This window comes from Brassica napus, chromosome A9 (assembly GCF_020379485.1).
Source record: "Brassica napus cultivar Da-Ae chromosome A9, Da-Ae, whole genome shotgun sequence".
NCBI lineage: Eukaryota > Viridiplantae > Streptophyta > Magnoliopsida > Brassicales > Brassicaceae > Brassica > Brassica napus.
Genome location: NC_063442.1, coordinates 675628 through 810445, shown reverse-complemented (window position 1 = coordinate 810445; position 134818 = coordinate 675628). Strand labels below are relative to the sequence as shown.

General features: G+C 34.7%; 25 protein-coding genes, 2 long non-coding RNA genes and 3 pseudogenes across 37 annotated transcripts in view; 16 read left to right on the top strand and 14 right to left on the bottom strand.

The window, feature by feature from the left end:
- Nucleotides 1-800, top strand: part of LOC106363944 — a 2924-nt gene extending 2124 nt beyond the window's left edge. For both annotated transcript variants that reach the window (XR_007316049.1, XR_007316048.1), the window contains 3 exons: nt 29-78; nt 187-334; nt 418-800. This is a non-coding gene — a long non-coding RNA (uncharacterized LOC106363944). The remainder of the gene's footprint in view (nt 1-28; nt 79-186; nt 335-417) is intronic.
- A 1652-nt stretch (nt 801-2452) lies between these two features.
- LOC125577647 (MYB-like transcription factor ETC3) lies at nt 2453-4463 on the top strand. Of its 2 annotated transcripts, none has more exons than XM_048739169.1 (3): nt 2453-3890; nt 3977-4061; nt 4203-4463. In XM_048739169.1, exons 1-3 carry the CDS (start codon nt 3824-3826, stop codon nt 4279-4281), a joined length of 231 nt encoding a protein of 76 aa, XP_048595126.1. In that variant the 5' UTR covers nt 2453-3823; the 3' UTR covers nt 4282-4463. The 2 variants fall into 2 exon arrangements, with proteins under 2 accessions (XP_048595126.1, XP_048595125.1); XM_048739168.1 differs by having other exon boundaries at nt 2507-3890; nt 3974-4061.
- Nucleotides 4464-6152: 1689 nt separating this feature from the next.
- Nucleotides 6153-7840, bottom strand: LOC106365642 (UDP-glycosyltransferase 72B1). The gene is given in 2 exon segments (XM_013805088.3): nt 6153-7534; nt 7537-7840. Coding segments are annotated over 2 exon segments (1539 nt in total). The 5' UTR covers nt 7826-7840; the 3' UTR covers nt 6153-6284.
- Nucleotides 7841-12219: 4379 nt separating this feature from the next.
- Nucleotides 12220-14016, bottom strand: LOC106365643 (protein trichome birefringence-like 26). The gene is given in 3 exon segments (NM_001316182.1): nt 12220-13016; nt 13350-13636; nt 13758-14016. Coding segments are annotated over 3 exon segments (1299 nt in total). The 3' UTR covers nt 12220-12263.
- A 1221-nt stretch (nt 14017-15237) lies between these two features.
- LOC125577646 lies at nt 15238-18422 on the bottom strand. The gene is made up of 5 exons (XM_048739167.1): nt 18036-18422; nt 16243-17907; nt 16019-16079; nt 15701-15927; nt 15238-15613 (listed from the first exon to the last, which is right to left on the bottom strand). Exons 2-5 carry the CDS (start codon nt 17859-17861, stop codon nt 15556-15558), a joined length of 1965 nt encoding a protein of 654 aa, XP_048595124.1. The 5' UTR covers nt 17862-17907; nt 18036-18422; the 3' UTR covers nt 15238-15555.
- Nucleotides 18423-20519: 2097 nt separating this feature from the next.
- On the top strand, nt 20520-23184 carry LOC106365647 (mitochondrial adenine nucleotide transporter ADNT1). The gene is made up of 8 exons (XM_013805097.3): nt 20520-20982; nt 21327-21375; nt 21471-21634; nt 21722-21759; nt 21849-21961; nt 22051-22164; nt 22250-22588; nt 22661-23184. The coding sequence occupies exons 1-8, from the start codon at nt 20831-20833 to the stop codon at nt 22742-22744; spliced, it is 1053 nt and encodes a 350-aa protein (XP_013660551.1). The 5' UTR covers nt 20520-20830; the 3' UTR covers nt 22745-23184.
- A 207-nt stretch (nt 23185-23391) lies between these two features.
- LOC106365646 (G-box-binding factor 2) lies at nt 23392-26302 on the bottom strand. Of its 4 annotated transcripts, NM_001316192.1 has the most exon segments (14): nt 23558-23787; nt 23789-23868; nt 23959-24084; nt 24161-24238; nt 24322-24458; nt 24558-24606; nt 24696-24744; nt 24828-24991; nt 25077-25118; nt 25211-25291; nt 25382-25477; nt 25560-25607; nt 25689-25790; nt 26147-26157. In NM_001316192.1, coding segments are annotated over 13 exon segments (1059 nt in total). In that variant the 5' UTR covers nt 25764-25790; nt 26147-26157; the 3' UTR covers nt 23558-23753.
- Nucleotides 26303-34749: 8447 nt separating this feature from the next.
- On the bottom strand, nt 34750-36755 carry LOC125577645. The gene has a single exon (XM_048739166.1). The coding sequence runs from the start codon at nt 35777-35779 to the stop codon at nt 34886-34888; it is 894 nt and encodes a 297-aa protein (XP_048595123.1). The 5' UTR covers nt 35780-36755; the 3' UTR covers nt 34750-34885.
- A 586-nt stretch (nt 36756-37341) lies between these two features.
- Nucleotides 37342-38769, top strand: LOC106365648 (protein CURVATURE THYLAKOID 1A, chloroplastic). The gene is made up of 5 exons (XM_013805098.3): nt 37342-37672; nt 38031-38137; nt 38220-38327; nt 38410-38481; nt 38573-38769. The coding sequence occupies exons 1-5, from the start codon at nt 37537-37539 to the stop codon at nt 38636-38638; spliced, it is 489 nt and encodes a 162-aa protein (XP_013660552.1). The 5' UTR covers nt 37342-37536; the 3' UTR covers nt 38639-38769.
- A 4589-nt stretch (nt 38770-43358) lies between these two features.
- On the top strand, nt 43359-43924 carry LOC111213532 (uncharacterized protein At4g04775-like). Its single transcript, XM_022715316.2, has 2 exons — nt 43359-43528; nt 43634-43924. The coding sequence occupies exons 1-2, from the start codon at nt 43361-43363 to the stop codon at nt 43922-43924; spliced, it is 459 nt and encodes a 152-aa protein (XP_022571037.1). The 5' UTR covers nt 43359-43360.
- A 76-nt stretch (nt 43925-44000) lies between these two features.
- On the bottom strand, nt 44001-45621 carry LOC111213533. The gene is made up of 2 exons (XM_022715317.1): nt 44560-45621; nt 44001-44495 (listed from the first exon to the last, which is right to left on the bottom strand). The coding sequence occupies exons 1-2, from the start codon at nt 45619-45621 to the stop codon at nt 44001-44003; spliced, it is 1557 nt and encodes a 518-aa protein (XP_022571038.1).
- A 1610-nt stretch (nt 45622-47231) lies between these two features.
- LOC111213531 (putative phosphatidylinositol 4-phosphate 5-kinase 11) lies at nt 47232-49189 on the bottom strand. Its single transcript, XM_022715315.2, has 9 exons — nt 49041-49189; nt 48792-48954; nt 48600-48710; nt 48327-48514; nt 48146-48240; nt 47994-48041; nt 47808-47903; nt 47594-47702; nt 47232-47514 (listed from the first exon to the last, which is right to left on the bottom strand). The coding sequence occupies exons 1-9, from the start codon at nt 49187-49189 to the stop codon at nt 47232-47234; spliced, it is 1242 nt and encodes a 413-aa protein (XP_022571036.1).
- Nucleotides 49190-49412: 223 nt separating this feature from the next.
- LOC106365650 lies at nt 49413-50464 on the bottom strand. The gene has a single exon (XM_013805100.3). It carries the CDS (start codon nt 50462-50464, stop codon nt 49694-49696), a length of 771 nt encoding a protein of 256 aa, XP_013660554.2. The 3' UTR covers nt 49413-49693.
- A 45-nt stretch (nt 50465-50509) lies between these two features.
- On the bottom strand, nt 50510-55312 carry LOC111213534. Its single transcript, XM_022715318.2, has 14 exons — nt 54484-55312; nt 54315-54401; nt 54133-54242; nt 53861-53911; nt 53571-53742; nt 53202-53483; nt 52894-53097; nt 52330-52815; nt 52038-52247; nt 51758-51946; nt 51511-51674; nt 51268-51417; nt 51086-51164; nt 50510-51014 (listed from the first exon to the last, which is right to left on the bottom strand). Exons 1-14 carry the CDS (start codon nt 54892-54894, stop codon nt 50568-50570), a joined length of 3042 nt encoding a protein of 1013 aa, XP_022571039.1. The 5' UTR covers nt 54895-55312; the 3' UTR covers nt 50510-50567.
- A 4882-nt stretch (nt 55313-60194) lies between these two features.
- Nucleotides 60195-60883, top strand: LOC125577961. Its single transcript, XM_048740178.1, has 2 exons — nt 60195-60503; nt 60575-60883. The coding sequence occupies exons 1-2, from the start codon at nt 60195-60197 to the stop codon at nt 60881-60883; spliced, it is 618 nt and encodes a 205-aa protein (XP_048596135.1).
- A 627-nt stretch (nt 60884-61510) lies between these two features.
- Nucleotides 61511-62855, bottom strand: LOC106365653 (reticulon-like protein B7). Of its 2 annotated transcripts, none has more exons than XM_013805104.3 (5): nt 62551-62855; nt 62275-62446; nt 62058-62199; nt 61900-61969; nt 61511-61820 (listed from the first exon to the last, which is right to left on the bottom strand). In XM_013805104.3, exons 1-5 carry the CDS (start codon nt 62744-62746, stop codon nt 61675-61677), a joined length of 726 nt encoding a protein of 241 aa, XP_013660558.1. In that variant the 5' UTR covers nt 62747-62855; the 3' UTR covers nt 61511-61674. The 2 variants fall into 2 exon arrangements, with proteins under 2 accessions (XP_013660558.1, XP_013660557.1); XM_013805103.3 differs by having other exon boundaries at nt 62545-62845.
- A 463-nt stretch (nt 62856-63318) lies between these two features.
- Nucleotides 63319-64998, bottom strand: LOC106365654 (WRKY transcription factor 22). The gene is made up of 3 exons (XM_048739165.1): nt 64300-64998; nt 64099-64209; nt 63319-63943 (listed from the first exon to the last, which is right to left on the bottom strand). Exons 1-3 carry the CDS (start codon nt 64638-64640, stop codon nt 63499-63501), a joined length of 897 nt encoding a protein of 298 aa, XP_048595122.1. The 5' UTR covers nt 64641-64998; the 3' UTR covers nt 63319-63498.
- Nucleotides 64999-67905: 2907 nt separating this feature from the next.
- Nucleotides 67906-70998, top strand: LOC106363893. Of its 2 annotated transcripts, none has more exons than XR_007316047.1 (4): nt 67906-68597; nt 68694-68994; nt 69073-69186; nt 69286-70998. It is a non-coding gene; the product is annotated as an uncharacterized LOC106363893 (long non-coding RNA). The 2 variants fall into 2 exon arrangements; XR_001273080.3 differs by having other exon boundaries at nt 69073-69383; nt 70596-70992.
- Nucleotides 70999-71369: 371 nt separating this feature from the next.
- Nucleotides 71370-74609, top strand: LOC111213254 (E3 ubiquitin-protein ligase TRAIP-like). Of its 2 annotated transcripts, none has more exons than XM_022714963.2 (10): nt 71370-71780; nt 71849-72107; nt 72215-72316; nt 72408-72490; nt 72583-72699; nt 73007-73109; nt 73189-73579; nt 73657-73844; nt 74004-74129; nt 74243-74609. In XM_022714963.2, the coding sequence occupies exons 1-9, from the start codon at nt 71587-71589 to the stop codon at nt 74118-74120; spliced, it is 1554 nt and encodes a 517-aa protein (XP_022570684.1). In that variant the 5' UTR covers nt 71370-71586; the 3' UTR covers nt 74121-74129; nt 74243-74609. The 2 variants fall into 2 exon arrangements, with proteins under 2 accessions (XP_022570684.1, XP_022570683.1); XM_022714962.2 differs by having other exon boundaries at nt 71371-71780; nt 74250-74609.
- A 112-nt stretch (nt 74610-74721) lies between these two features.
- Nucleotides 74722-76082, top strand: LOC106362538 (F-box/kelch-repeat protein At2g44700). The gene has a single exon (XM_048739164.1). It carries the CDS (start codon nt 74796-74798, stop codon nt 75849-75851), a length of 1056 nt encoding a protein of 351 aa, XP_048595121.1. The 5' UTR covers nt 74722-74795; the 3' UTR covers nt 75852-76082.
- A 590-nt stretch (nt 76083-76672) lies between these two features.
- Nucleotides 76673-78747, top strand: LOC106365548 (protein REVEILLE 5-like). Its single transcript, XM_013804973.3, has 8 exons — nt 76673-76990; nt 77071-77128; nt 77347-77470; nt 77555-77713; nt 77792-77926; nt 78017-78126; nt 78260-78319; nt 78436-78747. The coding sequence occupies exons 1-8, from the start codon at nt 76740-76742 to the stop codon at nt 78475-78477; spliced, it is 939 nt and encodes a 312-aa protein (XP_013660427.2). The 5' UTR covers nt 76673-76739; the 3' UTR covers nt 78478-78747.
- A 3507-nt stretch (nt 78748-82254) lies between these two features.
- LOC106365656 lies at nt 82255-87376 on the bottom strand. 2 transcript variants are annotated; one of them, XM_013805108.3, is made up of 11 exons: nt 86837-87376; nt 86648-86755; nt 86374-86564; nt 85974-86173; nt 85723-85831; nt 85328-85599; nt 84952-85081; nt 84707-84867; nt 84270-84354; nt 82894-84186; nt 82255-82689 (listed from the first exon to the last, which is right to left on the bottom strand). In XM_013805108.3, the coding sequence occupies exons 1-11, from the start codon at nt 86911-86913 to the stop codon at nt 82523-82525; spliced, it is 2793 nt and encodes a 930-aa protein (XP_013660562.2). In that variant the 5' UTR covers nt 86914-87376; the 3' UTR covers nt 82255-82522. The 2 variants fall into 2 exon arrangements, with proteins under 2 accessions (XP_013660562.2, XP_048595119.1); XM_048739162.1 differs by having other exon boundaries at nt 84270-84351.
- A 108-nt stretch (nt 87377-87484) lies between these two features.
- Nucleotides 87485-88986, bottom strand: LOC106365545 (50S ribosomal protein L5, chloroplastic). Its single transcript, XM_022714965.2, has 4 exons — nt 88675-88986; nt 88165-88365; nt 87933-88075; nt 87485-87841 (listed from the first exon to the last, which is right to left on the bottom strand). Exons 1-4 carry the CDS (start codon nt 88912-88914, stop codon nt 87637-87639), a joined length of 789 nt encoding a protein of 262 aa, XP_022570686.2. The 5' UTR covers nt 88915-88986; the 3' UTR covers nt 87485-87636.
- Nucleotides 88987-89103: 117 nt separating this feature from the next.
- On the top strand, nt 89104-92359 carry LOC106388736 (CAAX prenyl protease 1 homolog). Its single transcript, XM_048739163.1, has 14 exons — nt 89104-89251; nt 89902-90049; nt 90137-90221; nt 90319-90414; nt 90520-90585; nt 90674-90772; nt 90917-91030; nt 91107-91217; nt 91304-91366; nt 91460-91552; nt 91624-91737; nt 91813-91884; nt 91975-92040; nt 92136-92359. Exons 1-14 carry the CDS (start codon nt 89221-89223, stop codon nt 92250-92252), a joined length of 1275 nt encoding a protein of 424 aa, XP_048595120.1. The 5' UTR covers nt 89104-89220; the 3' UTR covers nt 92253-92359.
- Nucleotides 92360-97525: 5166 nt separating this feature from the next.
- Nucleotides 97526-99814, top strand: LOC106365542 (probable serine/threonine-protein kinase At1g01540). Of its 2 annotated transcripts, none has more exons than XM_013804968.3 (7): nt 97526-98340; nt 98445-98549; nt 98617-98739; nt 98819-98989; nt 99074-99203; nt 99280-99489; nt 99568-99814. In XM_013804968.3, the coding sequence occupies exons 1-7, from the start codon at nt 97751-97753 to the stop codon at nt 99637-99639; spliced, it is 1401 nt and encodes a 466-aa protein (XP_013660422.1). In that variant the 5' UTR covers nt 97526-97750; the 3' UTR covers nt 99640-99814. The 2 variants fall into 2 exon arrangements, with proteins under 2 accessions (XP_013660422.1, XP_013660421.1); XM_013804967.3 differs by having other exon boundaries at nt 99565-99814.
- Nucleotides 99815-101099: 1285 nt separating this feature from the next.
- LOC106365541 lies at nt 101100-104650 on the top strand. The gene is made up of 6 exons (XM_013804966.3): nt 101100-101361; nt 101549-101948; nt 102052-102246; nt 102506-103359; nt 103479-104288; nt 104364-104650. The coding sequence occupies exons 2-6, from the start codon at nt 101549-101551 to the stop codon at nt 104445-104447; spliced, it is 2343 nt and encodes a 780-aa protein (XP_013660420.1). The 5' UTR covers nt 101100-101361; the 3' UTR covers nt 104448-104650.
- A 1639-nt stretch (nt 104651-106289) lies between these two features.
- On the top strand, nt 106290-108827 carry LOC106363889 (annotated as a pseudogene).
- Nucleotides 108828-109058: 231 nt separating this feature from the next.
- LOC106365457 (protein BPS1, chloroplastic-like) lies at nt 109059-111699 on the top strand. Its single transcript, XM_048739161.1, has one exon. It carries the CDS (start codon nt 110652-110654, stop codon nt 111687-111689), a length of 1038 nt encoding a protein of 345 aa, XP_048595118.1. The 5' UTR covers nt 109059-110651; the 3' UTR covers nt 111690-111699.
- A 1067-nt stretch (nt 111700-112766) lies between these two features.
- Nucleotides 112767-114674, top strand: LOC106365453 (annotated as a pseudogene).
- Nucleotides 114313-116076, bottom strand: LOC106365540 (annotated as a pseudogene).
- Nucleotides 116077-134818: the final 18742 nt, after the last annotated feature.

Here is a 134818-nt window from a genome sequence, read left to right as displayed (position 1 = left end):
TCTCACTCTAATTATTATTCTTTTGCAGCCCTTATCAATTTTATCTTGAACCACCAACTTTTATTGGAAACACGTACGGTATGTTACAAGCTGCTGATACATTTTATTTGATTTCATTAGTTCACATATTAGGACGAAACAGGCTTGAGATTAACGTACTGTGTGACATGCATCTTTGTGAAACAGCCTGAGAGGCTTTTCTAAAGGAATTAGTTAGGTGTCTGTAGTGAAGCTTTCGCTACAAGTTGTAGCCTACAATTAGGCCTGGAGCTGCTCCAACGGCTCCTGATATGCGAGTTAGACTATCTCAGATAGAGACTGACTTCCTAACCAGGTCGGTTATTTTCCTTTACTGTTTAAACCATCATGGAATCCATTTGGTTATCTTATCATTTTCGTGTGATTCCTTCTTTGCAGAGATTAATGAAGGGTCAAAACAATAAGGATGATTCTAAGGGTTCACGATGATTTTTTTTTTTTTTAAAGTTTTAACTTTTAAAGCGATATGTATTCATTTCTTATGATTACATAATTGAGCTTATAAGGTCTATCATACACTCTGATGCCAAATTACAAATATCATCTGGTTTATGAAAATTAAGCTTACCAGTTTTAGGAAGATACAAGTATTGTTTTATATATGAAAATATTTTTGGGTTCGCACAAAAGTAAGCTCAAAGGTTTTGTTACTCTTTAACATGTTTCTCCCAAGAAACATAGGATCGGAGCTCTTTGCGTTTGCATCATCATGATTTCCTCCCCTCTACCACATGTAATGTTATAGAGAACAATTGAATTAAGTAAAAAAAAACAAATATAATTTGAAACCAACTAAAATATTATTTATACATCCGTCACGTTTTATATACACATTTCTCTGAAATACTTTTTTGGCATGAATTACTATATTTTCCAGAATAGAAATCGAGAAATACAGTGTTCTTCTCACATAATGACATTATTTTATAAGAAACATAAGCTAATTCTTCAATATAAAATAGTCTTAATAGAAAGACAATCCTCTCACATAATTCTACTTAAGTTTTTGTCACAAAAATAGTCTAAAAAAATAACCAAAATAGCTTTTTTTATTTTGAAAATTTTAATATTTATTTTTCATTATTTTAAATTTGAAACCTTATCCCCAAAACTCCACCATTTAACTCTAACTCTAAATCTACATTAATTAATCCTAGGGTAAAAATGTGTGTTTTACCATTTAATAAAACTTATTTTGATCATTTTCTTCATTGAGACCTATTTTGTGATAAAAACTTAAAAACAACTATTTTAGAGAAATTCTCTTAATAGAATATTAAATTTGAACTAATATCTCAATAGTATATTCCGTTAGTAATGTGTTCTACAAATATAAATTTAATATAGTCTTATGTTTTAATATAATAGATATAACTGAAAATTACCTCAAATCAAAAAGCATACTAGAATCAATATAAGGATGTACATGGTACGTAGTAGGAGAGGAATATTTTTTAAAAATAAAAACCTACTAATAATTATATCACAATAATAAACAAACTACAAAGACAAGGGCTAAAACAAAAACAAAACAAAACAAAAATATAGCTAAACATATAAAAAGCCTAGAGGAAACACATAAACGAAAAAACGAAAAAAAAAAAACTAAAAACCAAAGATAATTAAATACTTAGGAAAAACAACTGAAAACTATGAACCTCCAAAACTGAGAAATTAAAAAAAAAAAGATATTGTAGCCCTAAGACACAATTGAAAAGTATGTAAAAAAAGAAAAGTTTAATGAATTTTTTTTTATCATAGTTTCACATTCGAGTGGTTAACTATATAAGATGAAAAACAAATACTTTCATTATTGCACATTGAATAACGAAAATAAAAATAATTCTGATAACGATCATTAATCCCAAATTATGAAAGATTAGAGATCCATATTACTTGATATCTCTTAAAAAAATCATAGTGCAAGATAATTAGTCATAACTCCAGAAACATTTTTAGCAAAAAAAAACTCCAGAAACATAATTTAAAGTTTCAAATGAAAATTAAGAAAACAAATACAGGAAATAGATACCACGTAGAAAGTCAACAAATATCAACGACTAAGAAAAAATAACACCAAACTCAGTGTGTTAATGATGCAAATCATTTTTTATTTAAAGAATTGTAAGTACATTTTACGATAGCAAAATATGTCGTATAGACTACATTGTGTTAGCAAATCATATTCCAAATTCATAAGAACCAAAGGAAAATATTGAAATTTATAAAACCAGTAAATATTTATAAAGAATATAAATCAAACAAAACAATCCACATAATAGTATAAATGATAAATTAGCAAATTTAAAATATATAACCGCGCGTAGCGCGGTAAAATCCCTAGTAATAATAATAATAATAAATATTAAGACGAAGAGAAACGTATTCTCTCTCTTTTCAAATGCTAAATTTTCTATTTTTTAACGATAATAATATATTTTTTTGTTATCAGTATAAACAAACTTTTAAAGACTTAACAAACCAAACCGGTAATTCTACGTCTATATAAATGATAAAAAACGGTTGTTTTTTGGCACTGCGTGCAACACAATTCGCCCGTAGATTTTGTATTCAAAATGAATAATATTCGAATTGTTGAAACTTTCCTTTAAAATCTTGATATCCATGTAAATAGATTTTTAATACATTTTTATTAGTTATTAATAAAGTTAAATGTTACAAACATTTATTGGTTATGAATTGTTATTGGTTTATAGTCATAGAATTTTTTATTTTAAAATATGCATTCTTAGTATTTAATATATATATATTTCTGAAAGTTATCTTTCAGAAACTGAAGAAATATTTGTTTTTTGTGTAATTGTATCAATTTAATACATGTGGTTCTGTTCACTATTCATGGATGATACTATTGTTGTTAATGTAACGTCTTTATTTGTTTTGATTTCAAAGAACGTCGGTAGGGATTCGTTGGATTCTTGTTTTTGCTTTCAGATGTCTGAGTTAGGTCGTGAGATTTAAAGGTTGATATCCATGAATTTTATCAAGGTCGATCCCGACAAATCAAAGTGAGAAAGTTGACATTATCACATGAAATAAATTTTAACCAAAATTCTACAGAAATTTATGAATAATAATGAGTAAATTTGTACTTGTATCAGTAAAAAAAGAGTAAAAAAAAAAAATGTACTTGTATCATTTGACAAGAATGTGCGTTACTGTATAGTCGTGTTACATGATTACATTATAAGGTTCCGTACAATTTTAAATGTCTTTTTTTTTTTTGCGGTTGGATATTTGATTTCTTTCTCTTTTTGAATTTCCTTTCATTTATACAGGTTTTTGTTGATAAATTTTAAAAGATAACATTATTTTGTAGAAAAATCTTTTTGATATTTTTCAAATAACAAATAAGAAGCTGTATTAGTTTTTTCTTTGATCTTTTTACTAATAAACAGAGCTGATAGCATATACTAATTGTATCACTTCAATTCTACTTTAGAAATACAAAACGATATGTTGTGAATTTGGAGGACTATAAATATAGTACTAGTAGATTATTAATAATCTCAATTAATTAACGGCAAGAATCAAATTATTTATTCAACTTATGTTCCAAAGAATCACAGCCGAGTAAATGAAGTCAACCAAATTACTAAGTCAAGATTCCAAAACAATATAAACCGACCAAACCGTTGGGTTGCTATAAATAGAAAGCATGGTTGCTTGCTTCCTCTGCAAAAACCTACCACTACTCTCTCTCTCTAATATCTTTTGTAGTCCTTATTTCTCACTTCCATAGCGTTAACACGGTGTCATTCAAATGGATAAGCATCTTAGGACCAAGCAAGCCAAGACCAACCCTACTGTAGCTTCATCCTCGACTGAAGGTAAGCTGATGAAAATTTCGTTTTAACTTCTCTATGTTTAGAAAAAAAGACATATTTAAATTTCAAGAAATGATGTGGAACAGAAGTGAGCAGTCTTGAGTGGGAAGCTGTGAACATGAATCAAGAAGAAGAAGATTTGATCTGTAGAATGCATAAGCTTGTCGGCAACAGGTTTGACCATTTAAATTAATAAAATTTTACTACTTATTAACTTCTACAAATTCAACGTGATTATTTTGTAGAAAATTAATAAAAGTTTATCAAGTATTTAAAAAAATTAATTTATTTTCATTTCCTATATTTGTTTGAAAGATGGGAGTTGATAGCTGGGAGGATCCCAGGAAGAACTGCAGAAGAAGTTGAGAGGTTTTGGGTCATGAAGAAGAAATGAATTATCTCTGAAGTTTCACTGACTAGGTTTTAATTTACCAACTTTGTAATAGGATATTTTCTTACGAGAATTTACGATCTTTTAGATGTGTTTAGGAAGTTATGTAGCGTCGCTTCTACTGTTCGTTTCGTTTCTCCCAATAGTTTCGAAAATTTCTTTAGTTTTTATGTGTTTGGATTGTTTGTTTCGGTTTCATATCTTTGTTTGGTTTGTTTTAGTTTGGTTATGAAATAGTAAATCATGTTGGTTTGAATTATATAACTTGGTTTTCTATTAATTCTCAAAAAAAAAAAACCTACGTCAAACGATTATTCAAACTAAAAGTGACTTAAGAAGTGAGACTATAATGAACAACCAACTAAATACAAATCCTTATGAAAAGCTTTTATAATCTTAACTAATGATTATGTAGTATTGATTTGTACTCTTGGATGGTAATCAATCGTGAAGTCTTTGAATTTTCCTTTTAGATCTGTTAAACTCCATTATAATTCTTTCAAAGTGTTATTTTGAATAGTGTAATATACCTTCCATGACCCATAAAAGTGATTCCAACTCCAGCTTTGTATTATGTTTTGTATCATTCATCGTTTAATATAGTTCCTTGTAGTATGTATAATTCAGGCTTACAAGAAAATGATAATTCAACAATCTCTATAAACCATTTTATATGGACTAAGGATATCTGGGCCTTCCTAAAAGAAAAAGAAAATAGAACTAGGCTTCTTCTAGTAAATAAGGCGAGAGTATTGTCAATTGTGTATGCCCAAATTGAACATTAGCTATTGTCCCTACTTCTTAAGATAAAGTCTGATGCAACAAATATGAATCGGTCAAAGAGCATTCTAGAAGGAAAGTAAATGTAATGTGTATTTCTAACACAGCTTAAACACATTGGAAAATCGAAAATAACCCCCTACTTCAACGTTTTACAAGTCATAAAACGACACGCTGTCTTCAGGTCCCACTCATGTTCTTTGTGTTGTGGCGATTAAACGCTATTTCACCTACTCCACACACACACACACACACACATTTATTTCTTCTTCGTCCATTTGTGGGGTCTTTTTCCTCCCATTGATTTTCGTCGGTTACCAGTTACCACTAAACAAAAAACGTTACAAAGTAATACGCAAACAAAATGGTCTGAAATCGATGTCTGACTGATATATGATGAGTGACGAGATTTAAACAAGTGTTACAACTGAAACAAACGGGTATTTGAAGAATCACTTCAAAGCTGAAACCATTTGTCACAAATCACGGTTACCATGCATAGTGAATAACAAAAGTTCAATCCTGTCATTAGACCATCCGCTTCCAAATTCAACTAAAACGCCTACTACAAATTCAAACAAAAAGCTTGCTACAAATTCAGACAAATGGACTCTGACAAAATTTATATCTTGAATTATAGTATATATTTTTCTTAAATATTATTATATCCATTTTGAAATAGTATATGTTTATGGGTTTTACACAGGTTAAACACATTTATTTGATTTTTTTATAAACAAAATATCACTATTTATTTAGTTAAATACAATTAGTAAATAGTTAAACATAATGCATATTACAAATGGTCTTAAGACATAAACGATAATTAATTTGTATTGACATTTGAAAATATTATCTAATTTAAAACCAAAAAAAATATAATATCAATTTGTTATAACAAGGTCTAAAACATTCATTTCAACGGGAAGCTAACATGGAACACAATGTATATAAGTTTTTGCGCTAAATCACTAACTCAGCACACCGTTAGTAAATATCAATTATTTTGAAAATGAGAAAGTATTAATTGGACCATTTGTAGCACTGTACAGGTCTTAACTGCACCATGCATCTAAAGCTTACTTAGTTACCAATAAATCAAAAGCTAACATCATTAAGGAAAAAGTAGTTGATGACACAAAAGCAGCAATAAAAACTATAAACATGCATAGACAAACACAACTGCACAAAACACATACGAGACACATACATAAACAATTTCATATTCAGTGCTTGCCATTTTGCACTAACCCTTTTTGGTGGTCTTTCCACTTTAATGCAACAAGACTAAGTGCCTTTGTAGAGGACCCATCATCACTCAACACCCTACTAGCTCCTTCCTTCATTGCCTTCATCTTATTCCTCACACATTTACCTTCTTCACCTTCCATTAATCCCTTAACCACTCTAACCACCTCTTCTCTTCTCACCACCCCATCCTCCCCGGCACGAGCCCTGATCGCAACTCGAATATCTTCGGCCAACGAAACCGCATTCATCTTCTGCTCAGCGTATAATGGCCATGCAATGAGCGGAACACCACTTACTATACTCTCTAGAGTCGAGTTCCATCCACAATGAGTCAAAAACCCTCCTGTAGACGAATGAGCTAGAATTTGGGCTTGTGGAGCCCATGAAGGGATCATAAAACCTCTGCCTTTGGTCCGTTCCAAGAAACCGGGTGGTAAATAGCTTAACGGGTCGGATTCGCTATGTGAATTGAAAAACGAAGCGTCCGCAACTTGACTCGGACTACGTATGACCCAAAGGAACCGTTGCTCGCTGTCTGCAAGACCAAGAGCAAGCTCATTTTGCTGCTCGAGCGTTAGTGCACCACCACTCCCAAACGAAACATACAAAACCGAACCGAGCGGTTGTTTATCCAACCACTTCAAACACTCGGCCTTTTCCACCCCGTTACTACCCTCTTGCTGACCAATGTTAACCAACGGTCCGATCGGATAAACCGGTGGTTTATCTAAACCCGGTTCTTGCAAGGCCTTGATAGCATTTGGCTCTAGCTCGAGAAAACTATTAACAAGAATCCCTTCTGCTTCTTTGTACCTCTTGGTGTTGTGGAGAAGCCATTTGTACGCGTCATTTTTCCGATCTTGAGCCGGGTCAAGAACATCTTTTCCAGACAACAGTACACACCCGGGGACCTTAACCGGTTCGGTTAACTCACCAAAGTCACACGACATCGTTTCGGCGAGTTTAGGAAAATGGAGAAAAAACGACAAGACGTTGGCCGTTGATGGGAAGAAAATATAAGGCGACACGTGGAACTCCTTGGCTACGTCGAAAGCGTCCGTACCAAAAAGATCGACGACGAGCACCGTCGGCAAACGCCCCTCCGCCGCGAACGTCTCGAAGACTCGCCGGAGCTCCGGGTTTGAACGGCTCACGGTGAGGGAGATGCGAGTCTCGATGCGAGCCGTCGGAGGGAGGTCGGTGAGGTCAGCGGGAGGGAGAAAGACGGGAGAGAGTCAAGAACGGTTCTCTGAGCTTTTGACGGTGGACCTTCGCCGACGACGATGAAGGTTACGGAGAAGCCGTGGCGTTGAACGAGTCGTTTAGCGAACTGCACGAGTGGGATGAGGTGACCCATTCCTGGACTCGGTATGATCGCAACGTGAGGCGCTTTTGATTCTTCCATTGATGCAAACTTTTTTTGTTCTTTTGAAAGTTTTATGATTGCGTAACTTTTTTTTCTTTCTTTTTTGTATTTGATGAGGTATTGAGTAATGGCTTTATATAGAGAGTGCATGTGTGTATCATATTAACAGGGGAAAATAGATTTTGTGATATTTATTATTTTATTTTTAGCCTTTTTTTGAAAAAAAATTATTAGCGTTTGTAGAATGTTTTTTTTGTTGTGGCCATGATATACTATGGTAGATTATTTGATTTTTTTTTAAGAGAAAAGGAGATTTCACAAATTGTAAGTCGTTTTCATGTATATGTAGTTTTTTATTTTCTGATAATTTTTTAATTGGTTTAATAAATAAAGAATCTTGAAGAGATTATGGATAAGATGTTCTTGTATATATAATTTTTTGGCATGCATTTTATTTTATTTTTAGCGTTTCTACAATGTTTGTTGTTGTAGCCATGATCTACTTTTACTAAATTATTTGATTATTTAGGGAAGGAGATTTCAGAAATTTGTATTTTCCTTTATGTTTAAGTAGTTGGCATATATATAAAATACTATTTATTTTTGAAATTTTCATAATTTTATGTAAAAGTGACTGAGTTTATACGTGTCTCAAACTATTATTGATATAATATTGTCTGTTCAATTATTGGGAGGGGTTGTGAAATTGTTGAAAAATTCAGTGAGGACCAGCCTTTTGTGATTTGTGGGTCAAAAATATGTGCGCGTGTGAAATGTCTTGGGCGCACGTGTGATATGTGATGCCATGCAAACGTAATGCTTGTGCAATGATTTTTATGTCTTCCACGAGGATATCCATCGCTCGTTTTTCTTCGTTATTATTGTATTTTATAGCAATTTCTCCTCTTTATCAAACATTTATTCTAAACATTCAAAAATAAAAACTCACATCTTCAAATATTTTGGGACATCATGGCGACGAGAAAAAAGCATATAATCATTCATCGATAGATTAGACTTTTAGCATATGTTTGAGTGAAAAAGGTGAAAGTGGGAATTATCTCAAAGCGCCCATAGTTATTGTAATGATTTATTAATTTGAATATGTCCCGCCAAATCACAATCAACAAAAAGCCTATTAAATCATTTTTTGTGGACGATGATAATCTTTATATATTTGTATATCTTTGTCAATTCGACGTGTGCATCAGCAAGTTATGATGAATATCATCTATTTGCCAGGCTAGAATTATAATCGGATAAAAGAAGAGTGACAGATGGTTGAAATATTCGAATTTAACAATTTCCCCTTCCACTTTCTCAAAATAAAGTTTGACTTTAGGTTGCATAAAGACTTATTCTTAGGTCCACCCACTAGGGTGAACTTCTAGGTTCACCAACCAATATGATTGTTTTATTTTATATCCGATATTTTTTAAAAACGGAAACAAAATATTGTCAAATTATATTATGTTTTTAAAATTAAAAAGTAAAAAAAAAGTAATAATTACAAAAAAAAATATTTTACGTCGTCAACATAACATTAAACCCTAAACCCTAAATTCTAATCCCTAAACCCTTAATCCTAAACCCTAAACCCTTGGATAAACCCTAAACTCTAGGATAAATCCAAAACTCTAAATCAAAATCACTATACACTAAAACATTCAAGCGTTTAGGGTTTAGGGTTTTAGTGTTTTTTATTTAGAGTATAGGATTTATCCAAGGGTTTAGGATTTACCCAAGGGTTTAGAGTTTACCCAAGAGTTTAGGATTTACCCAAGGGTTTAGGGTTTATCCAAGGGTTTAGGGTTTAGGATTTAGGGTTTAGGGATTAGGATTTAGGGTTTAGTGTTTTGTTGAGAACATTAAAAATATTTTTTTTTAATTCTTTTTTTTGTAACTATTATCTTTTTTTATTTTAAAAGCATAATATAATTTGAGAATATTTTGTTTCCTTTTTTAAAAGATATCGAATTTGAAATAATGAAATCCTATTGGTTGGTGAACCTAGAGATTCACCCTAGGGAGTGAACCCAAGAATGACTCTTGCATAAATACATCAATTTTTGTAACAGAATACATCATTTTTTACTAAGGCTCCGAATGGTGGTAACTACGGATTGAGCGGTGCGGGACAAGCGGTTTAAGTGCGGTGTGGTTTTAACAGTTATAAAAATGTATAGATATAAGGTATATATAAAGATTTTTGTTATTGTTAACTGCGGTGCGGAGCGAAAGGTGTTACCATTCGAAGCCTAAAAGGAATTGGGTTAAGAGTTATAACCCCCTTCGTTAACAGATGATTATATTCTACTAGTGTTATGTTTGAATTTTGATATGACCTAAAATATCTCTTGATGAATACAATTTGATTAACTCTTGCGTCCACCCATTTGCCTACTCCATTTGATAGTATATCTAAACATATTTCATGATACAAAAACCATTTTGGAATTAGAAAACAAACGTCACGGAACAAAATTCCTAATAAGAGATCAAAAACGCATTTTGCCAAACTATGCAATTATATGCTTCCAACACATTCATTCATATTTTTATTCTATAAACATTTATGGCATATTCGATTGCTAAAAGCTCATTTAAAGAACTTGTGTCAACGGTTTGAGGTTGATTAGTAAATGAAAGTTTGTGACAATAAAAATAATAAACGCTTATTCTAAATGCTTTGGGTCTGAGTATCCGTTTACGACTTCATGTAACTTGTGTTTGAATACACTAACTTAGAAAAACCGAGTCTACCAAGCTGTCGTATCAATACAAATAATTTCGTACTTAGACATTATATATTTTATTTATTTATTTGAGCGAGTTAAACAATTTTATTAAAATCCCTTATATATTAAAGGAGAAGCATTGTAATAAATGCATTCACACTATAATATACACGTGGCAGCCTCACAATGATTTGATAATAAATATGTTAACGCGTTCACACTATATTCATAAATGTGTTCACACTATATACTTTTTTATTTTTTTTAATATAAAACTTATGTGCATGGTTCAAATAAAACTTTGGATTTTTCGGTTCGAATCAAAACAAATAAGGAATCAAAAGCTAAACTATATATATATATTATTTTTATTGTTTACGGATAAAGTTGGGCAAAATATTTATAAGTTTTGATTCAATTCGTTATCCGTTTTGATTTGAACAAAAAAATATGGACATCGTAACTATACGAAGCAAATCAACTACTAAAATACAATTAAAAAAACAAATCACAAATACCAATATTTTTAGAAACGGATATCAAATTTGATCTGTTATATGCATATATATACATATATGTACAGAATTATATATATATATATATGTTATATATATTATAGTTTATATAAGTTTTACAATATTTTTATGGATTAAATTTATTATATTAGGTATTAAAATTTTAAAAGTTAAATAATATTTTATTTTTGTAATAAATGTTATTATTAAAATTTTCAATTATTTTTTAAATTTTATTTTATTTACGGATCAAATCAGATATTCTTTAAAATTCTAAATCATTTCGGATATCAGAGTCAAAGCCTTTTTAATTTTTAATTAATTTTAATTTTATCTTTCATGTATTATTTAGAACAAAAATGTTATTTAATACTAATTAACAATATATTTATATATTTATCATTTATTTTTATATACTTTTACATACATATACATGTGCACCTTGATGTGAACACTGTATAAGTATTTACCACCAGTGAAGTATCATTTTTTTTTGGAAGTTGAAACATTTTTTTTCTTAATGTTTCTTTCACTACCGACCAAATTATAGTAAAATGATTTGTCTTAATAATTTTTTTTCTTGAACTATTATCCATTTACAAACTATGAAACCATTGGTTCAACATGACGATTATCTAAAATTTATAACATGAAAATAAATAAATAATAATAATTTTTGGATTTTACCGAAAAAACTAAAAAACAAACGTTCTAACAGAATAAACCAAAATAAATATTAATTTAAAATAATGGTTATATTTTAGGAGATTAAAAACAAAAAAATAACTTAAAACCGAACCGATATCCAGATTAAATAGATTTGTTTTTTTTTTATTAAAAATAACAAAACTAATAATCACATCCTGCGCAAGGCGCGGGTTATTACCTAGTTATGTATTATTTGTTAAGATATGCCAAAAGATGCTGTAACAACCAAATGTTCGTCTTCGTCGTATGGCGTATGTCAATCGTGACGACTGCGTCTGCGAATAAGGGTTCCAACACGTACCTAAGAACGGGCTAGACTGCGTCAGCTTATGTCGTAAAACGGCACGGTGTTTTTGCATTGACATTAGCCTTAGAAAATGAAAAGGCGCAATAGATGTAACTCTATATGGTTGGTTAGTATTTCTGAAAGAAAAACAAAATCATTTATAACATAGGTACATTATTATTATACGTTTAAGAGTAATTAAGACCATTACAAAAATGAAAAAAAAAATATACAAATAGCATATACACGAACAAGTGGGAATTATAAACCGGAACTAACCACAAACAACACCGTTGTACATTTAACAGTCCAATGAACATTTGATCCCGTCATCTAAACCGTTACCGGTTAAGTATGGTCTCCACCATAACATCATTCCATGAATCAATCGGACCGGGTAAGCACCAATGCAGACAATCATTCTGAACACTGCTCTTAACCTTCCCTCCAGCAAAAGGATGCGGATGCCTGTACGGTCCCGGGTGCCCGTCTGGTCGGAGAAAAGACATCCCTGTCGTGTCCAACAGTCTAAAGTTGGTCGAGCCTTCTCCAAAATTCTGAAACACATCAAGCTCAACATCACGCATCACAGCATCAACTGTTTTTAACTTGGCCTCGGCTTCTTTAAAGGGCATCGTCCTGTTGCAGTACCCACCAGCGTTCCACTCTGCGGTTTCGAAATGGTCAGGTGTTGTGGTCCGGAACAGAACCAGGGGTTTGTGCGTTGAGTCACGGACGAAGTTTCGAACTAGCTTGAGGGTTTTGCGGTAGGAGTAATCGTATCCCAATTCTGTTAGGTTGTATCTACCGTGGCAGTAATGGGAGCCTGTGACTGTGTTGCTTTCGTGGAATATCGTTGCTTTGAGGAACCATTTGCCTCCGGAGATGACAACGTAGTCGAAGTTGGAGTACTGGTGAGTCCATTTGTGGTCGAGCTGGTCGAGGTAAAGATGGATATCAGAGCTGGTGCCAAGTGTTTCGGATTTGACAAGGAAAGGAGACCAGATGACAGAGAGTGTGAAGTTGTGAGAAGGGAATCTCCAGATCTTGGATCTGAACTCCTTGTCGTGGTAAATCTCCACCACTTCTTCTACCTAAACCGATAAACCATTAAGTTCTCAGTTTCTTGCAACCTAAGGAATCGTTCAACTGCTAATATCCCTCCATTTCACAAAAATAAAAATAAATATTTCACAAAATTTTAAGTTCTCTTTTTTTTTTTTTTTTTTTTTTTTTTTTTTTTTTTTTTTTTTTTTTTTTTAAATTTTAAGTTCTCTATGCATATTTAACAAATTAAATATATTTTTTGTTAAATTCAAGAAATGTTTATTAAAATTATTTGTTTATATTTATAGGAAGTTGTATTTAATTTAACACATAATGAATGTTTTTTTTAATATGTGTGTAAAAGTCTAAAAATCTATTACCTGAGAGAGGATGCAGATGAGAGACTGGACATGGTTACGAGCGATGGAGTCTCCAATGAAAGCCCACCATTTGTTCCTGACTCTGTCGAGAAACTGAGATGAACTGAACCTAGGGAGGTCACAGTCACGAGGCTTCCATCTCCAGAAGAGATAGTTCACATCAGGACGTCCGTTCAACATACAGTTCTGAAAATCCTGAATGTGAGGACATGAGTGATTGGTGTAGAGAGGACCCGCCGGATCAGGTATCCAATCCCCAGTGAAAAGATCACACTTTGGCGACGAAACTGCACACACACACACACATGGTGAACACTAAAGTTGAATCCTTTTCGATAAATTTTGAAACTTCAACACTAATTCTTGAAACCCAATTGGCGGGTAAAGCTTGGGGAACGAGAATTGTACCGTTGCCGGAAGGAGATACAGGCGAGGAATCAAGGGCGATGAAGATTGGAGGAGGGACGGTGAAGCTGGAGATGATGAAGTAGTAAGCGAGGGCGACGAGGGAGAAGTAGACGGAGAATTTGAGGAAGGTTCGAGCGAAGGAGGAGGTGGAGGAGGGAGCAGAGGAGGAGGAGGAGGAGGAGGCTTCGTGTAGAGTTTGTTCGTCAAAGTTGGCGCCTTTGGGGGTAGCCAACAACACTAATGTTAGTTGTTGCTCCATTGAAGAAGGGAAGAGAGACTGAGAGAGTGTGTTTGATGGTTTGGTGAAGGTACACTACTGAATGCTTTTATAGTCATTGTTTAGAGAGGGAGAGTGATGAAGATATTTTTAGTTCGACACTCTTATTTACTGTTTTGCCATTTCAGTCTTTATTTAGCTTATTTCTTATCAGGCACATTTTTAGTCGTCCTTGATTAGCATTGTTGTGAGTATTAATCTTGTCATTTATACTGTCCTGTCACATTTTAACAAAATTGGAAAGGATGTTAAATTATGGTTAGAGGTTAGAAAAGAGATTCTAGAGTTGTATAAAAAATAAAATTTTAGATTCTAAATGGTCTAATTTGTCCTGTTGTTTATTTTATTCGGATTTTTAGGAATAAGTTAGAGATTTTTTATTATAATGAGAAGGACATGCATTGCTTTTTGGTCCTCACGCCTCTTATCTCATATCTGGCTGGTGTTATCTCCACTGCATTTCGCTCCAACAATATCGACCTTTTCATGGAGCTTGGAACTTGGCAATCAACACTCATTTTGATATTTTGGGCTTGGGGGTCTAATGATTTTTTTGTTAGACTATAGTATTGAATATTGTTTTGAATTTATGATTAAAAATGAGAAATGCAATCTGTTTCTTTCTCCTCCTTTTTAATTGTAAACCTTTATTTGAAAAGAAAATTATAATTTTTTTTTTTGTAAAAAAGGCTTAAGGAAATTATAATTTTGTTTAAATGTTTGTAGAGATATAAAGAAACCTATAACTTCGATTTTTCAATGTGAAATTTGCAGGATACTCTGTGGACAGTAGCTCCGTTTATATCTCCCCTGTTTTGATCATGCTCGTCACAAGTTTGGTATCATTTAGTTTACAAAAAAAAAAAAAAAAAAAGAGTTTGGTATCATTTTGTTCTTTTTCTGTTTCTGTAGGAAATAATAATACATGAAAAAAAACGAACGGACCACGAGGCCAGTCAGATCAGTTTCTCTATCTTGTTTTATATCGATATTGGGCCCATGGAATCTACAGTCTGTTGTTAGTTGTCACGTAGTAAGAGCTATTTTAGAAACGTGAAAAACTAGTCCATAAGCCTAAAGAAAAATCATTACGATTAACCATTAACTAAACACTATAAATGTATCATTTGCGTTGTCCTCTAAACACCTGCGGCGTTAGAAGTCCATTTGACACATAAAAGACAGTACATGTAATGATGTAAATGTAGTTAACGGCCGTTTTGCCATTAATTAAAAACATATAAAAGTTGTAGGCAATTCATTACACACAATCTATAACCAACATCGACCAAGAATCACAAAACGGTTTGGTCTGCTTGGAACATGAAAAAGAAAGAAGAAATATTACAAACAACAAACCTTATACCAACATAACCCGGTTCGTATAAGTAAAAAAAAAAAATACCTAACCAATGTCATGAGTAAAAAAGCACGCTTTACATTTAGGGGAAAAAAAGAAGACAAATCAATAATATGAAACAGAACCATTTTGGTGGTGTTGTTGTTACTTGTGGGAGCTTTTCATGAAGCTAATGATCTTGGAACTCTCATACCAAACCCATGCTTCACCTTATCAACCCTGTTTCACAAGTTATTTAAGCACATTTCAACAAAACTTCAAACTTAAAAAAAGACTCTTATGTATTTAGTGTAATTATTGGCTTACGTTGGGGCTAATTTGCCAAGGCTTTTAAGCTCTTCCCCTGACTCTCCATCAACGACTCTTCCTGATATATCAAGGATGTAAGAACGGTTCTTGTCTCTAGGAAGACCACGACCGGCTAGTAACTCCAAGTCTCTCTTGTGAAGCTCTCTCCCATTCACATACACTTCTGTGTTCCCTGCACCGCAGTTATCCGGCATTGGATGATGGCTAAACTCCTCAATAAATGGCTGCACCACGCCAAACAACAACATGTAACTCATCAGTTTGATGATTCCTGATTCAATAACCAACTCAAGATAAGAATGTGAAGGCACTTACAGGTATTATACCCAGACAAGGTTTGCCCATTACTCCCCAGAACCCAGCTCTGTAGTCATACCTGAATCATAGACCAATAAATCAGAAACCGAAAAACACAAGGGACTCTGGCCATTGTGTCTCAGAGGTCCCAGTTCGAGTGACCGCCGAGACGAAACTAATATTATTTTGGGCCTCCTGGTACTCAAAAATAAAAAAAGAAAGGTTGAAGTTAATGGCATTACCAGTACTTTCCAGCTTGGACAGGTCCAGCTAACTTCTCAGCAGTGCTAACTCGCTCTTCAGGTATAAGATGTCCATTAACCCAAACTTCTAACAACTTCCCTTGATCATCAGTAGAGGACCTCGTTGTCACCTCCGTGGAGCCAGACTCGCTTCCTTTTCTACTTCTTGGTCTATTGTTATTGTTGTTGCTGTCTTCTCTTCCGTTTGAGTCTTCAGAGATCTCTGTGTTAGAGTATCCGTTGTAAGAAACCTCCGTCTCCGTAGCTAATGACTCAGGCTTTACCGAGTCTTGTTTCGTGAAAAACTCTTGCTTATCAGGCTTGTGATAACCCAACTCCGCCATCCCGTACGCGAGCGCAGCTCGGTTTACATTGGAATACTCAAAAAGTTCAAGGAGACTAGCACTCTCTGAAGCAGCTGGCTCTGTAGCTTTTGAGCCTTTAGCTCGTCTACGAACAGACTTGACCTCCTTCTTTTGTAGACTTTCACTGGAAATGCTCAGTCTTTCTACATCATCTGAGAGCTGAGATTCAGACCGGACGCTTTTTGTTGTGTTCTGGTGATTCCTTATTGGTTCTTCTTCTTCTTCTTCATCTTCATCTTTACGTGGAAAATCACTGCCTGAGTTGTTGAAATCAACAGAAGACTGTTCTTCCACTGCCACCACTGTGCTTCTATCCTCAACCTCTATAGAGACAGACTCTGTTGCTCCCTCATTACCAGAAGAGAAGACGAGTTTCTTCTCGACGATCCTGAAACTAATAACTTCAGAGCAAGCACCACATTGCAGCTTATGCTGCTGCCTCTCCTGAGCCAAAAGCTTCCTCTTAGGCAAACACAACAGCTCAAAGCAACTGTGACACGCTATAAAAGGAGCACCACCAGCAAGAGGATGGCAACGACGAGCGTCATCGTTAACAGAAACAGCTTTCTTAACATACCCACGAGGAAAAGCACCAGCACCAGCACCGCCCATCTCAGAATCAACATCACTAGGCCACCTAGCGTAACCACCACCTCCTCCACGAGGATCTGAGGAGGTCACGGAGGAAGGGAAACTCGGACTGTTGTTGTAGAGTCTCTGGTGAGAAGAAACAGGGCTGTAGGGAGGCATGTCACTGTATCTACTCGGAGTAGGTGGAAAGAATGAACCCTGGTCGACTATATCAGCACCAATGTCAACGTAATGAGTTCCAGGATACGGACGAGGAGGGTAAGGAACAGGAGGCGGTCTTCTATAAGGGTCTTGATGATAGTGAACTGGTGCAGGGTAAGGATAAGGTTCTGGATAAGGATGTTGGTAGTAATAAGAAGGTCTGAGGAACTGCTGATTCTCGTTGACTACACTACCACCACTGCCACCACGAAGGAGGTGGTCTTTGATTGAGTCTAACCTTCTAAGAAGCTCAGCACGTTCTTGCTCAGTGTACTCGATAGGGTTGGTGGTGGTTGTGTTCTTAGAGGAAGTGTCTGAAGCGTAGTTTGGGTCAGAAAGGTCTTGGCTTTTGCCAGATCTTTGAGACCCGAGACGCGAGTGTTTCTCTTCGTCGGTTCTTGAAGAGCCAGCATCTGATCTACTACCATCTGGGTCGTATGCATCATCTTCTCGTGACCTCATCAAGACTGCTTTTTTTTTTTCAAAGGGTTTTGCTTCGTGATTTCAACTGCAATTATATATCAAATAGATAAAATTCGAAAATCTCAGATCGAAAAGTTTCAATTTTGAGTTGATGGGCACCAAGCAACTATCGAGCTTATCATCAGTACACCAAAATTGAATAATCAAACGAACCTTGAATTCTGATGATCTCCGGTTAATCAATAGACCAAAGCCTTTAGATATAATCTCTTTTGACGCCACCAGAGAGTTTTGTTTTTGTTGTTAAGAAGTAAATGTCTGCGTGCTTACTACCAAACTTGAGCTGTAATGTTTTGATTAAAAATAATTATTATTTTTCTCGCATTTGTACTTCTGTTTCTGGATGATAAGATTTGAAGGAAAATAAGGGAGGAGGAGGATGAAGGATTAAAATCAAACTTGTGATAGTTTTTGATTTGATAGCCTTCTTTTAAGTTTTGTGGAAAATTTTACTTTTGAGGGGGCGCGTCCGTACGTAAGCGCGTGGAAGGCAGAGTATGAATGGAGGCTGAGTTGAGAGGATTGACTAGGTCTCGTTGACCCCAATAGATAAGCAGACCACGACCATATATATAAATAAAATTATTAGTTTTTTTTTTATAAATACAATGTGAATATGATTGTTTACCGACAAGTAGTTTAGTTAAATACATTTTATCGCAAAATTCCATAGAAGTGAACTACAAAGAATATTCATTCATTTTATTAGGAACAAATAAACGAAATTTCATTTACATTTACCGGTGGTTTCATGTTCAAAACATTTCCAGATAAGTGAACTACAAAGAATATTCATTCATTTTAGTAGGAACGTATAAACGAAATTTCCTTTATATATACAGGTAGTTTCATGTTCAAAACATTAGCATGAATCTCAAAATATACAGTATAATTATAATTAATGTCTGGGTCGTTCAGTAAACTAAAATCAGCAATATATTTTCTGATATTGGGCAACTTAAAAGAAAAACATTCATGCCATAAACTTTTATATATGTAGCAGCTTGAAAAAAAAAACTGAAAATTGAATGCTATCTTACTTTTCATGTGACCGTACCAAAAAAGAAGAAAAATGTTTCAGTTTTATTTTTTCAACAACCTGGATCATATAACTTCTTATGATTGCAGGCGTTTGATTTAAAATATGTAAAAAAGTCGTTCTATTGTTGCCTACATTTTTTTTGTTTGTTCAAACTATATAAGAGCCTACAATTTGTAAAAAGTCGCTTTATTGTACAATTTGTACAAAAGGAGAAAGAAATTCGATGCTACAGTATGTAAGTCGCATTTTGACTATAATTTTGTCGTGATAAAAGCTACAGCTGTATATTCTTCATTTCCTCTACGATCATTAAAGATGTTACTCCACTTGCCTTATCTTATGTACATACATACATACACAAATACGATTTGACAAATTAGAAGATAACTAAATGCAATTTGGTAGACTTAAACGTTGACTAATGACAAGCAATTTTCGTACTCGAAGGTATATATGCAGAATAAGAAAAAAGAGTTTAATGGGCAGAAATTCATCAAAATACGAGTTGTCTCAGCCTAAAGACCGGCCCGGAATTCATTATCTACTTGATAAGTGGCTCAATTTGTTTGGGTCCATAACAGGCCCATTTTATGGGCTTAAGATACAATTAACAGTAAATGATAACATGTTATATTATTAACTGGACAATTCAAGTAGTGGCTATCACTGTATGTAAGCTTTTTGATGTGTGATCTGAAGACTTTTTGCATAGAATAATAACCTACAAGGCTTTTGGTATTTGATTCTTTATCCGCTGTGGTCCTACATTCCCTTTTTTATACACACATCTATGTCTAAATACACATACATCAACATTTATATTTTTTTTTTCAAAACGAAAATAATGATACATAAACCAAACATAAAAGCTCGATGTGGATTTTTGGTGCTAATAATGAGGTGATGTTGTCATTTTTGGGTATTCTATGTCCCCTCCAAACTACGAAAAGCCAAAATAAAAAACAAGGCACAATTGTAATTTAGTGTTTTGATACTTGCATGATATATCACCTTGGGAAAATATAGGGCCTAGTTGCTATACTTAAATGAAGAAAATGCTTGTAAAAATAGTTATACGATTTACTATTTGTTCATTATTTCCATATTAAGCCCAACATTATGTTAATAAAACAAATAAATATACTAGCTTGTTTCATTACAACATAACGAATCTTAAAGTATGTGGAGTACGTATTGTGAGTATTTAAATAAGAAATTATATTTTTGATTTTAATGAGTCCACAAAATTTTATGTGGTTTAAAACCTTAACTTTTGTGTCCGATCATTTAGTGGGACTAGCAGAATTAAACAGTAACACCATCTTCACGTGGCGCACATATACGAAAAGAGTATATCTTACGCGATAAGTGACAGGCGTAGGATAAAACGTTGCAAACTAGTCCTTATACTAATAGTTTTATGCATATAACTCTTCAAGTACGAAAATTGCAAAATCAACTCCTAATCTGATTATTTGTTTTTTACAGTAAAAGCTCATCATCCGATTAAAACTTTGCAGTATAACCCTCATGTGTCTAATTTCGAAATATTCTGGTGTATATCCATTTATGTTTGTTAAATGCAGAAGTGTTTTAACATCCTTTGGTAGTAGAAGGGCTGTTTTTAGAAAACGTAGGTTAGTCAAGGGTTTGATTAGCAAATATTAGAAAGAAAAGGCTGACTTTAAAACGGCGTCGTCGTCGTCATCACTCGGGGCTTAATCAGTAGGTTGTTGTTGTTGTCTCTTGGCGTTTGATAATCGCCGCCGGTAGATTTGATTCGAGAGACGTTCTTTGATCTCTCTTCTCGTTAAAATCCTAAACTGTGTTGGGTTTTTTCGTTGAGAGATCGTGAAGAAATCTTCTGAGATCGTAACCGTAGTGAAGTGATTGCGATTATCGATCGATGGCATCAGAGGATGTGAAGAGGAGCGAGTCGGCAGCTGTATCAACGATCGTGAACCTGGCGGAGGAAGCGAGGGAAGGAGTCAAAGCTCCGGGCTATGCTGTCCTCAGCATCTGCAAGTCTCTCTTCGCCGGTGGCGTCGCTGGTGGAGTGTGAGTTTCCTTTTCTCTCTCTTCATTTCTCTTATGGACTGAGTATGATTGTTCATGGGTTCTCATAAAAATCAAAACTTTATTGATGTTTGAATCTGGTAGCTGACATTAAGTGTAGTAGATTGATCAGTCACTTACCCTTTTTATCTTCCTTGAATTCGAACTTATTGTAGCAGTCAAATATATAGATAGAGGTTTATGTACGGATGGTTAATAAAATGTAGATGAGTAGAAAGTGTTAGTCACTTTATCTTTTCACTCTTTGTGTTACTTTTAGTGCACGCATTTTGTTTTCTTTGGGTTAATATCTGAAAGGAGGAGATTGCGTGTTTTTTATTTATTAGGTCACGAACTGCAGTTGCACCTCTGGAAAGGATGAAGATATTGCTTCAGGTTTTTACTCTTTCGTTGATTGTTTTCTTTTGTCTCGGAGCATGTTAGTGATTGTTAGAGACTTGACCTGTTCCTTGTCTAATATCTATACGTAGGTCCAAAACCCACATAACATAAAGTATAGTGGGACGGTCCAAGGGTTGAAGTATATCTGGAGAACTGAGGGACTTCGTGGACTGTTCAAAGGAAACGGCACCAACTGTGCTCGTATTGTTCCTAACTCTGCTGTTAAGTTTTTCAGCTACGAGCAGGCTTCCAAGTAAGACTTTCTTTATATTCTATGGTCCCTTGATTCTTCTCCATTTATATTTCCGTCTAATCTATACTCTCTGTCTGTCTCTGTTAGGGGTATACTGTACTTGTATCGTCAGCAGCCAGGAAATGGTTAGTTCATTTCACCATTAGATTATTTCTTGTTCCCTGTTGAATGATATTACCTATCACTTAGTCTTCTTGTTTTTCCGCTTCTACAGAAAATGCACAACTGACTCCTGTTTTACGGCTTGGAGCTGGTGCAACTGCTGGAATAATAGCCATGTCTGCAACATACCCGATGGATATGGTTCGTGGAAGGCTAACTGTCCAGGTAACTTTTTGTACCACCCCAAACTTTGTAATTGCTGGAGCCTTATTGGTCATCTTTGTTAACTCTGCAAACATGGATAATGTGCACAGACGGCAAACTCCCCTTATCAGTATAGAGGAATTGCACATGCTTTGTCAACTGTCCTGCGAGAGGAAGGTCCACGAGCCTTGTACCGTGGTTGGCTTCCATCAGTGATTGGAGTTGTAAGTGTCTCGTTTCTTTTTCATCAGTCTTTACGTATTCACTACAAGTTTAGCCATATCATGAGACTCTTCTGATACTATGCAGGTTCCATATGTGGGATTGAACTTTGCTGTCTACGAGTCTCTAAAGGACTGGCTAGTCAAAGACAATCCTTTCGGACTAGTGGAGAACAACGAGCTGACCATCATAACGAGACTCTCGTGTGGTGCCATAGCTGGAACGGTTGGTCAGACAATTGCTTATCCACTCGATGTGATTCGTAGGAGAATGCAAATGGTGGGGTGGAAAGATGCTTCCTCTGTCGTTACAGGCGAGGGGAGAAGCAAGCTTGAATACAACGGTATGGTTGATGCATTTAGGAAGACAGTTCGTCATGAAGGCTTTGGAGCTTTGTACAAGGGTTTGGTCCCCAACTCAGTGAAGGTTCGTTTCTTATAACAAAACCCATTCTCTTTCTATTTTCTTATAGACTAAACATTTGTCGTGTTGGTATAGGTTGTACCATCGATTGCGATTGCGTTTGTGACATATGAGATGGTGAAAGACGTTCTAGGAGTGGAGTTTAAGATATCAGACTGAGTCCATTTGATGATGATGTATTCAAGAAGAGAGAGGGAGCAGCACACTTCTATTTTTGTAGCCAGAGGAGAGACAGAAGAGAAGTTTTAGGGGCTTTTTATTTCAATCTCCTTTCAGCATCCTTGGAAGGGATAAAAGGCTATAGGTCATTCATTAGCCCAAACCTTTTGTTTTCTTTTTCGTTATTTCTATTTATAGATTGAGTTTTCTTCTGAATTATAATAAAGTCAAGAGGCCAACCTTTATCAAAAACATTCAAACCTGTTTGCTGCTGGAGCTTGTGTTTGCAGGTTTTGGTTGGGTCTTTTGACAAAGTTATCATCATTGTTATGACTCTCTTATTGGTTACTCGTGTATTAGTTGAATAATTCTGCATTTCTCTTGTATCTTGTAAGATAAGATTCATGATGTATGCTAGCTACTCTCAAGTGTTTTATGTATCGAATCATATCTTCTCAAGTCAAGTCATAAACATGGCAGACTACATTTCAAAGAAACAGATTCACAGACAAGAGAGAAGGGTTTATGGTTAAAAAAAATGATAATAGTGTGTTCATTTTGGAGATTCGTTCTCTGTTTTATCGTTTGAGGGAAGCATGTGGATATATATATAAGAATAAATGACAAGTATTGCAACAACACGTAAATGTTAAAAACAAAACACACAAAAAAAGAGTGTTTTATAAAAGACGAAACACACACGATCATGAAGCAGAGAAACCATCAAAATAGGTCTCTCCTCATCTCAATCCATTTGCTTGTATAAAAATATAACTAAACCTAATCAAACATCACCAATCAAGTGGTCGCAGATCAGATCACGCTCTGAGTCTCTTCTGCTTAAGGATATTACATCAGTTTCTGTTCACCATGCAGAGAGCTATAAATCTAAGGAAAAAAAAATCTTTTTAAGAAGTTACAATCAGAATCCATTAGAAGACATGAAGTGGGTTCTTCCTTTTGCGTCACAGTCAGCTAGCCGCGACAGAATCGGTTCTTAGACTTACGTTTAAGAGTTGCTGTTCCGCATTCTTACTACTACTAGTACCTGATACAGAGTTGTTCTTATCAACTCCAGATATTAGGTTCTCTGTTTTCCCAGTTGCTTGCGCTTTCAGTTGATCCTATATAGGGAATATTAATATGTTAATAATGACAAACACACTCATGAATGTATTCAGAATGTGTGATGTGATGAGTTAGTAGACTGTTACCAATAAAGCTTGGTTCTCCAGCCGTAGTTTCTCAGACTCATCGTTTAGTTGGCCTAGTTTTGACCTCAGAGTCATGTTCTCAGCAACTAGTGCATCAACCTTGACGGACAGTTCTTCAGTTTCAGCCTATTCAACCAACACAACACATTTAGTCATTACAACTTATATAAATCTGTTAGCTACAAGCGTTAGTCTTAATCACCTGCTTCCTCAGTCTTGACCTTCTAGCAGATTCTCTGTTTGACTGTTTTCTCTTCTCTCGTTTAACCTCTTTTTCATTCTACAGATTAACACACCTGAGTTACTACAACAGCTCACAATTTCAATCACATGTATAAGTGAAAGAATGATATAAAACTTTACCCAGACTTCATGAGGCGCACCAGGGAATGGCTGTGGGAAGTCCATAGCTGTGGGCATAACAGGAGTCCCCATAGTCACTGCATGTTTCTCACTTTCATCTCTTAGAAGAGGAACAATTTGAGATGAAGGCTTCCCATCTACCAAGAACAAAGAAAGACTTAGTACTCATTATTATAGCTTTATATAGTTATGAACACTGAAGCACACAACTACTTTGGGTTGTGTTCTTTCCATACCGTTGTTTGGTGATCCTTCCCGGCTTCTTTTCTTCCTAGACTGTTCTCCCTGTGGTAAGAAAATACATGTAAATAAAATAAGAAGCAAAAAAAAAAAAGAGATTAGTAAATTAAAAACTAGTTCAAAGGAATCCATACCCCAGTTGTATTCCCATCACTGCCATTGCTGGAATCATCATTCTCAGAACTAATGATATAAAAATAAAAACATACTGTTAGATTCTATCTAAGAATGAAAAAGTAATGAATGACACAAGTTTCTTGAAAAACCTCTGAGAATTCTTAGGTTCACTGCTATGTTCACCGCTCCCAGATTTGTTATTGCTTATAGACATTGCAAGTCCATCAAATTCTTTCAACTTTGTCATGAACCCCTGATCCGTGTTTCCAGATGAGTTAGCTGGATGAGCTTCCAAGTTCAACGGAGTTGCAACCTGCAAAAAACATTCTCAAATCGTTTAGCAACCATTCACACAGAAGAGAAACAAAAAAAAAATCATGAGATAAATAAAGACTTACAACAGGTGTTGCTTGAGAAGCAGGCCCTTGTGGTTGTGAGCCCTGATAGGAAAATGTAAGACCATTATTCAAAAAACCAGGTCTACTACTCATAGAAGATTTGGACATTTGCAAATGAAGAAGGGGATGATTACCATTTGAAGAGCAGGATGAGCATAGACTCCACCAGGAGGACAAAACGGTGGATATGGTGTTCCATAAGGAGCCATCATTGGCTGGAATAATAGTATTGAAGAAAAAGCTATACTCAAAATACAAAATAACACAAGTAGCATAAGAAAAACCTTAAAAGAAAAAAGAAGTACCGAAGGAGAGCCCCAGATATAAGGAGGAGGTGGAGCTGCATGACCATTTGAGTTGTAATATTGAGGAGTTATGGCTACTCTTGGTCCATAGTACGCCTACCAAATCATTAAAAAGCTAAATCATATATATATGCAGAACAAAAAACAGACGGGGGTAGCAATTAGCAAAATCACACACCTGCATAGCAGCCCAATCATGATGATACACATGAACATTGCTTTGCTCCTGCAAAAAAGGAAAAAAAAAAAGAACATTCTCATACAAACAGATCTAGTGAACCAAACCATATCAGCTTCCATTACTTACAGGAGGAGGAGGAGGAGCTTGTACTTGTGCTGGCTTGTCAGACTGTGTGGTCTTTCCTTCTTCGTTGCTTCCCATTGCTCGATTCAGACACTGACACAGTAACTTAAAACCAAACATAAGAAAAATAAAATCTTTCAGTAATTGCCGTCAAAAAAAAAAACATAACATCTAGAGGAACATTGTTTGATTACACTTAGATCTCCGACATCAAAACGAAACAGATCCGAGTTACTAAGAATTCAAATTCGACTTTCTCAAGTCAAAAAATTTTACTAGAAAATACACAATCAATCTACCTCAAATTTCAGTGAATTATTCAGAATTTTAAAACTAAAAAATTCTGAATAATTCACTGAAAGCTACGAATCCAAAAAATCACCACCAGCAGTTTCGAGACAATTAAATATAATTCGAATTGCTTCAATAAGAAAAAAAAAAGAATTCGAATTTGAAGTTACCTTGTCTCTCTCTCTCTCTCTCAGAGTCGCAGAAAGGTTTCTCTCTCTAGAACCAGAGTTCGGTGCAGGGAGGAAGGGAAGCGCCAAAGGCTTATACACACGTCACCGTACACGTGTCGTAATCTGCAAGGGCTAGTAAAGTTGGCGCGTGTGCTGAGCTGGCTACCCGTAGATCTAATCTGTAGGGATTTATTATTTATTAAAAGTCTTATTGGTACACGTACCCTTAATCTTTACCGTTCATCTTGAGATGACTACAAAGTCTGACGTGGTGCTGATTTTGATTCCTTTTTTAAAAAAGAGAACTAAACTATAGTGTATAATTCATTTGAGATCCACGGTTGACAAAACGTGGACTTACCTAACTAGCCATCTTTTTTTTTTGGTTAACTTTTTAGATCAAGATCGATGACTCATATTCATTTCATCTGCTGGTTGAAAGTAAAATATTTTTTTTTTTACCACTAGTCCCTACTAAGATCTACTGTCTTGTGTCGGCCGTTAGTGGTTTTGAGATGACGTGTCCCATTAAATTAAGGGAATAGTAAGGTGGTCCCTACGGACAACGTGGGATTCGACGCCAGCTTGTCTACTTTTTTTCTCCAAATCTTGATAGGAGATGACTTCGCCACGTTGGATTCATTATTTAGATAATCACAATAATTAAAGGAGGGATATTGAGAATAAGGAAGGGGTATTGAGAATAAGATTTTTTTTTCCTGATTGGGGAAATTAGATTACTCTCCCATTTACGTCAATACCCTCCTTTCGTAGTTGGGTTTTGAAGATCAGGCCCAACTCTCAAGTGTCCTTTCGTTTGGTACAACTCTCAAAAACAATAAGCAAAGTAACCAAGTTTATTATTATACAAACTTATAGTTATGTGTTGTCTCTCCATTGAATTTTAATTATTCAAACTAGTTTTTTGATTGCCTGTTTAACTATTTATTTCCACCCAAAACTTTCAGAGGACAGCCACAGGCCCACAAATAATCTATCAACCCAAAGAAAACTGAAAGAATGGGCTTTGTTTATTTCTTGTTCTGCTGGAAAAGAATTCTAACACAAGTAATTAACACAATAACTAGTTTCTGAGAGAAATGGGTCCTGTTTTAAACAGAAGACTAGCTTTCTATCTTCTTATCGTGTGATCATTGTGATTTTCTCTTCGTATAAAGCTGATTCGAGATGTAACTTTAAAGCTACTTTTCGGAGACTCAATGCGACCTATGATATGAGGGTTTGGGGCTGCTTTCTCAACTCAATCCGGTCCATGGGGAATGACTTATTAGGATAAACCGATTGGTTGTGCTTCAGATGGCCGTCTCATCATTGGTCTTTTGGGTAACTCTTACATATTCCATATATATGTATCAATATATTCAAGAAGCCTTCAACCAGACTTCAACTTTGTGAATGTTTTTGTTGAAATTATATATCAAATTTTATTTAGAAAAGACCATCACTAATATACATATATGAAATTCGAGTCAATCTATACTTATCGCATTTTCATTTAAGTTGAAAGCCTAGAAAAATTAACATCTTGCATAAGATAAAAAATACATGTGTATATTTGTATGTTAATATACAGAGAAAATCAATTTTATTTTTCCTATTATTTTGGGCTTATAAATCTGAAACAAGAACCATAGCTACATTTGCATGGCACGTCCACGACGGCCAAACCTTGCCATGGTCCGTAAAACTAGGTGAGTTGTCATGGAATTCACAATACAGAGGCTGCCAACCACTGTACTTTTGTGGTCATTTTCGATGGTTCGATATCATATTCTCTGTATACACAAAGTCCATGCGAAAATATTGAATTTTTCGATAAATACTATATATACTAAAGCTTATGATCTTTAATGTTCTTTTAAAAATTTCAAACACATTCTACACTTGTATTAATGTATATTAAACTCTATTTCATGGTATATAGGCATCGTTTTAACTTTTTGTTAATTAATTTAGTAAAACTTCATAATTCTTCTTAAATTGGCAGACTAACCACTATAAAATCACTATTTTTAGAGAAACGGAGACAACAAAAGTTCCAAACCTATTTGACCTTCATCATATGTTAGTAAATGATGCAACTATGTATTAAAATAATATTTTTATATTTTGATTTTTTTTCAAAATCTATGTGCTATTTACTGAAGCCTATGATTTTTCGGTAAATGTTCTATTTACTGAAGCCTATGATTGTTATTGTTGTTTTAAAATTTTTAAACACTATCTACATTTGTATTAATGTATATTAAACTCTATCTCCTGGTACATGAACATCGTTTTAATTTTTTGTCAATTAATTTACTAAAACTTCATAATACTCCCTAAATTGGTGGACTAACCACTATTAAATCACTATTTTCTAGAGAAACGGAGACAACAAAAGTTTCAAACCTCTTTGACTTTCATCATATGTTAGTGCATGATGCAACAATGCATTAAAACAATATTTTCATATTTTTAAATTTTTCACAAAATCTATATGTTAACCACCCCCCCCCCCCACACAAAATTATTGAGTTTTTCGGTAAATTTTCTATATACTGAAGCCTATGATCTTTAGTGTTGTTTTAAAATTTCTAAACACATTATACATCTGTATTAGTGTATATTAAACTATCTTTCATGGTGTATGAGCATCGTTTTAATTGTTTTGTCAATTAAATTAGTAAAACTTCATAATACTCCATAAATTGGTGGACTAGCAACTATAAAATCGCTATTTTCTAGAGAAACAGAGACAAGAAAAGTTTCAAACCTTTTTGATCTTCATCATATGTTAGTTAAGGATCCAACTATGCATTAAACAATATTTTTGAATTTTTGAATTTTTTCTCAAAATCTGTTGACCCCTACGAAAATATTGAATTTTTCGGTAAATGCCTTATATACTGAAGTTTATGATCTTTAGTTTTGTTTCAAAATTTCTAAACACATTCTACATTTTTATTAATACATATTAAACTTTCTTTCATGGTATATAGGCATCATTTTAATTTTTTGTCAATTAATTTAGTAAAACTCCATAATACTTCTTAAATTGGTGGACTAACCACTATAAATTCGCTATTTTATAGAGAATTGGAGACAACAAAAGTTTTGAACCTCTTTGACCTTCATCATATGTTAGTTTAAGATGCAACTATACATTAAAATAATATTTTTATATTTTTGATTTTTTTGCAAAATCTATGTGTTAACCCTTACGAAAATATTGAATTTTTCGGTAAATGCTCTATATATTGACGGGGTTTTTGCCAAAACTAACCCACAACTTGATTTTAATCCCAAACCTATACCCAAACTTGAATCAAATGCAAAACTAACCTAAAAGCCTAGTGAAATTACAGCTCAGCCCCTTGTGACCAAACAAAAAAACAGAAGCCATTTTTACGAATATAGCCCCAGTAAATCGTCTGAGTCGTCTGAATTGTTGGAAGTCGTCTAGACGACTGAAGTTTCAGTCGTCTGGTACCAGCTTATTTTAAAAATAATTTATAAATCTTGTAAAAAATATTTTGATGCGTGAAAAATAAAAATCAAGTAATTATAAACAGTTTTAAGTGATATAAATTAAGATATGATAAAATTGATTTGTTTTGAAGATAGATGAGTGGAAGTAGTGAATCATGAAATACTTTGGTTTAGGAGTTTGGCAAACATATGTTGTAGTATTGTATGGATTGTTAGGGTTAGATTTTGGAAAACTAAAATGTTTTTTTCAGAAATTAGTTTTCACTTATATGTGTTTATTTCTGTGTATAGTAAACACTTTTCAAGTTTGATTTGGTTTTATGAAGTGTTTAATTAGATAATTAAGTTTAGGGGTTATGTTTAGGGTGTGGACGACTTATATTTCAGTCGTCTGTTGAATAATTTACCCGGACGACGTATATTTCAGTCGTCCAGACGACTTACTTGTAAGTCGTCCAGACGATTTACTTGTAAGTCGTCTGGAAAGTCTTCTATTTTAGTTTCCCACTAAAAATATTTAATTTCCCGCTAAAAATATTAAACTCTTCTGGACGACTTACATGTAAGTCGTCTGTTTTAATTTCTTCACCAGACGACTGAAATGTAAGTCGTCCAGGAAGTCGTCTGAGTCAAAAATATTTAACCTAATTAGATTTTTTGCCTCCCTATATAAAGAAAAATTTACACATTCTCTCTCCTCCTCTCAAATGGCTGCAACAAAAATGTAATGTTCATCATTCTAAAACTCTCCAACCTCTCTCTAATCTCTTTGACTTGAAAACACCAAACTTTATATGAATTTTTCAGTTTTGTCTCATGTATTTCTTACTAATCTATCTCTTTTACAGGTTTTTAATCAAGTGGTACTCATCTTCCACTAATTTAGAGGTAGATCTATTAATTTTAGATATGTATTTTTGTGTGTTCTATAAATGTAGATTTATCTAATCTTCCACTCATTTTTTCTATTTTTAAGTCATTTGAACGTTTTTGGATATGCAGGTTTTTCAGATCTGGATTTGATGTGCAGGTTTTTCAGATCTGGAAGACTTCTGGGACGACTTACGTGTTAGTCGTCTGGAAGTCGTCTGGAAGTCGTCTGGAAGTCGTCTGGACTTCTTGGAAGTCGTCTGGACTTCCAGGAAGTCGTCTGGACTTCCAGGAAGTCGTCTGGACTTCCAGGAAGTCGTCTAGACTTCCAGGAAGTCGTCTGGACTTCTAGGAAGTCGTCTGGATTTTTCTGAGCGTTTTGGTAAGTTCTTATGTCTGATTTTTCTTCATTTGGTAACTTCTTGTTGTATAAAGTTCTTACTTTTTTCCCAAACTAAAACTCTCCAAACCCACTTTAATCTCTTTGACTTGAAAACACCAAACTTTATATGAATTTTTCAATTTTGTCTCATGTCTTTGTTACTAATCTATTTTTTTTTGCAGGTTTTTAATTAGATGGTACTCATCTTCCACTAATTTAAAGGTAGATCTATTATTTTTAGATATGTATTTTTGTGTGTTCTATAAAGGTAGATTTATCTAATCTTCCATTCATTTTTTCTGTTTTTAAGCCATTTGAACGTTTTTGAATATGCAGGTTTTTCAGATCTGGATTTAATATGCAGGTTTTTCAGATCTGGAAGACTTTTGGGACGACTTACTTGTTAGTCGTCTGGAAGTCGTCTGGAAGTCGTCTGGACTTCCTAAAAGTCGTCTGGACTTCCTGTAAAGTCATCTGGAAGTCGTCTGGAAGTCGTCTGGACTTCCTGTAAAGTCGTCTGGACTTCCTGTAAAGTCGTCTGGAAGTCGTCTGGACTTCCTGTAAAGTCGTCTGGACTTCCTGTAAAGTCGTCTGGACTTCCTGTAAAGTCGTCTGGAAGTCGTCTGGACTTCCTAAAAGTCGTCTGAACTTCCTGGAAGTCGTCTGGACTTCTTAGAAGTCATCTGGACTTCTTAAAAGTTGTCTGGTCTTGTCTACTCATCTACTCAAGTTGTCTGGTCTTGTCTACTCATCTACTCAAGTTGTGAATTGCATGTATACTCTTTTAGTTGTGAATTTTTTGTAAAATCAGTAATAATATTTTCCAAGATGTATTAAATGTGCTAACAATGTGTTTACACATTTACAAATCAATGAAATAATAGACTTCAGTAGCCTTTTTCTTATCTTTGGATCTCTCATATGCAATAATAAACTCCAATGGCCTTTTTCTCATCATAATAAACAAGAATGTTGGTAAGAGATGGAAACAAACAATAGTAACTAGTCAAAGCATATCATATTTTTTATAAGTTTGCATTGAAAAACTTAGTCAAATTTAGTAAAACTAAGGGAGAGAACATATTTTGTAAATATGAGTTTTACATATCTTGAAGTTACTTATCATTCTTAAAAATACAAGTTATTCAAAAACTAACGTAGAAGACTTAAAAACTAGTGGAGAAGACGCGGACGACTTCAATCTAAGTTGTCTAGACGACTAAACTATATGTCGTCTGGTCAACGCAGAGGTTATTTTTGCAATTGACTTTGAAATCTGTTATTTCGGACGACTGAAAGTTAAGTCGTCTACTATTGTTTGGTTAAAAAAAAAACTCCAAAAAAGCTAGACGACTTACATTTCAGTCGTCAGAGGTTAGTTTTGCATTTGACTGGATTATTTCAGAAGTTTGACTTTTTGGACGACTTACATTTCAGTCGTCTAGTGAAAATTAAAATAATAATATTTTTTTAAAAGTAGACGACTTAAAGTTAAGTCGTCGTAGGTTAGTTTTGCAATTGAAAAAAAAACTTCAAGATTTAATTATATACAGACGACTTATAATTCAGTCGTCCACGAGACGACTGAAATGTAAGTCGTCTAGGATTTACGAGGTTTGACCAGAATCTCGGAAAAAAGTCCTGGACGACTTACAATTAAGTCGTCTGGTGGACGACTGAATTATAAGTCGTCTGTGTATAATTAAATCTTGAAGTTTTTTTTTTCAATTGCAAAACTAACCTATGACGACTTAACTTTAAGTCGTCTACTTTTAAAAAAATATTATTATTTTAATTTTCGCCAGACAACTGAAATGTAAGTCGTCTGGGGAAGTCAAACTTCTGAAATTATCCAGTCAAATGCAAAACTAACCTATGACGACTGAAATGTAAGTCGTCTAGGTTCTTTGGAATTTTTTTTGAATCCAAACAATAGTAGACGACTTAACTTTCAGTCGTCTCAGGTTACAGATTTCAAAGTCAATTGTAAAAATAACCTCTGCGTTGACCAGACGACTTCCAGGTAAGTCGTCTACAGCCAGACGACTGAAAGGTAAGTCGTCTACAGCCAGACGACTTCCCAAGTAAGTCGTCTGACGAACAGATCTGGAAAAAAACTCGATGTCATACCTTAAATTGGTGAGATAAGTTCCTTAGCATACATAAGGCTTCTCCAAGCACACAGAATCACAAACGAAAGTCACCCACCCATAATTGTTAGCTTCTATGACTCTATGAACCATAAAAATTTAGAATCAAAATCTTGGGTTTTTTTAGCTCATTGTGGAGAGAAATTGAGAGATATGTTGTGTTTAGTTCACAAGAATGGAAAAAGAAGAAGGGTAAATCGATTTTGGGAGCATTAAGAGCTTCAAATTGGTTGTTCATGGTGGTTGTGGTATTGATGACAATGGCAATCTTGTAATTACTTGAAGATGATGAGGGTGAGAGAGTAAAAATGTCATTTTCGAAAAAAAAAAGAAAAAAAAAATTGATGGCATTTTCGTAAATTATATGAACTTGTGGGGTGAATAGGGCAAAACCAATTTTCAAAAAAAAGGGAGATTAGTTTTGTGTTTGACTTTAAGTTGTAGGTCAATTTTGCAAAAATCCCTATATTGACGCCTATGATCTTTAGTGTTGTTTTAAAAAACTTTAACACATTCTACATTTGTATTAATCTATATTAAACTCTCTTTCATGGTATATGGACATCGTTTTAATTTTTTGTCAATTAATTTAGTAAAACTTCATAATACTCTCTAAATTGGTGGATTAACCACTATAAAATCGCTATTTTTTAGAGAAACATAGACAACAAAAGTTTCAAACCTTTTTTACATTCATCATATGTTAGTGAAATATGCAACTATGCATTAAAACAATATTTTTATTTTTTTTGAATTTTTCTTAAAATCTATGCGTTAACACTTATGTCCGTTTTATTAATAATTTTCCCTTCGTCTTATACAACTTTCCATGCAATAGTTCAAATCAATAGTATATTACAAACTCCGAACGTCCATTTCGTCTATAATATATGAAGCTTATTAGTTGTGAAATTGATTAAATGTGATTTTTTAAACAACCCACCAACTAGGCATATTGTGACAAACCAAAAGTATAGATAATAATATATGTTTAAAATTGTGTAATATGCTTTACAGTTCAATTATTCTCCTAATCATTTGATCTCCTTAATTTATAAGAATAAGAAAATAGTTAACTAGTGACACTTCTTCGTCACCTTTTTTGGTACGTATCAGACTTTAAAAATATTTGGAAGTGTACGTGACGATTGATGGTCTAACTTATTATAGTCCCGTTTTTATATATCATATGGACGCTACTTGTAGTATTATATATAAAGATATCCGCTAACTAATGAATCAAAGTATTAATTTATCATGGTGTTTTAGTATACAACAGTTAATTTTTGTCTGACTAATTCAAAAAATAATTTTCTAAGTAAATAAAGCTCCATCATTGTTAGATAACTTTATTTACTTAGAAAATTATTTTATAAATATTCATCATATACTACGTACAGACTGGCAAACTAATTAAGGGAAATAATTGGCTCGATCCAACATATCTCTTGAGTCTTGATCCATTCCGATATCAGAATCATCGATTTAGCTTAGGTACGTAATATGCAGATATGTCAACCATAATACATAACGTAAATACCAATAAATACTTATATGATAAACACTATCATCCCATACGGTGAACACTTAGATTTTGAATTCTAAAATATTTATATTTTCAACGTGCTATTATTATGACTCAGAGTCATGCATAACAATTCAGAACGGAGACTGGTTAAGAACGAACATGCCACTCGTAGTCGTGCATAAGCAAAACATAATAAGAAATTTATATCAAACTTGGAAAGTTACTAAAATGGAAACTTTGAATGTAACTCACTGTACAGAGCAGCCAAGTCAAGGTAAATTTTCGAGAATAAAACTACAAAACTCAAGGTATATTAATTAATTTGAAGAAGGAAAATCTTCATGATATTCCAGACAGGGCTGAGTTCTCACCATAGTTGCCGCGGGCATTCTACTCTGACCAATCCAAATATTTCCGACCGTCTCGCTCTTCTCGGACTCTCTTTCCATCTCTTTGAACCTCTTTTTCCTCACTAACTTCACCACAACACCTATCACCGCAGCATGCAAAACCGAGATTCCTATGATGGTCAAAGCAATCCACCACCACTTCCTCCGAGCCAGCTCTAGTTTGGATGTCGGATTGTGTTTTTGGTTCGGAGCCACAAGCGCGTAATGTCCACGAGAATTCGTAGTGGCACAACTGTAATTCCGTGTCGTATTACTGAACTTCAACGACTCATTATTATCTCCCAAGGCTACACATTTGATTCCTCTTCTTTGATTATGTGAATCAAATGTGATCAATATTGGATTGTCTTCATCGATCGAGAGATTCAATCTTTTGAGATTATTCGTGTTTGTCGCGTCATATGCTGTGAATCCAATAACCGGTGAAATAAAAGAGTAATTATCATCAGCCAACCGGAAGTAAACCGACGAAGAGTGATCACCGAAAGTCTCGTAGACAAAAGCTATCCTCTTAGCGTACGGTGTCGTTTTGACCGTGGGAGGAACGTAGACTCCACTAAAATTCGCTCCTTTCCTCCAGAACATACTGTTACGGACCGTAACGACCGATGCTTTGACGTCGGAGAGATTCGCGGGAAGTGAAAGCTCGTACAAGGAGCCTGTGTGTCTTCCTTTATTGGCACGAGCTGCGTATGAACGGATCTGATCGTCCAGTTCTTGAATGTTGTTGATGCAATGAACCATAGAGATGACGTAGAAGAAGAATACAATGGTGATGGGACCAAGATTTGTGGATCCCATTGCCAGAGAAAAAAAATCAAGAACGACGATGGAGACCCAAATGACCTTTGGTGATCTTCATTAAGGTTATGAAGTCATGAATATAGAATTGTGATATCCAGATAGATCAGAATCAAAGTGGAAACATGATTGAGATTGAGATGGAGATGAGGGAATATAATTAAGCACATACACACACACACTCAAAAAGGGAGTAAGGATATAATATAATGTAACAGCTGCATGAATATGGATTTGATGAATGTGTATGGCCGATTTAAAAAAAAAAGAAGCAAATTAGAAAAAGACTGTAGTTAATATATTCAAACTTGAAGAAAAAAGGGGAGAGAAAGCTGGGGTTGAGCTGTATTAATGGTGGATGTTTTTCCTTGCATTTATTTTAATTATTGTATTAAAAAAGAAAACGTTATTGACCCAATAAAATTGAGTTTTGGAGATTTTCCTTCTATTGAAAATTATAATGGAGATGATAAAAGGAGGTGTCGGCTATATATGTTTTGTAACATATATGTGCGGATGACGTAATGGTCATGCAATTTCTTTGGTTTTTAATTTAAATACTTACGTCAACCAAAATTTTCAAACTGCTCGTAGAAACACATTGAAAGATGGAGAATACATTCTCATACCTGAAAACACTACAAAGTACAATGTCACAAGAAAAGAAAAAAACGAACAAACTCATCCTAGATATGAACACATGTCTTAAGAATATTAGTTACATTTAAAACCTACCAAACTAGATTAAATTAAAGTTTTTTTTTTTGCCAAACAGATTAAATTAAAGTTTAAACTTCAACTATTCTCTTAAATATCAAGAGAAATGGGGTATTGGTTAGTTGTTGAAAGCGCCAGCGAAGTATAAGGGTAGTAGAGCTGTACCATCATTTGATTTTAGTTGGGTTTGTTAAGTATATATAATCTGTTTTTGTTGTAGAGAATGTTCTATAAACTCTATATATATTACACTTATTTTAGAAATCATTTAAATATATATATTTTAGGCTGTCTGCATACATCCATTTTTTTACAATATACTGAAATTATTACTCAGTAAACCGTATTAAAAATCATAGTATTATGTTATAAATTTATTATCTATAAATTATGGTAATTGATATATTATATTATAAAATTTTATGAATATAACTATTTATTTCATATATGATATTCAGCATATTATATATTTTATAAATACTTAGATGGGTAAATAACAAGTTATGAATTTGATGATATGTTCCTAATTCCATACTGGTTTAGCGCATACTGTTTTTTTAACACTGGTTTCAAGACAGTTTTCTAAATTTTCATTTATAAAGTGAGTATTTAAAGTTCCTTGTTCGAATTCCTCTGTTTGGATCATCTTAGTATTATTAACCTTCCATGTCATAACTATAACTATCATAAGACACAAAATTCAAAGGTTTGCATGATGGTCCATGTTTCCTCACCTACTAGAAAAGGAAACGACAAAAGAGGAGCAATTATACAATGGGCTTTATAATGGGTCCATACTCTAAACGGGCCTAAAACAAGCCATAAAACCCCACAGAATGCGAGCATTCTATATACACCACTGAGTCGGATTTCTAAAGATAAGAGCATCAACCAATAAGACCACGAGGAACGTCCACGTGTCTTTATACGAAATCTTGTCTAGTAAAAAGCGCAGCAGACCAAAAAAAAAAGAGTAGAGAAGAAGAAGAAGAAGAAGAGGAGAAGCAGTAGGCTGTTCAAGAAGAAGAAGAAATAGTTCGATGGCGATGACATTAGCAGCTTCGTCCTCTGTGGTAGTGATGATTCCACGTGTCTCCACCGTCTCTTACCTTCCTCCGCTGCCTCCTCGCTCTTTTGGTCGATCATCTTTCACTGTTCCTCTGAAGCTAGTTTCAGGTGACCGGTTCATTTTTCCTCAATCTCTCTTTCCCGGTTTAACGCAATCTGAAAGTTCCCGACAAAACTTCTGTATTATAATAACTTGTCTGAATTTAGAATATTCCGACCGGATATTGAGATTCAGCGGTGCGGCGGTTCGGTTTAGTTGTTAAAATCTAAAATTCAATTCGGTTTATCCGGTTAAGAATCTGGTATGGAGTGTAAGATACTCTAAAACCGTAATTGAGTGGTTGATAGTTTAATTCAATTCGGTTTATAATCTGTTATAGATAGTTTTAAATATTCCAAAACCGAACATAGTTTAATTTCCGTGAATCTAAACCGAAAAGATTGAGATTCTCCGGTTCAACGGCAGGGAATGGTTTGCAGAAGGTTGAATTGATGAAGACGAGAGCTTCTTCATCAGACGAGACCTCAGCGTCCATTGACACCAACGAACTCTTTAATGACTTGAAGGAAAAGGTAAGAAGGAGCCATTTGCTTGAAACAGAGTTGTATTGGCTTTTGTGTTCTGTTTTTTTTATTTTTCGGTTTTTGGTGCAAGTGGGATGGTCTTGAGAACAAGACGACTGTGGTTATCTACGGAGGAGGAGCCATTGTTGCTGTTTGGTTATCTTCCATTCTTGTTGGTGCCATCAACTCTGTTCCTCTGGTAAGTAAACCCTTTATGGATATCAGAGAGAAGTGTAACGGAGATTTGTGTTGAATGATGTTTGTTTGATCTGAGTGTGTAGCTTCCGAAAGTTATGGAGCTTGTTGGTCTCGGGTACACAGGATGGTTTGTCTACAGATACCTTCTCTTCAAGGTAACAAAACTGTGACTAACCTATTCATAATCTATTGAAGCATCATTGATCTGACATTGAATGAAAATGTCTATGTTTCTTGTTCTTTCAGTCAAGCAGAAAGGAGTTGGCTGAGGATATTGATTCCTTGAAGAAGAAGATTGCAGGGACCGAATAGATTCTTTCATATAAATAATAAACAAGCTTTCTTTCTGGAGTTTCTCTGTAATGTGATTATTATACAATGTATCTTTTTCAGTGTGAAACTATTATTATGCAGTAACTGGAACATGTTACTCTGTTTCTAAATAAACTTTCATGGAGACAGAACCAAAGGAAGGTGTGGTAAACCTAGCACAAGATTCTCAAGACACAAAGAGTTGCATTCAGAGTTCTACCTTGTAAGGGGGGAGAACTAATAGAGTTCTACCTTGTAAGGGGGGAGAACTAATATTCTGTGGCATCTAATAAGTCTTTTGTAACTGGCCTGCACTATTTTAGTTTTTTCCGCAAAAATTTGACAAAATATTATTCATTAATGAAGGAAAGATAAAAGTTGGATACAGAAAAGCTCGAGCCTCTCACCTCAGTTCTTGACTCGCAGGAGAGAAGTGTGTGGCTCAAGCTGAAAACCGACCAATGCCACAGTTGTATAATAGCTATGATGACATTAAACCCTTCAACATGAATGATTTCAAGACCGCACATGAACATGCTTGAAAGGCTGGAACATGAACACATTAGTTTTGCATTTTGGTCCAAGTTTTGAGGATTTAATGGAGGATATGTTTGGTGTCGTAGGTGTGCGCGAGTGTGTCAAGGAAGAAGACATCACTGAGCTACTTCATGTAAAGATAAACAGAGAGATGATTGTGTTTTTTTTTATTTTTCCTTGGTCCATATATAAAATCTTTCTTTGATAGTTTCATTTATATAAGATTTATGTAGAGAGAGAGATAAAAGTTGATGTACAATCTATTTGTAGATGCTTATGTCTCCGAAAGTTTAGTATTTTTACTGCCAATTTTATTTAATTTTGGTGCATTGGTTGGATAAGTATACCAAGTATCTAAAGGGCATTTGAGATTAGGAGCATTTGAAATTAGCCCATAATCTAGAATGTCCTTAATCTCAAATACCCCTAATTTCAAATACTTCTAATTTTAAATGCCCCTAATCTATAATGTTTCTAATCTCTAATCTCAAATGTCATACTTCTAATCTCAAATGCCCATAATTTAGAATGCCCATAATCTTAAGTGTCTCTAATCTCAAATACCCCTAATCTCAAATGCCCATAATCTAGAATACCTCTAATCTTAAGTGCCTCTAATCTTAAGTGCCTCTAATCTAGAATGCCCCTAATCTCAAATGTTCTTAATCTCAAATATCTCTAATCCCAAATGCCCATAATCTAGAATGCCCTTAATCTCAAATACCCATAATCTCAAATACCCCTAATCTAGAATGCCCCTAATCTCAAATACACCTAATCTCAAATGCCCCTAATCTATAATACCCCTAATCTCAAATACCCCTAATCCCAAATGCCCCTAATCTCAAATGCTCTCAATCTTAAATACCCCTAATCCCAAATGTCCATAATCTAGAATGCCCCTAATCTCAAATACCCATAATCTTAAATACCCCTAATCTAGAATGCCCCTAATCTCAAATACCCCTAATCCCAAATGCCCATAATCTCAAATGCCCTTAATCTTAAATACCCCTAATCTAGAATGCCCCTAATCTAGAATGCCCCTAATCTAGAATACCCCTAATCCCAAATACCCCTAATCTAGAATGCCCCTAATCTAGAATGCCCCTAATCTCAAATACCCCTAATCCCAAATGCCCCTAATCTCAAATGCCCTTAGTCTCAAATATCCCTAATCCCAAATGTCCATAATCTAGAATGCCCCTAATCTCAAATACCCCTAATCTCAAATGCCCCTAATCTCAAATACCCCTAATCTCAAATGCCCCTAATCTCAAATGCCCATAATCTCAAATACTCATAATCTAGAATGCCCCTAATCTCAAATACCCCTAATCTCAAATACCCATAATCTAGAATGTCCCTAATCTCAAATGCTCCTAATCCCAAATGCCCATAATCTAAAATGCCCCTAATCTCAAATACCCCTAATCCCAAATGCCCCTAATCCCAAATACCTCTAATCTCAAATGCCCATAATCTAGAATACCCCTAATCTCAAATGCCCTTAATCCCAAATACCCATAATCTAAAATGCCCCTAATCTAGAATATCACTAATCTTAAATTAATGCTCATAATCTCAAATATCATAATCTCAAATGCCCCTAATCTAGAATGCCCTAATCTCAAATGTCTCATGCTCCTAATCCCAAAATGTTTCTAATCTCATATGCCACTAATTTCAAATACACCTAATCTTAAATGTCCCTAATCCCAAAATGTTCCTAATCTCAAATACCCATAATCCCAAATGCCACTTATATCAATTACCCCTAATCCAATATAATCCTAATACCAAATGCATCTACTCTCATATACCCCTCAATCATCCCTAATCCACAATATCCTTAATCTCAAATACTTCTAATCTCAATTACCCTTGATCTAAAATACCATTAATCCCAATCACCCATATAATTGTTTATACCCCTTATTCTATATACCTTAAAAAGAAAATAATCAATAATACCCTAATCCATGAAATCTGTATATATTTTTTCCACAATTTTTAATTCACCGATATCTATTTATTAAATTTAACTTTATTAATAGATAAAAACTAGGCTTGGGTTTAGATGTTATAAAGCCCAATTAATATAATAAATCCAGATTTTGGATTTGTTAAAAATAAAAAGTTTAGGATTCTAAATGTTGATATAAAAAATGTTCTTAAATTATATATTTTAAAGAAAAACAACTCCTTAGCTGTTTCCATATATATATATATATATATATATATATATATATTTTAAACTAAACGATCTTTTTTTTTTTGATCAAACCATACTTGCAATTAAAATAGAAAGGTTTAAGCTCCTTCAAAGGAGGATACAAAGCTACATCGAACCAAACAAACCAAAGAGCTGGTAAAATAAAAGATAGGATGGCGATACAAATCATAAAAAGGAACCATAAGAAATCGCATGACAACGGTTTCAAAAGTTTCTTGGAAGATCGCATCTAGTGTAATCCATAGGACCACACATACTGCACCAAACGCAGAGGAGAGTACTCGTTGGGAGGAAGATCCTTGCAATACCAACGACACTTGTTCATCCAATTCACTCCATACATGAAGAAATATTGGGAAAAGAGACTGCTCCAAATAGGAGACAAACGGATAATCTGAACCCGCCATAATCATATTCATCCAGCTAACTTTACCAATGAATTTCTCTCTCAACTGCCACCAAAAAGAGAAATACAAATACAGAGCACCAAAAGCTAGAATGAATACCGAAAGAGGACTGCATACAGCAGTAAGGGAACTGCACACAGCAGTAAGGGAACTGCACACAGCAGGAAGGGAACTGCACACAGCAGTAAGAGATCGCATTGAGGCGACAAAAGGACCACCAAAGAGCACAAAGGTAGAACCAACAGAAGTTAAGTCCATAAGTACATCATCGGCTAAAGCTATGGTCCTCAATTCCAAACTCACACAGACAAATAGCTTTATATCCCATTCAACAGAAGAGCAAAAAGCGGAAATTGACGAGCTGAAGTGAACCTGAAAACCCTTAAAAGGGAGAAAAGATAAGTCGGAACAGGAGCTGATGGAAGACCAGTCCATGTGTCGACATGAAGACGACTTGCATACCGAACAGAGCAACCGCCTGTAGACGAAAGTACTATCACCGGTAGACACAAGCGGAACATCACCACCACTTATCTTAGAAACCATCCATGGAAGAGGAAGCTTTAGATCTAAGATTCGGGTAAGAGCTTGGAGAGACGGACAGGAGGAGGAGCTGGGGCTTCGAGGAAGAGCGAGGAGAAAGGAAACGTCAGGAGGGTCTGGCGGTTCCGGTGGATCGATGGGAGAGGGAGCTTCAAGCGGAGGAGACTTACGCGGCGGCGGATCTGGAGGCGGCCTGAAACGCGACGGAGGAGCAGTCACCATCAAAGCCATGGAGGAGGAGAGCTGCTTCAAAGGAAGGAGGGCTGAGCGACGGAGCTGGAGCGGAGGAGAGCCATCCAAAAGGCGTGCCTAGGGAAGCGGGCCTGAGAGGTTCATCGGGGAACTAATAAAATCTAAACTAAACGATCTAAATTCGATCATTACCACCAAGATTGCCATTCCTAGCCATTTTAATAATCCAAGTACAAGCCACCTAAACCTATTTTCCAAATTCGATCATCACCACCAAAACCTATCTAACTGCAATTACATAACACATATCTTAGTCATAACAAACTTTTCTAAGTGAATAAGAGAAAAGAGAAAGTACAGTTTGAGTTCCAAAAAAAAAAAAAAAGAGAAAGTAGAGTCTGTTGAACCTTTGCAACTCTGAAGACTTTCATCTAATCCTGTTGGGGGCACGATCTATTTCCCCCTCGGAACTATTGCATAGCGCTGTATCTCCACAGAGTTTGGTGGTCATCCTCTTTCTCCCTAGATTGAAAGTTTCAAACCTTATTACACCTGGATCCGAAGTTCGAAATCTATATCTCCATACCGTTGAAATTGTCGGTCTGTATACTCGAACCAATAGTAAACCAAATTTTCTTAAACCAAACCATTTGTAAACCTAACAAAATGGTTATCTACGACCCGACCCGAGAATCCTTTTATGTTTGTTTTAAATTCGCAATAACTGAGGAAGAACCCTAAAAATCGAATTGGGGAAACTCATATTTGGGGAGAATAAGAGAGAGATCGTGACAAAGAACACTAAAGATGAGCAATGTGTCTGGAAATTCGAGTGGATCATCAAGGAGGCGGTCAAGAGTTGTTGGTGTGCCAAAGAAATGTTGGTGTGGCTTTGAGATTCTTCCAAAGATGTCGAATTCAGTGAACAATCCGTACCGACGTTACTATCGATGTGGTTATGCTGTAGCGAAGAAGGTAATCCAAAGCTAAATCCCAAAAAAAAAGAAATCATTCCAATGTTATATGCTGTAAATGTTGTTGATTTGTGACTTTCATTGCTATTAAATTCTCTGTTTATAGCTGGAGAATGATGACCATGCTTTCAAGTGGGTTGATGAAGGGTTACTAGATGAGATAGAGACATTACAAAGAAAATTAGGAAGACTTGAAGAGATGGTCACAGAGATTTTGGAAGAACGTGAGCTTGACGAGAAGAAGACGTTTGAGAGATTGGAAGTGAAGCTGGAGAAAGAGATATTCGAGAGAGTTGAGGCTGCATTGGTGGAGACAAAAGAGAGTGTGAAGAGAGTGTGTGTTGTTGTAGTAATTGGATGTGTTATGTTGATTGCTCTCACAAAAGTTATAGGTTAATCCATGTTAATGAATTGGTGTTTGTCATCTTTCATGTGTGAAACTCTTTGTCTTGTGGTTGTGTGTTGTCTTTTTGTCATCTTTCATGTGTGAAACACTTTGCAGCCTTATTATGTTCCTCTTGAAGATACTCAATCACATAAGGAGTACATATGTGTTTGTGTTCGGTAGCTTTAACATCTCTAGCAGCTATACGGACCATCGCCAGACGCGCAATTGTTTCTAACATCGGAACTAAGGGCTTCTCTCTCGCTTGAACTATAGAGCTGTTGAAAGATTCTGTAGAGTTGTTCTCAACATCCTCGCAGAAATTGCCTATCTTGTAAAATGCTCTTACCCAAGAAGTTGGATTTGTCTTCATAACATCTTCAAATACCTCTGAATCATAGTTGAACACACGGTCAAGCCTTTCCTTATATTCTGCCTCGTTATAGCTCCATGCAAGCCACCAAATTAGTTTCTTCAGCTCAGTCTTCTTCCCATGTCTGCCCTTCACGTTTCCATATATATGTCTGACACACATTCGATGCTCAATCTTTGGTAGCTCTGTTTTTACAGACTTGATCAGTCCCTGTAAAAAGATAATCTATTACACTTAATCATAGACACTTACATTTACAAGACAAAGAACTCACCTTTTGACGGTCTGAAATCAATATGAAACCATCACCATCATCTAAGGCCAAGTCTGCCTTGATGTTCCTCACAAACCACAACCAATTATCAGTGTTTTCAACTTGTACAACACCCCATGCTATAGGATAGATGGCATTATCAGCATCTCGACCTAGAGCAACCAACAATTGACCTTTGGTTTTTCCTCTTAAGAAGCAACCATCAACTCCTATTATTGGCCTACAAGTCGATTTCCATGTTCTCCTCAACACATCTAGACACACATAAAATCGATCAAACACATCCTGGCCTTCTTTATTTTTCACAGTTTCAACCTCCACCGTAGAATTGATGTTTGATTCCATGATCTCAGCTGCGTAGTCACGAAGACGAGCAAACTGCTGCTCATATTCTTTGTCAATCCATCTCAATGCCTTGTTTCTAGCAGCTTGACATTGAGGTCTTGAGACACTAATCTTCCATCTTTCCTTAATAATTTCTTCCATCTTCTTAGGCATATAATACTCCATTTCTTCCCTGATCTTATCCACAAATAACCTAGCTATAACAGGGACTTTAATCATCTCACATTCTCCATTGGGTACACAACTATGCTTATCCTTGAACACTCTTATCTGCCATCGCTCAGATTCTGCCCTAGTAGAGCAGTAGATACGCCAACCACACACCGAATCCACATTTCTTCCTGCACAACAATATCCAAGCTTGGTTTTGTCATATCTATATTGCTTCAGATTATAGCCTGTCTTCAATGCGTAGTCAAGAACAGCCTCTTTAAATGCCACTCCATTGAAGAACAGTTGCCCTTCGAACAGGTTTCCATCACTTCGTCTCAGGCGGTCACGATCTCGGGTTCTTTGTTTCTTCGAAAGTGTTTGTCCCTCTTCCTCCTCAGCATCACTGTCGCTATCACTCTCTGGAATAATATCATGACGGATTGGAGCCTCATCAATGAAACGAGCCACAACTTCCTCGATTCGAAAGGCGTTTCGCTCCATAGCTTCTTCATCGTCAGATTCGTCAACAAGAGAAGGCACTTCATGAAACGACACAACAGACATTGATAACAGATGTAATCAACTAGAAACCCTCGAAAATCTCCTCTCAATTTCAAAGATTTAGGTGATTTTGTTTTTAGGGTTCATTCTTAAGGTTACTTTTTTTTTTGTCGATGAAGAAACCCAGAACTCGGGTATTTAGATTTGGATAATCGGGTTGTAATTGATAATTTAATGGGTTGTTTTGGTTTAATCAAGTATATAATTGGTTATAGGATGATCAGGTTTAATTTATATACAGTAAACCAACAGTAAACCAGTTTTGGGTGTAAAAGGATTTCGAACTTTCAATGCAGGTGTAAAACGATCATCATCTTTGTATCCAGGTGTAATAAAGTTTGAAACTTTCGATCTATGGAGAAAGAGGATGACCACCAAACTCTGTGGGGATACAGCGCTATGCGATAGTTCCGAGGGAGAAATAGATCGTGCCCCCAATCCTGTTAGAGCTAGATGGGAGTTATGTAACAGGTTGTAGTACCTGGTGATATAAAGGAGATATATATAGGTGTGGCTGATTATATGCTAAAAACATACTGTAGAATAACAGCAGTGACACAACATAGCTCTTCTGACTGCACACTGCTCTGGCTGTACATGTTTATTGATACCTTCCAAGGCAAATGACAGATGAAGAGCCTTTGCATCCAAACAGAGTATGAAACTACACTTGGAATCTGACAGAAATGAGAGAGAAATGAGAGATGAGAAAAAAAGATGTGAGATTCACTTGTTTTGCTTTTCTTTCTTTACAAAAAATGACGGAACTGATGTTTATCTACAAAAATAACGCAACGGATCTATTGTACTATACCGTTATAATTTTTGTTGTTGCATTTAAGATCCCGTATTTTACTTCTTCTACTTTTTTACTTTTTTGTGTATTCAATGTTTATAAGAGTCGCACATAATTTAGTAGCCTCTGATATTTTTATTTTTCTTTTTTCTTTTATCAAACATGAATAAGATTAAAATAATTTATCGTTCTAATATTTCTTTTTATAAAAAAAACTAAGGACTTATTATATTTGATTTTTGGTATTAAAGTAAATCAAAGCATTTAGGTGTCTGTGTAGTCATGCTCAAGTCTGGAACATGTAATAATGTTTGGTTATCGACAAGTAGTTTCTCTGGGTCTGTTCTTGGAATGCACTAAGGTCTGATGAAAGTGTATTGTTTTGGGAATCCTTTGAACATTTTACGTTGTTGGGAGACTAAACGATTTGTTGGGTTGTGTGCGTCTGAAGTAAGTTACTTGTGGTGTTTTAAATGCAGTTGAACTGTTGGTAACCTACTAAAGAAGGGACCGATCGAATAGATTCATACAATAGTAATTTGATTTTATTATTTGTTAGAGAAACATGGTAAAGACTATCGGAGAAAATGTTTATAGGCAATTTTAAACATAGTCCAAGTTGAACTGTCAGTTGTAAAATTATCTACGTAATATTTTTTTATAGTTTATGGAGTATCTGTTAAAGAAACATAGTAAAGATTACAAGGTTTTGGACAACAGACACCTGACATGGGTCGTAAGATGAGGGCTATTTAACACACTAATCATGATCTGACTTGGAAGTTAAACCGTCATTTGCTATAACAAATAGTATATTTTACAGAGATAAATCACCGTCGTCACGAGGTAAGAAGATGTTGGAGACGAATTCTTGGAACCGAGAAGAGTAGATCTTAGGATGGACGGTCGATATCGAGTTTGAGTTATGTTGGATAGTTTTGTAACAATGTTCAATGCGTTTCTTCATACCGTAGTCTTGAAATGTGTCTACGATCCCTAAATACAAAACCACATCGTACCATTCCTCCTCTTCTCCCGCCGCTCTCTTCACTCGCCGTGCTCTCGCCTGAATCTTCATCCCAAAGTTAGTACTCGAGCAGCTGCTTCAGAATATTAAAAAAAAAAGATTATTTACTTTACATTAAGTTTCTAACATTTATAATATTTGTGGTAGTTTACCTGTTGACAAAGAGGTCACTGAGTGTTGTTAATTTGCTTTGTCTGTTTATCAGATTATTTTTTGAGCCTGTGCTATTGCTTGTCATTGAGTTTTCACTTTCCACTGATTCTGTTAAAAGATCAAATACAATATTGTTTTCTACTTAAGTACATTGTTTAGACCTAAAAAAAAAACAATTGACAATGTTTTTTTTTCTCCATAATGCATTGTTACCTCTACTGGGAGGGCATGAGTAGAATGTTGTAAACGAGCTATCTGGAGAATTTAGAGCTGTCTTCAACGAGTTTGTGCTATCACTTTTCAATGAGCCTGAAAATATAATGGATAGAGAGATATTGTAGTCTTTGCCAAGTAACATGAAACAGAGATTTAAAACTGTTTGGTGAAAATTTTGCTTACATGGAGGTGTGAAGCTACCATAAACCGGGTTTACTCCATTAACTGAACCTGTCAAGAGTGATTTGTTATAATCAGATACATGATCTACATCAAAATGAAATACTTGCACTAATAAAAATAGCGAAAAATAGGAACATGTATATATATCATACCTTGAGTTGATGACTCTTTTACTTGTAAACCAACCAATAAGCTGTAATCCATTATGCCTTGTTCTTCCAAAAGATCACAGTCTAGCTTTGTCTGCCTGTAATAATGACATGAACCATTTTGTTTAAGCATTTGAATCATATATTGGTCACTAGAATCAAGATGATAGAGAGAAATATATACTTGATGATGCGTTGTCTAGCCAATGGATCAACGTAGAAACAGAAATCGAGATCTATATCCTTGAACACAGTGTTGTTTCTCAGTTCAATTTTCTTGTTGGTTCGACCTTTCGGAGAACCTTTTAGATCATAGAGCTTGTTCATAAAAACCTTAGAATGCAGCATGTTTGACATCACAGCAAAATATGTCTGCATTACAACAACAAAAAAAACATTATAACTTTGTTTATAAGAAAGTAAAAATCATAGATATTCATAGGTCCAATCTATTCACCTTAACACCTCCAACAGGCTTGACAACATGAGCACCATAGATCCTTGAGAATAGTGATGATCTGTGATTATGAATATGTCTGTAGTAGCCCGGAAGCGTCTCTAGTATCACCTAGAAATCACATGTTTTATTATAAAAGACTTGATCAACAAGTTATGTTAAACAAAAAAGATAAATGTTTATGTTGAATACCTTAATCTCAGATTTTCGAAGAATCTTGATGAGGAAACGGTCATCATTGGATACAAGAAACACATTGCCTATTTTCCCAGAAGAAAGCTTGTTTAAAGTCTTATCATTGCAAATGGAATGCATGTAATCATCATGATCAATATCTTCAAGTTCTTGTATAAGTCTACAATTAGGACAAAACTCAAAATCAAAATTTATCATTACAAAAAGGAAAAGAAATGACAAGAAACATTAGCAAAAACGTTATACCTGAAACCCAACGGAGAATAATCCTTTAAATCAAACTCAGTAATAGTGCAAGATGGCAAGTGTTTAATGTTCTTTGAAGAGTATCGAACTCTATTTTTCTGTGTGGCTCTAACCTCCATGGCTGATATCTGCCTTGTAAACCTTGCCATAAATTCCCTAGAAATGTTCTGAGAGAGAGAGAGGGAGAGTGAATTGGTATCAAATGATGAACAATCTGTCGAGGATTTTGTAATTAAAAGATGATATTTAGTTTTTTTTTTCTGGTAGAGTGAATCGATGGTTTTTAACTCATTAGGCCGTTAAGCCAACTACTAACTATCTCCTCAACTCCCAAAACCAACTCCCGCGTTTTGTTTCACTTTTACGACCATATATTAAATCGTTTATTAACATGCGGAAAATTAATATAACACCACAAAAAATGATCTTCGTCTTCATATTGAAATGAATTTGAAAGTGTTCAGAAAAAAAGAAACAAAAAAAACAAATGAACAAAAAAGAAAAATGCGCGAACTAAAAGAGTTAGTTAATACTCATAACCGTCGGTAACTGCCTAAACGAAAAATGTATGGTTGATGATGATAAGAGGTGGTGGACGTGGCGATGATCTACGAAACCAAGAACCGTTGGGAATCATCATCAGATAACAAATCTCAGCCGTCCATTCTTTCTTGTTTTGGCGGCAACATACCAGACGATTTCATCAAGAAACAGCACATCATTCCTCCGCCGTCCGATGACCACCTCACGTGATTCTTTCCCGCCATATTCCGAACCGCGTTCCAGTCTCTGAGCGGAGACGGCATCGGAGTTGACGCCGTCGAGTCCGTACCGTCGTCGGAGAAATTCACCGATCCGCTCAACGAGTTCTCCTTCGAGCTTCCGCCGTCGTCAGCCAAACCGTTCTCCGACAAAACAACCGCGGATCTCGACTTCTTCATCATCCTTCGGCTCCGGCGACTCTCCGCCTCCTTCTCTCGAACGGACTTGAAGAAACCAGCGGGTAGCTCGGAAGCGTCGATCACCATGGCGGCGATGTTGAGAACACCGCGGAACTTTCCGGAAGGACGGCGGATCTGAAGCGCGACGAGAGACGGAACTTTCTCCGCGGCGGTTGGGAGGAAGTTGCTCACGAGGAAACGTACGGTTCCGATGAGATGATCGCGTAAGTAACCGACGGCGTAGATCTCGATGGAGACGCCGGAAGTTTCGCTGGAGAGGAACTCCGATGAAACCTGGAAAACGAACTTATCGTTCCAAATCGGATTCTCGGCGCCGATCCGATCGATTCGAGTGCGGAGCTTGTCGGAGGAGTCAACCCATACGGATGCGTACGTCTGCAATCGCCGGAGCTTCCCCGTCGGTTCTTTAAGCCCTTGCGCCGAGATGAGATTGATCTCAAGAACGTGCGATTCCTCCGCCATATCCAAAGAGTTAAACGCAAATCGAAGAGAGAGGAAGAGAGTGAATGATTTAGACTGAGACCTTTTTTATAATGAATGAAAAAAATCTTTTAATCTGTTTTTTTTAAGCGTCTGCGTTTAACAAAGTGGTAACGTTTGCGTTTTCAGGAGGCGGTTTAATATATTTGCCGATTGCTTTCTGGCGATGACTTTTTCTTCTCATTCTATCCAGCTTATCTTTACTTCTCTTCTTCTGCTCCTCTTTCTCTACGTTCTTTCTTTGTCTCTCTTTCTCTAATGAGCCTCTCCACACCACCTCACCTGTCCATGGCCATAGCCAGTGACCCACACGACGGTCGTTTGAGTCTGCTTCCTCTGCAAGATCCTCGTCCATTGTTTTCAGAGTTGTGTAACCGAACCAGTCCACCCACATTTTCCCTCTCCGGTTCATTTGTTTGTGTTGCTCCTCCATCAAACCAGTTATAGGATCTATGTAGACGATGCGTCTCGCGCTGTGGTATGCCCATACGTTCACCAGAAGCTCTAGTACCCGCGAATAGCAATGCTTGTCCTGTTGACAAAATTCAACACATCACTCAAAATCCATATGAACTTTGGTAAAAGAGGGAATGAATTACTTACTTTGGTTAAACTCAGATAGCAACGGTTTGTTCGATGATGCTCTTCATACATCTGTGCATCCAAAGAATCCACAAACATTCTACAACACAAGAGAGAAGAAACACTCTCTAAGTACTCTTTTTTCTCAGTGAGGGTCGGATTGAAACAATCAATGGGTAATAACTAAGCAAGCAAGCAATCACCTTGAGAACATGACAAACTCTACGAAGGATTTTGTTGGCAACACCCAGCTCTGCATCACAGACCATGTATCCCCATCCTCAGGCATTAGAGGCAGTGAGTCTAAATTTTTGACACTGTACATTTTCTTCAAAGTTTCGTTGTAAGCAAACCTTCATCAAAGTCCAAATATTGTAAAGAGTCAGGTATTTGAAGTCTCAAACATTGTTATAAAACTATATTTTAGGAAATTTGTATGGGTTTACCTGCAGTTCCCAGCATTTATGGCATCACAGAACGACCAAAAGGGTTTCTGCAGAGGATTCCTAGGATCTTTGTCCATGCGAACCCAAAAATACAAGGCATCTCCGTGTTTGCGTGTTTTTATAGCATTAAGTAATGCGTTCTCAGCAATTTCGGATAAAGATTCCTGCTTTAGGTTCACAAATTACATTACTAGTTATTAGTACAGGACATATCATTCCTGGGTAGAGCAAGAGAAGATGTGTGTACCTTCCTGGCGGTGGCCCTCCAGGACTGAAACCCAATCCATGCATTCCTGTGCAAACGATCAATCTTGTTTGAAATAGCAAAAAATGCTCCAAAGTCACCAAGAGCATCACGATAGTATGGTTGGTTGAAAAGCGGAAGACGTGATGATGCATCGATATCATCCATCCCAGGTCTCCTTCCTTTAACTGACTGCAGTATGATGCATTCACATCAATTTACAAAAAATCATTTCCTTCTGATGGACAATTGCAAAAATAATATACTGCACATGGGAACTCACCATGCCCACCCCACGATAGAGGGGATACTCATGTAGAAACGACCAAGTTCCTTCACCAAAATAGGGTTCATATATGCACAGAGGTTGACCGGTTCGTTCCAGCTCCCCTTCATCCCTCTCATGCAGATCATTCTTACTTCGGTCTGCTCTTTTGGCGCTTTTATATACTTCCTCCCAAGTCCCCTGATACTGCAAGGCTCTAGCTTTCAGCTGTACAACAACACAAAATTAAATCAAGTAGGAAAATGGAGATGAGAATGTCATTTCAAGAACTCGCATCTCTAATGCTTACCTCCTCATCATCTTGTGTTTTTTTACTGTTAATTGTCTGAATATATCTCTCACCTTCCCATATCTCATATACAAATGAATCATCATTTACAACCCGAGATTTCGTAGAATCTCCTGGTGTTTGGTTCCACTGTCCCTCAACATTCGCTATGAACTCATAGCTTCTTGCTGTTCTGTTATTAGGTGATGCATCCATGAGAGCTTCAAACAGATGCCAGCTCCACCCTTCTCCCAGTTTTGAAGGAAGTGTATGTACATCCTTAGGAGAAGCAACCTCTGAAGAAAACTTGAGAATGTTCTCTAGTAGAGTCGCATAACCTTCTATGCTTTCCACAGCCATCATATTTTTAACAGCTGTTTTCCCCATCAAACCAACATTCTGAGCCAACGGAGATATTTTATCTCCTGTGATCACTTCAAGCACAATCTGGGACAGAACCTTAAGATTCTCCTTCGGGAAAAGATACCCACTAACCCTGTCATCGACCTGTTTGATATTGCCAATACAGTCAGAATGCCACAACACATCTCCATAGAGAAACGAGCAAAGGAAAAGAAAATATACATGTTTCTTAATATTCAAGAGGTCTGGTGCGACTATCGGTTTTCCCAACGCCATGGCCTTCATCAAAATTTCTGGAAAAGATTGCTCCACAAGAAATGATCCGTATATGACAAGATCAGAACTTTCCAGTATCTTATCAACATTCCCAACGACGCTTACGTGCTTCACAGCATCTTTTGGATATGTCAAGTTCTGGGAAATTGTCTAAGAAGTTCAAAACAAACCAAGGAACAGGTTAGTGATTTTGAATCTCTATCTTCGAAAGCTACAAACCAATGCATCGATAGCAAAGAAGAACTTTGTCATACCTCAATAGCTACGCTGTAGTTGGAGGCTGATTCTCCACCTAAAACTACGATCTTGAGATGGGACTTATAACTCTCACTGTTATAGCCTGAAAATAACGGCCGTAGAGCTTCCAGAAATAGAGCATGTTCCAGCCATTGACCTTTGTACAAGAACTGACTTCCCACAATGGAAATGACAATGTCATCTTTCGGTGGAAGGTCCAGATTCTTTGCTTTCCATGCTTCTTTAGGTGATCCGGGAATCACATAAAAGTTGCCAGCATCAAACTCGGAGTAGAGAATCTACATGAAGCAAAAAGGTGAAATAATATAAGTCAACTGAAGAAGTAAAAAATTAGATGAGTTGCACTCTGAAACATAAAAGATTACCGGAAAAAGATAATTATGGAAGACTACAACCGATGCCCGGCTGAAAATCTTTTTCCAATCAGTTAGGAGTTCAGTGTGCCCTGTTGAGCTATACTGTCTAGACCGAACCGCGAGAGTTTCATCATTGATGGCCCAAACAAGAGGTATAGATTTGAAAGGTTCTTGCATGAAGCTGTCAAAGAATAACAATAGATTAAACTATCAAGAATTTGGAAAAAAAAATCCACATAAAAAACAAAACCAATACAATGTGATATACACTCGTACCAAAGAACCGAAAATAATCTTACCAAGTAAACATACTTCTAGCTTCGAGAGAGTTTACAATGACTCCATCATAGCTTCAAGATAAGAACAAAGAAAAATGATCAATGATCAGAAATCATCTCATTGACCAAGTCAAGTTAACTCCAATAATAGGCTACAATGCATTGGATTAACCTCAGATTAAACCGAATCACATGACTACATTAAACTAACTATAGCCTCTCCGAGCTCTGATCTAATCAATACATGCCTCACTAATTCTCCAACAAGTTTTAAAGCAATGCCATATACTTACGAGAGCCAGTCGATAACACAACTTGCCGCACGGTTAGAGTCCAGTATAGTGACTGAAACTCCCATTTGCTGCCAAATTCCATGAACAGGACCGTCTTCGAGAGAGTACACCTATCCAAGACAAGTATAATCGTCACTTCATAATACTCTAATAGTACACGCTGGAGCGAAACAAATGTATACCTCAATAGCATATCCAATCTCTAGCAGTGCATTGGAGACAGTGACCATCAACAGCTGCTGTGAGTCAGCTAACAAATCCGCAAAAACCTTTACAAAAAAAAAAGAGAAAATCACAACGTTAAATCATCAGATCTCTCATAATCTAAAAAACTGAAGAAGTAACACAGACCAGAGCTAGCTTCGGCTTTCGGAATCCAAAACGCAGCGTAGTAGTATTGAAACCATTACTACTAGTCTGCTGTGTATTATCTCTCTGGAAACTCAGCAGGAGCTTGGTAGGCTCAAATCTAACATCGTTACCGAAACTGAGAACGCCTCTCTCCTTGAAAACGAGCATATCAGGCGGCAGAAGCTCCTTCTCGCTCCTCCTCCATGGTGGTTTATCAGATTTGTCGATGACGAGACCAGGTAGGAACATTTGGAAAAGGACGACGAAGAAGAAGAAGACGCACGTGGAGCAAATCCATTGGATGTAACTGAACCTCTTGAAGAGAAAGGATCTGGATCTGTTTCTCTGCAAGAGCGAGTGTTGTTGCCTCTCTCTTTTGATCGGAGGAATCCCAGATTCTAGAGAACCCATTTCGTTTCTAAATTACATGCAACCTAACGCTAGCTACGATTAACTCTACACCTAAATCTCAATAAAAACGAATCGAACAGGAAAATTTCAAAAAATTCTGATTCAAAATCAACTCAAGGAAGGTAGTCAAAGGGAGAGAGAGAGAAGGCGACTCCAAGTGATGTGTGTGGGTTTAGATTCTTTATTGTGAGCTCAAAGCTTTGTTTGTGTTGGCGTCAATGGTGGGAATCGAAGGAGACTGTGTATATTAGAAGAAATCTCTGAGAAAATTTACAAATCAGATTTTGGCTGCTACTAAGCTGCGCGGATTCGAAGGGAGCTTAAAGAATCTTTGCTTGCTTCCCTGTTTTTTTTTTTTTTTAATTTCACTCTCTTTATTTGTTTTATTTTATTTTATTTTTCCTTTCATTTTGGTGCGACTAAATTTTATGTTATCCCCCCATCTCATCACTCAGTTTTATTATTAACTAGATATTGACCCGCCCTCGAGAGGGCGGGTATATGTTTTGTTTTTAAATTTTTTGTCTAATATAATTTATATGGTTGTGTGTTTGTAGAATCATATTTTTGTATGATATGAAGTTAATAGAATAGATAATTTTTGTAAGTATATTAAATAAATCAAGTTCCATATGTATTTGTGTCTTTCCTTATATCATATATGTATTTTTTTTGTAATCATATTTGTGTTTTTATCTGTGATCATATATTCATATTATAGACTACATGTAGGGATAAGAGTTCAGGTTCGATTCCGACTATTCAGATATTGGTCTTTAGATGAGAGATTAAAACCTATTTGGATATTTATAAATTTTAGTTCGGATTCAGTTTGGATCATTACGGGTTCAGTTCAAATATGGATATTCATTTAAATTATGTAAAAATATTAAAATACAAATATACCATAAATTCTATTAATTGTGCGACTGGTTTTTCCGCTACCACCCGCAAACGCTGCTTTTGCGGTTGGTAGCGGTTGTCGGCGGTTTGCAAAAATCACTCAAATCGCTCTAAACCGCTTCAACCCGCTCCGAATCTCATAAATTCAAAAGCTGGCTCCAGCTACCGTTTGCGGTTGCAGGCGGTTGCGGGAGGATAATTTTTTTTCTTTTTTAAATCAATATATATACAAAAGTAAAAATGTTTAATAAAAAATTTAAAATTGAAATTATAAAAATATTAAAATATATCTATTATATTTTAATTAATATTATAAAATTTTATAATAAAAACAATTTCAATAAATTTTCAAAAATTTATGGGTGAAAGTAAAAATATTTAATAAAAATATTAATTAAAATAAAGAATCCGAATAATAGTTGAGATTATGTTAGGAAAAATGAAATACATGAACATCATCGAAAAAATTGTTGAGATTTGAACAGTAAAAATAATGGTGGTTACATAACAAAAATAAGATATATGGATAAAGTTACAAAAAGTGGTGGTTGCCGATCATTAGGCACTCTAAGTGGAGGGTTACATAATATATATATGTATTTCATTGTAGTTATATTAAAAAGGTATGTATTATTAAAATTTAAGTTGGACATAACTTTTTATCAATGGGTCACACTGCTGTTTTAATAGAATAGATTAAAGAGAAATAGAGTATTTGATAGTATATATTATCTTCTTATGTTACACGCATATTTTAATGTTTATTTAATAATCCGATTGACCAATAACCAAGAAAGATGCATCCAAACTTTTAAGAAGAAAGAAAAATCAATAAATAAAGACACGAATGAATGAACATTGGACGTAATATGAGAAAAAATTTGTTTTAGTAAGAGAGAGAGAAAGAGAGAGAGAGAAACCAGATCTTCCTTTGGGTCCGGCGGACGGCCGGCGCGTGAGCGCGCGTACCGTCGCCGGAGCCCCTCAAGCTACCGGTTCAGTCTTCGATTTTGCTTTGCTCTAGTCCCCTCTCTCCTCCGCCTTGCCTGAGCTCTGGAACAAGGCCGCATGTGGCGATTCTGTTTCTGGAGTAAGGGCGCGGTCGGGTTGAGGAAGGCGCGGTGAAGGCCTTTGTTTGGCCTTTTGGTTTTGTCTCCGGGAGGCGAAGGCTCTCCTAGCTTCGTCGACGCCGGTTCCTGTTCCCGAGAGGTGGAGGCTTCGTCAGCTCTGTCCTCGTCGGTCTAGATCACGGGGGGTGAAGGCGTTCCATGCCTTACCTCGCCGTCTGGTGCTCCCCTAGTTCCGTTTTAGGGTTAGTCTGTTCTTTCCTTTTGGTTTTACGGTTTTGGTTTGGGTTGGATTGGGTGGCGGCGACGTCGGAGGACGATCGAAGCTCGACCTTGGTTAACGATAAGGGTTCGCGTGAAGCCTTCCTCGCGGTGACTGTAATGAATGGCGACGGATGAGATCTCGAACAGTCGATTGATTCTCTCTGGTTTGGGTTTCACTTGAGTGGAAGACGTTTACGGCGAGATGGTATGGAGTCTGTGAGTTCCGATGGATCCGGGTGAATCGACGGTTGGTTACCCGGTGGACTCTCGAAGCGAGTGCAACGCCGGAGCCGCAGCGTTTGTCCGCGCGGCGGCGGAGTCTCGTGGTCACGAGTTTAGGGTTTCGTTGTTGGGCCTTGGGCCGGTGTCTTATTTTAATTTTGGCCCGTCTTTCTTGGGCTTTTGTATTTTGGACTATGGGGGTTTTTGGCCCGTTAATCAAATTTTAATCGACGGAAAAAAAAAAAAAAAAGAATGAACATTGGACGTCAAGCAAAACTATTTGTAGCATTCTAATTTCATGATTTCTTCATTTACGGTAAATCTTGGATTAGCAGCATTCTCCAAAAGGTCTCTAATTTTCAAAAATCAGTCACATGTTGTACAGTGTGGATATATACATAAACTACAGTCTACTAATATATAGAGTAATACTTGAAAAGAAAGTGGACCATTATATCATAAGCTAGCTGTCAGTCTAGCTTTTGATTGTTTATGAGTTTTGCAAAACTCATCATCATTTTAACTCCATGTTTGTGTCAGATTCATTTCATTCTTAATTTTATATAGCCTTCTAACAAATAAATATATTTTTGGTTTACTAACTTAGCCATCAAAACGTTTAATTATTGATCAAATTTTGGTTCTTGGGTTTGATTCTTCTTACTGCTACAGTCTCATTTTGTTATTTCCTCTTTGCAAATATTGTGATTCATATATTTGTTTGTATATGTGAATTTAATATGACTTGAATGGAGTAGTCATAGAACTGCCAGACTCAATGTCAATTATAGGCAGCATTACCCAAATGGATTACTTAACTCTCAAGTCATCACTGATTTAGCTTATTAACACATTCTCTCATAACTTTTCAGAGACTCCTTCTAAATTACTCAAAGTGGATCTTTCTTTCTTTGCGCAGCCTGAAAATTCCATTATCAATAAAAGAATGGGACGAGAAAGCGAGCAATATAATAATATTTTTTTTAATTTACTCTAATTTTTCTAAAGGGGACTCAAGAGCATGATCATCCACTTACCACAGACTATAGTCACTGCGCATACGATCACAGTTCCGTTCTTGGCTTCGAATTTAACTGCTTGAGCTAGGGAATATCCGCGCCATTGGAGAGAGAGAGAGAAAATTCGAATCGAGAACTGTGATGAATTCAATACATAGACAGACATAAAAGAAACTTTGGAAGAGAGATGTCAAACAGAACAAGAACAATGGTGATTGATTTGGGAAGAGTTTTTCTTTTTCGATTTAGGGGGTGTTAGTGGAACTTAGATTTTTATAGAGTTTGTTGATTTTAAAAGTTGAGAGATTTGTTAAATTTGGAAAGAGATGTAAAGAATTTTGTATATTGTGAAAATCTATAAAAATAAAGTAGTGTAATGATTCTAAGAATTCAAGGTAAACATGTAGTATTCTCAAAATCTTAATTTGTGAGTTAAAATGATAAGAATTCAATTCCCAATAACACTTACTTTAATAGATTTGTAGAATCATTAAAATCTAAACTTTTTGAATAACAAATGATTTTGTATAAGAATTATAGAATCATCAAACCAATAACAATAGATTTTAATGAGAATATGAGAATCTATAAACCAATAACACTAGATTTAGACTCATTATAAATCTCATCCCCACTAACACCCCCTTAGTTTTAATAATCCGTCGGAGGTGTTAAATGGGCTTTTTTCAATTATGGTTCAACTAGTGAAGATTATTCAATCATGGTTAGAATTTTGGGCCTCGCAAATCTGGTGAACATTCTACGGTAATAATATCTTCCTCCTCGTAACATGATTTTTTACCTGATACTTTTTCCCTTTTCAATTACACTACAGTACACTTAGTGTTTGAGACACACTTTTCATATCAAAAAAACTCTTATGACCTTAGACTTTATTATTTCTCTCATTGCTTTAATGTTTTTAATATAAAAGTCTTTTGCCAATCAGAAACATATGAATGTTTTGATTCGTTTGCCAATCAGTAACATATAAAAGTTGTTTGCCAATCAGTAACATTATACTGTGATTTGAATGTTTTGATTCGTTTGCCAATCAGAAACATATTGATACGGTAGAGAGCTATTGTTCTCTTGGAATTTGGGGTTTATCAGGTAAAAATAGAAACTATTGGGTAAATTGTTGAAATCATATCGAAATATAATGTTTCTTCAGGAAACTTTTTTAGTTTTCTTATTTAACCGCCTCGCTACTGATTATACCGACCCTGCCTTCTCCAAGGTTTACCTCTTATTTTAGTGTGTTCTTCTGGAGGAGCACGAATGCAATAAGGAAGTTTAAGTTTGATGCAAATGGCTAAAATTTATTCAGTTTTATGTGATTATCAATCAAGTAAAAAGGGGATTCTCAATCTCTTCTTGGTCTTTTTCATCGTCGTAGTAATATCTTTGTTACGCTTTTGACTCGTGTTTTTTTTGTACACAATTAACCACCATCACTGAGTACCGCGTACGATGTAAAGCGTATACCAGGCAGGGTCATGATGCACCTGTTTCATACCCTAGATATTCTAATGATTGAGAAGAATTTCACTTTTTCAAAATTAATGAAAAAAAGAATATTGATTGTTGAACATGTCCGTTTGTCTGTAAAAAACGATGGACAACTTATTATATATAGAACCATCGCGATTTCATTGGTTCATAAAAATAAACAAAAATAAGTAAAAGATCAAATAAAAAAGCTATATTTATATTCCCTTATCTTTTGGATAAATGGGGTGAGTTGCTAAAAAAAAGGATAAATGGGGTGATTTCCAATCTACGGCCCTCTGACTTTCAGCTATGTGTTGTGCGGCTGCCGCGAATGAAGGGAAATTCTTCAAGCTTACGGGTGAGCTTACGTTTACTCTCTGCTGGTTTGGTGAGTGAAGAGGTTATTAAGGATGATACGAAGCTGGTCGGTGGTTCAGGCCTGTCTCTCTGTGACTCTAACGATAACTCGAAGAAATCGGAGACCAACAAAGCTTTGAGAAACCACCAAGTCCTCCTGGCTGCGCACCTTGAAGAAGCTGCAGAATTAGCTGCCATGATTCAAGGGTTGAGTTGGGCGTTGAAACTTGTTGTGAAAAGTATCCAATTCTTCTGCGACGACGATTCCATCATCTTGGATTACGTAAGTCACTCGTCTCTTCTTCTTTTTGCTTCTTCTTTTTTTGTGTTATTCACAAGTTACGTGTTTGAAAGGTAACAGACAAAGTTGCACCACCGAACGAGTCCATTGTAGTAGCAAAACTTTTGAAGCAACTGGCTCTTCTTCAGACAAGCTTAACGTCTTGCCAGACACTCCCTCTGCAGCGCTCAGACGACGACATCAATTCTTCTTCTCTCATTAAGCTCGCAAGAGATGCCATTGCTTCCCAAACCACATGGCACACCAACACTGAGGAGTATGAGACTTGTCCAGACTGCTACGCACATGTTTCACCTCGTCACAAACTTGAGGTGAGGAGCGGTTACTTCCACCCCATCTGCTTTACGTGCATAAGGGACTGATGATCTGGATCAAGAAGCTAAAGACCATTTGTTAGCTCAAGAGGATAATGAATTGGAACTGGCGAGGCATAAGCTTGATCTTGTTTCGCTGGAAGAATAATCAACCTATCGTTTATGCTCCAAAGGTTTGGTGAGTGAAGAGGTTATTAAGAATGTTTCTACGCTGGTCGGTGGTTCAGGCATGTCTCTCTGTCACAACTGAAAAATTACCTATGCTATTTATCTTAGGTTTAAAGATAACAACATAAAACTATTAGATTACATCTTCTATATGCTTATTGTGATGTTTGGCTTTATGTTTAAAAATGAAAAAAAAATAATGATTTTGTGTCTTGTTTATATTTTTGTAACTAGACTAAAAAAAACTAAAAAATCAACACAAATGAACTAAACAAGCACAAACAAAACCAAACCAAACCATATACACACTAAACTGAACACAAACCAAACTAAACTAATTTGAGTTGACTTTGGTTAAAGTTTTTCTAGACCCAAATAAACCAAGCCGAATTCAGAATTAAACCGAAAAACTCATCTCTAATTAACATAGTTACATAAATACAATTATATCAAGAAAATTGCTAAAAAAAATTGACATTGCAAATTATAATAACGAGTCAAAGTCTGTTTAACATAAAGGCTCAGCCCACTTTATATCCACAAAAAAAAAAAGTTTAGATGGCTTGAATAGGAAGTAATCAAAACCACATGAACATAGGAAACTACTTGAACACCCAAAACAAAAAAGAATAAATAAAATGAACTAAACTGTTCGATTTTGAGTAGTTTGGCTAATGATGATGGCTCTTATTTAAGAACTTGGCTTCAAGAACTTGGAAATGCTTTTTCATCTCAATCACAGCCTTCTCAGCGATTGGATCAATCTCATCTTCATACTTCTCATACAGCTTTGGCACCGTGTGAATCAATACAAAGCCTGTGGTTTTCAACAAATTATTCAGACATTATCTCTAAATAGACAAAACAAGAGTATGAGAACAGTTTTGTGTACTTACAGATGTAGATCAATGACAAGAAGCTGAACCAGCTTCCGATTATTGATACGAGCCAAAGTCCTATGACTACCTTTTGTTTCAGAAACAAATGTAAATCATTTCAGAGAGTGATGTAACAACAACAATAAAAAACTAAAGAAACTAAAAAAGACTTCTACCAGTGCAAAGTTTTTGATGTCTCTCTCTAACGCAATGCTCCTTAAAGTTGCAAGAGCACAGTTAACCTCAAAGGTCAATGCAGAAGCAGCTTGGAGTAATGGCTTCTCAGGGATATAAATCTCCATTATCTTCTCAGGAGATCTTTTGAAAATTTTCATATTACCAAACAGGTCACACTTACATATTTCAAGACATACAAAATAAAAGAAGCTTTACCTGTTGAGTGCATTGGACCAGACGAATGAGAGAAGCAGAAAGAGGATCGATCCACGACAAACAAATGTAAGAAGACGACAATGTCCGAAACCAAACAAGAGCCAGATCACAGTCACTGCACCCACTAACCCTGCCGTGACCTTCTTGTCCCTCCACAACAACACATCAGCAGCTTCAAAAAAAAAATTAGGTAACATTTATCAATCGACTACAATCACGAGCGTTACACGGAATCTAATTAAAAATGACGATCGAAAGAGTGTAACGTACGTTTACCTCCGCCGAGAACCATGTGGATCGGACGTTCTCGTCCAAACATACGGTAGATCGGAGCGTTGATGGGAACGGGAGAATCAGGTATCTCGCTATCTGTATCCGACATGGATAGCGAATCCTCCTCTGGCACGATGTTTTTCATCAGCGGCTCCTCCAATGGTCCCACTCTCTCTAGCTTCTCCTCCTCCTTCTCCATTCTCCTCTTTCTTCTCTCTCGATCGCTTGCCGATGTAACGGATTCGAGAAATAATAGAGGCAAAAGCTGTTTATATACCCACTCGAGCCTAGTGGTTCGTTATGCCCCGAGCCTTGTGTTCTAAAGCTCTCTCAACAACTTTTGTTGATACTTATGAATGTGGGCCTGATAGTCAGTCGGCCCAAGGCTCAACCCATACTAAAAACAACGCGTTGAAGGTAAAAAAACAGCAGCACCATGGCAATTGCTTTGCCCATACCATACCCGAACTATGGCATGTGCCATGTTTAGCATTTAATGAAACTAAAAACTTTTCTTCGTAACTTGTTAATCATATAAATAATCACTGTTAAATAGAGTGATAGTGTCAGGTCTATTAATGGTAATTCAATTGTACTAACTGAAAAAGTACTTATTTTCTAAAGTTTATCAGTTTCGAATCTTTGTTTACATTATAAATTAAATATTTTATATTTTTCAAAATATTGACTTTTAGGATTTCGTTTGTTTTTAAACATTTTTTGTTGTGAAAATATAATTATTGTGAAAAGAACTTATACTGCATACGAATATTGGGCATAAAGAATATACAATTAAAATTTTCTAAAATTATTTAGAAACAAAAAGAGAATAAAAGCAACAAAGAACAATTTTTCTATTTTTACATATAATCCGAGAATAATTCCATAATCCTATATCCTTCCTAAAAGAAGTATTCTTTCTTTCTACACCTCACTCTACTCTCCGGCGAATCACATTCCGCCGCTAGCTGTGGCAGAACTGTTCACAACCCACGAAAGATCGAAACTCGCCGGAGCAGAGTTCCCGGAAAAGCTATCTCCCGCGGCGAATTCCTCCAACCCCTCGAAGAAGTCCTCGCTCACCACCGTATCCGACAAAGACAGCAGATCCTCGTCTCCGACCTCTATGTCCTCCACCGGCATGACAAAATCATCCGCCGACGATGTGACCGGAGACGTTGAGTAAGCAGCGATCGTGGTCGTCGGAGACTTAGTCGTCGGCTGATCAGAGGAGGTTTTCTGACGGGTGCTTCCGGCGAGAGAGTTACGGTGAGTAGGAGCTGGGTGATTGTGCTCCGCCGTGTAAGTGACGATGAACATCGTCGGGTCGGATCTGTTTCGCTCCACTTGTTTACGGGCTAAACATCCTTTCGATGTACTGCATCTGTAATATCCTCTGTTTTTAACAAAAGAAAGTAAAAATTTAGAAACACAGAATCACAAAGACATACACAGACAAGTGTTTTGTCTTGAAATAATAACACAATTAAAGAACATTAAATGTTTTTTACTGTAAAGGTTTAATCTTTTTTTTTCCCATTGTAACAGTACCTTGGATAGGGTGAGCCTTTGATGGGTTTTTGTCCGTACTTTCGCCACGCCCAGACATCGTTGTTTAAAGCTTCTGCTGCTACATGGCACACTTTCTTATGCTGTATCTTTCTGCAACAAACACACAAGAGACTTTTTTAGTTTGGTTCGACAAAAGGTTTGAGCTTTTGTTGAACTGGTGAAAAGAGACAGAGATCGAACCTTCTTTTAGATCTAGAGGTGTTGGAGGCTCCTGTGGGTTTGCTAGTGACGCTGCCGGAAGAAGCAGAGAGAGAAAGGGGACGTTTCTGGTTTTGTCTCTGTCGGGGCTCTTCTGGGTAATTCAGACAAGAAAACGACGAGGCGTTTGATTCTTGCGTGAACGGCGTGTAGAGATCTCGAGTCTCTCCGAAGACGACGGTGTTACTTCTTGGTTCGAAGGTGAATACAGGGCTCGTGTGAGATGAAACGTTGCTGGAGAAGACGGTGGCTGTGGTGGTTGCTGATGAGCTGAAGGCTGAGCAGCCTCTGACTACGGCGTGGAGATCCCAATCGTCGGCCATTTGACTTGGTTTCTCAGAGGAGACAAAAAAAGCTTTCTTCTGAGAATCTCTGAGGAGAGAAGATGAAAGCAGAGGAGACAATGACAAAAGAGAGCGCTGACTTTTTTAAGGGCAGAGGGAGGTGTTTATAAAGAAAATGAGAGAGGAAGTTAAAAAGGGTTGAATACGGAGGTAGATTTTATTAAACTATATATTATAGAATACAATTTTGTTTTGTTCTCTTTTTTATTTCGACAAAGCCTTATTCCACATGCTAACTATTTATGTACTTCATCTGTTAAGAATATGTATTTTAAAAATATTTCGAGTACTTTAAAATATACAATATTAAAATAAGTTAATACTAAGAATATTTTTAAAAAATTATGTGACCAGTTATTTTATAAATTATCATAATTAGATAAGTTATTTTAATTTCTATAATTTAATAATACATATTTTCAAATATTTATCTACATTATTGTGTTTAAACCAAAATATCATACATTTGAAACTTGGTTAGATTTATTAATTGATAAAAATATATACACTATTTTTTTTTTGATCGACATACACAATATTACTTGGAAAATATAGCTTTCTAGTTGAGCTGAGATTATACTATTGTGATTATAAAAAATAGTTTATCCAAATAGTTTTAATCATGTAGTACGGACGGTGGTACTTCCCTGCTTGGTAAACATACTAAGGGTATGACTGGTTTTCCCGCTACCACCCGCAAACGCAGCTTTTGCGGTTGGTAGCGGTTGCTGGCGTTTTGCAACAATCGCTCAAACCGCTCAAAACCGCTCCAAATCGTTCTAAATCGCTCTGAACCTCATAAATTCAAAAGCTGATTCCAGCTAGCGTTTGCGGTTGCGGGCGTTTGCGGGAGGATAAAAAAAATTATTTTTTTCCAAAACAATATAAATACAAAAATAAAAAAATTCAATAAAAAAATTAAATTGAAATTATAAAAATGCTAAAATATATCAATTACATTTTAATTAATATTATAAAACTTTAAAATAAAAATATTTTCTATATTTTAAAAAAATTTAAACTATAACTTTCTAAATATAAATTTTATATTTATTATAATATTATTATTTTTGATATTTTTATAATTGTATAAAATGTAAATATTGTTAATTTATTATTTAACCGCTGCTGCATTTGGTAGTTAACCAGTCATAAGTATCCCGCAAACGCACCAATTTTTAACCGCAGAACCAATCGTACAAATCTCTTAAAACCGCTAGAAACCGCAACCACCCGCATCCGCAAACTCCCGCAACCGCAACCGCAACCGCTGCGGTTGAACCAGTCAGGCCCTAAATCAATTTCTTAACATTTACACCAAAAAAAAACATACTAAATCAATTACTAAACCTGAAATTAGTAACATATACTGTAAATAAACAAGATCATATCGTGTGAACACGATAGAAGTTTGCAAACTAATATGAGTTGTTATTAGATTGGTAGCAAACGTATTTGAATCCTTAAAAATTGTCGGAGTCCACTAAAACAAATTCCATTTTTGTGTAATCATGTCCTTATAAAACCAGTTTTGGGCAGTTTCTTACATTTGATTAGAAAATATGTTTGCTTTATGGTTATAGTTAGGTTAGACATATTAGTATCTTGTTTATAAAGCAAAGAAGTATGAACACACTCTTAAAAGACGAGTACTGTCGGAATCACAATCAGTGTATATGTAGTATATAATACGTATATAAAAGTTATGTATAGAGAGAGAAGAATCGTCTCTTTGGCTTTTATTTATTTCTTACAAATCTAGAAAGAGTGAAAGTATGTGCTTGGAGAGGGTATCTCGATGCTCTTATCCTCTCTTTGTCGACTAGTGTCGGAGACTAAAACCAGAAGTGGATTCTGGTTTCCTGTTTTAGTTGACTTTTATAGTTTGTCAAAGGCTTTGAATAATCTTCAAATCCTTCTTTTGTCAACCTCACACTACTCCTTGGACATTTCTACGCGTCTCTCTCGCACGCGCTTTTGGCATTGTTTAAGAGAAAAATTAGTGGGAAACCATACTTTCGTCGTAGTGCCTACTTTTTATCGATGCGCACAAGAAGTAAAAAAAAATTGTTAAATCTTATTACCTTTTAAACGCCTACGATTATGAAACTAGGTGTATAAAGAATGTTCAGGCATACACAATTTAAAATGTAAGAGATAATAAATAAAAATTAATTTTTCGACATTACAATAATCAATCCAGCAACTGATGTCATTATAAAACCATTAATGGATAACATAGATTTTCCATTTCCTTTACTTTTCGAAAACATGCATCAGTGTGTAAATAAAGAAAAAGTATATACAGTAGATAGAAAGATTGTGATTGTCACTTAGCACCGTAGTTGATCCCTCTGCCACAAACTCGAAACATGCGATACTGTTGTAACATTCATTACCTTTTAACAATAACAACAAAGCACATGTAATTTTGATTTCAGACCACCAATTATAAGTGGTGTGTCTGAAAATGTTTAAAATTTCGATAAGATATTATAATCCCCGCACTCAAATCTTGTGTACATGAACTCCACATTTCTAATATATATTTTAAGGAATTACTCGCAATGTGTTTTATTCATCCATGATTAATTTTGATTCAATACTTTAAATATATAAATTCAAATATTACGAACGTATTTATTATATAATTAGTCAGAGACCATTTTCGTATTTATTACAAAATACGTTTTTTAAATAAATTATCACAACTAGTAGTAAGAAAAATAAGAAGAATTTACCAGTGTCTTTGACAAAATGTTTTTTACTGGTGTCACAGAGTGTAGAACACGTGCCAGCCGGCAAGAGCGCGTGATTTCCGCGAGTATAAAGGTTGACAATTTCAAAAGAATCAACGGTTCATACGGCGAGTAAGCGTCCAGAGATAAGATGATGCTGAAGTGCTACAGCTGTCCAAAAAACCTATTGGGTCCCACCTTCACAAATGCTTTTATGCCGTTTACCATTATCTCTCGCCTCGTGATGTTGATTCCTCTGTGGAGTCAATCGTACGGCACAGAACGCTCCCACCAGCTTTTAGTCAATCATCCGACGGTCAAACCTGAGCCTTTAGTTTTATTATGCTCCGCTCATCGGACGGCCGAGATTATCCTGACCCAGTCAGGTGCATGAGCCACGTGAAACCGTAGGGAACGGATTCTTTAGAAAAGAATGCAACAAGTGGGCTGCACGAGGCACAGTAGCAAAGCGCGTGGACCCACGCATTTCCCCTTGTATAAAAATAACTAGATCATAACCCGCCCGACTGGGCGGGTCTTTGTTTTTTTGATATAAACATTTAAAAAATTACAATCTGATGGCTCCTGTTTTACTAATTAAGTATATTGTTTAAACATTGTATTTCATCAGTGTATTGTGTAACAGAGGCATCAATAAAATGTTGTGAATCGTAAACACAATTTAGTAAGAGTTTACAAAGTTATATACCTTAAGCAATTTAGTCATATTTTGAGTTATTATTTTAATGAAGAATTGGGAGGCTAGTATATCACTGTTAAGAACTCTTACCAATAGTCAATATAAATTATATAAATAAGGTAGATATTATTCTTGATTTATTCTAAATACATTTAAAACATGAGTATATATATGTATAAATAATGTTCATAAAATAAGTAATATCAATGATACAAAACCCAAAAACAAAAAAAATAATGGTAATTTGGGCCGTAGTAATCTTTAGTTTAATAAAAGTAAGGCCATAGGTTTCTGTTAGGTTTTTTTTTTCCGGGAAAAACACAAACTGTTGTCGTAACAAAAAAGATGATTTGTTTCTATCAAAACAGAGTAAATATTCAACAACTTTCTCTTCTCCTCAGGGAACCGTCAGACATAGAGATTGACAAAGCTTATGAATAGAAGCCTAAACTGGAGCAATATTTGAAGATCATCTGTCAATATAGCTTCAATCTCAAGGTTTGAGTTTGTTTAGTATTAATCTAACAACAGATTTCTACATCGAAATTGGGGTTTTGTTTTGCTACTGAGATTGATTAGATCTAAATCATGTAGATCATCTCTATGTTGAAGGATATATATTTCAAATCAGAGATGAAAAAGAATCTCTATAGAAGGTGTTGATTAAACATGCAAGATCATCAATGGCTGTCAAGCTCACCTCGTAACAAAAGTTAAGCGAAGAAGTCGAATAGATTCCAACATATATGAGTCGAGATAGTTAGAATCAACATACGAATAAAGCTCTGGAGTTCTTTATACAGGAGCAACTGATACGAAACAGTGAAGACAAAGAGGAAGAAAGGTAGAGAGATAATTAGACGATGTAGAACGAATCTCTATAGATGATAAGCAGGTTAGTTAATCATGTTTTTCCTGCAATTTTTACTGGAATATTGCAAATCTCCATTGAACTAACTAATGCTTTGTTTAGAAATGTTTTAACAGTGGCAAAAGAGAGACCATATTGGATTAACTGGGCAGATCTCCACCAAGATGATGCCTAAGCTCACATAGACATTGATCATATATTGGACTAACTGTGCTGGTTATTTGATCTAGTTAATTATATTTCAGTCTTTCTTTTTACTCTTTGGGTATGAACTAACATATTAGTAATCTTCACAATATCTGCGTCTTTTTTTAGCCAGAAAGATATATGTTGGAAAAGAAAGAATGTACATCCGTGTGTCAGTGTGTGTTGAAGATCAAACACACATATTCCAAACATATCACAGAAAAAAGGTTAGAAATCTACTTTCGCCTTGGTAGTACTCAAATTAAAATAAAGTTAGTAATAAAAAGAAATCAATTTCGAAACAGCATCGGTTAGAACTAAGATTGAACATTTGCCTTATAATTTATTTTTGGCTTGTCACTGATTATTGCTTGCTTAATGGTACTTGAATTTCTGTGTTTGATATAATATTGGATGGTAATTTTTAGTTTATCTAAAAAATGAATACTTAGAAAAATAAAATACTTCACTAAAATATAAATGTTGCTAAAACGAAAGAATGAAATCAGTTCGAGTTCCTTCTAAAAATACAATCCAGATCCTTGCTTTAGTGAAATCTGCAATAATCAAATAATTTATTAGATAAAAAATAGGTGATATCAATAGTCATTTAGATAGTAACTCATGTAAATAAATAATTCCATTGCAGAAACCAACATGTTTCAATATATATAGAGATAGAAAAGTTACTTGTTGATCTGTGAGGATGCACTCAAGAGATTCGCCAAAGTTGGTGTTTGATTTCCACGAGTGAAAGACCTTGACGTGTACCCTCCAATTGTCTTTGTAGGGTTTCACTTCGTTGAGGAAAACAAAGCTTTGCTTGTTAGACATTTTTTTTCTCTGCTTAAATTTCTGAGTAAGAGCTGAAGGGTGATTTATATAGATTGGTAATGCGTGCCTATTCGGCATACCTAGATTTTGTATATTAATTACAAATTTAATACCTAGATTTTGTGGAAACTATCACGCAAAAAATATGCATAAGATTTTACATTGTAGGCGAATTTAGGTAAATTAGTTATTATACTTGAGAATATTCTATAAATAATACGCATAAGATAATACATTATAGGGAAATATAGGTAAATTAGTTGTGATACTTCGATTATTCCATATTTTTAATAACAAATATTTTGGGCTAGATAATAAAGAAAATTGTATTATCTAGAGTATATTTTGTCAAGTAGTTAAGTAATATATTTGATGCAATTAATTCAAACTTGGTGAGCAATTCACGATGCACAATGACTATCAAATTTGTTCATCTTTAATTAGTTATGGTCGACATGCCATTTCCCTGATCAAACAGGATTGTTCAAGCAAAATGCGTTTTGAGGATTCATTATCAAACACTGCATATTATTGTTGCACTGCCATGATCAAATAATGTTGTTTTTCTAAAATGAAATTCAGATTTCGATAAAAGCATTGTGCAGGGATAAGCTGGATAAAGATCGAGTGACAAATCATATATAAGCACACAAAAAAATGTATTTGAAACAGCACGTTGATGACAAACATAATTGATATGAATTTCTGTTATGAAGCTCTCTTTTTTATATAGGGAAGAGAATCAAGTGGAGTGAGATATCGAAGTCAAGTTATGTATATGGAACGCAGGAATTTATTAGATTCGTTTGTTTTTAAATTATTTACGTACATTTTTTTGGTTAATTAAAAGAGTAATAATATCAATTTGTATGCTATCCATGTTTCCAATCAAAATTCTTTTTTTTTCCTATTCATGTTTCCAAACAATCTCATTTTGTACTTGAGTTTTAATAAGATAGATAAAATTGATACAAACCAAGAAAAAGTCAACATTAAATTAAGCATTGTGTGTTGACTAAACGGAATTTTATGTTAAAAACTAATCTCTTAATCACATTGATGCCTCTACAATTGATTTTTGCTTACACGATAGTGTAAAGCTAAAGTCGGTAACCCCCAATTAGTGGGAAGAATTTCACTCCATCCACTCCGACATGTAAATGTGAAAAAGTCTTTAACCATTTATATTTTATTACACTAGAAAGTAGATTTCAAAATAAAAAGAATGATTCATCAACAATTGTATAGATTAATGGAAAAAACTTGTAATAGATAGGTAACGTACAAGTAGAATCTGGATTTTCGTAGAGTGATTCATGATGGTACGAACGTCAAATATCATTTTTTGTAAAATAAATAAAATGTCATCAGTTGTAATAAAATAAGAAATTAGTATTAAAGTATAAACTGTTAATATCATATAGTATTAACTGATAATTATTTGGGCTTATGGACATTTACTGGGCTTATAAGCAACATAGGCTGATAATATGTGTCACTCTTACGTCATGAGCCATAAAAAAAAAGCTTTTGGCGGTTGCTCAACTTTTTTTCTCTCGCGCCATGTTTTTTCTTTCTCTCACTCTTTCCTTTTGAATGACGAGTGAAGGTGTTCATTCAAAAACCCAAATCGTTATCATCGGAACGAACTGGGCCCGAGTTTCTGGAGAAATGGCCGGCGAAAACGCGGCGGCGAGTGCTATCTGTTCAATCTGCTACGAAGATCTCAAACCGGCGGCTGAGAATCTTCAATCGATCTCCGCCTGCGGCCACGTCTTTCACGAGCTATGGTTAGTACGCGGCACAATCAATCATCTTCTCATTTTTTATCTCCTAATCGATTTTTCGGAATCCCTAGTTTGCAGCAGTGGTTCGAGTACTGCCCGAGCACGAACAAGCGAAACTGTCCGATCTGCAAGCAGAAGTGTTATCTGAAGGATCCTTTCCGCCTTTACTTTCAATCTTCCGGGAATCAAATCGAATCTCAGAAGGTTGGGGGAATCGAGGAAGATCCGGTGGTGCTGAGAGGTGAAGTGAAGCGGCTCGAAGGGAAGATGCAGAATCTTACTTCGGCTCTGGAGGAGCAGAAGAAGGTGAATGTTGAAGTCTCCGATCAGGTAATGCAAGGGGCCGGGTTCGAACCAGCTTACATACAAGATTATTTGATTATTTAGAATCATTAAGAAGATAGAGCAACATATTTTTGTTGGTGTTTTCCTCTTAGTTGCATCAATGTAAGGAGAAACTGAAGGAGGACAAAGTAAAAAGGGTGGAGGCTATGCAAGAAGTATCAACGAACCAACGCTTACTTAAACTAAAATCAGAGGTATATAATGACCAAACTCAATAGATGATTTTTGCATTTGGAGTAGTGACTAGTGTTGAGTTTGTTATTGTTGTGTTTTGTTTGGTTACAGGAATGTGTTCAGCTTACTTCTAAGTGCACTCAGCTACAAGACAGAACTATGGCTCTTGCCAAGGAGCTCGCATCGCTTAAACTGTGGGATCAATATTTGATATTTTGCTCTACTTACGTTTTTCAATACTAAACTATCAATTTTTCTGAGAGTCTATATATTGTTTTTCATCCAGAGTTTCGGATATAAGCTTGGAGGAAGATGATGTACTGAAGCTAGCGTTGTTGGGAAATAACGCAAAGACAAAGGATACAATAGACACACTTGTCAAGTCCTTGGTTATCCGAAACAGGTATGTTCATAGCACATATTTTGTTATAGCTTTCCTTCTCTCATTTTTTTTGTCATGTACTTAGTGGACTCGATTAATTATCCCATTAGTCATGTAATACGGTTTAAAAAATAGTTTGACCTTTTAGTGACCTATGAAGATGGTGATTCAACTTACTACAACATTTGTCCTGCATAGTAAAATAGTTTGGTCACTTGTCTACAACACCTTGTTAAACTGAAAAGACGAAACTGCAGGGAGATTGTAAATTCCGTTTCTTTCCTCTTAAGTCTTTTATACCAAGCCTTCTTGTGTGTATATTTGACAGGAGTTACAAGGAGTTGCTAGCCAAATGCAATCAGCTGGGCAGAGGCGAAGCTCGATCTTCTGAGAAACTTGAAAAAGCTTTGGAAAAGATGGATAAACTAAAGGTTAGTCTCACTGTTCATACATTCTCGATCTTATCTTGTTTCTTTTATCCAGCTCATGTTGTCCTTGTTTAATGGCCAGAAGCGAGTGAGGGAACTTGAGATGATAACTGAAGAGAGTGGGAACAGAGCAATAAGGGATATAATAAAAGCTTCCAAGCCTGCAACTGAAAGCTTGGATAGAATCTCTAAACCACTTGGTAAGTTGGAGAAGAATGATGGCTTCACCAATCATGGATCATGCTTTAGTGGAAGAGAAGACTCCTTTTTTGGCAAACGGGAGTCGGTTATAGTGGTAGATGATGATGTTCACGAAGCCACCTTTTCTGGCATCAGACATTCAGATTCTACTATGAAAGATGAGAAGGGTGAGGATAGTAATGTTCAGGAGAGACGTGATGATCCGGTGATCAAGGACATAAAGTTCAACATCAGAGAAGGCTCAACGCCATCAGACTCACCGTGCAACAATGGTAATTTTTGTTGTACATCATCATTTCAGGTTCTGATTGAACTTTAAGATTTGAAGATTGTTCAAAACTCAATGCAGGTGCTGGAGGCAGTTGGTTGTCAAGTGTAGAAAATCAAAATCTCAGAAGATGGAGCAAACAAGGAGATAGAAACAAATCCCTTCATTCACTAGGAGGTTCTGTCTCAGGCAAGGATGATTTGATCTCTGTTGGGCCTGATGGGAAAGGTGGAAGAATCAAAGTGTTGAGATCTAAACCCCAATTTTCTGTGAGTTCTTGCTTCTTCATATCCAAAACTTAATGGCACTACTCTCATTCTTACTTGTGTGTTCTTTAGCTTACATTTCTCACTACACTTAAAAAGTCAATTCCACAATTTCTGAGCCTCTCTGTTAAACTTGGAACCTTGGCTAATGTCGTTGCATAGAACCCCAATGCAAGCTCAGGAAGTGGTAAGAGATTCAAGATTGGAACTAAAACAAGTGGTACCTCCTCTCAAGGGTGTCTGCAGATCGAACACTTTTTTGGAAAACCCAATCGCTAACTTTTCCAGGTCTGTATGAGAATCTTATCTTTCCATTCAAACTCTTCTTAGCCAAATATAAATAAACACAATGATGATCTCGTTCTAGATAAGATAAAACCTGGTACGCATTTTCTGATAAGCTTGCAGTTCCCTTAGAAGAAGAAGAAGAAGAAGCGTTCTGGTAGAGAGGCAAAGAGGTTCGAGAGAAGAAGGGATGTCAAAAATGGCTAAACATTATCATTGAAACTCTAGTACTCTACAATTAATGGGGCTGTGATGCTAAAGATGTCATTCAATGTCTCTTAAAGCTTTAAAGTGTGGCATGCAATGCAATCCAGACATTTTCACTTTGGCCCTAGGTCTTACAAAGAAAATGTACGTAACAAAATTGATGATCTAGTGCTCATTGTTCCATGTATATTCAGCCTTTTGATTCATGGTTAAAATGAAAAGATGTTGAGTTTGTAAGAGCCATTGTTGTGTATTTTAAGCATAATTGATTTTGAAGTTTGTCAGCAAATATTACGTCGACCAAAAAATAAAATATATAAGGAAAAAAAATAACGGATTTAACGAACTTCTAATTTGTCGTGTATATAAAAGATAAGAGTCGTGCTGACAGAGTAGTGTGTTAACAAACTATCTTTGAAGTCTTTCATTCGCCGAGACGAGTCACCACCGCTCAAGAAAGCAATGGCGTTTTCATCACTGCCTAAGGACATCGCATGGCAAATCTTAGCGCGCGTGCCGAAACGACTATACCCGATCCTCGCTTGCTTCTCCAAGAACCTACGCTCTCTTGTTCGCTCGCCGGAGATCCACAGGATTCGCTCTCTCCTCCGCAAAGACTCGCTCTACATCAGCTTCATGCACACTGACAAAACCAACGGCGTCCGCACGCCACATTGGTTCACTCTCCGCAGGGCTGAGAGTACTAACCCGAGTCATGAGAATCAGTTCATCTCCGTCAACCTCGTGTTTCCTGACCACGAAGAGATCATGCCGCCTTCCGTCGTCTCTTACGGTCCAGATCTTTTCTTTATCTCCGGATCACTCATCCCCTCGTCGGCCTTATGGATCTTTGACTCTCGAACCAGCCAGTTTCGACAAGGACAAAGCATGAACGCGGACCACTTCGTCAAGAGCGTGGGGTTGGTGGGGAGCAAGATATACGTGGTGGGAGGCTATGTGAACGGTGAGAGTCATCAAGCTGAATCGTTCGACCTAAAGACGCAAACTTGGGAGACAGCGCCGAGACCTAACCCAGAAAGGTTGTTTCATGCGACTGCTGACGTGTCGTTAGACAGGAAGGTTTGTGCGTTACTGTCCCTTGGAGCCATCGTTGTTTGCTACGATCCTAGTAGAGATGGTACTTGTACGAGCTTCGTGTTGCCGAAAGATAAGTGGTGGGAGACGGGCGTGTGTGTGATCGACAATGTGCTCTATGTTTACTACGCTAGGTTCGGGTTGATGTGGTATGACACTGAGCTGAAGGTGTGGAGAGTGGTGAACGGTTTGGATGATATGAAGAAGGTTCGGTCTGTTGCAATGGCGGAGTACTATGGGAAGTTGGCGTTTTTGTGGAGGGAGTATGGTGTTGTTGGTGGTGTGAGGAAGGAGATTTGGTGTAGGATGATTGCGTTGGATAGGAGTGAAGAAGGGATCAATGGGATTGCCGAATCGGGTCAGCTTATGGGGAGTGTACCTCGTGGCTATAAGTTGCAGCATTGTCTATCAGTTTTAGAGTAGAGAGGATAGATAGACTGAGCTAATTATTTTGAAGTTTCGATACTTTGTTCTCTATCTTTGTTTTTGTTGCATCTTTCCAAAGACTAACAGAAGATTGTTCTGCTTTTGTTAATGATGAACAAAGCCTGTGATTAGTTTACATCGACCTGAAATGCGTTACAATAGATGGTTTTATATGCTTGAAGTTAACTTGTATGTCAAGTTTCTTTAAAGATGCTAGTTTCTGAGTTGCAATGGTTTGAATATTTTGCAAAACCATATTATTTCATGAGTTTTATTTCATCGTATTTATTTATTGATCATTTAAAAAACAATTATTTACCTTGTAACATATTTTTACTGACAAATGAACATTGTAAATAATACTTTTGACGCTACAATCACGTATTTAGCTTTTAAATATTATGTATTAATTTGAAAGTTTAAAATGTAAAATTTTGTTATTTTGATGGTTAAAATGTATTTTTGTTTTATGAAATAAAATATAAGAAATGAATTTTTATATATTTTTTACGAAATTTTGTCTATAAATATTTTTTAAAATTAAATTAAAAATTAAACTAATATGAATGTGTGTAAATAAAGAAAAGAAAGCCTATTCTCATGTATCATAATATGATGAATGGACAAGTCGTGATAATGCTAGAAGAATTTAACGGCCCCAAACGTGAGTGTCTCCGTTGTCGAGAAAGGTCTACACGCTAACACCTTTTAAGCCGTTGATATGAAAGTGACAAGCACTTCTTTAACGGCGTCACACTGGCATCTACCAGATCCATACACGTGTCCTACCTAAATACGTTTTTTTAAAACTCATTTCACTGATAGAAGAAGAATTAACGAAACGCAAAAGCTGAAATCGAATTCTGATCCCAAAAGCGAATCGCGATGGTGTCGCTAAACGCTAGACCAGCTCCATTTTTGGATCCGGTGAGTGTGAGTTTCGATTCGATGGCGTCGGACTCCTCCGAGGGGTTTGGTCTGACTCCGATCGCGACGACACCGGTGACCGGAAGGAGAGATGCGGCGTCGTTTTCGGAGGATTCAGCGACGAAGATTCGGAAGCCGTACACGATCAAGAAGTCGAGAGAGAACTGGACGGAGCAGGAGCACGATAAGTTTCTAGAAGCTCTCCACTTGTACGTATCGGAATCTATTCTGGTTTTAGCTTTAGAAGCTTTCGTGATTTGATGTTCTAAGTTAGCTCTTGACGTTACAGATTCGATCGAGATTGGAAGAAAATCGAAGCGTTTGTTGGATCAAAGACAGTGGTTCAGGTAATTGAAGATTCTCTCACATGTTGGAGTAATGTCTTCACTGTATTATTCTATGACATGTTCTCATTTTGAAGCAAAGAGGGTCATATAGATGTTATGTTCATGTTTGAGTAATGAGTTTTGTTCTGTCTCATTTCTTCTCTGTTAAAAAGAGTCTCTTTTTTGGAAGAAAGAGAATCATATGTTGATGTTTGGCGTAATTGGGGTTGTTTTGGCAGATACGTAGCCACGCGCAGAAGTATTTTCTCAAAGTTCAGAAGAGCGGTACTAACGAACACCTCCCACCTCCTCGACCAAAGAGGAAAGCTAGGCATCCTTATCCTCAGAAGGCTTCTAAAAATGGTAGCTTTTTCATCTTCTTCTCATCTCCTTGTGTCTATTCTTTGATTATTATTATTCTCTCTGATGGTTTTTATTATGCTGCAGTTGCTCTTCCCTCACACGCCGTTTGTTCCATCCCGTCTTCAAACGCACCCTTGCTTCAACCTGCTTACTTGTACAGCTCTTCTGATTCACAGTACCCTGCGTCTAGCTCTTCTTCTCTGAATCATGAATCTACAAATCTGCCAAAGCCTGTGATTCAAGGTATAGTGACGTCATGGTTTGTTTTTAGTTAGTTGTATCTATGATTGGTGTTTAACCATATGGTGTAATGAATAATAGAGGAACCGGGAGTCTCGGCCACAGCTCTCCCAAAGAATCGCTGTTACAGCACTAGTAATAAGGAAGTTAAGACGAATTTACCAACGGTGACAGAGCCGAATAATGAAGAACAAAGTTGTGAAAAGCCACATAGAGGTAAGACTTGTTATTCTGTTGCAGTATACGTCTTTTGAATATCCAGCTTTGACATTTACGCTGAGTTGTTTGTTGCTGGTTTCAATGCAGTGATGCCCAACTTTGCTCAAGTCTACAGATTTATTGGAAGTGTGTTTGATCCCAACACATCAGGTCACCTCCAGAGATTGAAGCAGATGGATCCAATAAATATGGAGACGGTAAGTGACATATTATTAGTCTTTACTCAGAACCCCTTTTTTTTTCTTTTTTTTTTTTTTCTAAAACTGCAATCCTGATCAGAAACAGAGAAAGCTAATTTGGTTTTTTTCTTTCTTATTTTGGGTATATCAGGTTCTTTTACTGATGAGAAACCTATCTGTAAATCTGACAAGTCCAGAGTTTGCTGAACAAGTAAGTTTGCTGAACATATATATATATATTCAATTGCCACTCTTTCGCGAAATTCAGAAAGATTTTACAAAAACTTTCTTGGTGTCTTTTACTTATATGGTGCTTTTGATATGCAGAGGAAGTTGATATCATCATACAGCAGTAAAGCTTTGAAATAGATATTGGAAAAAGCAACAATGGACCTTATGAGAGCAAGAAATACTCATTCATTGGATGAGCAAATGAACTCTTAGATGCCACTTAAGTTCTGGTTTATGTCTTTGAAGTCTTAGTTAAGCACAGTGGTTTGTCCTATATTGTCTATATTCGTATGGGTGATAGAGGGTTTTGCAGAGGTATAACAATATATGTATACATATGTGTTTATAAGGGCGACGTTTGTAAGTGACTTTCTTAAGTTTGGATCGATCTCAGGAGGTTCTAAGTTTCGAGTCTCTGTGAAGACATACGTGTTTCAGTGGCGGAGCCAGGATCAATTTACACTGGGGTCAAAATAATTTTATGGGGTCAAAATTTATTATTAAATGGGGTTAAAATAATTTTTCTTTAACAAAAACAAAAAAAAAATTAAAAAATAGTGGGGTCAGCTGATCCCACTCCCCATACACTCCCTCCGCCCTTCATCGGCGCAAGATAGTGTTTCTTTTTGGGAAGCCGTCGAGATAGAGTGAGAAATGAGAATAATAAGGGAAAGAAGTTTTAGAAAACTTGAAGTTGACGTTTGTTGAACAATGTCCCCCAAAAAACAAAACGTTTGCTGAGTACTACGAATTATTTATCTATACTATTCATTTTAAAAATTTACTATAAAAAGTTGTTGAAATATTTCTTTACTAATTTAACCTATTATATAGGAGTACAACCAAAGAAATCATTCTTAATAACTAGTAAAAAAAATTGCACCAACTGTCACATATTATGGTGGAAAACATGTCACAGATTATGGTGGAAAATATATCAATTATGAAAATATGTGAATAACATCACTACTTTTATATTTATCTATGTTCAGATTTTATTAATTTTAATTTTAATTAATGGGATTAGTCTGTAAGTTTTAAATATTCATATTCTGTTCAAAATAAAATTTTAGAGATAACTTAATTTAAAATATAAATAGAGTTTTAATAGGAAATGTTTTCAAGGTGATTTAAAAAGGTAGTTCCATTTTTAATAATAATGATGAATATAAACAATTCATATTTTAAGAGTTTATCGATTTATAGAGTTAAATCAATTTATCTAAATGGACATGTATAAGATATAAGAAATTAAAAACATATTTTATCATTGTTTCATTTGAATACTAATTATTTAATTTAAACAAGAAAATTAGGTGTTTTAAACACTTCATGAAAATCTCTTTAGTCTACTAGTTTGACCAATGATTCATTAATACTTTTACATTAGAAAATATAGTATTTAAATCTCAGAAAACATAAATTACGTAGGTTATGATAAAAATGTTACATAAGATCTTTAGCATGGTGTCATAAAACGGTTCAAAGTGGTGTGAATTTTCATAAGATAGAAATAACTCAGGTATACAATCATTTATGTAATTTTTTCATCATTTGTAATGACCATAATTAACCGGACGTTAAAAATGTTTCGAAGACTTCAAATAGTATATAACTATTGGCCAAGTCTAGAAATTAAGTAGCAATTATCTCCTTGTAGGGTGGAAAAACCACTTAGTATAATTAATATTCTTAGAAATTAATTTCAAAAAGAAAGATATAATTTTTCAAATAATATTAGTTTAGCATTCATATGTAAATAATATTTAAATTATTAGTGGTATTTTAAAAATACTATTCTAGAAATATTATTTCTATAAATAATTTCATTATTATTTGAATCAGTTGTTCAATAATTGGATGGCAAACATATCATTTTAATAATAACTAAATATTCATAAATTTTAAAAACATAAAATATACTTTGCTGTTAAGTAAAATAAAAATCTAAAGTTATTTACCGTAGATAAACGTCAAATAGTAACTTGACGATCAGTGTGTTGTTTCATTGGACAAAGTGATTAAATTGAAACATTACATTAAAAAGATTAAAGAAAGTTTATTTGATTTGAAATGAAACAAACATTATTACATTAAAAAAAAAAAAGAGACAGCAAAGAAAAAGAGAAGATACATGAGGGAGCCGGTAAAAGGCGGAACATTCTACCGGACGAAAGAAACGTTAAAGCGACGATAATACATGGGGGGCGGCGGCACCTCCGACGTCAAAATCAGTGTGTTAGCGCCGTGCAACCTTGCAACAATTTCAGCACCTTTGAAAGCTAACCTGTAAGATCCGTTATATTTCTCGATGGTGAAGAAGCTGTCATTGTGAAATTCGGATCCCGACAGGCCTACTAGGCCACCTTTGGCTTTCCAATACCCTGAGAGTGTGAGATCACAGTGTCTCTTGCGCCATGGGAAATAGATGTTAATCTCTGTTGATACACGCAACACTTGTAAATATGATGATGATAAAGAGTCAAATGTAACATAGTCAGGTATATCGCCATTAATGGACACATATTCTGGGCATGCGGATAGTGGAACTCCAGCATGGTTAATCCATCCCTCTTCTACGATATCTATAAATTTCCCATAGTCGACCCGGATGAGATACTGTTCTCCGAACAGTACTGGCCTCCCAAGAAAATCAAGTACTGCTTCTTTCTCACCAGATGCTGTTATCGCAGCAACGAGCAATAGAGATATAATCAATCGGTGTATTTTGACTGTTTTCATCTTCTTGCTTCTTCTTGCTTTTTGTTCTTTTGTTGAGTTCTTTAATGATGCTAATGCTAGCTAGGGGTATATATATATCTATAATATAATCGGGGTTCAATACCCATTTTCATGTTTCACGTGCTTGCATTTATTTTATTCCCTGCAAGCTGGATATAGATTACGAATTGATCATTTCCGTTTGTCAACGCTGCTTAGCTACAAATTAAGAAATAGTAGTGTAAATAATTAATCACGCTTCCGATCGTATACAAAAACAATTAAGGATATTCTTATGGGCAATTGTCAATAATAGCACTTTTTGAAGTTTATGTCTCAAAAATAGCACTAGAAGGAGAAAGTCACAAAAATGACATTTATTAAAGGGTAAAATATCCTTGATTTAAAATTAAATAAATAAACAAAAATAAATAAAAATAAATAAAATAAAAATAAAAGAAAATAAAAAAGAATTTTTTTTATAGTTTCAGATTATATGTTTTCAGATTCGAAACTTTTATAATTTTTTTTTGAAATTTTTTTTATTTTTTTTTCAAATTTTCTTTTTATAATTTAAAAATACTTTTTGAAACTGTTTTTAAAATTTTTAGTTTTTATTTTAATATTTATTTTTATAAAATTTTAAACCCTAATTCTAAAACCCCACCCCCTAACTCTAAACCCTAAGGTTTGGATTAATTAACCCAAGGGGTATAAGTGTATATTTACCTCTTTAATGAAACCTATTTTTGTGACTTTGAGTTTTGAGTGCTACTTTGGGAACAAAAACTTGGTTTGGTGCTATCCTAGTCTTTTTCTCTATTCTTATTGGGAACTTTTTTTTGTCGAATTTCTCTTAAATAATTATTTTTATAAAAACCATGTTTTTTTTGTCAGCTGTCCCGTCTAAATTAGATCTTATAGAGACCATGTTAAAGGGCCAAGAATTACGTCCGTGCTTCTCGGTATAATGGCGGCAGCAAATCCTTTTTAATTTGCCAGTTTTAGTTGACTGGTTGATCTTGTGAAATAAAGTTTATTTTCTTTTCTTTTTGAGTCAGTGAATACTGAATAATTTTTTAGTTCATTCGAGGTTACTTTTATTTGTTTTTAAAAATTGTTGTCCTAGTACTACTTTACAAGTTTTATGCGTATGTAGTACATGTACTATTGTTAAAAACTGGATTAGGAAAATAATCTGAAAAGAAAAACTTTGAGCAACGGGTTTCAACGAACAGAAACATGAACTAGATAATAGCAACCACAAGGACTCGAAAGTCATCAAAATAAACTACTGTTAATTAAAAAAGCATCCAGATATCACAAGCTCCAGTAGAAAAGACAGTTCACATATTTTTTTTCTTTTTCTCTTTTCTTTTTCCTTCAAATGATGATTTGACTACTTTGCACATCACAAAGCAACTTACTGTAAACTGTAAAGGGGATTGTGAATAGAGCAGAATTACCTATAGCCAAAGCCAAGGTCGAGTTCCTGACCCATAGATCCCTGACGATTAGGACCACCGGCTTGACCCATTGCCGGAGGTTGCTTGGACGGGTCCATCCTCTGATGAATCCCTAAGAGCGTATTCAGTGAAGCTGGATGTTCCACTCTGTTGCCTTGAGAACCTGAAAAGTCACATAATGAAATAAAACGTTTTGAGTGACCAAATAAAAATCAACTAGTCCCTGCATAGTTCGATATTAAAACCAGGGGTCCTCGAGTAGCAGACACAAGATACTGAATCCACGAAAAAAAAATGAGCGAACGTTGAACCTTTAGAATCTTTAAAGGGTAAAGCAGCAAATGGATTTGGTTATCTATTGTTATACCTGCTGGTGGCATACCGTAGTTGGGCTGGTGATGGGCGAAGGGGAAGCCTTGCGATGGATTTAACTCGGGGATGAGACCATGCATTTGGTTGTTTACATGAGGGGAGTGATGGTGTGGTGGACCAGGTGGACCAGGTGGACCACCACCGGGGAATCCTTGCATTAGATGATGACGTTGCAAGTTGTCTTGCATGTGCATCTTCTGCTGCATATGTGGAGGAAGGCGATCAAACTCCGGAACTCCACTAGTTGAATGATTGAAAGGTGGGCGATGAATCATGTTTGGTGGAGGACCCTGATGTTGAGCTATGATGCTTCCTTGGCCCATGAAATCGAGCTGAGGTTTTATGTGAGCATGTCGAGTATCCAAAGGATGGAAACCCGGGCGTGAACCATTCAAGTGAGGAGAAGGGTTGGCTGCGTACTGTTGGGGATGATGGTGCAGAAAAGGACCATCTGGACCTCCCAATGTTGGTCTTTCGTTCCTTGGACCAGAGTTTAAAGCAGCTAGCTTGTCAGAGATGTTGAAAGCTACTTCAGGCTTCTGATTACGAGGTCCTGGAAAAGACATGTAACTTTGTGGGTTTGCAGGATTGCTAACTGCAAGTAAGTTACCATCTTCTGGAAGGCCTAGTAGCCCACCGAGGAGACCGTCAGGTCTGATTTGATTTCTTTGTCTCGGATCACTGATAGATCCGTCTGATCGAAGCGGGATACCAGGAGCGTTAGAAACCACATGTTCTCCAATTGACTGCAGTTCGTTCATGAAGGCACTCCCAAATAGATTCTCAAGGGTCAAAGACTTCCCCGGGTCTGCTTCTCCAGCTGTAGGTGGTTTCACAGATGGTGGTGGTCTACTCTCTGTGACTGAAAGCAGCTGCGTATCTTGACTAATCGGGTCTGCACTTCTCTGTAATAATGAAAGAAGGTGATGTGAAGCTTGGTTATCAACAGATGGTTTCCCTTGGTTGGTCTTCTTCACTGAAGAAACACTCAAGTCTTGGTCAACTGGCGCTGGAGGAGGAGGATGATAGCTTTCACTGACTTCTGACAGAATAGACTGCTCAAGATCTTCACAAGTGAGAACAGGTGGAGCAGCTTTTACTGGTTTAGTTGCGGAAGTGTTGCTTAACTTATCAGTGTTTTTAGTGACATGGCCTTGATAAGGAAAATCCATCAAATGTTCACCCTTAGCATCTGTCTCAAAGGTTTGCAATTTATCTGCACCTTGAAGTAGTGATAGTAAGCCTCTTGGTGGCTTGTTGGATGGAAGATCTTCGACTGGCTTGTTATCTGCACCGGTAAGAAAAGAGAATTTGGTTATTGGTTTTGTAATGAAAAATGTTACTATTCTCGCATAACAGTCAGTGGATTACCTTCTTCGAGAAACAGATGCGCGAACTTTGAGGATTTAAAAGTCTGAGGGCTCCGTTTCTCTTCTACCTTTTCGACAATTTTCTTCTACAAGCATGTGGACGTTCGTCAGGTCAGATGAGATTATTCTAGTTCCACAGGGGAAAACATATATATGCAAGTACGTGCACGTCATTTCCTCAGGAAGAAGCATTCGACTTGTTTATATATAACACATGGACCATTTTGTTGCTTACTAAGAGAGCATACAAACTATGTTTATCTATCATCCTCAGGATCATATAAGAAAAAACCTTATTTACGACAGGGTAATGGAGGCTACATCAGAAATAACTATGCATCATGTGACCCGAAACGAAGTGCATATCAATTACTGAGCAGCATTTTAAGTTTCAGGGGAAAATGAGTTTAACTGAAATAAATAGGAAAGGAGACTCACCTGAGTACTATTAGAGGAGTCGCCAGTATTCAAATTTATAGCAGTGTTGAATATCTTATCCAGAATGGACGGCTCATCAGAAATCTCCAAGCTTTTCTTCTGGTCCAACTTCACTGTAGCTTGCTCAACTTTTCTAGGATATCCTGGAGCTTCATCAGCAGCTGGGATGGAGGAAAGTTTTCAAAACTTATGTCATTACTATTAATTATATCTGTAGATATTCGTAGAAATGAAACAAGCTTCACCTTCTATCGGCATCTCACTTGAGCCTATCCTAAATACCGACGGCTTTTCTTCATTAGTAACAGACGCTCCATTCACCACATTAATGCCTTTGGGAATCAAAGGACTACGTTCATGTTGAGAAGTTTCAGTCTGCAACGTGTGACCAAAGTTAGTGGATGGAGTTATAAACTGTTCAGCAAAACTGAAATACCAATCAGAGAGAATACATCCTAACAAATATTTACAAAGAAAAGATAATATTTGTACTCATGTTCTTATTTGGAGTTCAAGCAATAACATAATATAGTATATATAACTCCTTTCATGGAACAAAGACGTTTTAAAATCAATATACAAGATAATGAAAATTTTCACGGAACATATATAACGACTTACTTGAGGTTTTTCCCCTTGCTTTCTTTCCAAAATTGTGCTTGCAAAACCAGGAGGTACAAGCGGTCTGGGTGCAATACTTTGAGGAGGAGTCGAGTGGTTAGGAATTGATGGATTGTTGTTGACCTCATCGCTTCTGCTTGGACGCTCTTTTTCATCTTTGGACTCCCCAAGCAGTTCCGTAAAATCAAAGTCGTTTTTACGTAGGTCTGGGTTTGACTTTTGCCTCTCCTGGAATACTTTTTGATGTTCCTTCCTCAACAACTCAAAAGAAGCTGACAGATAGTTGAGAACGTCAGTTAAAGATTGACAAAAACGCATGAGTAGATTGTAAGAAGTTCACAAACTGGTAAAGAGCTAACTATTGGACAAATGTCAGTGAATTAGATTCCATGCACCTCTTCTTTTTCTTTCTTCTTCTGCCCTATCATCATTTGTAGATTCAGAAGAACCAAACGTCTCATCATTTAATGAGTCTCTAGTGTCACGTCTTGTGTAAGGTGCGGCCTACATATGCACAAGGACAGGTTTAGGAATCTGTGTCCTTAACTAAGTGATCTTACTCCAGCTGACCAGCTGCATTCAACAATCACTAATACTAAAAAAAAAACAATTCAAATTGGGTACAAAAGACTAGTGGGCACTTAACCTTGTATGGGCGAGGAGGATGGTAAGGTTCATTGCTTCTACGCAGCTGATACGAGTCATCAGATTGAGGGGGCTTGGACCCAGCTGGTCCCGCACCAAGTCCAGAAGGCTTGGGGAAAGAACCTTTCCCAAGAAGTCCATCATGCTCCGGAGCTTGCCAAGGCCTCCGAGATGGCATGCCAGAACGCCTCCCAGGCTCACCTAACAACATATACAGTTCAATAACAATAACAATAATAATACCCAAATTCCAGAATTATTCTATATGGTCTTCTTCCTAAATTCACTAGAAAAAAAAAAAGAGTCTTTATGCAACAATTACAAGTGATAGACCAACTCTGGGTAACTTCACCATGCAACAATTAAAAGAAGGGGATGTGATGTGAGTAAGCAGAGGGTACCTGGGTCCCGGTCAGAATGTGAAGAATCACTATCTTTATCATTCCATCCACCAGAACGCCCTTCCCATCTTCCATGTGTGCCTCGAGAGTTACCACCAAACTCACCCCTGGTGGGAGGCGACGAGCTGTAGTCATTCCGCCTCAAACCACCAGAAATTCTCGGGCGCTCGGGTGAAGGATCATCAGAGTCACTGCTTCAGACAAAGAGTGTACTGATCAACACATCATAACAGATCCATACAACTCGTAAATAATAGATTTCAGAGTCTCTTACCGCAAGAGTAAATCATTAAACTCAGTGGGGAGATTTGGGAGTTTCTTGCAAACATCCTTATCGCTTAACGATAAGAGAAACTTTATCGTGTATGAAACTCTAGGTTTCCTGATTCAACACAAAACAATTACATCTCCGGCTGAAACATATTAAGACAAGCAAAAGTAAAAAAAACAGAAACTAACTAACTTTGTGGATTCATCATCAGTGGTGGTGTTGACAAGTTGATCATCCATGGCAAACTGTTGCTCATTTGGTATACTCATTGTATAAGCCCACAAGATGTTTAGCTGGACAAAGTCCAATCAAGCTTGCTTTGCTCTACTCTAGTCTTTGTTATAATTTGGGTAAAATTATTTTAAAAAAAAACAATGGATCTGAAGTATTCACTATTCTCCTAATCACCAAATAACATTCAAATCAACGAAGAAGACGCATCATCCAACCCTAACCAAACCTAACAACGGATCCCAGGATTCAGCAGGAGCAGCTTCATCGGTCTTCTTCGACAGCTTAGGGTTCTTCTTCTACGAGGGGACTACACAATCCATCGGTTAATAAAGGAAACAAAAAAACGCGGCGGATTCTACAAGGAAGGAAGGAGAACTGAGAGAAAACAAATTAGGGTTTCGATCTGCAGAAAGTGAAATCTTAGCTCTTCTTCTATTTTGATCGATTGACGAAAAAGAGAGAGAGAGAGAGAGATGGCAAGAGAGAAAACATCAAAGTCTACAAGAAGAAAGTAAGCTCACGCGACTTCGTTTTACGTTAATTCACGCGCTAGCTACATTTTAGTACAATTACAACTGTTGCCATAAAACTTGCAAGAATTAGACAAAACCCTTAATGTGTTTTACTCTTATTACCATGTTTTTAACCCCAATTAAAGGACTCTTCCAAATTTGGATTTATATTATATCAGATTAACAAAAGCATTACATAATACATGATGAAGAGAATACAAGACAAATTGAGAATCTCTTTCTTCATCATCTCTTTCCTTTGCCTTTGCCTTTAGCATCAAAATGATGAGACTTTAGTTTCTTCTTCCTCACCGGCGCGCCTGTGTTGGCGCTGCTTCCTTCCCTGAAAGGCATTCCCATCAGAGCCAATAGCTTCTGTCCTTCTTGATCTGTTTTTGCCGTTGTGCTGATGCATACATCCATTCCTCTTGCCTTCCCAATAGCATCAAACCTTAACCAACCAACCAGCAAAGAGTTTTAGTTGCCACCAAAGACCGGACTAAAGGAAACACATCCACGGTTAATCTCAATGGACCACTTACCTGATTTCAGGGAAGACACTTTGGTCTTTGACACCAATGCTGTAGTTTCCGTTGCCATCAAAGCTACTGGGACTCACACCTTGGAAATCTCGTGTTCTCGGAAGTGCTAGATTGATCAGACGATCCAGGAACGAGTACATCACCTGTCACAACATGAGTCAGATTACATAAGTAAACTCCATGTGATTGTTCAACTAGTAAGGATTCACGAAGGGAAAGAAGAAGGGCTGACGTCTCCTCTGAGAGTGACGGCAATCCCAAGAGGTTGGTCTTCCCTAATCTTGAAAGTGGCAATGGAAGCTCTAGCTCTCGTCTTCACAGGCTTCTGCCCTGTAATAAGCGCTATGTCTTTCATTGCCGCCTCCAAACCTTTGTCGTTCTGCGCTGCATCTCCTATACCACAGTTCACCACAATCTTCTGTACCTTTGGAACCTGTTCAAGCAGAAACATCAAAGAGGCTAACGAATGCCTTCACATTTTGAAATTGCACTCTCATGATTTTGTCTAGAAAAAAATGTCAAGTTGAAATACGGAACAAGACCCAAAAATTTCAGCAGACAAACATTATTATCAGGACAAGAAGCTTATATTCAGACAGCTTCACTACAACAAAAAAAAAACCAAAAAGATAATGTGAAATTAATACAAAACAACAAGAATGCTCCACATTCCCCAAATCGACCGAGAGTTGGACTTCAACAACATCATGAATCGCAACAGAACAAAATCTCAGAGGTTAACCTGGTGAATGTTAATGTACTTGAACTCGTCTTTGAGCGCGGGGATGATTCTCTCGAGGTACGCCGTTTTGAGGCGCTGGACTTTCTCCGCCTCAGATTTCTCCACCAGCACTGTTCCCGACGCCGAGACTTTCACCACGCTTCTCAGCGGCGGAGGTGCGGAGGATGTAACCGCCGCTAGCGATGGGAAACGGCAGTGAAAGGAGGAAGCAGAAGAGTGCAGAAGCGAAGGAGATGCCATGGTCGAGGCTCCAAAGTGGATAAAATTGCAGAAGAGAAACGAGAGAGCTCTTTGTAATTGTTGATAAGGGATTTCTTGTTTAGTCCCTATAAAATAGATTGTTTCCGTTAAAGCCCCGAGATTAAATTTTGAGCTCAACTTAACCTTACTTCAATATGGGCCCTAAAGCCCAGCCCATAAGTGTCTCACCACCACACCGACCCGAGATCTCCAATAAACCTCTCTCTCTCTCTCTCTCTTTCTTTTTCTCTTATTATTTCTACGATTTGTTTCTCTTCAGGTCTTTCGTTTTGAGCAGACAAGACAATGGCGATTCCTTACATGGAGACCGTCGTGGGTAAGCTTCTTATCCCTCTCGCAGACATTCGTATTCTCTGATTCCACTCGCACCGCCTTTCATTCAATCGCACTACATCTGTCTTCCTTTTTTTATTTACATCTTACTCCATCGTCTCTGCTTCTCGTTTCTATATATGGCTTTATGTACCTACTGTGTGACTTGATCTGAGCTTTTATTAATCCAAATGTTTCTCGTCGTAGTCGTGCGTTTGATCTGTGACTGTGAGGTCTCGTGATATCATATCGTCTTTGTATGTGTGTGGAAGCTTATTTGCTTTTCTTGTTTAACAAAACTTAGGGTTTAGAAAGAAAAGTCTTTTGTGTTTTGTTTATGGGTTTTGTGTTCCTCACCAGCTGGGGGTTTAAAGAGAAGAGTTTTAAAATGGGTTTTTGTAGTTGTGTTGTGGATCCACCCTGGATCGAATCTCCTCCAGTGCTCAAATGGTAGTATGGTTTACGCAAAATATTCAATCTTGTTGATCTGAAATTACACACAGACATAGATTGCTTGTCTTAATAGTTCATTGGCATTTGATCCGTTTTTTTTAATCTCGTTGGTCCAAAGCTAGAAAGAAATAGATATTTATTGGAAGTTATTGCATTGTATCTCACATTAAGATTCATTTTTTTTTTGTTATTTTGTTTCAGGTTTTATGATAGTGATGTACATTTTTGAGACGTATTTGGATATGAGGCAACACTCTGCTCTCAAGCTTCCATCTCTCCCTAAAACCTTGGTTGGAGTCATTAGCCAAGAGAAGTTTGAGAAATCTCGAGCATACAGTCTTGACAAAAGGTTTCTTCTCAATTACTTTCTTCATTTTCATAGATGTTGTTAGTTAAGCTATTTGTCACTGAGAGGTTGTTACAATTTTTTTTACAGCCATTTTCACTTTGTTCATGAGTTTGTGACTATCCTTATGGACTCTGCGATGTTGTTCTTTGGGATCTTACCTTGGTTTTGGAAGGTACATATCTGTTTTCATCATCTGCTCTCTCCTTCTCTTAATATATTGGTGGTATGTATGATGATGATAAAAGTGTAAATTTTCTTTTTTCCTGTAGTTATCTGGAGGTTTTCTACCGATGGTGGGACTCGATCCCGAGAATGAAATTCTGCACACTCTTTCATTCTTGGCTGGTGTTATGATATGGTCACAGGTCGTTTAAACTTCTTAACCCCTTCGTATAGTCTTATGATGTGTTTATGAACAAAAGATACCTATTTTTTGAAGATAATATGGTTTCTTTTATATTCTGATGCAGATCACTGATTTGCCATTCTCTTTGTACTCAACTTTCGTGATTGAGACTCGACATGGATTCAACAAAGTATGTTGTATTTACAACACTAGCTTGTGTCTTAGCTTTTCTTGATTAGACAGTGTGGATTAAGTTTTCTTATAAACTCTGTTTGCAGCAAACAATATGGATGTTCATTAGGGACATGTTCAAAGGAATACTACTCTCTGTCGTTCTAGCCCCTCCCATTGTTGCCGCAATTATTGTTATAGTTCAGGTTTGGCTGGCGATTCTTGGTTCATCTTATTTTGTGTTTTTCCTTTATACATGACAATGTTCTCTATGAATGCAAGCTTGTAAGTTTTCAGCTTTGGTGTTAAAAAATCTGAGCATAAGGTGTTAATCTTGTTTCTTTTTTCAGAAAGGAGGTCCTTACCTTGCCATCTATCTATGGGCATTCATGTTTATCCTGTCTCTAGTGATGATGACTATATACCCAGTTTTGATTGCACCTCTTTTCAACAAGTTCACTCCTGTGAGTATTTCATTCTTGGCCGTCTTGCACTATGTTACTATTATACAACTAAAACTTCCTTTGTATTTGGGTATAGCTTCCAGATGGAGACCTCCGTGAGAAAATTGAGAAACTTGCTTCTTCTCTGAAGTTTCCTCTGACGAAGCTGTTTGTCGTCGATGGATCTACAAGGTCAAGCCATAGCAATGTAAGGATTTAAATGCTGTAGATCTCTTTCTAGATTACCATAAGATTACGTGAGGATTTGCTCACGGTTCTTGTTACATCTCACAGGCTTATATGTATGGTTTCTTCAAGAACAAAAGGATTGTTCTTTATGACACATTGATTCAGCAGGTACTGTGACTCTCAGTGGATCAAGCAAAAGCTATACTCACATTCGGATTCTGGTTCTGAAACATAACATTAATCTTAATTTCTTATGCGCAGTGCAAGAATGAGGATGAAATTGTGGCGGTTATTGCACACGAGCTTGGACACTGGAAGCTAAATCACACTACATACTCGTTCATTGCAGTTCAGGTGAGCAACGACTGTCTAAAACATATTTACTCATTATCATGTCTTATGTCTCCATGATTTTTTTGTTGCAGATCCTTACCCTCTTACAGTTTGGAGGATACACTCTTGTCAGAAACTCCACTGATCTCTTCAGGAGTTTTGGATTTGATACACAACCAGTTCTCATTGGTTTGATCATATTTCAGGTTTGTTTATTTTTCGGTTTTTGGACACTAAACTCATAGAATCAAATCTTATAGTCTCCTGTCTGATTGTCACAGCACACTGTAATACCACTGCAACACCTAGTAAGCTTTGGCCTCAACCTTGTTAGTCGAGCGTTTGAGTTTCAGGTAGAGTTTTATAATTCTTCAAGATCCAACTAAAGTTTCGTTCTCTCTATCAAGGCCATAACTAAATATAAGTGAACGTTCTTTTTGCAGGCTGATGCTTTTGCGGTGAAGCTTGGTTATGCTAAAGATCTCCGCCCTGCTCTAGTGAAGCTACAGGTCAGAGAAGACCACAACAATGACATAACACAAGACTATTTTCCTCAATTTATGTCATGCTTTAATGGTTTTATATTTTGTTGGGATTTTTGCAGGAAGAGAACTTATCAGCGATGAACACGGATCCATTGTACTCAGCTTATCACTACTCACATCCTCCTCTTGTTGAGAGACTTCGAGCCATTGATGGACAGGACAAGAAGACAGATTAAGTCCTTATAAGATTATCGGTTGTACGAATTGTTGACAGTTTTACGATCAGTATTTTTTGAGCATTGGATTACTGAGCAAGAGATAATTAATCTTAAAATTCTGCAAAGTGGTTTAAGATTTATTACACTTATCTAACACTACTAAAAGCAGAATAAACAGAGCACACAGCATGCCACGTAGGATTTTTTATTCAGTCCAATCAGAAGCGTTTTATGTGACACATCATCCCATGCTCGCCTATAGATCGAGAGAGGGTCCACGTATGCAGTTTTTTAAAGAGTGTGGGCCCCGCGTTCTATCTGGTTTCGATTGGTCGATTAGGTTTGGTGTTCGGTCTGATTTTGCTTCTCTATGTTCGGTTAGATATTAAGTCAAACTCTGCGTTCTGTCTTTGGATAGATTAGGGTTTCATTCTTTTCAATTTTTCCGGTATTCAATCTCGCCGTTAATGCTTAATTTAATTTGCAAACCCAAAGATTTCCCATTTCATCTCTTTACCTCCCCTATCATTCAACGTATCCAATAATTGTTATTCACATGTAAGTAATCATTTCGACCTCTTCGGATCTTTCATGTCAAATCTATAAATTGGAGAGGGTTGAGAGTAAGATAGATCTTCAGAACCACTGTCAGTTGATCATTTTTATCAAGCGTAGCAAGAATCTGCGAAAATGGCTTCCTCCGATGCTGTTGTTGTGCAATCCGTCTTTGACGCTCTCTGATCTCCCCTGTTCATTGTTGCTTCGTTTTTGGGACTCTAGAAACATCAAGAAGCATGAAACGAAAAGCATCTTATATTAGTTCTTTTATTTTTTTTAAAAGCCGATGATCTAAATTTTTTTAACTTTATATGCAGGATTCGGTGATTCATGGATTCATTCTTGCTGGTCGCGCCACTTACTACCGATCATCTTTATGAGGCGGCTCATTCCTCAAACAACCATTGGTGAAGTCATCGACAATGCTCCCGTGATCAACCGTCAAAGAACATCGGTAGAAAATTAAGGTTCACGTTACTTTATACTTTTGCCTCTATTTTATAGTGTAATGCAATACACAATTTCCAACTTTCTATAAACTCACATTACGACCAGCTTTGAAGAATTTTATTGGTATGCTGTCCCGTATTTTAACTTGGTTCTAGCTAAAACTACTGGAAGATATCATTCTCTGATGCTACTGTTTCCAAATCAGCCATCAGCCACTTGCTTGGACTTCCCAATTCATTGTTTTCCATACATATATTTTGTCCAGGCAACACTCTTGCTTCTAAAGTTAACCTCTATCTGAACTGTACAACATCTATCAAATTTTACTATGACACCAACATTCCTGCTATCAAAGAGTTCACAAGAAGGTTACCAAACTCATACTGTCTTGGCTTGAAATCATATTTAAATGTCTGTTAATCTCTGGCATTCATAAGTGTAACCTGTAGCTTGGGAGGTGCAGCAGCAGAGGTTTTCCCGTGTGTTGATACCATGGAAGGGATCAAAAAGAAAGAGCTTGTGATCTAAGCACGTTCTTCTTCAACTCTAACGAGCAGGTAACAGTAACATTCACGCTCTCAGGTTATAAAAGTTTGTTATATTTGTTAGTCACAAGATTGACCGAAAGCAATATTGTTTTGGTTTACTCCAGTCCTGTTAAGCTTCAGGTTATAAACATTTGTTATATTAGTTTGTATATGTTCCCAGTTTCAGATATATCTTTTCCCCTAATATGGTTGAATCCTACTTTTGTTATTCATTCGTTGGCTAGGTAATAATCTTTGCCAAGCCTCATGGCTTCTAGAATCGGGATCAGCGTCTTGAAGATTTTGCAAGCAGGTTTAAATCGAGGGTATTTCGTTATATTTTATCTTTGTTATTTTAGTACTTGCAGCTATGTTTATATTTGAGATCCGATACGAACTAAGATCAAATAACATACGAAATCTGCAGGAAAACGCAAGTGTAGTGACTGCGGTAGGCAAGATTTTTTATCAGTCCCGAGAATGTGCTGACTTCATCATCTCTTCTTTGCAACAAGCTGCAAATAAATGGCCTGAGCGTCTGCAAGTCAATCAGCCGGACTACAGTTTCTTCACCTGCAACAGCCTGCCAATGAGGGGAAAACGTGTGATGCTTTCATGACCATCGGTTAGGCTCTGGTATGAACAAAAGACCCATTATATGCTATTCTATCTCGGTGACCTTGGTGGAACAAGGATTTGAGGAGCACATTGTGAAGTTTTCGTCTGGTGTTGTAACGTTGAGATGCAATACTTTTTGTAGTACAATTAGATTGCTGAAGTGAAACACAGCTCAGGTTATATATCAATTTGTAGCAGGTTTAACTAATGAAAGTTTTTTTAGCTTTTTGACTAATTTTGAGTCCTGAATAGAGTAAAAAGGTACTTATGTTACTTGAATATGCACATTAAAGGTTCCCAAGTACATTAGACTACAACATATATACACTCATAAGCTACGAGGCTTTGATACATACATCAAGACCAGTGCATGACCAAGGCTCTGACAGCATTATAGACAGTGTGGGAAGACATTACATATCTTAAATGTGTCTTAGCATGTTGCTTCAAATACCTTAGGACTAGCCTCACTGCTCTCTGTACTTCCTTGCTTTTGGTATTAAGGTATATTATTTTTCTTTTGCTGCTTATTGTCTGAACCTTAGTTCGAGAGTGTTGTTGTATTTATCTTTTCTTATTCCACATTTTGAAGGTAATTAATGGTGTGCAAAACATTTAAGGATGCTTTAATGTCTTCAGAAGTCTCAAGATGAAGAGCATTTTTACATTTTCTTTTAGGTTAGTTATTTTGTACGTTTCACAGTATGCACAAGTCTGTAGTGTTAATGATTACAGAGATGCCTTCGATCTCTTACCACAAAAAACTGATATGTTATATGCCTCCTTTATCACGTCTTGGAAAATCAAAGACCACAACAATACAAACTTCACAAACACGGCCACACATCACATTGAAATAGAGCAACAACGTCCATGATCCCGCGCTTGCGCGGGCTCTGCCCCTAGTTTTCTGATAAAAAATCTACATAATGGAATCATCGAGCAAGACATTCAGTAGAAAAAGAAAAATCAAATTTAATATATTTTACTTTTACTTGCCTTAAAAAGTAAAATATGGTTTTATCATTAAGAATCAAACATTTTCTGGTTAGTTTAAAGAAGGTAAGGAAAGAAAGGAGCATTTGACTCATGTAATGAGATAATTATATTTAAAAAAAATCTTATGAAAAATGATACATTGCTTGCTATGATGGTGCAATAATGGGTTTCTCTTTTCGCCCCAACCTTATCTTTTTCTTTATTCCATTCTCATAATTTTATTACCTTTTAAAAGCAACCCTTTTACAACTTGGATTACTTAAAATTACTAGTTCATCGGTTTAAGAACTCGTAAAATATTTTAACTACAAATTCTTATTTTTATGATTAAGCAATTTGATAAGATTCCAACCAGACCAATAAATTAGAATTTAGCGTATAGTTGCGTCTATTCGTCTTGATACGAACAGGGAATTTCAAAAAGTACATCAAGACAAATATAATTCTTAGGGTCAAATATTAAATTGACTAAAGTTACCACATTCTCGATCCACCAGATTAGTAATTATTATAAGAACTTATTTTATTTTTATATAAGAAAAAAGTCTGTTTTTTTCTGTCAAATGGAATGCTGATCTGGCCATTGCCTATATCATCACTCATACTTATCTAGATGTAAGCACACAAATTAACCAAGAAATCTATATAGTACAATATCATAAGCTAAAAAGATATGTGGCCTTTAATAGGAAAAATCCAATTCGAATTAATACATTAACAAACGAATGTTATAAATGCACTCTCAAGTAGTCGCTTTGATATACTAATGCCTAAAGGTGATTCCTTTTCTCGGGAAACTAGTGTTCGGTAATACCCTTAAATAGCATTGTATGAAGGGCACTTTCTTTTTTTTTTTTAACAACTATTTTATTTATATAAAATGTAACATTACATATAAAATAATAAAAATACAACCAAATGTAAATTTAAAATAAAATACAACATAATTAAAATCTGAAAAAACTTTCTTCTGAATCTTCTTAGGGCAATCTTCACGTTTGAGTATCGGCCATGCGATGAAACTCCAAACTCCAAACTTCTTTGTTTTCTTTGTTGTATAACATTAGTCACCTTCCAACTTGGATCAATAGATGTCAATCGAAATTGAATCCCATATAATGATTCTCTCGAAAGAAAAAAAAATTGGAACGACCAATCTTCAACGATTATAAGAACATCGCCATACAACAAAGAAAATTTCAATCCTCTGTTTCCAACATACTGATTCCATGGTGGTTTCCACGGCAATTTTTGCCAAAGTAAAGCGGTTAGGAGAAGTTCCTTACCACTTGAATATGAATTCAACTTGTCGTCGGTCATAGCCATGAAAACCATGCCGGAGATAACAACAACAAAATAGGAGAAAAGAAAACTTAAACCCAATTTGTTGTGAGTAAATCTGAACTTGTTCCCCATCAGAATGAAGAACAAAACACATAGAAATTTTTTGGAAAAGAAACCCAAGATGTCATTACGTAGAGTGTATGTATATGTAATACACAAATGAACTCACCGTGATGAATCTTCGGTGAAATTAGAAGTTGAACAAAACAAACTTTTTGTGAATTTTCTAGAAAAAGGAAGAGAATTTGATCATAGGTAGTGATGACAAAGAAGATTAAACAGAAACGGAATATGGCGGAGGGTGATAATTGTATGAAGGGCACTTTCATCAGAGAAATTCTCAAATTTTGAGATAGTCAAATGTTATTTATCATCTTTCTTTATTTATTTTAAGAACTCCATCAATATTAAGAGGGAATTTTTTTGGGTCAACAGAGGTTAAACTAAAATTGAATAGGGAATGTACTCAGTCAGATTCAAAAATTGTTTTTTTTAAACTATGATTAAACTGACATAAATTAATTCAATACATCATTCTAATTAAGTCTTAAATTTGATTTAGTGATATTTGTACTTTGTAGTTGTAGAGTGAAATAAAACACACACATGAAAGAGTACGATAACCGTCATCTCTCCGTCACCCCCCGTCGTTAGTTGTTATTACGCAGAAAACCCCTTGAAAGTGCGTCGGTCCCACTTCATTTGGCCTTTCTGGAGAGGGTAACTTCGTCATTTAACCACGCCTTGTCGCCGTCACCCCCAAGCAGATAGAATAGATACGCGGACATAGATGAGATCAGACAGCTCATTCAAACACAAACACAAACACAAACACAAACACAAACACAAACACTCTCTCTCTATCTAAAGCCACATGCAACTGTGATTAACTGATTGTATCCATTAATTCCCCCAGAAACAAAAAAAAAAGATTATTCTTTTCCGGCGAGAGATGCGAAAGAATCAAAAACACATGTTCGTAATTGGGTTATGAATCAAATCTAATAACGAACAAAAAAAATGACGATCTCTGTTTTGAATCCTGATCACATCAACGCCGAGCTATCCAAACCAACGTCGATCTTCGGTCTCAAGCTCTGGGTCGTCATCGGAATCTTACTAGGCTCCCTCATAGTCATCGCCCTCTTCTTCCTCTCCCTCTGCCTCACCTCCCGCCGCCGCAACCGCAAGCCGCGCCACGCCGATTTCGCCTCCGCCGCCGTGGCGACGCCGCCGGTTTCCAAAGAGATTCAGGAGATCGTCCGTCCTCCGTCGCAGCAGGACCACCATTACCATCCGGGGCAGCCGGAGATCCAAGTCGATATCGGGAAGGCGGAGCACCGCGTGGTGTTCTCGGATCGAGTCTCGAGCGGCGAGAGCAGAGGAACGGTCAGTGCTAGCGAAACGGCGTCGTACTCGGGGAGCGGTTGCGTTGGACCTGAGGTGTCGCATCTCGGATGGGGGAGGTGGTATACTCTGAGAGAGCTCGAGGCCGCGACGAATGGGTTGTGTGAAGAGAATGTGATCGGAGAAGGAGGCTATGGGATTGTGTATCGTGGGATTCTAAACGATGGAACTAAAGTCGCTGTCAAGAATTTGCTTAACAATAGGTAAAGTTTCTATTTTTTATTTTATTTTATGACAAAACCAGAAGTAGTTTTGTGTTTGTTGTTTGGTCTGATAATGGGTCCCATGTAACTTGTTTATGTTGAAGGGGTCAAGCTGAGAAGGAGTTTAGAGTGGAAGTAGAAGCTATTGGGCGTGTACGGCATAAGAACCTAGTTAGGCTTTTAGGTTACTGCGTTGAAGGTGCATACAGGTAAACGCTTGATATGTACTTCATGTTGTCACAAGACTCATAACTAATGTTTTTTTTTTGAAACTAGGATGTTAGTGTATGACTATGTGGATAATGGCAACTTAGAGCAGTGGATACATGGTGATGTTGGTGACAAGAGTCCGCTGACTTGGGACATTCGTACCAATATAATACTCGGCATGGCAAAAGGGTATGTATAGTCGCCAGCGATTGATAGCTTGCGTTAGTGAATCTATACGTAAACTTATTTGTTGTTATAATCCATGCAGATTGGCGTATCTACACGAGGGTCTTGAGCCGAAAGTGGTCCATAGGGATATAAAATCAAGTAACATCTTGCTTGATCGTCAATGGAATGCTAAGGTATCTGATTTTGGACTCGCTAAGCTGTTGTTCTCCGAGAGCAGTTACGTGACAACCCGTGTCATGGGAACTTTCGGGTAAGTTCTTCTTTTTGTTTGTATATAATCTATAAAATCTTGAAAATAGCATTTAAAATTTTCTTGATTTGGTTTGTTATATAGTTATGTTGCGCCAGAATATGCTTGCACCGGGATGTTGAATGAGAAGAGTGATATCTATAGTTTCGGGATATTGATTATGGAGTTGATCACTGGAAGAAATCCGGTTGATTATAGTCGACCTCAAGGAGAGGTAACACAAAAAAAAACCATATGGGTTCATCAAAACGATGGTATGGTTCTTGATATCGTCTTGTTTTTGGTTATAGGTGAATTTGGTTGAGTGGCTAAAAACTATGGTTGGAAACAGAAGGTCAGAGGAAGTAATCGACCCAAAAATAGTTGAACCGCCGTCATCAAAGGCTCTTAAACGCTTGTTGCTAGTTGCATTGCGTTGTGTGGATCCTGATGCTAATAAGAGGCCTAAAATGGGTCATATTATACACATGCTTGAAGCTGAAGACTTGTTCTATCGCGACGTAAGTGTACATTAGAATCACAATGAACATTTTTCAAGTGATGACGTTTATTTGCTCACTGAATATTTTTCGTAGCAGGAACGACGTGCCGTGAGGGAGAATGAAAGCCGCGATCATAACCAGATACAGGCTGCCGTTTCAGCAGCCTGAGACCAGCGCAAGTGACAGTTCAAGAGACGGTAGATAAAAGATGTTCCGGCCACTAATTTTTTCAGATTTTTCTCTTTTGTTTTTGGTTTAATCAATTTTTAATTAATTGTTATGTGTGACAAAAATATTATTTATTTTATTTTTAGTAGGCGTATGATTAAGAATGTTCACTGTATAACATTGCCAAAGCAAATACATAAAGCTGAATGCACAGAACAAAACGAATAAGAAGTTATGTTTAATTTTGCGAAAACTGAACAATATGAAAGCTCTACACACATTACAAAAGCTAGATTTAATTATTTTGCTGTAGGAAAAGATAACGTCTAACTCCTGATAATTATGGGTTGATAATATGAGGTGTGGACCAATGTAGCTGTTATTTTCAACATAAGATTGATAGGAGTTATCTTCACACATATAGACCAATCAATCAGTGTCATGGTCGCTTTCGCCCGTTTGGGTCCAAAATTGCCATAAGCACATTCCTTATCTGTTTCAACACGTAAGTAACAAAATGGTGAACAAGATTTTATCTTCTCATCCTTTCGTAAGAGGCCACAGTTTCTCAAGTAATACACTATCCAATACTATCTTTTATCAAACTTAATTAGCATTGGCTGTGCTTATGTGAAAGATAAGTCTGATCTTTGTAGTTTGTTGAAGGTTCTGTAATACTTACAAGTTTTAGATACTAACATTTTACCAAAAAAAAAAAAAGTTTTAGATACTGCAAAAAGTAAAGGTCGCCAGGTCGTAATGCATGAGGTTTCCAGGTTTCCATGTCGTCATGTCTCCAGCTCGTCAAATCGTCTGGTGTCAAGTCTCTGGTTCATGAGGTCGCAGGTGACCAAGTCGTCAGATCCTCAAGTGTCAAGTCTCCAGATTCTTGAGTCTTTAGGTCGTTAAATCGTCTATGTAACTAGACAACTAGTTTACAAAAAAAAAAAAAAAACTAGGCAACTAAACAACTAGAAAGCTAGAGTTAGGCAGTTAAAGAACTAAGTAAAACCGCTAGGAAGCTAAATAAGGCCTCTAAAATGTTATATCTCCATTGTGAAAGAGTAAATGATAAAATGATATAAGAGCAAGTGGATGACTTTCTTTTGATAATGAGTGTGAAGACCTTAAGGTGAAATGTGGAAATAATTATGGGAATATTCTTCTCTTTCCTACTCTTTTTTCTCTTTTTAATGTTATAGAATAATCTATCATATCTAATTTTTGGTTCGATTTATATATTAGAGTATATAGTAATCAATATACATTGATGGCTGACAAATTAAGTGCATGTACACAAAGTTTCCAAAATTAAGTAAATAGAAAAACTGAGTAGCTCAGTTTACTAATATACCCTTAAAGCTCGTGCAATTTCAACGATGTAGGCGCGTGAAGAGTAAGAAGAACCTGACAGATTTTATTGGGCAGAGATATATGAGATACGGTGTCAGAAGGAAAATCTAATGATGAGGGCTACAATTATAGGGCAGCAGCTAAACATTAAATGCAACCTTAGCTTTAGAGATTTTGGGATGTAGATACAAGTGTATGTATCTACGCATGTCTTTTATATCATCCTCTTTACGAGCAGAAGTCGGACGAATGTAGTAAGCAGAAACTAAAACCACTTTCACTACCGGTTTAGATTAGAAGTCACCCTTGAATATTAAGAAGAATTTCCAATTACAGATCCAGAGTGGGGGCTACCTAAAGCCATTGAAGGTTAGACAAAAAACTTTAATGTTATCTTCTTTTGGGTTGAATATCGTATTGAAAAAGACAAAAAAAAATTAAAATTAAAAGCTTGTTGATGGTGGTTTGTTACGAACAATTTGAGCCTTAAAGATCAAATATTTAATTATAGAGTTATGAAATATGGAAAACTTATATATTCAAAACTTTGTTTCAGATGGTTGGATGTCTCGTACAGCTCTTACGGGGGGTTTGGTCGCAAACAGAATACGATGAATGGAGATTTCAAATAGATCCTGGAAATTTAGAGTACAGAGCTATGGTGGGAGGAAGTGAATCGATTGAATCATTGGAGACTACTATACGTCAAGGATTTACGCTTCCACCTGAAACTCCGATAACTCTAACTTACCGGCTACCGTCATGTATGGTCGTACCAGATAGGAATAGAACACCACCGGTGACGATAGTTTCCAGAAACGACATTGATATCATGATGGGTCTAAGACAGTCCTTTTCGGAGCTCGCACTATGTGTGACAACCGGGTCAGAGGCGGTTGCACGTTATAAGTTGATGACATCAAATACCCCATTAAATAACACCGCATCTTTCGTAGGTTGGTGGTACTTTTCTTTTTAGATATTGATAATAGTAACCGGATTTCGTTAAAGTTATCCGAATAAATTGTTATCTAAATTTGTTGCACATTAAAATTTCAGATGAAGTTCCCAACGTGCGTGCAGGAGTTGGAAACAATGGTGATGATGGTACAATCTATCACTCGAAATGTAATAACTTCTCCACCACTGAAGAAACATCTTCGACGGTAGGATGGCGGAACAATAGGGGACCTGTTGACAATGATGATTTAATAAATCTGGTTGATTTTTCTTCTGATGGAGATAGTGATCTTGGTGGGTTTTAGCTTGCTCTATGTTATAAAAGTAGTTTCTTTAATGTGTGAAATAGTTTAGAACTTTTTACTATCCCCTGATCACTTTTGAGTAAAATGTGAGGCAATGGTTATATTTTTGTAGTTACATATAATTTTTTCGGAAATGTTTAAGACTATGTATGATATCAAGTCCTGACTTACATGTATGCTTCTTACAATTATATATATATATATATATTATTGATTATGTCGTTTGATACATGTATTTGCAATTGTAGGGGATCCAATGCACAATGCTAATGAACTCCACGTTGGGATGGTTTTTAAAAACCGGGAAGAATTTAAACAACACATCGCCTTGTATGCTATACATTGGAAATTCCGGTATCGCACCCCAAGATCCGCGCCGGAAGGAATGGTGCTCAAATGCTTCAGTACGACCTGTACATGGCGTGTTTATGCAGTGCGTCTCAAGGATTCTGAAACGTATGAGGTCAGGAAGATGAATGATACACATACTTGTTCAGTGGATGATCGTTCTGGTTACCAGACGCATGCAACACATAAGATGGTTGGCGAGATGGTGAGAAAACAGTTTCTAGGAAATGGAGTTGGTCCTAAGCCCCGCGAGATCAGACAAATGATGCAAGAAAATCATGATGTCCGTATTTCTTATTGGAAAGCTTGGCGTTCAAGAGAAATTGCACTTGGCTATGCGAAAGGGACATCATCTGAATCTTACAATCTCCTTCCCAAATACCTAAATAATTTGGTGGCTGCAAATCCAGGCACACTTGCAGAGATCCACACAGAGTTTGATGAAAACATTGGAACTAGGTTTAAATATATGTTCCTCGCGCTGAATGCTTCAATAAAGGGGTTTGAATACATGCGGAAAGTGGTTGTTGTGGATGGAACACATTTGCGAGGAAAGTATGCAGGATGCCTATTGACAGCATCTACACAAGATGGAAACTACCAGATATTTCCTCTGGCAATTGCGATTGTTGATGGAGAGAATGATCTATCTTGGGAATGGTTTTTCACAAAGCTGAAGTCGTTTGTCCCTAATAACGAAGATGTTGTCTTTGTCTCCGACCGACATTCGTCAATCTACTATGGCTTGTCAAAGGTAATAATAAACTAATTGATATTTTCGGTTAAAATTATAAATAATTGTTCATGTGTTTAATATGTGGTTCGCCAATTTATAATCCAGATTATGTATTAATAGACAAGTTTATTTACCAGGTGTACCCCAACGCAAGACATTGTGCATGCCTCTTGCACTTGAAAAGAAACATCAAGACATATTACAAGAGCAAGCATCTCGGTTTTCTAGTGGCAAAAGCAGCAAGAGCGTACCTATTATCCGATTTCTACTATATTTTCAACAAGATTAAAAATATTAATGGCTCTTGTGCAGAGTATTTGGAGGGAATAGGATTCGAGCACTGGACTCGTTCCCATTTTAAAGGCAATCGATACGACATTATGACAAGCAACATTGCGGAGTCTTGGAATGCAGTATTGCGAGAAGCAAGGGAGTATCCAGTATTGCCATTAGTGGAGTTCATCCGTTCAAAACTAATGACATGGTTTTCCACAAGAAGGGAGGCTGGATTAACTGATTCTGATGGTTTAACCCCAAGAGTAGTGGCCATACTTGCTTGGAATTTTGAAACATCTGTGGGTTATAATGTGGAAAAGATTAAAGAGTTGGAATACGAGGTCAAGAACAAAGAAGGCGTCGCCTTTCACGTTTATCTTTCAGACAAAAGTTGTAGTTGTTATGAATTTCAGATGTTACAAATCCCATGTTCCCACGCAGTAGCTGCAGCCGTCCATTCAAAGATAAGGGTGGAATCATTAGTTGCAGTCGAGTACAGTATTGGACACTTGCGAGGGGCATATAGTGAAGGGATTTCACCATCTATTGACAGCCAAAACATAGATGATATCAACGCAGAAGTACCCGAGTTTACCTTATTCCCACCAGCATGTAGGCGTCCACCCGGTAGGCCCCGAAAAAAGAGATTCTTCTCACGTGGAGAGTTCTGTGTAAGTACTTTACTAAAATGTTTAGCAAATGTTTTGTACGTATTGATATTTTAACTCGTTTTTTTGTTTGGATAGATGAAGAAAACAAGGAAACAAGTTGTGTGCAGTCGCTGCAAAGGAAGTGGTCATAACCGTGCTACTTGTAAAATGCCAATATAAGAACTTACAAAAGTGTTATATATGAAGAGGGGATGTGACGGTGAATGAAGGTGTAAGCAACGAAGGTGGTAGTTGTGACTAAGTAACTTTAGTTTAAATAAAGTAAATTATGTGTGATATTGTAGTATTGTACAAGAATTTGAAAGTGCCATGATGTTTGTAACACCGCATATGAATAAATAATGAAATCCCCTTTTCAGTAACTTTGTATGGAATACTGAAAGAAGAAACTCCAAAATCTATACTCTAAATTCCAAATACGTAATAGTAATCCATATATATATCACATTTATCCGGGCAAAGACTTTTAAATCCTTTAATAACTCATATTTGTAGTTACCCAAATAAGATCATAAAAAGAATATTTATCCGGATAAACACATTAAAATTCGTATGAAATACATATGTACAAGAAATCAAATTTAAAATTCTGCTAATAGTAAAACACAAGACACACAAAGAAATCCCTAAGCCCTAAGCCCTAAACTATGAATGAAAATACCAGAAAGTGAAAACCCTAAGCCCTATACACAAAACCAATATACGAAATTTTAAGCCATGAAAGAACAATTTTTCGAAAAACACATTTATTGTGTCAGAAAGCATCTTTTTTTTTAAAAAAGGAAAGCATCAATCCAGATATAAATGGAAATAACCTATAAGGGATATTTATCCGGCTAAATAAGTCTGGTAATGAGAGTGTTTGAATAGAAAATTCAGATGATAACGAAAATATGTCGGCTCGATTGCTATATTGGAGTAAACATTCCCTACAATAATCAGGATATTATTCTCTTAATCCTTTAAACAGCATGTATTGCGAGTAAGCGAAAAAGAAATCCATATAGTAGTTAAAATAACGATAATAATAACCAGGACGTAGTTGTACTTTTAAAACTAAAACAGCATGTGTTGCTGCAACCTCTTGCTGAATTTTGTATGAATCTGATAGAGAATCATCAGGTACAACAGAAGCAGCAGTTAGAGAATCTGTTTGTTGGACTTGGGACCTCATGAAGTTGTATCTCGTCGTCTGAAAACCACTTCATGCTCTATATTCTGTGTCTCTACCACTGTACTGGTGGAAACTGTTGCATTTCCAAATGATTAAAGATCCGATGAATTCTTCTGTCTTTGAAACAATCACACTCTCTTTTCCATTCAAAGCTCTCTGCGAGTTATAACCATTACCATTAGAAATATACAAAACAAAGAAACAGAACATCAGAAATTGACACTGAAGAATCTTAATCCAACTTATAAAACCGTTACCTCCTTGTCTTTAGAACCACTAGATTTAGATGATTTCTATTCAAGTAGTACACTTTGTAACCACCTTGCAGGCTTTCCCATGATGTCCACAACCAAAACTCAAAAACACCTTCCTGCAATTGTCTGACCAATCACTCAAAATAACCAAAGATTGCAACTTTGGATATTGAAGAGAGGTTACGCACAGTTTGTAATAGGATTCACTATGCTGAGTTCAGAAAGATCAAGCATGATTTGTTCATGAGCTAAAGATTTGAACTTCCTTTTATATATAATCATCTCTAATCATAAGGTTTAACTATATATCACGATCATTAAGCAATGGAAGCAAACAAGAAAGAGAAAGAAAGTAGAATGTTATACCTTAAAAGGAAACTAAAATCACCAGATCTTGAACTCACCTAGCAAAAGTAAATAAACCTGATATCAAATCCACACAACTCCTCGGTAGTTAAAAGTTAAATTTGTTTACGAGAAATGTCGGTCTAAAACTGAAGCACATGTCAGAACCCCTGTCTGAATTAGACAACAAACTTAGAAGAAGACAACATTTACCGTGAATGGTTTCAAGGACAAGATTAGCTAAAACTGCTTTCAATTTGCAATCTCTTAAGAAAATGTTAAGAGCATCGTTGAGAAAGCTTTAGTTCAGTGACCACGAATAGAGAGAGATAATTTGCTTATTTCTATTTTAAAATAAAAATAAATAATTTTAATTCATGTAGGCGCGTGAAAAGTAAGCATAACCTGATAGATTTTATTGGGCACAGATATATGAGATTACGGTGGCAGTGTAGTATCTATAGACTCAGAATAGGGGTAAAGTTGGCATTATGTCACATACTTTGCTTTCGAACAGTGCATTTCTGTAGATTTAATTTCGCATCCGAAACTGGTCACCATAAGCAATTACTCTATATATTATCAATTTTTAATTTACAAGAAATTAGTGTAATTTAATTTATACTATTTTAACAATAATAATTTATTTTATTATTAGTATATAATGATATAAAAATTATAACATACATTATAAAAATAACAAACCTATGAAATTAATGAAATAGTTATATTTTTAGTGAATGGTGATGTAGTAATTAAAGCTTCTATAACTTCCTTTCAGTTGTAGAAGTTTTTCCGATGATGATGCTTCATCGACCTCTTTCGATGTGAATATTTCGATGATCATGATTCATTGAGTTTATGTTTAAGATTATTTTGATGATATGTTTCATCGATTTCATGCTGATGATAATAAACATATTAGAGTTTCAATCACAAAGTAATGACACGTTAGATGGGTAATTGGAAATTGTAATAAATGTTTTCATGCTAGGTGAAAACCTGACTTTGGTCTGAAAATCTTTTTTGCAAGTAATACATCAGCACTCTAATATTTAAATGATTGTGAAACTGCTATATCACCGTGATAATATATTACAAATGTGAAAATATTTATTACAAATGCTTCTCTTTTGATATATAAGAGATTTATTATCACTAAATAGAAATAAATTATCATATTAGTGACCATTCAAGACTTTGACCAAAATTTCGATCAAGAACTTGACTAAGATCTTGACTGAGACTTTGACCCGTGCCAAATGGATTAGATCTTCATAAATTTTTGTGATGATAGGCCTTTAGTTAGCGTTTCAAGACCAGATCATGGACAACATTTTGGCAGAGATAATACCCACCTCCAACACATGCCACATTTGTTTGATTCCTCCTATAAGAAGGCGTTTAAAGTGTTGTACGTTTCCTGGGCATTTTATTATTACAGACTAGTAGCACTAACTCTGTAAGAACACACCCCCAGCTCCTTCCTCCTCCTATTTATACTTCCTCTGTAAGCAAAAGAGTTTACAAAATTATAATTAGTTTTATCTCCCTTCCCTTTCATAATTTCCTTTGCTTCTGAACTCGTCTCTCTTTTTTGAGCTTAAATACACAGAGAATGTTCTTTAGCTGTGTAAACCCATTCAAAGCTCTGTTTCCAAAGAAGAACAATGCATGCATATCCCCACATCTTCTCTTTCTAGTGAACAAATTCGAAATAAGTTTGACGGCATCGATCGCAGAACTTGTACCAAAGGATGATGATGAGGATGACTTTCTCACTTATTCTTGGATGATTGACGCAATGCATTCTCTTTGTGAGACGCACTTGGGTTTCACGACAGTCATGACCACCGATGTAGACCTTCCTCATGTATCCGACATGGAAGAAAGTTTGATTGAGATGTATGTTGACATCAGTTCGAAGCTGCTTGACCTCTGCGACGCCTTCACCTCAGAGCTGTACCGTCTTAACCACGGAAACATGTTTCTCAACATTGCTTTTAGTAATCCTGAGGAGTTTCATTCATCGCATCTCGACCGTTGGAAGCAGCACATGGCTTCCAAGAACCCGAGCATTGAAAACTGCGGTAAAGTTTTGAGAAGTCTTGCTGAATCCCTGAATCATCATTATCATAGTCTCTACAAGAAGATGACGAAGAAGGAGAAACAATATGAAAAAGAAAAAGTTCTCCTGCGAGCTTTATATGGTGTAATGGTCAATACTTTATACATATTCAGCGTGTTTGCTGCAGCGTTTACTCGTTCTTCCAAGAATCTCTTGCATTTAACCATTCCAAAGGAGATGGAGGAGGAAGAGGAGGAGGTTCGTTGGGGACAAGCTTTCGTGGAACTGCAGAACATGGTCAAACCGGAGATCCAAAACACGTCCTTATCAAAGAGATTCGGGGTTATAAGAGATCTCGAGGCTGTTGAATCTGGCGTGGAGAAGCTTTACGCAGCGGTCCAAGAAGGGTGTCCTAATTTATTGATGATGATGGAGCCATTGAAGCAATCAGTGAAAGAACTTTCAGAAAGGTATGATCTTATCTACAAGGCAACGCGTTGCTTGTGGGACACGGTGATTCTTGCTCGGGACGCAGTGAGTGAGAGGCTCCTGACATAAAAAAAATTAAGAGTGACGATGCCGATGTTTATGAGTGTTAAGACTTGTTTGTGAGTTGTGTAGGATGTTTTTCTTCTTGTCTCATGTTCAGTCTGTAATGATAACAATAAAAAATGAAACAAAATACATGCATGCATGCACGTCTCAAGTTATTCTCAGCATAAACTATTGAATCAAATCGATTTTGGATTAGATTCATGATAAGCAATAATAACACACAATCAGTGAATTAGATTTCTCCAGATCCAACAAATACAAGGTATTTTCCATTAATCTGATGCTTGACATGGATTTTCATGTTACTGATGATTTCAAGTCAAGATCATTCAACTTTTATTTTTGGTAGCCTAGGCATTGGCGCATTCTCTATTGGAGGCAGAACATATAGAATATTGCTCCACCCGGCTAAATAGGCTTTCTGAAGCTTAACCAGTTCGATGTCGTGTGATAATCTTACTATTAATCCCAACAGTCTAATATAAGGTCAACCACCACAAAAGCACTTGCCTATACAATTTTAATATTTTATAAATCCCTAAAAATTGTTAATTTACTTTTATTAGATTAATTAAAAATTGGAAATTAAATTAAATTGTAACAATAAGACTTAGTCTTATTGTCAACCACCACAAAAGCACTTGCCTATACAATTTTAATATTTTATAAATCCCTAAAAATTGTTAATTTACTTTTATTAGATTAATTAACAATTGGAAATTAAATTAAATTGTAACAATAAGACTTAGACTATCTCCAATGATTCATTCTATTTTTTTCAGAATAAAGTAATTTTATAATAGAATTGAATTCTTCTCTAATAATACTTTATTTTAAAATAAAAAATAGAGTGTAAATAAAAAACAAATGAATTTCTCTATTTATATCGTGAACCAATTTTTACTCTATTATAATATGTTTAAACCGCACTTTATTTTCCACTCTAAAATAGCTTTGAGGTTGTCAAACCCATAAATGCTGTTTGAGCGATTCCACGACCAGAAATGATTCATATTAGCCAAATATAAACAACCTAAACTCAAATTCATCAAAGCACATATCAGAATATAGCTTCTCAATAATATAGTAGAATAATTTCATAATTCATATAGTAGAATGACTTCAATATCCCCGACTCCATACCTCTTAGCTTGCCAGAAAACAATCTTGATCCTCACTTACGTCTTCAGATCCACCCGGGAAACCGTCGATCCATTAGGCAAAACGTCTTGTTAAAAAGTCTGCCCCCTACTTCTTGGCCTTCTTATTGTGTTATTATAACCTTGGCTCTATAGTAACGCGCGCGATATGAATTGTTTCTGGAGAAAGAAAGGTGGACAACGTCGTAGTAGATTCCTTTTGGTATTTGTTTATCAGAATTTTTGTTTGGTTATATATTTCATGTAAAATAACTGTTTTAGAATTTAATTAATGTGATTTTTCAATTAAAATAATAACTTATCAAACTTTTTGTTGAGTTGGCATAGCTTAAAAACCTCTAAATTAGTTTAAATTATTACAAATAGTTTAACCTTCTAACTTTTTACGTGCAATCATTTAATTACAAAATTATTTCGCAAATAATAGTATAGATAGATAGATTTATAATGGAAACAATATAATTTAAATGTCATTATGTGGAAATAAATAACCAAATTATGAATATTTAAAATTAGTGACCAAGATTTTGATCAAGACCTTGACTAAGAGTTTGACCAATGCAAATGGATTAGATCTTCATAAATTTTTTATGATGATGTACCTTTGATTAGCTTTTTTTTAGACCAGATCCTGGACCGAATTTTGAGAAGGGTAAAACCCACCTCCAACACACGACACTTTTATTAGTCCTCCTATTTATACTTTATCTGCGAGCAAAAGGGTTTGCTAAATTGTAATTAGTTTTATCTCTCTTCCCTTTGCTTCTGAACTCTTGTCTCTTTTCAGCGTAAATAAATACGCAGAGAATGTTCTTTAGCTGTGGAAACCCATTCAAGGCTCTGTTTCCAAAGAAGAACAATGCATGCATGTCCTCACATCTTGTCTCTCTATTGAACAACTTCGAGACAAGTTTGAGGGTATCGATTGCAGAACTTGTACCAAAGGATGATGATAAGAATGGTTTTATCACTGTTTCTTGGATGATTCAAGCAATGCACTCTCTTTGTGAGATACACCAGTGTATCTCGACACTCATGACCACCGATGTAGACCTTCCTGTATCCGACATGGAAGAAAGTATGTACGCTGACATCAGTTCGAAGCTGCTTGAAGTCTGCAACGCCTTCACCTCGGAGCTGGCCCGGCTTAACCACGGAAACATGTTACTCAAGTTTGCTTTTAGTGATCCTGATGAGGTTTCTTTATCGCATATCGACTGTTGGAGGCAGCACATGGCTTCCAAGAACCCTAGAATCGAAAACTGCGGTGAGGTTTTGAGTAATCTTGTTGAATCCATGAGTGATGATCATGATCTTCATGGTCTCAAAAAGAAGGTGAATAAGAAGAAGAAGAAACAATACGAAGAAGAAAAACTTCTCATGCGAGCCCTATATGGTGTTAAGGCCACGACTTTATACATATTCAGCGTGTTTGCTGCAGCGTTTTCTGGTTCTTCCGAGAATATTTTGTATATAAACATTCGAAAGGAGATGAAGGAGGACGAGGAGGAGGTTCCATGGGAAAAAGCATTCATGGAACTGCAGAACGTGATCATGAACACGTTCTTATCGAACAGATTCATGGTTATAAAAGATGTTAAGGCTGTTGAATCTGGTGTGGAGATGGTTTACGCGGCGGTTCAAGAAGGCTCAGTTCCTAATTCGTTGATGGTGGAGCCACTGAAGCAATCAGTGATGATACTTTCAGAAAGGTTTGATCATGTCTCCAAGGAAACGAGTTTCTTGTTCGATACCGTGAACTCCGCTCGAGACGCATTGTTCGAGAGGCTCAGAACCAAATACGAATATGAGTTAGCTGAGAGTAACGTTGCTGAATGCCGATGATCATGTTAAGACTTGTTTGGGAGTAGTGTAGGGTGTGTTTCTTGTCTCATGTTCAGTGTGTAATGATAACAATAAAAATGAAACAAAATGCATGCATGCATGCATGTCTCAAGTTTTTTTTTTGGTAAAATGTCTCAAGTTATTCCCAGCATAAACTATTGATCAGATCAATTTTGGATTAGATTCTTGATAAGCAAGCGTAATACACAAGTAATGAATCAGATTTACAGGTCCAACAAATAAAAGTATTTTTACTTTAATCTGATGCTTGACACATGGATTTTTTTTTTATCTCTTTCATGCTTTTATCTCTTTATATAGTTGTGAATTGTGATAACCATTTCATGATCCTAGTTTGTATTTGTTTGATACATGACATTTTTTTTTCAGTTTTAGCCTCAAAACAAATAATAAACACCAAAGCTATTTTTTCTAATTTGAGTTTGAATAATAAGAACCACGCAACAAGAAAATTGACTATTGCTATATTTGCAAGTGTAACTTAGATGACATAAAGTGTATTATTTATAAAATTGGAACCATACATAAAAACTTATTCAAAAAATTACCAAAAAGAGAGTAAAGAGATTATTTCTTTTATATATGTTTCAAGTTTCTGGTAATGGGGCTAATTAGTGAGTTTTATTCATTTGTCCTTGTTCTTTTATTAAGAGGCGACGTTTTGTTTATCAGATATTTTTTTGGGTTATGTATTTCATATGAAATAAAATAGCTAAGTTGGCATGGATTAGGAACCTCCAAAAATTAGTTAATTTTTATATTGTATAGATTTCTAGGTAGAGAATCTAGAGATAATACAATTAATTGTTATAAAACGGAAATAAATTATCTTCTAAATGACTATCAAAACTATTGACCAAGACCTTGACCAATGCAAATGGATTAGATCTTCATAAATTTTATGACGATGGGTACCACCAGATCCTGAACCGGATTTTGGGAAGAACCCACCTCCAACACAGGACACATATATATACTTTCTCTGCAAGCAAGAGGGTTTGCTAAATTGTATTTAGTTTCATCTCCGTTCCCTATCATTAGTTATTTTGCTTCTAAACTCTTGTCTCCACTTTCAGTTAATATGAGGTGTTTCTTTAGCTGTGTAAACCCATTGAAGGCTCAGTTTCCAAAGAAGAACAATGCATGCATATCCCCACCTCTTCTCTCTCTACTGAATAACTTCGAGACAAGTTTGAGGCTATCGATTACAAAACTTATACTAAAGGATGATGATAAGAATGCTTTTCTCACTGTTTCTTGGATGATTCAAGCAATGCGCTCTCTTTGTGAGACACACCAGAGTATCAAGACACTCGTGACCGATCTAAACCTTCTTGTATCCCACACGGAAGAAAGTTTGATGTATGCGTACTCCGACATTAGCTCGAAGCTGCTTCAACTCTGCGACGCCTTCATCTTAGAGCTGGACCGTATCAACCACGTAAACTTGTTACTCAAGCTTGCTTTTAGTAATGCTGAGGAGTTTTCTCTATCGCAGTTCAACTGTTGGAGGCAGCTCATGGCTTCCAAGAACCCTAGTATCGAAAACTGCGGTGAGGTTTTGAGTAGTCTTGTTGAATCCATGAATCGTTATCATCGTCTCTACAAGAAGAAACAATCTGAAAAAGTAAAAGTCTTCATGCGAGCTCTATATGGTGTAATGGTCAAGACCTTATACATATGCAGCGTGTTTGCTGCAGCGTTCTCTGGTTCTTCCAAGAATATATTGTATCTAACCATTCCAAAGGAGATGGAGGAGGTTCCATGGGAACAAGCATTCATGGAACTTCAGAACATGATCAATCGGGAGATCAAGAACACGTTGTTTTCAGATAAATTCACGGGTATAAAAGATATTCAGGCTGTTGAATCTGGTGCGGAGAAGCTTTACGCAGAGGTCCAAAAAAAGCTAGCTCCTAATATGTTGATGGCGGAGTTACTGAAGCGATCAGTGATTGAAATTTCAGAAAGGTTTGATATTATCTCCAACGAAACGCGTTGTTTGCGGGAGACAATGATCTCTGCTCGAGAAGCATTGTTCAAGAGGGGTTGGAACAAAATATGAAGATGAGTTGGGAGTGAGTGATGTTGCCAATGATTATGAGTGTTAAGACTTGTTTGTGAGTGTGTTCAAAAAAAAAAAAAAGACTTGTTTGTGAGTAGTGTAGGGTGTGTTTCTTCTTGTCTCATGTTATGTATTGCGGGCTTTTAAAGAAGTTCCTTCAGAATTCATGCATGCATGCATGTCATCAAGTTATTCTCACCCCCATAAACTATGGAGTCAAATTAATTTTGGATTAGATTCTTGATAAGCAAGCATAAAACACAATCAATGAATCAGATTTATCCAGGTCCAACAAATACAAGATATTTTTTCCTCTAATATGATGCTTGACATGGATTTTTATGTTTACCATGCTTTTATCTCTTTGATCCTAAAACAACGATCATCATTATAAATAGTTGTGATAACAACTTCATGATCTTACAGTTTTAGCTGAAGACAAATAATAAAACCAAAGTTAGTTTTTGCTAATTTGAGTTTGAATACTAAGAACCACACAACAACAACAAAATTGACTATTGCTATTTGCAAGTGAACTTTGTGACATAAAGTGTATTATTTATATTTATAAACTTGGAAGCAAATCTACAAAGCAAGCAGATTGTTTCTTCCTTTTTATTCATAAAATTACAAAAAAAAAAGAGAGAGAAAAAGAGATATATGAGTTTGACTACTATATATGCACCTCCAGGTCCTCATCAGGCTGTGTCGCTACATAACCATATTCTCCAGCATTTGATTTATTACATTATTTCGTATTTTATTTTAGTGTTCGGTCCTTCACACATGCATAGGAAGATGTTCATACATATAGCTTAAACATATTTAGCCACAGAAATGACTTCAAACTCAACTCCCACGTAAAACTTATCCTTCACCAAATAAGGTTCACAAAGTTTCGACAGTGGCATGAACTCCATAAAACCATTAGTGTCATCATATTCTTCATCAACCCAATAAGAATCTACCAAGAGAAATGAATGTTAGAAATGTTTTAAAAATTAGCTTATAACTTCAAAAGATTTCTCTTAGTAACCATACCGGTTGCCTCAAGATGATTCCGATTAACTTATCCAATACTCGTAGCTTAGACTTGGCAAAAGTTTTTGTCTTTGGTGCATTGTTGATATATCCTTCTCCCACTAGATACACAGAGCATGATTCGCCTTTTGCTTCCTCATGTCCCCTTGGATGAACTTCAATTCTCCTACTCAAACACTCACACGCAACATATATATACATGAAATTATTTATAAAAGTGTGATGCAATTTATAACTATAACTAAAAAAATGTTTTATGAATTGAGCATCACCATTTGCGGTTTCCAACGATGAACTCATTGGACTGATGAGCCTTTTCAGGGTCGAAAGAGGAGAACTTGGTCATCATCCAAGTGACTTTGTTATTGAGAGGCTTCTCAATTAAGCTAAAACATTCAGCTGTTCCAGGTCTCTCAGTTTTCTGATCAGGAAGACTGGCACCAAACATACAACAATCTTCAATAAGGAACCCTTTGCTCTTAAGATCATCCAGTGACATCAAATTTGTAATCCCTTTTGCTATTGGTTTTGATGATGCACTAAAGTCCCATTTTACTGCATGCACGCATATAACACATGTTACATCAAGCCTTATATATAAAAAAGAGATGGAGAGAGATGAGAAAGAGACCATTGACTTTGGGGTACCATACTGCCTTTAGCTGACTTACGACATAGACCTGATACTCGAGCTCAACATCTAGTGGATCTTGATTCTCTAAGAAAATGGAGACATGTTCTTCATCCTCGTCATAATTCACAAGGATTTTCCTGTTTTCATACAAACATGAATAAGAAAAATGATCGTTAGTTTGACCGGAAAAATAAATAAATAAAAATGATCGAGCTTATTAATTATATATAATTTAATTAGCGTTTGTATGTTAAAACTTGTCAAAAATAAAGCTCTATACCATTTGCGACCGCAGAGATCAAAAACAGAAGATTCGATACAATCAATCTCATACTTTGTGAGTAGAGAGAAATTGTCTATCTTGAACAAGTGAGAATTTGTGTGATTCTTCTTGAACTCTTGCACCATCACTGTGAAAAGGGAGAAAGAAAAGATTGAAACCTGCAACTGATCATGATAATAACAGAAATATATACTGAAAATTATGTTGTTTTTACTTTCAATGGGTATTGGTCGTGACATGTTAACAAGCTGCAAAATGATATGAGCTTAAATTTGTTTATCTTTCTGTGGAGAGGCGTTATTTGAGAATGCAAAATCAAATAGCTATATATATACACACACATTACCAAACAAGAGCCGAGCATTAGTCTGATGTCTCCGTTTTGGCCCCCAACATTTGTTCGAATCGAACAAAAATATTAATTCATCGTGGAGTTAACGCTATATAGAGATTCGAGATTGTTGAGCATTTATACATCACATATATAATTCCTACGTACAGTCGACCTTATCTCAAACTCGAAACCACATGCAACAATTATTCTCATATATATACGTCTGCAAGGAAAAATTAAAAGTTGAACTGAATAATCATGCGCTGCATAAACCAACAATTTTCATAATACTAAGCTCCAAAATTGTTGAACTAATAGAAAAAGAGATCGAGTATATGGACAGAGATTCGCAACCGATGATGTTATGTTGAGCACTGGTTGACCTCAATCACCTCATGACTTCTTTTCCCTTGGCTCTGATTGTCTGGTTTAAGTTGACCTATATGGTGAACGTTACTCCCCACCTTTCTTTTCCATCCCTGGTCCCTGGGACTGCATGCAGAAGTTTTGGTTAGTCCAGGACATATTTCCTGGAACCAGAACCCAAAAAAACGAAACTTGACTGAAATTTACAAAAAGCCGATCTGTTCCTATTTTCCTAAACTAGAAAAAGCCCAAACCAAAACGAACTGAGAACCAAATGCCCGAATATCTTAAATATAATAAAAATATTACATTATTTTAGTTTTAATAATAACTATATAAAAATATAATTTACAAATCGAAAATTATTTTTAAAACCCGAATTACCCAAATATTTTTTCGGTTTTTACAAATTAAACTCGGGATTTCCATTTTTTTGTTTTTCGGTTTCAAACCCAGACCATATACAAACCATTTCTAATTCGGTTACATTTTAGAAAATTTAAAACAACACTAAAGATCATAGACTTCAGTATAAATAACATTTACCGAAAAACTCAATATTTTCGTTAACACATAGATTTTGAGAAAAATTCAAAAATATGAAAATACTGTTTTAATGTATAGTTGCATCCTTCACTAACATATGATAAAGGTCAATGAGGTTTGGAACTTTTGTTGTCCCTGTTTCTCTAGAAAATAGCGATTTTATAGTGTTAATCCACTAATTTAGGGAGTATTATGAAGTTTTACTAAATTAATTGGCAAAAAATTAAAACGATGTCCATGTACCATGAAAGAGAGTTTAATATACATTAATACAAATGTAGAATGTGTTTAGAAATTTTAAAACAACAGTAAAAATCATAGACTTCAGTATATAGAACATTTACCAAAAAATTCAATATTTTTGTAGGGATAAACACATAGATTTTAAGAAAAATTCAAAAAATATGAAAATTCTGTTTTAATGTATAGTTGCATCATTTACTAACATAAGATGAAGGTCAAAGAGGTTTGGAACCTTTGTTGTTTCTGTTTTCCTAGAGAATAACGATTTTATAGTGGTTAGTCCACCAATTTAGGGAGTATTATGAAGTTTTATTAAATTAATTGACAAAAAATTTAAACGATGTCCATGTACCATAAAAGAGAGTTTAATATACATTAATACAAATGTAGAATCTATTTAGAAATTTTAAAACAACACTAAAGATCATAGGCTTCAGTATATAAAACATTTACCAAAAAATTCAATATTTTCGTAGGGGGTGGTTAACACATAGATTTTGAGAAAAATTTTAAAAAAATAAAAATTATGTTTTAATGCATAGTTGCATCCTTCACTAACATATGATGAATGTCAAAGAGGTTTGGAACTTTTGTTGTCTCAATTTCTCTAGAAAATAACGATTTTATAGTGGTTAGTCCACCAATTTAGAGAGTATTATGAAGTTTTACAAAATTAATTGACAAAAACTTAATATGATGTCTTTATACCTTGAAAGAGAGTTTAATATACATTAATACAAATGTAGAATGTGTTTCGAAATTTTAAACCAACACTAAAGATCATAGACTTCAAGATATAGAACATTTACCAAAAAATCAATATTTTCGTAGGGTTAACCCATAGATTTTGAGAAAAAAATTCAAAAATATAAAAATTCTGTTTTAATGCATAGTTGCATCCTTCACTAACATATGATGAATGTCAAAGAGGTTTGAAACTTTTGTTGTCTCCGTTTTCCTAGAGAATAACAATTTTATAGTGGTTAATCCACCAATTTAGGGAGTATTATGAAGTTTTACAAAATTAATTGACAAAAAAATTAAAACGATGTCCATGTACCTTGAAAGAGAGTTTAATATACATAATACGAATGTATAAGGTGTTTAGAAATTTTAAAACAACACTAAAGATCATAGGCATCTGTATATATAACATTTACCAAAAAAAATCAATATTTTCTTAGGGGTTAACCTATAGATTTTGAGAAAAAATTGAAAAATATGAAAATTTTGTTTTAAAGCATAGTTTCATCTTTCACTAAAATATGATAAAGGTCAAAGAGGTTTGGAACTTTAGTTGTCTCTGTTTCTCTAAAAAGAGTATTATTAAGTAAAGAGGTTCGAAATTTTGTAAAACTTTATGATAAAGGTCAAAGAGGTTCGAAATTTTAAACCAACACTAAAGATCATAGGCTTCAAAATATAGAACATTTACAAAAAATCAATATTTTTGTAGGGACCCATAGATTTTGAGAAAAAATTCAAAAATATGAAAATTGTGTTTTAATGCATAGTTTCATCCTTCACTAACATATGATGAAGGTCAAAGAGGTTTGGATTTTTTGGTGTATCCGTTTTTCTAGAAAATAGCGATTTTATAGTGGTTAGTCCACCAATTTATGGAGTATTATTAAGTTTTACTAAATTAATTAAAAAAAGAATAAAACGATGTCAATGTACCATGAAAGAGAGTTTAATATACATTAATACATAGATCATAGGTTTCAGTATATAAAATATTTACCAAAAAATCAATATTTTCGTAGGGGGGTTGACACATAGATTTTGAGAAAAAAAATCAAAAATATGAAAATTTTGTTATAATGCATAGTTGCAACCTTCACTAACATATGATGAAGGTCAAAAATGTTTGAAATTTTTTTTGTCTCTCTTTCTCTAGAAAATAGCGATTTTATAGTGGTTAGTCCACCAATTTAGGGAGTATTATGAAGTTTTACTAAATTAATTGACAAAAAATTAAAACGATGTCCATGAACCATGAAAGCGAGTTTAATATAAATTAATACAAATGTAGAATGTGTTTAGAAATTTTAAAACAACACTAAAGATCATAGGCTTATATAGAACATTTACCGAAAAATCAATATTTTCGTAGGAGGTTGGTTAACCCATAGATTTTGAAAAAATTCAAAAATATAAAAATTTTGTTTTAATGCATAGTTTCATCATTCACTAACATATGATAAAGGTCAAAGATGTTTGGATTTTTTGGTGTCTCCATTTCTCTAGAAAATAATGATTTTATAGTGGTTAGTCCACCAATTTATGGAGTATTATTACGTTTTACTAAATTAATTTTAAAAAATAAAACGATGACAATGTACCATGAAAGAGAGTTTAATATACATTAATACAAATGTATAATGTGTTTAGAAATTTTAAAACAACACTAAAGATCATAGGCTTATATAGAACATTTACCAAAAAACTCAATATTTTCGTAGAAGTTAACCCATAAATTTTGAAAAAAATTCAAAAATATGAAAATTTTGTTTTAATGCATAGTTTCATCCTTCACTAACATATGATAAAGGTCAATGAGGTTTGGATTTTTTGGTGTCTCCGTTTCTTTAGAAAATAGCGATTTTATAGTGGTTAGTCCACCAATTTATGGAGTATTATTAAGTTTTACTAAATTAATTTAAAAAAAAAATAAAACGATGTCAATGTACCATGAAAGATAGTTTAATATACATTAATACAAATGTAAAATGTGTTTAGAAATTTTAAAACAACACTAAAGATCATTGGCTTATATAGAACATTTACTGAAAAAACTCAATATTTTCGTAGGGGGTTAACCCATAGATTTTGAAAAAAAATCAAAAATATAAAATTTTTGTTTTAATGCATAGTTGCATCCTTCACTAACATATGATGAATGTCAAAGAGGTTTGGAACTTTTTTTATCTTTGTTTCTCTACAAAATAACGATTTTACATTGGATAGTCCACCAATTTATGGAGTATTATTAAGTTTTTATAAATTAATTAAAAAAATTAAAACGATGTCAATGTACCATAAAAGAGAGTTTAATATACATTAATACAAATGTCGTGTTTAGAAATTTTAAAACAACACTAAAGATCATTGGCTTCAGTATATAAAACATTAACCAAAAAATTAATATTTTCGTAGGGGTTAACCCATAGATTTTGAGAAAAATATTCAAAAATACGAAAATTTTGTTTTAATACATAGTTGCATCCTTCACTATCATATGATGAAGGTCAAAGAGCTTTGTAACTTTTTTGTCTTTGTTTCTCAAGAAAATAGCGATTTTATAGTGGTTAGTCCACCAATTTATGGAGTATTATTAAGTTTTACAAAATTAATTAAAAATAAAATAAAATAATATTAATGTAATACATTAATACAAATATAGAATGTGTTTAGAAATTTTAAAACAACACTAAAGATAGGCTTATATAGAACATTTACCGAAAAAATCAATATTTTCGTAGGGGTTAACCCATAGATTTTGAAAAAAATTCAAAAATATGAAATTTTTGTTTTAATGCATAGTTTCATCATTCACTAACATATGATAAAGGTCAAAGAGGTTTGGATTTTTTGGTGTCTCCGTTTCTCTAGAAAATAGCGATTTTATAGTGGTTAGTTCACCAATTTATGGAGTATTATAAAGTTTTACTAAATTAATTTAAAAAACTAAAACGATGTCAATGTACCATGAAAGAGAGTTTAATATACATTAATACAAATGTAGAATGTGTTTAGAAATTTTAAAACAACAATAAAGATCATAGGCTTCAGTATATTATATAGAACATTTACCAAAAAAATCAATATTTTCGTAGGGGTTAACCCATAGATTTTGAGAAAATTTCAAAAATATGAAAATTTTGTTTTTATACATAGTTTCATCTTTCACTAACATAAGATGAAGGTCAAAGAGGTTTGGAACTTTTGGTGTCTTGGTTTCTCTAGAAAATAACGATTTTATAGTTGTTAGTCCACCAATTTATGGAGTATTATTAAGTTTTACCAAATTAATTGTCAAAAAATTATAATGATGTCAATGTACCATGAAAGAGAGTTTAATACACATTAATACAAATTTAAAATGTGTTTAGAAATTTTAGGACAACACTAAAGATCATAGGCTTAAGTATATAGAACATTTACCGAAAACTCAATATTTTCGTAGAGGTAAAACACATAAATTTTGAAAAAAATTCAAAATATGAAAATTTTCTTTTAATGTATAGTTGCATCCTTCACTAACATAGGATGAATGTCAAAGAGGTTTGGAACTTTTGTTGTCTTTGTTTCTTTAGAAAATAGCGATTTTATAGTGGTTAGTCCACCAATTTATGGAGTATTATTAAGTTTTACTAAAATTAAAACGATGTCCATGTACCATGAAATAGAGTTTAATATACATTTATACAAATGTAGAATGTGTTTAGAAATTTTAAAACAACACTAAAGATCATTGGCTTCAGTATATATAACATTACCAAAAAATTAATATTTTCGTAGGGGTTAACCCATAGATTTTGAGAAAAATATTCAAAGATACGAAAATTTTGTTTTAATGCATAGTTTCATCCTCCACTAACATATGATGAAAGTCAAAGAGGTTTGGAACTTTTGGTGTCTCCGTTTCTCTAGAAAATAGCGATTTTATAGTGTTTAGTCCACCAATTTATGGAGTATTATTAAGTTTTACTAAAAATTAAACGATATCAATATACCATGAAAGAGAGTTTAATATACATTAATACAAATGTAAAATGTGTTTAGAAATTTTAAAATAACACTAAAGATCATAGGCTTATATAGAACATTTACCGAAAAACACAATATTTTCGTAGGGGTTAACACAGAGATTTTGAGAAAAAATTCAAAAATATGAAAATTTTGTTTTAACGCATAGTTGCATCCTTCACTAACATATGATGAAGGTCAAAGAGATTTGGAACTTTTGACGTCTCCGTTTCTCTAGAAAATAGCGATTTTATAATGGTTAGTTCACCAATTTATGGAGTATTATTAACTTTTACAAAATTAATTTACAAAAAATTAAAACAATGTCAATGTACCATGAAAGAGATTTTAATATACATTAATACAAATGTAGAATGTGTTTAGAAATTTTAAAACAACACTAAAGATCATAGGTTTATATAGAACATTTACCAAAAAACTCAATATTTTCGTAGGGATTAAACCCATAAATTTTGAGAAAAATTCAAAAATATGAAAATTTTGTTTTAATACATAGTTGCATCCTTCTCTAACATATGATAAAGGTCAATGAGATTTGGAACTTTTGTTGTCTTTGTTTCTCTAAAGAATAGCAATTTTATAGTGGTTAGTCCACCAATTTAGGGAGTATTATGAAGTTTTACAAAATTAATTGACAAAAAATTAAAACGATGTCCATGTTCCTTGAAAGTGAGTTTAATACATTAAGACAAATGTAGAATGTGTTTAAAAATTTGAAAACATCACTAAAGATCATAGGTTTCAAGATATAGAACATTTACAAAAACAAATCAATGTTTTCGTAGGGACCCATAGATTTTGAGAAAAAATTCAAAAATATGAAAATTTTGTTTTAATGTATAGTTTCATCTTTCACTAACATATGATGAAGGTCAAAGAGGTTTGGAACTTTTGGTGTCTCGGTTTCTCTAGAAAATAGCGATTTTATAGTTGTTAGTCCACCAATTTTTGGAGTATAATTAAGTTTTACTAAATTAGTTGACAAAAACTTATAATGATGTCAATCTACCATAAAAGAGAGTTTAATATACATTAATACAAATTTAAAATGTGTTTAGAAATTTTAAAACAACACTAAAGATCATAGGCTTCAGTATATTGAACATTTACCGAAAAGTCAATATTTTCGTAGAGGTAAACACATAAATTTTGAGAAAAATTCAAAAACATTAAAATTTTCTTTTAATGTATACTTACATCCTTCACTAACATAGGATGAATGTCAAAGAGGTTTGGAATTTTTGTTGTCTCCGTTTCCCTAGAAAATAGCGATTTTATAGTGGTTAGTCCATCAATTTATGGAGTATTATTAAGTTTTACTAAATTAATTAAAACAAATTAAAACGATATCAATATATAATGAAATAGAGTTCATATACATTAATACAAATGTAGAATGTGTTTAGAAATTTTAAAACAACACTAAAGATCATAGGCTTATATAGAACATTTACCGAAAAACTCAATATTTTCATAGGGGTTAACACATAGATTTTGAGAAAAAATTCAAAAATATGAATTTTTTTTAATGCATAGTTGCACCCTTCACTAACATATGATGAAGGTCAATGAGCTTTGTAACTTTTTTGTCTTTGTTTCTCAAGAAAATATCGATTTTATAGTGGTTACTTCACCAATTTATGGAGTATTATTAAGTTATACAAAATTAATTAAAAATAAAATAAAATGATGTTAATGTAATACATTAATACAAATATAGAATGTGTTTAGAAATTTTAAAACAACACTAAAGATCATAGGCTTATATAGAACATTTACCGAAAAAATCAATATTTTCGTAGGGGTTAACCCATAGATTTTGAAAAAAATTCAAAAATATGAAAATTTTGTTTTAATGCATAGTTTCATCATTCACTAACATATGATAAAGGTCAAAGAGGTTTGGATTTTTTGGTGTCTCCGTTTCTCTAGAAAATAGCGATTTTATAGTGGTTAGTCCACCAATTTATGGAGTATTATTAAGTTATACTAAATTAATTTAAAAAACTAAAACGATATCAATGTACCATGAAAGAGAGTTTAATATACATTAATACAAATGTAGAATGTGTTTAGAAATTTTAAAACAACAATAAAGATCATAGGCTTAAGTATATAGAACATTTACCAAGAAAGTCAATATTTTTGTAGGGGTTAACCCATAGATTTTGAGAAAAAAATTCAAAAATATGAAAATTTTGTTTTAATACATAGTTTCATCTTTCAATAACATAAGATGAAGGTCAAAGAGGTTTGGAACTTTTGGTGTCTCGGTTTCTCTAGAAAATAACGATTTTATAGTTGTTAGTCCACCAATTTATGGAGTATTATTAAGTTTTACCAAATTAATCGGCAAAAAATTATAATGATGTCAATGTACCATGAAAGAGAGTTTAATATACATTAATACAAATTTAAAATGTGTTTAGAAATTTTAGAACAACACTAAAGATCATAGGCTTCAGTATATAGAACATTTACCGAAAACTCAATATTTTCGTAGAGGTAAAACACATAAATTTTGAGAAAAATTCAAAAATATGAAAATTTTCTTTTAATATATAGTTGCATCCTTCACTAACATAGGATGAATGTCAAAGAGGCTTGAAACTTTGTTGTCTTTGTTTCTCTAGAAAATAGCGATTTTATAGTGGTTAGTCCACCAATTTATGGAGTATTATTAAGTTTTACTAAAATTAAAACGATGTCCATGTACCTTGAAATAGAGTTTAATATACATTTATACAAATGTAGAATGTGTTTAGAAATTTTAAAACAACACTAAAGATCATTGGCTTCAGTATATATAACATTTACCAAAAAAATTAATATTTTCGTAGGGGTTAACCCATAGATTTTTAGAAAAATATTCAAAAATACGAAAATTTTGTTTTAATGCATAGTTTCATCCTCCACTAACATATGATCAAGGTCAAAGAGGTTTGGAACTTTTGGTGTCTCCGTTTCTCTAGAAAATAGTGATTTTATAGTGTTTAGTCCACCAATTTATGGAGTATTATTAAGTTTTACTAAAAACAAAACGATATCAATATACCATGAAAGAGAGTTTAATATACATTAATAAAAATGTAAAATGTGTTTAGAAATTTTAAAATAACACTAAAGATCATAGGCTTATATAGAACATTTACCGAAAAACTCAATATTTTCGTAAGGGTTAACACAGAGATTTTGAGAAAAAAATTCAAAAATATGAAAATTTTGTTTTAATGCATAGTTGCATCCTTCACTAACATATGATGAAGGTCAAAGAGATTTGGAACTTTTGACGTCTCCGTTTCTCTAGAAAATAGCGATTTTATAATGGTTAGTTCACCAATTTATGGAGTATTATTAACTTTTACAAAATTAATTTTAAAAAATGTAAAACGATGTCAATGTACCATGAAAGAGAGTTTAATATACATTAATACAAATGTAGAATGTGTTAGAAATTTTAAAACAACACTAAAGATCATAGGCTTATATAGAACATTTACCAAAAAACTCAATATTTTCGTAGGGATTAAAACCCATAAATTTTGAGAAAAATTCAAAAATATGAAAATTTTGTTTTAATACATAGTTGCATCCTTCTCTAACATATGATAAAGGTCAATGAGATTTGAAACTTTTGTTGTCTTTGTTTCTCTAAAAAATAGCAATTTTATAGTGGTTAGTCCACCAATTTAGGGAGTATTATGAAGTTTTACAAAATTAATTGACAAAAAAATTAAAACGATGTCCATGTTCCTTGAAAGAGAGTTTAATACATTGACACAAATGTAGAATGTGTTTAAAAATTTTAAAACATCACTACAGATCATAGGTTTTAAGATATAGAACATTTACAAAAAAAAATCAATGTTTTCGTAGGGACCCATAGATTTTGAGAAAAAATACAAAAATATGAAAATTTTGTTTTAATGCATAGTTTCATCTTTCACTAACATATGATGAAGGTCAAAGAGGTTTGGAACTTTTGGTGTCTCGGTTTCTCTAGAAAATAGCGATTTTATAGTTGTTAGTCCACCAATTTTTGGAGTATTATTAAGTTTTACTAAATTAATTTACAAAAAATTATAATGAGGTCAATCTACCATGAAAGAGAGTTTAATATACATTAATACAATTTTAAAATGTGTTCAGAAATTTTAAAACAACACTAAAGATCATAGGCTTCAGTATATAGAACATTTACCGAAAATTCAATATTTTCGTAGAGGTAAACACATAAATTTTGAGAAAAATTCAAAAACATGAAAATTTTCTTTGAATGTATACTTACATCCTTCACTAACATAGGATGAATGTCAAAGAGGTTTGGAACTTTTGTTGTCTCCGTTTCCCTAGAAAATAGCGATTTTATAGTGGTTAGTCCACCAATTTATGGAGTATTATTAAGTTTTACTAAATTAATTAAAACAAATTAAAACGATAACAATATATAATGAAAGAGAGTTTAATATACATTAATACAAATGTAGAATGTGTTTAGAAATTTTAAAACAACACTAAAAATCATAGGCTTATATAGAACATTTACCGAAAAACTCAATATTTTTATAGGGGTTAACACATAGATTTTGAGAAAAAAATTCAAAAATATGAAATTTTTTAAATGCATAGTTTCACCCTTCACTAACATATGATGAAGGTCAAAGAGCTTTGGAACTTTTATCGTCTCCGTTTCTCTAGAAAGTAGCGATTTTATAGTGGTTAGTCCACCAATTTATGGAGTATTATTAAGTTTTACAAAATTAATTTAAAAAAAATAAAACGATGTTAATGTACCATGAAAGAGAGTTTAATATACATTAATACATTAATACAAATGTAGAATGTGTTTAGAAATTTTAAAACAACACTAAAGATCATAGGCTTATATAGAACATTTACCAAAAAATCAGTATTTTCGTAGGGGGTTAACCCATAGATTTTGAAAAAAATTCAAAAATATGAAAATTTTGTTTTAATGCATAGTTTCATCATTCACTAACATATGATGAAGGTCAAAGAGGTTTGGATTTTTTGGTGTCTCCGTTTCTCTAGAATATAGCGATTTTATAGTGGTTAATCCACCAATTTATGGAGTATTATTAAGTTTAACTAAATTAATTTAAAAAAAATAAAACGATGTCAATGTACCATGAAAGAGAGTTTAATATACATTAATACAAATGTAGAATGTGTTTAGAAATTTTAAAACAACACTAAAGATCATATGCTTATATAGAACATTTACCGAAAAACTCAATATTTTCGTAGGGGTTAACCCATTGATTTTGAAAAAAATTCAAAAATATGAAAATTTTGTTTTAATGCATAGTTGCATCCTTCACTAACATATAATGAAGGTCAAAGAGCTTTGTAACTTTTTGTCTTTGTTTCCCTAGAAAATAACAATTTTATAGTGGTTAGTCCACCAATTTATAGAGTATTATTAAGTTTTACTAAATTAATTAAAAAAATTAAAACGATGTCAATGTACCATGAAAGAGAGTTTAATATACATTAATACAAATGTAGAATGTGTTTAGAAATTTTAAAACAACACTAAAGATCATAGGCTTATATTGAACATTTACCAAAAAACTCAATATTTTCGTAGGGGTTAACCCTTAAATTTTGAAAAAAATTCAAAAATATGAAAATTTTGTTTTAATGCATAGTTGCATCCGTCACTAACATATGATAAAGGTCAATGAGATTTGGAACTTTTGTTGTCTTTGTTTCTCTAAAGAATAGCAATTTTATAGTAGTTAGTCCACCAATTTAGGGAGTATTATGAAGTTTTACAAAATTAATTGACAAAAAATTAAAACGATGTCCATGTTCCTTGAAAGAGAGTTTAATACATTAACACAAATGTAGTATATGTTTAAAAATTTTAAAACATCACTAAAGATCATAGGTTTCAAGATATAGAACATTTACAAAAAAAAAATCAATGTTTTCGTAGGGACCCATAGATTTTGAGAAAAAAATTCAAAAATATGAAAAATTTGTTTTAATGCATAGTTTCATCTTTCACTAACATATGATGAAGGTCAAAGAGGTTTGGAAGATTTGGTGTCTCGGTTTCTCTAGAAAATAGCGATTTTATAGTTCTTAGTCCAGCAATTTTTGGAGTATTATTAAGTTTTACTAAATTAATTGACAAAAATTATAATGATGTCAATCTACCATGAAAGAGAGTTTAATATACATTAATACAAATTTAAAATGTGTTTAGAAATTTTAAAACAACACTAAAGATCATAGGCTAGAGTATATAGAACATTTACCGAAAACTCAATATTTTCATAGAGGTAAACACATAAATTTTGAGAAAAATTTAAAAACATGAAAATTTTCTTTTAATATATACTTGCATCCTTCACTAACATAGGATGAATGTCAAAGAGGTTTGGAACTTTTGGTGTCTCCCTTCACATAGATTTTGAGAAAAAAATCAAAAATATGAATTTTTTTTAATGCATAGTTGCATCCTTCACTAACATATGATGAAGGTCAAAGAGCTTTGGAACTTTTGTCGTCTCCGTTTCTCTAGAAAGTAGCGATTTTATAGTGGTTAGTCCACCAATTTATGGAGTATTATTAAGTTTTACAAAATTAATTTTTAAAAAATAAAACGATGTTAATGTACCATGAAAGAGAGTTTAATATACATTAATACAATGTAGAATGTGTTTAGAAATTTTAAAACAACACTAAAGATCATAGGCTTATATAGAACATTTACCGAAAAAATCAATATTTTCGTAGGGGGTTAACCCATAGATTTTGAAAAAAAATTTAAAATATGAAAATTTTGTTTTAATGCATAGTTTCATCATTCACTAACATATGATGAAGGTCAAAGAGGTTTGGATTTTTTGGTGTCTCCGTTTCTCTAGAAAATAGCGATTTTATAGTGATTAGTCCACCAATTTATGGAGTATTATTAAGTTTTACAAAATTAATTTAAAAAAAATAAAAAGATGTCAATGTACCATAAAAGAGAGTATAATATACATTAATACAAATGTAAAATGTGTTTAGAAATTTTATAACAACACTAAAGATCTTAGGCTTATATAGAACATTTACCGAAAAACTCAATATTTTCGTAGGGGTTAACCCATAGATTTTGAAAAAAACTCAAAAAATTAAAAATACTGTTTTAATACATATTTGAATCATGTAATAAAATATGATGAAGTTCAAAGAGGTTTGGAACCTTTGTTGTCTCCGTTTCTCTAGGGAATAGCAATTTTATAGTGGTTAGTCTAATGATTTAGGGAGTATTTGCAGTTTTGCTAAATTAATTGATAAAAAATTAGAACGATTTACATGTACCATGAAAAAGAGTTTATCATAAATTAATAAAATGTATAATGTGGTTATAAATTTTAAAACGAATTAAAAGATAATAAGCTTCATATATAGATCATTTATCGAAAACTCACTATTTTCGTAGGGGGGTACACATAGATTTTGAGAAAAATTCAAAAAATTTGACAATACTGTTTTAATGCATAGTTGAATCATGTAATAACATATGATGAATTTAAAAGAGGTTTGGAACCTTTGTTGTCTCTGTTTCTCTAGGGAATAGCAATTTTATAGTTGTTAGTCCAATGATTTAGGGAGTATTTGCAGTTTTGCTAAATTAATGGATAAAAAATTAGAACGATGTCCATGTACCATGAAAAGAAGTTTATCATACATTAATACAAAGTTATAATGTGGTTTTAAATTTTAAAACGAATTAAAAGATAATAAGCTTCATATATAGAGCATTTACCGAAAACTCACTATTTTCGTAGGGGGGTACACATAGATTTTGAGAAAAATTCAAAAAATTTGACAATACTGTTTTAATGCATAGTTGAATCATGTAATAACATATGATGAATTTAAAAGAGGTTTGGAACCTTTGTTGTCTCTGTTTCTCTAGGGAATAGCAATTTTATAGTTGTTAGTCCAATGATTTAGGGAGTATTTGCAGTTTTGCTAAATTAATGGATAAAAAATTAGAACGATGTCCATGTACCATGAAAAGAAGTTTATCATACATTAATACAAAGTTATAATGTGGTTTTAAATTTTAAAACAAATTTATAGATTATAGGCTTCATATATAGAGCATTTACCGAAAACTCACTATTTTCGTAGGGGGATACACATAGATTTTGAGAAAAATTCAAAAAATTAGACAATACTGTTTTAATGCATAGTTGAATCATGTAATAACATATGATGAATTTCAAAGAGGTTTGGAACCTTTGTTGTCTCCGTTTCTCTAGGGAATAGCAATTTTATAGTTGTTAGTCCAATGATTTAGGGAGTATTTGCAGTTTTCCTAAATTAATGGATAAAAAATTAGAAAGATGTCCATGTTCCATGAAAAGAAGTTTATCATACATTAATACAAAGTTATAATGTGGTTTTAAATTTTAAAACAAATTTAAAGATTATAGGCTTCATATATAGAGCATTTACCGAAAACTCACTATTTTCATAGGGGGGTACACATAGATTTTGAGAAAAATTCAAAAATTTGAGAATACTGTTTTAATACATATATGAATCATGGAATAGCATATGATGAAGTTCAAAGAGGTTTGTAACTTTTGTTGTCTCCGTTTCTCTAAGGAATAGCAATTTTATAGTGGTTAGTCCAATGATTTAGTGAGTATTTGCAGTTTTGCTAAATTAATGGATAAAAAATTAGAACGATGTCCATGTACCGTAAAAATAAGTTTACCATACATTAATACAAAGGTATAATGTGGTTTTAAATTTTTTAAAAAATTTAAAGATTTTAGGCTTAATATATAGAGCATTTACCGAAAACTCACTATTTTCATAGGGGTACACATAGATTTTGAGAAAAATTCAAAAAAATTGAGAATACTGTTTTAATACATATATGAGTCATGGAATAACATATGATGAAGTTCAAAGAGGTTTGTAACCTTTGTTGTCTTCGTTTCTCTAGGGAATAGCAATTTTATAGTGGTTAGTCCAATGATTTAGGGAGTATTTGCAATTTTACTAAATTAATCGATAAAAAATTAGAACGATGTCTATGTACCATGAAAAGAAGTTTATCATACATTAATACAAAGGTATAATGTGGTTTTAAATTTTAAAATAAATTTAAATATTATTGGCTTCATATATAGAGCATTTACCGAAAACTCACTATTTTCGTAAGGGGGTACACATAGATTTTGAGAAAAATTCAAAAAATTTGAGAATACTGTTTTAATACATATTTGAATCATGTAATAAAATATGATGAAGTTCAAAGAGGTTTGGAACCTTTGTTGTTTCCGTTTCTTTAAGGAATAGCAATTTTATAGTGGTTAGTCCAATGATTTAGGGAGTATTTACAGTTTTGCTAAATTAATTGATAAAAAATTAGAACGATGTCCATGTACCATGAAAAGAGTTTATCATAAATTAATACAAATGTATAATGTGGTTATAAATTTTAAAACGAATTAAAAGATTATAGGCTTCATATATAGAGCATTTACCGAAAACTCACTATTTTCGTAGGGGGGTACACATAGATTTTGAGAAAAATTCAAAAAATTTGAGTATACTGTTTTAATACATATTTGAATCATGTAATAAAATATGATGAAGTTCAAAGAGGTTTGGAACCTTTGTTGTTTCCGTTTCTCTAAGGAATAGCAATTTTATAGTGGTTAGTCCAATGATTTAGGGAGTATTTACAGTTTTGCTAAATTAATAGATAAAAAATTAGAACGATCTCCATGTACCATGAAAAGAAGTTTATCATAAATTAATACAAATATATAATGTGGTTATAAATTTTAAAACGAATTAAAAGATTATAGGCTTCATATATAGAGCATTTACCGAAAACTCACTATTTTCGTAGGGGGGTACACATAGATTTTGAGAAAAATTCAAAAAATTTGAGAATACTGTTTTAATACATATATGAATCATGGAATAGCATATGATGAAGTTCAAAGAGGTTTGGAACCTTTGTTGTCTCCGTTTCTCTAGGGAATAGCAATTTTATAGTGGTTAGTCCAATGATTTAGGGAGTATTTGCAGTTTTGCTAAATTAATGGATAAAAAATTAGAACGATGTCCATGTACCATGAAAAGAAGTTTATCATACATTAATACAATGGTATAATGTGGTTTTAAATTTTAAAACGAATTAAAATATTATTGGCTTCATATATAGAGCATTTACCGAAAACTCACTATTTTCGTAGGGGGGGTACCCATAGATTTTGAGAAAAATTCAAAAAATTTGAGAATACTGTTTTAATACATATATGATTCATGTAATAACATATGATGAAGTTCAAAGAGGTTTGTAACCTTTGTTGTCTCCGTTTCTCTAGGGAATAGCAATTTTATAGTGGTTAGTCCAATGATTTAGGGAGTATTTGCAGTTTTGCTAAATTAATGGATAAAAAATTAGAACGATGTCCATGTACCATGAAAAGAAGTTTATCATACATTAATACAAAGGTATAATGTGGTTATAAATTTTAAAACGAATTTAAAGATTATAGGCTTCATATATAGAGCATTTACCGAAAACTCACTATTTTCGTAGGGGGGTACACATAGATTTTGAGAAAAATTCAAAAAATTTGAGAATACTGTTTTAATACATATTTGAATCATGTAATAAAATATGATGAAGTTCAAAGAGGTTTGGAACCTTTGTTGTCTCCGTTTTTCTAAGGAATAGCAATTTTATAGTGGTTAGTCCAATGATTTAGGGAGTATTAGAAGTTTTTCTAAATTAATTGATAAAAAATTAGAACGATGTCCATGTACCATGAAAAGAAGTTTATCATAAATTAATACAAATGTATAATGTGGTTATAAATTTTAAAACGAATTAAAAGATTATAGGCTTCATATATAGAGCATTTACCGAAAACTCACTATTTTCGTAGGGGGGTACACATAAGATTTTGAGAAAAATTCAAAAATTTGAGAATACTGTTTTAATACATATATGAATCATGGAATAACATATGATGAAGTTCAAAGAGGTTTGTAACCTTTGTTGTCTCCGTTTCTCTAGGGAATAACAATTTTATAGTGGTTAGTCCAATGATTTAGGGAGTATTTGCAGTTTTGCTAAATTAATGGATAAAAAATTAGAACGATGTCCATGTACCATGAAAAGAAGTTTATCATAAATTAATACAAATGTATAATGTGGTTATAAATTTTAAAACGAATTAAAAGATTATAGGCTTCATATATAGAGCATTTACCGAAAACTCACTATTTTCGTAGGGGTACACATAGATTTTGAGAAAAATTCAAAAAATTTGAGAATACTGTTTTAATACATATATGAATCATGTAATAACATATGATGAAGTTCAAAGAGGTTTGTAACCTTTGTTGTCTCCGTTTCTCTAGGGAATAGCAATTTTATAGTGGTTAGTCCAATGATTTAGGGAGTATTTGCAGTTTTGCTAAATTAATGGATAAAAAATTAGAACGATGTCCATGTACCATGAAAAGAAGTTTATCATACATTAATACAAAGTTATAATGTGGTTATAAATTTTAAAACAAATTTAAAGATTATAGGCTTCATATATAGAGCATTTACCGAAAACTCACTATTTTCGTAGGGGGGTACACATAGATTTTGAGAAAAATTCAAAAAATTTGAGAATACTGTTTTAATACATATTTGAATCATGTAATAAAATATGATGAAGTTCAAAGAGGTTTGGAACCTTTGTTGTCTCCGTTTTTCTAAGGAATAGCAATTTTATAGTGGTTAGTCCAATGATTTAGGGAGTATTTACAGTTTTGCTAAATTAATTGATAAAAATTAGAACGATGTCCATGTACCATGAAAAGAAGTTTATCATACATTAATACAATGGTATAATGTGGTTTTAAATTTTAAAACGAATTAAAATATTATTGGCTTCATATATAGAGCATTTACCGAAAACTCACTATTTTCGTAGGGGGTACACATAGATTTTGAGAAAAATTCAAAAAATTTGAGAATACTGTTTTAATACATATTTGAATCATGTAATAAAATATGATGAAGTTCAAAGAGGTTTGGAACCTTTGTTGTTTCCGTTTCTCTAAGGAATATCAATTTTATAGTGGTTAGTCCAATGATTTAGGGAGTATTTACAGTTTTGCTAAATTAATTGATAAAAAATTAGAACGATGTCCATGTACCATGAAAAGAAGTTTATCATAAATTAATACAAATGTATAATGTGGTTATAAATTTTAAAACGAATTAAAAGATTATAGGCTTCATATATAGAGCATTTACCGAAAACTCACTATTTTCGTAGGGGGGTACACATAGATTTTGAGAAAAATTCAAAAAATTTGAGAATACTGTTTTAATACATATATGAATCATGGAATAGCATATGATGAAGTTCAAAGAGGTTTGTAACCTTTGTTGTCTCCGTTTCTCTAGGGAATAACAATTTTATAGTGGTTAGTCCAATGATTTATGGAGTATTTGCAGTTTTGCTAAATTAATGGATAAAAAATTAGAACGATGTCCATGTACCATGAAAAGAAGTTTATCATACATTAATACAATGGTATAATGTGGTTTTAAATTTTAAAACAAATTTAAATATTATTGGCTTCATATATAGATCATTTACCGAAAACTCACTATTTTCGTAGGGGGGTACACATAGATTTTGAGAAAAATTCAAAAAATTTGAGAATACTGTTTTAATACATATTTGAATCATGTAATAAAATATGATGAAGTTCAAAGAGGTTTGGAACCTTTGTTGTCTCCGTTTTTCTAAGG

Excerpts from the sequence above, each read along its gene's own strand:
- LOC106362538 (XM_048739164.1), top strand. The coding sequence starts at position 74,796 with ATGGCGTTTTCATCACTGCCTAAGGACATCGCATGGCAAATCTTAGCG.
- LOC125577645 (XM_048739166.1), bottom strand. The coding sequence starts at position 35,779 with ATGGGATCCACAAATCTTGGTCCCATCACCATTGTATTCTTCTTCTAC.
- LOC106365656 (XM_013805108.3), bottom strand. The coding sequence starts at position 86,913 with ATGAGTATACCAAATGAGCAACAGTTTGCCATGGATGATCAACTTGTC. Across the intron at positions 85,600-85,722 it reads AGAAGAAAGAAAAAGAAGAG|CTTCTTTTGAGTTGTTGAGG; the intron begins GTGCATGGAATC and ends ACTATCTGTCAG. Across the intron at positions 84,355-84,706 it reads ACTCCTCTAATAGTACTCAG|AAGAAAATTGTCGAAAAGGT; the intron begins GTGAGTCTCCTT and ends ACATGCTTGTAG.
- LOC106365457 (XM_048739161.1), top strand. The coding sequence starts at position 110,652 with ATGTTCTTTAGCTGTGGAAACCCATTCAAGGCTCTGTTTCCAAAGAAG.
- LOC106388736 (XM_048739163.1), top strand. The coding sequence starts at position 89,221 with ATGGCGATTCCTTACATGGAGACCGTCGTGG. Across the intron at positions 90,050-90,136 it reads GCATACAGTCTTGACAAAAG|CCATTTTCACTTTGTTCATG; the intron begins GTTTCTTCTCAA and ends TTTTTTTTACAG. Across the intron at positions 90,586-90,673 it reads CTCGACATGGATTCAACAAA|CAAACAATATGGATGTTCAT; the intron begins GTATGTTGTATT and ends CTCTGTTTGCAG.
- LOC106365545 (XM_022714965.2), bottom strand. The coding sequence starts at position 88,914 with ATGGCATCTCCTTCGCTTCTGCACTCTTCTGCTTCCTCCTTTCACTGC. Across the intron at positions 88,366-88,674 it reads AGTACATTAACATTCACCAG|GTTCCAAAGGTACAGAAGAT; the intron begins GTTAACCTCTGA and ends CTGCTTGAACAG. Across the intron at positions 87,842-87,932 it reads AGTGTCTTCCCTGAAATCAG|GTTTGATGCTATTGGGAAGG; the intron begins GTAAGTGGTCCA and ends TGGTTGGTTAAG.
- LOC111213254 (XM_022714963.2), top strand. The coding sequence starts at position 71,587 with ATGACGAGTGAAGGTGTTCATTCAAAAACCCAAATCGTTATCATCGGA. Across the intron at positions 71,781-71,848 it reads CACGTCTTTCACGAGCTATG|TTTGCAGCAGTGGTTCGAGT; the intron begins GTTAGTACGCGG and ends CGGAATCCCTAG. Across the intron at positions 72,317-72,407 it reads TACTTAAACTAAAATCAGAG|GAATGTGTTCAGCTTACTTC; the intron begins GTATATAATGAC and ends GTTTGGTTACAG.
- LOC111213531 (XM_022715315.2), bottom strand. The coding sequence starts at position 49,189 with ATGGCAAGGTTTACAAGGCAGATATCAGCCATGGAGGTTAGAGCCACA. Across the intron at positions 48,955-49,040 it reads TATTCTCCGTTGGGTTTCAG|ACTTATACAAGAACTTGAAG; the intron begins GTATAACGTTTT and ends TCCTAATTGTAG. Across the intron at positions 47,904-47,993 it reads TGGTAGCTTCACACCTCCAT|GCTCATTGAAAAGTGATAGC; the intron begins GTAAGCAAAATT and ends TTATATTTTCAG.
- LOC111213532 (XM_022715316.2), top strand. The coding sequence starts at position 43,361 with ATGAGCAATGTGTCTGGAAATTCGAGTGGATCATCAAGGAGGCGGTCA. Across the intron at positions 43,529-43,633 it reads GTTATGCTGTAGCGAAGAAG|CTGGAGAATGATGACCATGC; the intron begins GTAATCCAAAGC and ends CTCTGTTTATAG.
- LOC106365648 (XM_013805098.3), top strand. The coding sequence starts at position 37,537 with ATGGCGATGACATTAGCAGCTTCGTCCTCTGTGGTAGTGATGATTCCA. Across the intron at positions 37,673-38,030 it reads TCCTCTGAAGCTAGTTTCAG|GGAATGGTTTGCAGAAGGTT; the intron begins GTGACCGGTTCA and ends GTTCAACGGCAG. Across the intron at positions 38,328-38,409 it reads CCATCAACTCTGTTCCTCTG|CTTCCGAAAGTTATGGAGCT; the intron begins GTAAGTAAACCC and ends CTGAGTGTGTAG.
- LOC106365653 (XM_013805103.3), bottom strand. The coding sequence starts at position 62,746 with ATGGAGAAGGAGGAGGAGAAGCTAGAGAGAGTGGGACCATTGGAGGAG. Across the intron at positions 62,447-62,544 it reads GGTTCTCGGCGGAGGTAAAC|CTGCTGATGTGTTGTTGTGG; the intron begins GTACGTTACACT and ends TTTTTTTTGAAG. Across the intron at positions 61,821-61,899 it reads CTTGTCATTGATCTACATCT|GCTTTGTATTGATTCACACG; the intron begins GTAAGTACACAA and ends TGAAAACCACAG.
- LOC106365650 (XM_013805100.3), bottom strand. The coding sequence starts at position 50,464 with ATGGCGGAGGAATCGCACGTTCTTGAGATCAATCTCATCTCGGCGCAA.
- LOC111213533 (XM_022715317.1), bottom strand. The coding sequence starts at position 45,621 with ATGTCTGTTGTGTCGTTTCATGAAGTGCCTTCTCTTGTTGACGAATCT. Across the intron at positions 44,496-44,559 it reads TGATTTCAGACCGTCAAAAG|GGACTGATCAAGTCTGTAAA; the intron begins GTGAGTTCTTTG and ends ATCTTTTTACAG.
- LOC111213534 (XM_022715318.2), bottom strand. The coding sequence starts at position 54,894 with ATGGGTTCTCTAGAATCTGGGATTCCTCCGATCAAAAGAGAGAGGCAA. Across the intron at positions 53,484-53,570 it reads TCCATAATTATCTTTTTCCG|ATTCTCTACTCCGAGTTTGA; the intron begins GTAATCTTTTAT and ends TGCTTCATGTAG. Across the intron at positions 51,165-51,267 it reads GAGTTTGTCATGTTCTCAAG|AATGTTTGTGGATTCTTTGG; the intron begins GTGATTGCTTGC and ends CTTGTGTTGTAG.
- LOC125577647 (XM_048739168.1), top strand. The coding sequence starts at position 3,824 with ATGGATAAGCATCTTAGGACCAAGCAAGCCAAGACCAACCCTACTGTA. Across the intron at positions 3,891-3,973 it reads AGCTTCATCCTCGACTGAAG|AAGTGAGCAGTCTTGAGTGG; the intron begins GTAAGCTGATGA and ends GATGTGGAACAG. Across the intron at positions 4,062-4,202 it reads CATAAGCTTGTCGGCAACAG|ATGGGAGTTGATAGCTGGGA; the intron begins GTTTGACCATTT and ends TTTGTTTGAAAG.
- LOC106365542 (XM_013804967.3), top strand. The coding sequence starts at position 97,751 with ATGACGATCTCTGTTTTGAATCCTGATCACATCAACGCCGAGCTATCC. Across the intron at positions 98,740-98,818 it reads ATACTCGGCATGGCAAAAGG|ATTGGCGTATCTACACGAGG; the intron begins GTATGTATAGTC and ends TAATCCATGCAG. Across the intron at positions 99,204-99,279 it reads ATAGTCGACCTCAAGGAGAG|GTGAATTTGGTTGAGTGGCT; the intron begins GTAACACAAAAA and ends TTTTGGTTATAG.
- LOC106365541 (XM_013804966.3), top strand. The coding sequence starts at position 101,549 with ATGGTTGGATGTCTCGTACAGCTCTTACGGGGGGTTTGGTCGCAAACA. Across the intron at positions 101,949-102,051 it reads TAACACCGCATCTTTCGTAG|ATGAAGTTCCCAACGTGCGT; the intron begins GTTGGTGGTACT and ends TTAAAATTTCAG. Across the intron at positions 102,247-102,505 it reads TGATGGAGATAGTGATCTTG|GGGATCCAATGCACAATGCT; the intron begins GTGGGTTTTAGC and ends TTGCAATTGTAG.
- LOC106365548 (XM_013804973.3), top strand. The coding sequence starts at position 76,740 with ATGGTGTCGCTAAACGCTAGACCAGCTCCATTTTTGGATCCGGTGAGT. Across the intron at positions 76,991-77,070 it reads TTTCTAGAAGCTCTCCACTT|ATTCGATCGAGATTGGAAGA; the intron begins GTACGTATCGGA and ends TTGACGTTACAG. Across the intron at positions 77,927-78,016 it reads TTGTGAAAAGCCACATAGAG|TGATGCCCAACTTTGCTCAA; the intron begins GTAAGACTTGTT and ends GTTTCAATGCAG.
- LOC106365647 (XM_013805097.3), top strand. The coding sequence starts at position 20,831 with ATGGCATCAGAGGATGTGAAGAGGAGCGAGTCGGCAGCTGTATCAACG. Across the intron at positions 21,635-21,721 it reads AGCTACGAGCAGGCTTCCAA|GGGTATACTGTACTTGTATC; the intron begins GTAAGACTTTCT and ends TGTCTCTGTTAG. Across the intron at positions 22,589-22,660 it reads TGGTCCCCAACTCAGTGAAG|GTTGTACCATCGATTGCGAT; the intron begins GTTCGTTTCTTA and ends GTGTTGGTATAG.
- LOC125577646 (XM_048739167.1), bottom strand. The coding sequence starts at position 17,861 with ATGAGGTCACGAGAAGATGATGCATACGACCCAGATGGTAGTAGATCA. Across the intron at positions 16,080-16,242 it reads GTCCAAGCTGGAAAGTACTG|GTATGACTACAGAGCTGGGT; the intron begins GTAATGCCATTA and ends TCTATGATTCAG. Across the intron at positions 15,614-15,700 it reads CTTGGCAAATTAGCCCCAAC|GGTTGATAAGGTGAAGCATG; the intron begins GTAAGCCAATAA and ends CTTGTGAAACAG.
- LOC106365646 (XM_013805094.3), bottom strand. The coding sequence starts at position 25,763 with ATGGGAAGCAACGAAGAAGGAAAGACCACACAGTCTGACAAGCCAGCA. Across the intron at positions 25,478-25,559 it reads ATGATTGGGCTGCTATGCAG|GCGTACTATGGACCAAGAGT; the intron begins GTGTGTGATTTT and ends ATGATTTGGTAG. Across the intron at positions 24,459-24,557 it reads GGAAGGATCACCAAACAACG|ATGGGAAGCCTTCATCTCAA; the intron begins GTATGGAAAGAA and ends TGTTCTTGGTAG.
- LOC125577961 (XM_048740178.1), top strand. The coding sequence starts at position 60,195 with ATGAAGGGAAATTCTTCAAGCTTACGGGTGAGCTTACGTTTACTCTCT. Across the intron at positions 60,504-60,574 it reads ATTCCATCATCTTGGATTAC|GTAACAGACAAAGTTGCACC; the intron begins GTAAGTCACTCG and ends CGTGTTTGAAAG.
- LOC106365654 (XM_048739165.1), bottom strand. The coding sequence starts at position 64,640 with ATGGCCGACGATTGGGATCTCCACGCCGTAGTCAGAGGCTGCTCAGCC. Across the intron at positions 64,210-64,299 it reads ACCTCTAGATCTAAAAGAAG|AAAGATACAGCATAAGAAAG; the intron begins GTTCGATCTCTG and ends TGTTTGTTGCAG. Across the intron at positions 63,944-64,098 it reads AAAGGCTCACCCTATCCAAG|AGGATATTACAGATGCAGTA; the intron begins GTACTGTTACAA and ends TGTTAAAAACAG.